Here is a 144179-nt window from a genome sequence, read left to right as displayed (position 1 = left end):
TTCACAATCTCTTATCTTGAATACACTAGAACTTGCAGTGACCATGGAAAGTCCTCATCAAAGTTGAATTATAAATGAATTATAAATGCGATTAAGGCCGAGAGTTTAAATTCCTTTGGAGCCACTTAAGAATTTTTTTTGATAATTGGCCAGTGCACGCTTGTGAGATGAGAGGGACTACATATGCTTGATGATAAACTATGAGTTGCTCTAAAAGGCCGTCACCACCATCATGGACAAAAAAAAAAAGAAAATAAAATTATAAAAGGGAATTCTTCATAAACTCTTTTGTACTTTTTTATTTTTTTGACACTTTATTCCCTTGTATTATTAAAATGATCAAAGTACGTACCCTCTTCCCGTCTTCCTGTTAGTTTCAAGTTAAAGTTAACGTGTGTGCATGATGTGCCTCAAATTTTTTAATGACTAGAATACCCTTGAAGCAACTATTGCAACTTAGAGGACAATAATATCATTTACCCATAAAGGAAGGCCAAATTGGTAATTTCAACGTGCAACTACGATTTGTTTTTTATGAAAATATCTGTGGTTAAAAAGGTGGTTTGTAAAGTAATTCCCTAAATTAATGAAGAAACTTTTGTTTCTATTTATTAATTTTTATTTTCAGGAGGGTCGCATATTAGAGAAAGCCCCACTTATTTAAAGGATAGTCTGAACGTTCTCTTCTCCAATTCCCAATGAACAACATGATCTTGACCTATCATACTTGGTTAACTTTTTATCTTCGGAACTTCAATGGGTTTCAATGCCGATTCCATTAATTTTGCAATTCTTGTTAGTTCATCGAGGACTGATCTTATTTGATATATATTCTCGATCATAGAAATAACTAATATTGTATAATAATAAGTTAATACATTCTTTACGAATTTTATATATCAAGTTAAAAATGAAAAAGTTAAAGCCTTTTTTTTTTTAAGTTTATTTTCACATATTTAAAATTTGAAAAGAAAATATGTGAAACTAGTATTATACCATACTAATGGCTTGGTGAAAAATCCTTGTTAATTAATGGTGTGAAATTAAAGAAGTGTTGTTCTCAACATCGATCAACAACAGCCACAACCACAACCACCTGTTGGCACCTATTCTGCCCTTTTGAAGGGAGGCCTTATATCTCATCAACAACTTCTTGTATTGATTTTTCCTAATTTGATGTGTAACCATTCACAACTCGATAATAAAATAGGGTAGAAGAGACATAAAGTTCCTGATTAAATGAATTAAATATTATTGTTTCAAGTTATCCATATGAATCTAAAAAACACTGTTGTTGACGTGTGTTGTTTTTGCCGCAACACGCAGTACAACCCAGATGTCCATCTACAAAGCTGGCTTACACCCCGCAAACCACCTCAGTGCGGGCGCGCAGTTCATCTACAACTGGTTTGCACTTCAAACCCTAATCTATACACTGAACGTAGTATTAACCCTCTAAAAACCATCCACCATAAATGGCTGCTCTCCTCTTCAACTCCAAACACTCCTCCAATTCTCCTTATTCCCAATTACTTCATGCAGTCATATACATATATAATTCAATCCCACATGTCCTATTCTAGCACTAGTGGCAGTGGCAGTGGAAGTGGAAGTGGCAGTGGCAATGTATCACATCCTCCTCCTGACTCCGGCACTCCTCCGGTTTCCGGGCAAAACCGGGTATACCGAGGAGTGAGGCGTAGGAGGAGCAGTGGCAAATGGGTTTCGGAGATTCGTGAGCCGAAAACCCCGAATCGGATTTGGTTAGGCACATTTCCTAAGCCTGAAATGGCTGCAGTGGCTTATGATGTGGCTGCACTTGCTCTCAAGGGTCAAGATGCTGAGCTCAACTTTCCCAACTGGTCTTCTTCGTTGCCGGTCCCTGCATCCACTTCCCCGCGCGATATACAGGTGGCGGCCGCGTCAGCTGCCGCGGCTGCTGGGGCGGCACTGGATGCTCTGTCTAGGGGTGGAGTTGGCCAAAATGTTGCAAACCCAATCGCTGTACCTGAAAAACCAATTGCTAATGAGTTTGTTGATGAGGATTTGATCTTTGATATGCCTAATGTTCTTGTGAATATGGCTGAAGGGATGCTTCTTAGCCCTCCTCGCCTCGATGATGCCGCGGCTGTGGACGACAATGAGGGAGAAGAAGACACTGGAGACCATAACCTGTGGAACTACCCATAATCTATTACATAATTATATAACAGTCTCAACAAACCAAAAATAAAAATAAAAAAGAAAAAATAAAGGAAAGATAGAATCTCGTATCAAAGGCTTGAATGCGAGTGTGAGTGGGTTTGAATGCGAGTGTGAGTGTCTTGCATGTTGTTTAATTTGTTTTTGAGTTTTTTTTCTTCCTGTATAGGGTTTGCTGTTTTTGCAACTTTTCTGTTCTAGTGGGGACTAATATAATGTGCCTCTGAAACCCTAGCTTATCCATTATTGATCCTGCAAGTAGAATATAAATATATAGCATAAAACGTATCTGGGTTATATTTGAATCAACCAAGTTCCATAAATATAATTATCTATATATCTTTGATTATGTTCTAGTGAACAGTCTCTTGATCTTGAAGGATGATCTAATCGCTAAATATATCAACTGATGCCAACTGAATTAATTTTTAACTACCATACCAACTAACATATACAAATTCAAACAAAAATTTACCCAAAAAGAACCATCAACAGCTTCATTCCTTTCCATCACCAACAGCAGATGATCCCATGAATGAAAAATTATGCTCCCTCCCTCTCTGTGTGTACTGTGTGTGTGAGAATTACAATAACAAGCAAAGCCACTCACCCACCATGTCCAAGTTCTAGAGCTGCCCAGCCGCTTATCTTCGATATACATAGTTCTTCTGTACCTTTGATGTTTCAATCAAAAGTAGGAACAAAGATAACATCCAGAGTTTGGTGAAGAAAAGCAAGCAAGTTGGGGTTTTTAAGTCAATTAAAATTATTAAAACGTTGATCTTTTATAGGGTTAATTCTGTCCATCCAACCATTTAATTCATCACTCAAAGTATAGTTCTTCATGGAATATTAATAAGAGTCCTGATACACTCTGTGTTTGGGATTACTGTTAAACTCGGTGCTTTTATTTTAAATGTGTTTGGTAATCACTAAAAACACTTTTAAAACTTATAAATCCTAAAAGGTTTAGTTTTTCAATGAAGTCAACATTTTTAACCTTTTAAATTGTGTCACTAGAACTATCAATTCTTTACCCATTTTTTTTTTTTTAGTATGGACATAGCCAAAATTTCATTTCACTGTTTTTTAAAAAATAAAATAAAAAATTAACTAGACGGACTTACTAGTGCAATATCTTATACATACTCTTTTCGTCCCAAAATAATTCACTTCATCTATTTTGGAATGGAGAAAGTATTAGATGATATAGTGGTTGCATGCGTGTGTTGGTTAAATATTATGTATTTTATTTTTTTAATATATAAGATTGACTCACAATCAATCTGGAGGCGTTTATGTTCCAAAAATTAACCCTAGTCATACTATTTATTTCTTTTTCTAAAATAACATCAATTTTATAAAAAACATTCCTATTTATCAAAAAATAGAGTTTATTGGAATATTTTATAAAGGATTAATTTTAGAAAACTATTTTAAAGCGCGCGCGCACACACACATACATACATACATATATATAGTTGAAATAATCTATTCAAAAATATATATATGGTGTGATTGAAGAAATGCAAATTTATTTTAAGAGAATAAAAAGAAATAATGATAATAATTGAAAAGGAAGAAAAATAGTAAGAAAGAAAGAATTAGAGAAGAAAAAATTTTAAATAAAAATTTTAAATGGTCATTATGTACAGTAATATTTTACAAATTATATACACCCACACACATATATAAATAATGGGCTAGCCTAGCCCAGGGGCAGTTGCCTCAGGGCTCATGTTGGCTCCCTCCTTGGTTATTACTTTTGAGTAGAGTTTTTATAGTTTAGGTAAATATTTTTTATTTGACAATTATATCTCTTTTGTTTTTTTATAAAAATAATTTCAATACTTGCTATTAACACTATATTGAAGGATGTTATTGTAAAATTAACAATAAAAAATAGTTTAAACAATATTTTTATCAAAATAAATTTAAAATTACTTTAATTGTGAAAAATACATTATTAATGTGTCATATGATCAAAACAACTAACATACTTTTTATTAACATGCTTTTTTTCTTCTTTTTTTGGTGAACTGATAAAAATGCTTTTTTTCTTCTTTTTTTTCATCTTTAATTCAAATAGACCAAACAAAACACAAGTAGTATGCGTGGCCTCACACACCTGTTTTTGTTTTCAGGTTTATATGAAATAGGAAAAAAGAAATATATTGAGTACACGAGTAACCGGTTAATTAATAATAATCATCATTTCTCTTAATACTAAAAAATAATTATTTATTATTGGTTATGACTTATGAGTATTATATTGTTAGTTTAGACATGGCCCATTATTTTTGCTATATTTACGGCGGCAGAAAAATATCTAGTTTGTGCTATTAAAAAATAACCGTGTGCGGCCACATTGCCCTTTGTTGACGTGTCATACTCATGTGGGACTTGGCATCTTGACAAGTTGACAAGTGGGAGTCTATAGTATGGAATTTGAAGAAGATGGGACACTGACACTTGACCTGTCTTTGATTATAAGAGTCATGCATGGTTGGCGTAGGTGTACTACTGTTATACTACCGCCACCATATGCATGCCTTTAATTGTCTGTTACGTTCATACCATGTAAGCCTACTCTTACATCTCCAACTAATTACTCCTAAACTTTTTTTAATTCTTCTAATTATCAAACCTTTTTTTGCTTAATTATTTTATGCACAAATATTAAATGGCCATTAATTGTGGGCCATGATTCATCATGGAGCTAGGCTTCTAGGGGAATATATATGAATTCCAACTCAACAACGTTACTTTAATCAATAATTTAAACCTAAAACAGTGATCAATGTTTTTTTCCACTAAATTTGTTTTAAGCAATAAAATGATCTCACTTGTAATTTGTCTAAAATAGATCGGTCTTGGGTTAGAGTTTCTTCAAGCCTAAAATAGATCGGTCTAGGTTTAAATGTTAATTGTGTTAAGATATTTTAAGTCTTCTATGTCTATACTCATTTTATCCTTTTATAGGATCTATTGAAATGTATTTAATTAGAGTTTTTTTTTCTTTCGGTAATTAATTTTATTAGGTTTTTGTTAAGTTCTGGGTATGAATTTCTAGAGATCACTGGAAAAAAATAATAATAATAATAATAATAAAATAAACCAGCAAATTTGAGTCGGCTTTGACATGAACAAAGGTAACAAGCAAGCAAAAAAGCTTATGGCGTTCATTGCTGCAATGAAACAGTTGAAATAGCTCCACATAAATAGCATTTTGGTTCCTTGGGCAGTAGACAATGTCCATTAAATGGGGACCCACAGAAGATAAGGGATGATTAAGCATTAAGCAGCTATTTAGAGAATCTAATTATCACTTTTATTGACTAAATATTAATATGCTTTTCCTATTCACACCTACTAATGACATGAGCTCGCCAACAATTAGTGCCTGCTGCCCCCACACACACACACACGCACACACACGCACACATATATATCTCGATCTTCCTAGTTTCAATACAACCAATTCACAACTGTCCCATTTTCAGTTGATTAAACTGAAATACAGTACTAGCCTTCCATAAAAACTATCTAACCAATCACCTACCTCTTTATTGCTTTTTATTGTTAATTTAAGATTCATTCGTACAATTTAATACACTGTTAACATCAAAGCATCCGAATTATCGCTGTCTTTTCAAAATGAAAGATGAAGGTTATCGAAGGTTATCTTCTTTCAAAAATAAAATAATAATAATAAAATAAAATATTAGTGCAAGCTAATTGTCAAAAAATTAATATATATATATAGTGAAATATTATGTGCGCATAATTGGCCACATCATTAGCTTACTTATAAAAAAAAAAAAAGTTAGTCCACTTACTCATAAAAATGCTGATAACCAAATAATATGTTATAATAATAATAATTATTATTATTATTATATTTTAAAGGTAAGCTTGTGGGTAGATAGAGGAGAATGTACATTGAACCCCAAGAAAGGAAAAGACACAAAACAATCCTCGACAACAAAAGGAACTTAAGAAGAACAAAGGGAAGGAACAAAGAAACAAACAATGCCTGCGCAAATGCCATTAGCTAGTACCAGCAGAATTGAGCTTGAACTTTTGACACCAGCGCTAGATAGCAGATAAAACATCAACCATAAAAGGAATTTTCCTGTCCCAGTCTATCCTTGTGAATGACTCCAAAGTGGAAAGGCTTTGTATCCGCAAGACAATAGCCAGTTATGCCCACATGAGCTAGTGCAGGCCTGCACAAAAAGGTTGTATAAGTTTTGTTCCTTTGAAATGAGTCTCAAATCCAAAGCTCTTCTTAACTTGATAGAAGCAAGTCTAGCTCTGGTGCTTGACTTAATCTGTGAGATTATGTGCTGTGGAGGAGATGCAGCATTCCTAAAAACTCTTGTATTCCTCTCTTGCCATAGGAAGTAGATTGCAGGAGATGAGCTTGTGGGTCAAATAATTAGGTGAGCTCCATTGGTTTAAACACCATTGGACTAAGTCAGTCCAATAATTAGGAAGGATGTAAAAGCCAACAGTGCTCTGAATGAAACTCCAAACCTGAGAACTGTAAGTGCAATTAAAGAACAAGTGATCCAAATATTCATTTGTTGCCAAACAAAGATAACATCTATTGACATGGTGCTGATTGAGCATTGGTTTGGAATCAAAGGTGTACAGTTTTCCCCTCACAGCTAGCTAGGAGATGCAGCTGTGTTTTGGTATGTGGTTTTTGAACCACAGAAGATGCTTCCAAATAAATGTAGGAGATGGGGGAATGAAGTAGGACATAGTTTGGGAAAATGAGTAGCCTTTCGAGAGACAAGGTAGCCACACAATGCTATCAAGATCATCAGATGGTGCATGAAGAGATAACAATTGGTTGATGAATCTCTAGGATTGGAAAAACTATGAGAACTGGATTGAGGGAGGGATCAACCAATGATTAGTGGAAATTAGGCTATCAACTGTGGCAAAGGTGTCCAGTTGAAGAATTTCCATATCATTCAATCCAAGTTGCATAACTATGGGACCATCAGGCAACCAGAAATCCAACCATAGCATGGTACCAGCACAATTTCCCACCTTATACTTTATACCACCTCTAGCGATATCCCTTAGCTTCAGAAGCTTCCTCCAAAAACCTGAGCTGGGGGCCTAACTGTCCATCCCAGCCCTTATAAGATAAGAATAAGCCCAAGCCACCCAGAGACTGTCTTTCCCCAAACACAGCTTTCACAAATGCTTTAAATTGGCAAAAATGTTGGAGAGCTCAAGGTCTGGAAAACCTAAACCCCCATGGATCTTTGGCCTATACACTGCCTGCCAAGCTACTTTAGCACCCCTATTTTTTATATCAACACCAGTCCAGAAGAACCTCTTCAAAATTTGATTAATCTGATCAAAAATATTCCTTGGGAGGACAAAAGCTTGAGACCAGTAGGACTAAATGGAGCAAAGCACTGCTTTGATGAGTACAACCCTACTAGCATAAGGCAAAAACCTAAAGGTCCAACATCCCACTCTTCTAGTGATTTTTTCCACCAAAGTATGACAGTCCCTTGCTGTGATTGATGAGGATGATAAGGGCAACCCTAAGTAAATGGTAGGAAGACTTCCAACCTCAAACTGCAAAAGGTTTAAGATGGCAACCTTGTTTAACCATCCATTATGGAGAAGAAAGCCTTATACTTTGCATAATTCATTTGAAGACCAGAGTAAGTGAAGAATAAATTAAGTGTATCAAGTATAACTTGCACTGAAGGTAAGCAAGCATGAGTAAAGATCATTATATCATATGCAAATATGTTATAATTAACTAAATAAGTATACTAACGGCGTGTGACGTGTGTGACATACCCGATATTTACTTGGAGTGGGTTAAAGAATTTAATGCATGCATAAAGTTTTAAAAGTATTAAAATCCAACAATTAAGGATAGATAATTCATGTATAAAAAATGGTCCTTAAAGATGCATTTGCATTTGTTTTCTAGATTGTAATAGTGTCAAAAAGTGATCATGATGATATTCTCACTTGAAATTGTTATCATAGTTTGAAAAAATTGTTATATGGTCCTGTCAATCATAACATGACATGCAAGAATTTTAAAATAATTAACACATTTACTTATGTATTGAATTATGATTAGTAGGGACTATGTAAGAATTTCACCTTAGTTTGAAATAGAGGTTGTGAAGTGGCACTCTCTTAAGCCAATGATTGAGGGACATGAGCTAATGGTGTAAGAGCCATCGTTAGAGTTTTAATCTACGTTTGTACTTGTGCTTATAGGTATCTCTAAAACGTTTGGTTATGTATGTAATTCAACATAACTTTTTAGGGACAAGTGCAAAAAACATCCCTAAAGTATATTTCGCGTAACATTTTTACCCTTATTTTAAAAAGTGTTCAAAAAACACCCATAATCTTTTCACGTTGTGCAAAAAATACTCCTCAATCAAAATCCGACATAAATTAATGATATAATACATGTTTTGCTCTTTTACTCTTCCGAAAATACCTAAGAGGGTTTATATGTTACTAATCTCATAATATAGAGGTATTACGTGCACATTATCTTCCCTTTTTTTTTTAACCTTTTTTCTCTATATGTATCTCTAAACTTTAAAAAAAAAAAAACTAACTAAAATAAGGTTTTGAATTTTTTGAAATTTTAGTTTATTGTTTTTTACTATTTTTTTTTTCTTCTTTATTATTATTATTATTTTTTTGTACCAACATTGTTAAAAAAAAAAAATCCCAATATCAGTGTGCACTGATTTTCAGAGTTTGGAGCAGATTTGTTTTCTTTAGTTTACACTTTATTTTTATTTTTTTTTATTTTCTATTTTTATATTTACTTTTCTTTTATACTTTTATTTTTATTTTTATTTTTATTTTTCTTCTATTTTTATCTTTACTTGTCCATTGCCGGCGTCTTCCAATACTGTCATTTTTTGTCATCTTACAAAATTATTTATTTTTATATATTTTATAGAGTGGTTCAGTAAGGGTAATTTAGTCACCTTATGGTTTAAATTTGTCAGAGGGACCTATTTGCATTAAATTGAAACCTTAGGGATGTTTTTTTACACATGAGGGGCGTCCTCCAATACTGTCATTTTCGGTCATTTTACAAAATTATTTGTTTTTATATATTGGGTTAAGTGCAAAAAACACCCTCATAATATGCAAAGTGTGTAATTATCCCCTATTGTTCGAAAAACCTCCTTACTATTTTCAATTTGTGCAAATAAGGACAAATCATAATTTTGGTGGTAAAATTACTAAATGAACCTTACTTTATCATTAAAAATAAAAATAAAAGAGGACAGAAGACGTACAAAATATCAAAATTACCCTTAAAGTCATAACATAACAATGTAAGGATTATAAATCAGTATTCCAATATTTAAAACAAAATTGGAATGTGGGTGTTTAGATACCTTTTACCAAATTAAACCATTGTCCTTCCAATACATTCAAGAGTATATATATATAAATCTATAATTGCTAAAACTAAAAAATTTATAAACGTATGTCACTAACTACACATCAATCTCACTTATCAATAATATTTTTTTAATTGCATTTCATCCCACTTATTAATGATTTTTGAGAAAATTGTGATTGAAAAGTTAATGGCAAACCAACTAAGAAAAAAAAAAAAGTTATTGGTAAACCAACTAGGAAAAAAGAAAATTTAATAGCAAATTCAAAAAAATTGGCTCGCGTGATGTTAAAGCCTTGTGCTTGTTTATTATAAAGAGCAGGATATGATAAAAATATTGACATTAATAAAATAAAATAAACAATTTTATAAAAAAATTGTATTGCTCGAGTTTGTGCCTAGCCGGAGAGTAACTAAATCAAAATTTTAATTTTTATAGAATCCTAAGTTCATCTGATAACAATTTGTGTCAAAATAAATTCATTAATATTATTATTATTATTATATCAATATATAATTAAGGGACGTTCTTTCATTTATAAGTAAATATATATCTCTCATTTAGAGGAGATAATATTGGCGGGGATAAAAAAAATTTAGAGAGAAAAAAATATATATAGCTAGAAAGAGAGATAATATCGGCAGCCACAAAAAGATATTTTAGAGAGAAAAAAAAAATAGCTAGAGAATATCGGCGGTGGCGAGATATTTTAGAGAGAGGATATATTTTTTTTAGAGAGATAGATTATAACGACACACAAAGAGTTTTTCTGGGATAGGTTTTGAAGTACATATAAACAAACCCATTCAGTATTCAAATATATACAAAATTAGTAAGGGCATTCTTGTCACACAAAAAAGGCACTTTTGAATTTTTTTTAAAAAATGACGTCACCAACTGCTCTTTTCCAACGAATCCATTTAATAAGCGACAAATTGCTTAAAAGATGAATAATACAAGGAGTTATATTCACCTTCTTTTTTCTTTTCTTTTTTTATATTAAGGGTGTTTCTTGCACATTTTTTATATAGCAAGGGTTTTTTACACTTAACCCTTTTATATTTTATAAAATGGTTCAATATGTGTAATTTAGTCAATTTAAGGTTTAAATTTATCAGAGGAACCTATTTGCACCAAATTAAAATTTTAAGGGTGTTTTTTATACGTGAGGGATGTGATATGCACTGTAAACATACTTTATAGGTGTTTTATGCACTTAACCCAATTTCTTACAAGTCCCAATTTAATTAAATATATGTATTTACATACGTTGTTTTTAATTATTTTTATTTTTTGGAAAGGTTGTATATATTGTTGTATTTATATATACGCTGTTTGTAGAATTTGTGTATTTTTAATACCGAGGTCGATTTTGTTACCTGATAATATTAATAAGGGGACTAGGGGCATTTATTATGCACGCCAATAATTATCCTTATTGTGAAGGAGAAAAAACTTAATTGAAAGGGTTATAATGATGACATGATATCACTAACTTATTAAAAAATTTCATAAAGTAAGAGTAATTCGTTACCTAATTAATTGCTATACATTGAAAATTTGAAATTGTTATTAACTCAGTTAAATTGTAATATTAAATTAATGGGCCTCCATGAAAGTTAGCATTGGAAATTGTATTCGGAAAATAAAATATTGAACCTGGGCTTCATTTTTCAATGGGAGTGTCTGTTATGGCGTTAAAAAGGTAGGCCCAAACCCCTGGCATAAATGGAAATTACATATACACATATTAGAACGAATTACTTGCTTATTAGCTCTGCTGGTATAACTTTTTGTGTCGAGAAGTAAAGAATTTGATCTCCATAGTGGACTTTAGTGGGTAGGTCATGGCTGTGCCAGCTTCATAATAATATTTTCTGAATTAATTTATCACCAGGTAGAAGACACTTCTCATGCCACCGTGCGGAAAAAAAGAAAAAGAAAAAAAGAAAGAATCATAGGATAAAATTCAGTAATTGAATCATTGCATGTTTTCAAGCAATTTGTATAAGTAGTTATACATGATTATTTAGTGTAGAAGTTCAATTTTAGGAATCAGGGGTATTCATAATCATCATTGTCACTATCTATCTTCCATATAATTAATCCACCCCCAATTTTATTGATTGATATTCCCATTCCTTTTCCTATTTCTGTATTGTGAAACAGGAGAATCGATTTTATCTATTAGTGGGTTATTTGCTCGTCAGAATCATAGGAGTCTCTTCCCAACACCCAAAGATTTTCTATGAGCCTGACTTCTGAGGATATATATGTATATAATTAATGTAAATCTAAATTCAATTTATTTTTATTTTATTTCCACTATTTAAAAAAATAATAAAAATAAAAAGTTTAGGAAAGTCTATTTGGACCAGCATCTAAAGATTCAGATGAGCTTATGCCAGCCCAATTGAGGTAATATTTTGGTTCCCTCTAGTTGTGCCGGGCCCTTGGGTTCATTTGGGGCAAATACTTTGGGCCCATTCTTAAGAACGGGCAGACAAAAGAATGGGCCCAAGGTTTTTGCCCAAATGTCTTAAATTAGGGTTGGGCCTTGGACTTCTTCGCTCTGTGAATTATTTTAGGATACGTCCCGTCTGACCTTGTATAATTTTTTCATTCACACATTTTCACTTGCTGAAATAAGTGATGAAAAAAAAAATGAAAAAAAAAAGAAATAAGAAATAAGTGACGGATTTACTACATAACAAAAAGAACACATTGTAAAATGGGAAGTTTTAGATGATTTGGGACTACATGATTTTTGTCAATCACAATTTGACACGTAAGTAAATGTATCAGTTTTATTAAAATTTTACTTGCATGTCGAGTTTTTATGGACCGGGACTATGTAATAATTTATCTTAGGACCTCTATATAGTATAAACCTAAAACTAATCCTAACCTCTACATTATAAAGTAAAATGTCTGACTTACTAAAATCTCTTAGGAATAAAGTGAGTATATGAGTTTCGTGCTAGGATAAAAGATAGTGTTAAAAAAAAAAAAAAAAAAAAACACAAAGCATACCCCCTTTTGTGCGTGTTGAATAAACGTATATAAAAAACTTTACGACAAAATCCAAAGATAAGAGATGCACAAATATTCAAATTAGCAGAGCAAACAACTTGAAGAATTGATTGTTGATGGGGAGTGAATGGGAAGGGTGATGGAAAGAATTGGGAAGATTCCATTCTCTAGCAAATACCCTCTTGCAGAGGGCACTTGGAGCACTTAAAGGCAACATTTTGAACATCTTAATTATTCCCATCCAAATTCACTACCAAGTTTCTCAACAAATATTGTAGAGTTGGCTCCAATTATTTTGACACGTTTTCTGTCACTTTCTAGGGAAACTATTTTCCAAACCAGCTGGCTTGCGACCATTTTCCCCTTTTTTTGAAGGAAACGTAGAATAGTTTAGTGTATGTTGAATCGAAACTGAAAAAATCTTCAAAATCAGATGGTGTACAATTGGTGAAGCTTTGACCATGTACGTGTACATACATGGAAAGGTCTCGTATACCTCAAACACTCCTGATCTACATCTATAAATTTCATTCTAGTTGTCAAACACGTACGTGGAATAATACGTATACATCTATGTTGTGCCGGCTTGCAGATATGTGTATGGGACAAGTGCAGAAAATATATACTCCGTATAACACTCAAAATGCCTATTTGAAAAAATGTGTAAAAAATATCAATAATCTTTTTACAAAATATATACATAAATTAATGATGTTTTATCCTTTTCCTCTTCCGAAAAATACTCGAGGGGTATTTAGTCTATTAATCTCATAGTATAAGGGTGTTATGTGCACATTACCTTATATATATATATTTAATTAATTAATTATTTATTTATTTTTTGAAACTTTTTTCTCTATATATATCTCTAAATATATATTTTTAAAATTTCGAGAATTTGTAAAATAAGGATTTGAATTTTTTTAGATTTCCGTTCACTTTTTTCTACTATTTTTTTTCTTTATTTTATTTTTTTCATACCAACACTGTTAAAAAAAAAAAAAAAAAAAATCCAATACTAGTGTACATTGGTTTTCGGAGTTTGTAATTTTTTTGTTTTATTTAGTTTGCACTTTATTTGTCCATTGTCGGCGTCCTCCAATAATGTCATTTTCGGTCATTTTATAAAATTATTTATTTTTATATATTTTATAAAATGGTTCAATAAGGGTAATTTACTCAACTTAAGGTTTAAATTTGTCAAAGGGATTTATTTGCACCAAATTGAAACTTTAGGGGTGTTTTTTGCACGAGAGGAGCATCCTCCAATAGTGTCATTTTCGGTCATTTTACAAAATTATTTATTTTTATATATTTTATAAAATGGTTCAGTAAGGGTAATTTAGTCAATTTGGGGTTTAAATTTGTTCGTTGGACCTATTTGCACCAAATTAAAACTTTAAGGGTGTTTTTTGCACTTGAAGGGTGTAATATGCACTATAAGTATACTTTAGGAATATTTTCTGCACTTGAACCTATGTGTATGTATATAAACTACTCCCTCTGTCCCATAATAATTTGGTGCTTTAGAAACTGTGACTCACAATTTCAACTACTATGCAACTGAAAAATTTAGCTACAGTTACATTTAACTTCATCTCAGTCTATGTTCACATATGCTAAGTTTACGTTTTCAACTGTTGTAGTAAGTTTTGTACAGGTTTTTTTGGACTTGATTTACAAATGCTCGGATAATTATCCATTCTAAAGACGTGCAATAGATCTCTCAAAAACCTGAGATGGGATTGGGAGCCAGCGGTGCAACATTATTGGTAGTCCACAAAGATATTGTCAATAGCATTGTGTACGTTGAGATAGCACAGGAAGTCATGTGATGATTTTTTTTTTTTTTTTTTGGGTCATGTGATGATCTTCAATAACGTTTTTCTTACGAAAGAGCGATGTTTCCATGCTCGTGCAAGACCAATCTTCAATCTCATTCTATTGCACTTGTAGTGTGACGAAGGTCTTTCAAATTTTAGTGGGCCTAAATGATTCTTGTTAACCATGTCAAAACCAAAAATCCTGCTATGGATCCTACGTATATATTGAAGAAAACTCATTTTTCTAGTCTTGCAAGAAGAAAGACAAAAGATGTCCAATCCAAAATTGTTGAGCCGTTTGAAAATGTTGCAATGACAGCATCAAATTTTGACAAACTAGTCACAATAATACGTGGTTAGCAGGGTTCTATACGCGTTCGATTGTTCACGTTGTGATCATTGCAATTTGTTTGGACATACTCGAAAGACTTGTTAAAAGAAGAAGCTGTGTAAGAGGTATTGTTTAATGATTTTTATTTAACCAGGAAAAAAAAAATTTAAATTGCTTAAGAGGCTTCCAATTTGGCTAAATATAACTCCAACCAATGAGGATTTTATTGGATCTTTGGCGATGCAGTTTTAAATTAATAGTCAGCTACGAGTCAACAATTACAATTGACTTGGTGGATGTTTACATATGCTATTTTTATGCTTTTAGTTGTTGTAATAAGTTTTGTATAATTATTATTTTTTAATATTATAGGAGACCGTTACTCAATCCAAAATCGATCCACATTTTAATTGTGAAAGTGATGCGACGGCTAGGTCAATTATCAAACATCACACGCAATGCTTCTCTTCCACATTTTAATTGTGAAAGTGATGCGAAAGCTAGGTCAATTATCAAACATCACAGGCAATGCTTCTCTTCCACGAAAAGTATATATCATTACTCTATAAAATCATCACAATAAATAAATAAATATATATTTCAGTAAATAAAGAAATTGATAAACAAGTAATACTTTACATCGTCTTGACAATGTGAACATTCTATACGTTACGTAACGTAACGTTAAATCGATGTTTTAAATTTAAGATCGAAAGATGTTTAATTCCAATTCTAAATTCAAGGCAACTATCTAAAAAACCGAACCAAAAAAAATTAAAAGAATAATGGAACTTGCTCACTTCTTTTCCTGGACCGCATTGCCAACCTCAACCACTTGAGGGGTCTTCACTTTGAAACGTTCAAGTGTGAGGGACAACTCTTCCACCGATTCATGAATACTGCGTGTGGGCACGGAATCAACAACTACATCACTTTGAACCTCAACAACCACCCCATCTGAATTCACCTGGCAGCTTCCTATGTTATCTGGAAGCTTTTCAAGCAATTCTGTAATGGCGCGAACTCTTGAATTTCTCAATCTTTCAATAATGAACCTTTCCAAAGGAACCTCCTTTTCAATCTCAGAAAAGAACTTCATTAGCAACACTTCGCGGCTTTTGGTGTTGACTTCCTCCAAACACTCGATAAGAATTGTAACCAGCTCCTCCACCGCCTCCACTTCCTCTCTCGGAGTACTTGCTAAGAACGGTGACAGCATCTCCTCCGAGGATAAGGTGCGCAAGCACTTGGAACTCCGCCTACCAATATCAATTTTAGGTCCTGCATCTCCAGGAAAGTTGACGCCATGTTTGGAGGATTGGGGAAGCTGTAGAGCCTCCGAGTCTTCGTTAACCGGACTGAGATTATTGTAGCTGCATGTTGGGTTTGAATCATACGAAGTATCACACATGATTATGTACTTGTTTTGTTTCGTGATCGAGAAAAGATATTGATGAGATTGGAGCTAGTTCTTGAGAGGATTTTTTTGGGTTCTGTTTTGTTTATGTTGTTGAAGGGAAGAGGAGTTTAGAGAGAGTTGGTGGAAATGCTGAGAGAGGGTTTTGGGCTGGAAGATAGATAGATATATGTTTGTTGTGGGCGTGGTTTTGTGTATATATATAGATATAGGAAGCAGGAGAGTCGTCTAGGGTCTATGTGAGCTGGCGAATGGTTTGACTAATCAAATATTCAAAGCTTGAAAGTATCAAAGTTGGACAATATTCAAACGGGTATTTATTTGGTACACCGAGTATTTGACTAATCTTGGGGAGGTTTTGATTCCTACCTGACCAAGTTTTGAGTGTTAGTTTTGAATTGTATCAAGCAAATACCTTACTACTCCTCAGGTGGGGTGGTGTTATACATATCTGGGAATGACCAAATATGTCATTTACCACAACCTTATCTAGATAAGGCTATACGGTAAGCTAGATCCTCTTCCATGCACATTGGTTTTGAATTGTATCAGACAAGTACCTTACTACTCCATAGGTGGTGTACATGTCTGGAAATGACCACAACCTTATCAAATAAGAGGCTACAGGGTAAGCGAGATCCTCTTCCATACACATTGGTGTGGGAATAAGTGCAGACCTAATATTAATCTCTCTTCCACCAACCGGCATCTACTGTTTATCACGTCCTCCATTTTCAAACCCTAATCTTTTACATCTAATCTTTAGAAATGATTCAAGCACTCTAGTTTCATCCAAAATATCGATATTTACCACCACCTATTGTAATCTGAAGCCAAATTGATTTCCTTAAACTCCAGATAATTAGAGTCTTACAGGTTAATTTATCATGTTTGGGCTAATTGTTTACCATGAGAGAAAAAAATTCTTTCCTTTTGGATGATCCACAAAAAGATCCAAACAATTTTTATTAATTATTTTAAAAAAATTTTGGCACATGTCATATTTTTATTGATCCATGCAATATCAGAATGACATTCATACTTATGCGGTCTGAGACAAGCATTGTTCAAAAAAAAGAAATACCAATTATTTAGGATATTCCAATTTCGAGATATCAACTCAATTAATTCTAAATAAATTAAACTCAAAACTAATTTTGATTGAATTCAACTACCATTTAATGGTACAATACCATCTAATAATCTTTGCATCCTTTTCCTTGTTACTGAGAAGATTGAACTCTTCAGTTACTCTGAACAAACTTTTCTCGCGCTCCAACATTCTTTTCTCACTAATGAAATGACTAGTATGTCATTTTTATTTTTATTTTTATTTTTTAGAGGTGTTTTTATCTATTTAGTTTTAAAATTCGATAAAATTTCTTAGATACATAAATACATTCAATTAAAATTTTCGGACACACAAATACGGGATTCACATACCGATAAAGTAATCTTTCGAATCTATAAACTGCATTATAGAATAAATACAATGCAAAGACCCATTGCAATTCAACACCAATACAAAGACCCAGTTGCAATTGAATTCACTTCATCTATTCAATCTATGATAATTAAAGATTTGATTTGGCACAAAAACAATACAAAAGAAGGGTTAAAGGGCTTTCGCAATTGAATTAAAAAAGAAGAGGGCAGCTTAGTCCTTTCATTTATTAAAAAAACAGCAGCAATTAGATTGATGAGTAATTCCCGCGCGTAGATGAGTTAGCACCTTTTGATCATGAGGCAAAGTCAAAGTCTTTTAAATATCTTGATTTGACTCTTGGGTGTCAAGCTTCATGCTTTCATTTGTCCAGTCTATAGTGGGTGGGAATTTAGGGGTGGCAATTTCCTATCGGATTTGAACACTAAACAAAATAAGTGAATTTGAATTGACCTGAACGAACTTGAATGGTAAACAGATTAATATGATTAACTTATTTAATTAATCGTATCGAATTAAGATTAAAAGAAATTAATTTGTGTAATTCATTTATATCGATATAATTCAACATGTTATAATTATGAATATGATCTATGTAATATGTTACATGTTTAAACTCAATTATTATAGACTATTAAGTCATTTCAACATAAATCTTAACTACGTTTCATGTTTCTTCTTCTTATTTTGAATATTTGAGTTAATTGTGATAAAAAAAAAAAATTAGTATTTATTATTTGATTCAATATTAAATCTCTCATTTTGATAAATAAGTCATTAACTCGTTTAATAAACAAGTAAGATTAGCATTGAGGGTTTTTGATTCGATTATTAAAGGGATAGGTTTTGGATTTATTGCGTAGAATATCTTAATATCGGCACAACCCGATTATAACCCATGACCACGAATTGTCACTTCTAAGTGAGACACTTCTATTGAAAAAATAAATAAATAAATAAATCGGCCTTCAAACAACCAAATAATAATTTCTACTCCTTTAAAGAGTACATCCTGTATTGAAGGTCCATCAATTTAAATGAAATGAAAACTCCTACAAACTCCTATACTGAAAACTCCTACACTGCAATGGAAAACTGGTAATGGAATATTACAGTTCGAAAAATAAATAAAAGGCATACATAATCTGAAAGTCCCCCCAATCATTAAAAAAAAAAAAAATTATTATTCTACTCATATCCCTTCTAATTAAAAGAATATATTATTAATTTAGTTGTTATCATTTCTCTTCTTTTCTCCCCTTTATTATATCAAAAAAAAATTCTATTATTTATTTTATTCATATCATGATTTGATTGGATCACGCCTGATTTTATTTTTACACAATTTAATATTTTACTTTAATGTAAATTCAAGTTGATACCAAATTTAAGTACTTCCTCTGTCCCAAATTAAAGGTTGCATTTGAGAATTGTGCTCAAAGGACACGTTTAATTTGAGACAGAAGGAATAATATTTTCCAAGTTTCTAAAGATGACGTTTAATTTGGAATAAAGAGAGTAATATTTTTCAATTAAGGAAAAGATTGTTCCCAAGAAAAATGATAGTCTGTCGGACTTTATTAGCCGAATATTAGTCCGAATCACTAGCTAGCTAGTATTATGACGGATCAATGCAGGCTACGCATTAATGCTGAATCAATCCTAAAGTCGTCCTTTTGGTTGTTATTTAGTTGATTAACAGCAATCATTGCATAATTTTTTCTGAAATTTTGAATATACAATTGTACGTTAATCCAAATTGAAGAGTTAGAATTGAAAAGAGAGAGTGAAATATTTGGATAAACCAACCACGGACCTTTATTGATCACATAATGACAATGGGTGTTAATCACCAGACTATATTGTCTAACAGTCCAAACTCCACAAGACTTCCACCAAAATAGTAAATTATATATATTCGGAACATTTTATGTTGTTCTCGAATTAAGGTGAAGTAGGCATGTTCATGCCTACTGGTATCTATGCATAAAAAAGGAGATTTATTAATAATCATTTTTCATTCTTTTTTTATAATAATAACAATTTGATGTCGCTGGTCAGTCCAATTCTTAGCCACCCGTGCCCACACGGTACGTACCAAATTCTCCTCAAGTCTTCTTAGCTGTACTCGTACATTGTCTTCTCTTCATGAACTATCTTTTTCTAAGAATTACGATGATTAATTAGAAGAAAAAAAACAATTTTTTTTTAATAAAGAAAGCAATATTTATCAAGTGAATTACTTATGAGTTACAAAAGAAATATTATTAAATAAAAATATAAATTATATGAAAAAGATCTCTGGGTAATTTACAACTGTTTTACTTATAAATATGTAAGTACAAAATATATCATATTAGTATATTACATAATAACAAAAATGGTTGGATTGACAACTCAATGCTTTGGTAACTCTGGAATCAGAAATTTTCTTTTGACATTACAACAAAAACCTTTCGGTCAGACACGATCCACTAACAATGTATGCATAAAGATTATACATTTCAATATTTTTTCTGAGACTTTTCACGAGCAATGTTTGAAACTACTTTGTTGTTTTTTTGCTTCTCTTTCTTATCTTTTTCTTGATACAGATGTATTTGTAGGTAATTATGGGGAAATTTAGTCCCAAAGAGACTCGAACTCCAAGCAATAAGGTGAGAGTTTTTGTCAATAGACTATCTCCTTAAACTGATATTTGTTTGGATTAGCATCTGGTAATCAGACAAAGTGAGAAGGTTGGGTGAGTTGTTGATTTCGGATTAAATTGTTGAAATTTCTTGACCTCCATCATCCATTTTAGGAAATAATAACTGAAACGATATTGTTTTGATGATGGATAAAATAATATTATAATAAATTTGTTAAAGGCTGTAACTAAGTCACATAAAGCGAGCGGGAACATGAGATCGGCAAAGTTAAGTCATAAGCAGTGAGAATTTGATAGAGAGCGCGCGGAGCGTGAGAGCGGGAACGCGCTCGGAGCGTGAAAGCGACACTTATTGAAAAGAATTGTGTGACTTGAGGCTGTAATCCTATTTGTGTCTTGCTCATAGTTCAAAGAAATTATTTGCTAATTATGGATAGTTAAGCAAGGTTTAATTATTTCAATTAACCCCTAATATTAATTCCTCCATTATACAAACAGGCCATGTACCATTAAATCATGAAAAATGAATTTATTACATACAAATATACATTTAAATAAATTGAAGAATCTAAAAATGTGCAAACAGAAAGTCACATTGGGTTATCTGGCTTGAGTTGGTAGTTCCACCTTATCAACCTCACCGATATTTATAGTGACAGTCTTTACTTTAAAGCGCTCAAGCTTCTGCGGAAGCTCTTCAACTGGTTCATGAAGGCCACGAAGCATTACATCTTTTGAGACATTGGTGGTGGTCTGAACATCAATCGTATTTAAATCTATGGAAGATTTTTGGATCAAGTTTGAGATGGCTGAAACTCGAGATTGTTGTAGTCTACGTATGATGAACCTTTCCATTGATATCTCCTTCTCAAGCTCAAAATAGAATTTCCTAAGCAAGAATTCGCGGCTTTTGGTTTTGACTTTCCCCAAACACTCTTTCAGGATGACAACTAGCTCATCTACAACCACTTCTTCTTCTGCTCTCAATGCTGGTGCTTGGCAGAACTGGTGATCGAGTTCGTCTTCAACCACGTAAGACATTTTAATCTCTTAATTACTTGTAACTGAACCAAATCGACAGGGTTGAGAAAATTGAAGTTGCTATAGATTCAAATAGATGAATGTATCAAAAAATTTAGAAGTACTTAGCTAGCTTTGGATGCGTTGAAGAGGAATGAAATATATTGCAAATGAAACTTATGATAAGCCTGAGGAGTTGGACTACATATATATATACACCACAATATATATACACATGCAAGTTGACAATTAACTGGTTGGTTTGTCTAAGCAAAATTCAAACAAATAAGATTTGTCGCGCAGTTTGACTTTGCAATATAGAGGACGACCAAGTCATATATAGATAAGCCCTTTTCTTAGAAGCTATAGTGTGTGAACCTGAGCCTCCTGAAGGCGTTCTTGATTACTATTACACATCCAATTAATAAAAATGTGATGGTTAAGATCATAGGGTGACCATTGAGAATAAAAGAACATAAAGAGTATTATCACTGCTAAATCATATATATTGGCTGTAATATTAATGTATATAGTTGAAATATGAAATGATTTATATATAAATAAAAATAAAAATTGTACCTGCAAACCTAGACTCTATATGTGTTTGCGTACGTGTCTCATTGGATTATTATTTCACAAACATGTTTAATTTTTATACTGTTTAAACCAATTCAACCACGTGATCATTTCTTTAATCCTTTCTATAGAAATTAATTAAGGAGATAGCTATGTCCATTAGGATTCAACATTATAGACTTTGAGTTTGGCGTCACTTTTATTCATGCTTGCTTCAGCCACATTAATTATATTACATCGTATTAGTCCTGATGAACAATCCACTAAATTACCTTTGGAAAAAGGTTAAAAAAAAAAAAAAAAAAAAAATCCGATCCACTAAATTAGAAGATTTGTGTTAAGAGGAGTTCTTCACTAATGGTTGATTATCATTATAATTTTTTTATTAAGTTGGGGGCCTAACACAATCTGTTATACGCCGCCAAGTTCTTGTCAAATTTTCTGTTCTGGTCATGCGCAGAGCCAGAATAAAAAACTTTATAGCATTCCAACTTCATCAGCTAGCTAGTATTATGACGGCTGCGCGTTAAAGGTGAATCAATTTTCTTTCTGGAAATTAACCTTTTGAATGTTAGTTGATTAACAACAATCTATCCACTAGCTTGGGGGCGCAGCATTTTATTCAGAAATTTTGAATATGCAATTCTACATCAATCCAAATTTAAAAGAGTTAGAATCGAAAATTGTAAAATTTAAACGCGTGTATAAAACCAATTATGGACTTTTATTGATCACATAATAACAATGGTCAAACTACAACCACCAGTCTAACAGTCCGACCTACAAGCTAGACTTCCACTGAAAAACATTTTATGCTTTTGTCACAATAACGTGCTGCATACCTACAGGTCCTAATTAAACCGTACTTTATAAAGTATACGACACCTCTCAGTCGAATAATATTCTGTGAGTTGAATAACAACTCCTCCTAAGTTGAATGATGGGTTAGGGGTGAGATTGGGGTGGTCCAATTGAATGAGTTTTTATATATAACTTTTTTATTTGTACGGGTTTATTGAGGAAATCACATGCATGCATGTGTGTGTCAGTGTGTGTGGTAATAGGTTACATTTCAAAATATGGTTGACAATGGTCTCTTTCTTTTTTGAAATCTTGCTAAGTAGGGCGGGTGAGTTGGAGGTACAGCCAGCCACAAACCCATGTCTGCCCCCACTGATTTTTATTTTATTTATTTTATTTTATTTTTTGGCATTATTTACTTATAAATTTTGTAAAATTTTGATAATTTCCCCACTGATCTGTCACTGGGTATAGCTCGAGCCCAATCCTATTTAATCTTAACACGACTTTCAACCTTAACTATTTAACCCTGAGTCAAACCATTCTTCTATTTTTAAACTTGGGTTTGCAATTTTGGATTACCCACATGACCAATCAACACCTAAATAATTTAATTTGAACTTGAGTTAGTTACTTAAATTACCTCTAAGCACAAAAGGTTTTAAAAATTATTGCAAATTTGTAATAAATAACAAATAAATTATGAGAAAATTAATTCTCCAAAGTATTAACATACAATATATATATATATATATATATAAAGGAAGTTGAGAAGGAACAAAAAAAAAAAAGTGATTATGATTTGAATATTATATATAATGTATTTAAAATAAATAAAAAATTATAAAAATAAAATTAGAATTCGGATTCAGATTCAGATTCAGATTCGAATTTGGGTTGACTTGGGTTGATTACTAGTACCTCAACCCAAGCCTAAATCTAATTAATTTTGGATTGAAAATATTCAACCCAATGTGAACCCTAGTTTTAAAAATAAGTGCCTAAGCCCACAAAAAATTAGGTTGGGCTCGTGTTGTATTTGGATTGCCCAGCCCAACTTACGCCTCCATTGTTAGGTTTCGTGGATTTTTGCCTTGCTAGGCCTCTCCTGGACTAGCAGTTTTTTTTCTCATTTTTCATCTATTCAATTGTTGGATTTTTCGAATATATATTTTATATAATATAATCCTAAGGATTTTTTTAATCATTTTATACATTTCTTATAATTATATATATATTCTTTTTTTCACCTGGCCAGGAGAGGAGGGGAAGGTGAGCCGAACCTGAACTCTCACAGAACTCAAGAGAGTGATTTTACTAATTGGACTACCCAACTAACCTCTTAATAGATTTATTTCTAATAAATTATTTTTCCCACTGCCTATATGCTCTCCTATATTTTTTTTTTCTTTTTCTTTTAAGTATTCTCTGATGTATAACATTTACCTTCATACATGTCTAGTCATAAAATAAAATAATATAAATTGAAAGAATTTCCAAAATAAATTAGAGTATTTACAATTAAATATACATATCTTTATAAGCTTTTATCCATATAAAATCAAGAATTATAATAATGAGATTATCCAAAATAATAACAACGTACTGTTTTTCTTGACTCAGCTCATTTTGACCAAACTCATATTTAACCCGTAACAAGTGGGCTGAATATGGGTCACAGCCCATATTAGACCTGCACAAACCCGACCCAACCCGTTTATTTGCCACCCCTATACACGACTCAAAAGAGTGCTTTTATCAATCGAACTACCCACTTCACCCCTTATAATAGATTTATTTCTGATAAAATATTTTGAGACAAACTTAGATCCTCACTAGTAAGGATCTATAATATCCTTACCTCTTATGTGGTCCAATAAAAATAAAATACCTCATCTTTTGTTAAATAAGCCAAAAATATAAAGAAAGAGAAAATAAACCGGATCCTACCCGAATGAGATCCTGTAAAAGGGGCTTTTTTTTTTCTTTATTTTATTTATAGGGTTTAACGTCTGGATCTCTATTTTTTGGGTTTGGAAAAGTGTGGGCTCTTTTCGGCACCAGCCTTCAGCCCTCTCTCCACCGTCTTCTTCCTCTCAAGTTTCTAGTCCTAATCGTCATTATTTATTCAATTAAAGAAAATGAACATGTTCCTTTAAGAATAATAGAACAAACTGTTGATTAATTGAGCCCCTTAATTTATAGACACTACACATCAACATACTGTTTGGTAACATTAATTCCTACAAATCTAATTACCCATGTGTAACCCCCGGAAATATCTTCACAAACCCGATCAAGCTGCAAAAAGAACAGAGCATTCAATTCTTTTTGGTTGGTAGCATTGAATCTAGACTGAAACAAGAGTTGTCGCCACTTCTAATAGTGTGCAAGTGTGTAAATTCCATATAAAATTTGGAACTTAAAATAATCTACATAGTAAAATAAAAACCCTCAATCTAATCTGTTTCTTCCTCTCTCTTTCTAGAAAAAAGAATCCTAAATTTGTGGACAAAAAAATATATATATATCATATCCTTCAGACTTGGCAATTAAATAATGATGTCCAAGACTAAAAACTTGAGAGGAAGAAGATGGTAGAGAGATAAGGAAGATGGCGAAAAGAGAATGCTCTTTTCGGGTGCCGGAAAGAGAACCAGACTGTTGAACCCTAAAAAGAAAAAATAAAGGGATAATTTCACTAACACCCCTTCAGGTTTGGCCAAATATCACTCTCAAATATCTTTCAAAAATAACTATCACTCACATTACAAACGTTTGTTCCGTTTTTCACTCACACCCCAAAAGTTAGTTGACAGGAGTGCCTGACCACTTTTTACATGTAGAAAAACATTCTTACACTTTGTCTTTGCTTTGACCCACTAAATTGTTTCTTTAATGATTCAAATGACATGTTTACCCTCATTTGACTTTAGTTTGACTAACTCAATTAGTTTGACTAACGGAATACATAAAAAGCACAGAAACCCTCAAAACTTGTAAGAGAACTTTGTGTTGTGAGTCTTAGCTAGGGTTTCGTTTCTTCCTCAATGGAAACCCACCCTCCATAGACCGGCTGGCTACACTAAGTAAGAAAAGCTTCCTTTTATTTTTTTCCTTTAGACAACCCAAAAAAGCTAGGCCAAAATTTTCTCGGGAACCAAACAGAAAGTGGGTATAAATTATTTTTTTTATTATTTAAAATATTATTTTCACCTCGTTCTAAATAATACTCCAATATAAATTTAAAATATTATAAAGATGGATTATTTTCAAAATCTAACATTGACTTCAAAACAGAAGCGTCCCTTAGTGAACTTCAAACCGAAAATGGTTGATCCTGGTAAGCAACTCCGCATTCGACACCACCTCTTCCTCCTGCTCTTCACTTTCTACAATTCAAGCGAAGACCTCTAGCAAATCCCCCAGTGAGTTAGTGCCCTTATCGAGGACTAATCACTATATTTGGAAAGCACTTCTACATATTTAGAAAAATGGCTTTATTGATGGCTAGAGAGAGAAATAGTGTGTTGGCAAGAGTGTGTTGGTAGGAGTGTGGTGGGTAGGTGGGAGTTTAATTAGGGGTATAATAGTCATTTAGGTTATTTGATATTTGAAATAAATGTGATTAAAAAATTAGGGGTAAAGTTGTCTTTTTTCATGTTTTTAAAGGAAACCATGACGAAAAAGTGAAAATGGGCCTCAGATGGTTATTTTCGAAATATGTTTGAGATTGATATTTGGCCAAACCTGAGGTGCTATTACTGAAATTAACCCAAAAATAAAAAAATAAAAAAATTGAACCCTTTTTACCTTATCTCATTCGGATAAGATCCAGTTTATTTTTTATTTTTTATTTATTTTTTTGACCTATTTAACAAAAATGAGGTGTTTTATTTTTATTGGATTACATAAGAGGTGAGGATCTAAGTATTGTAATAAAATATTTTTTCACAACCTATATCTTCTCCTATACTTTTATTAATTTTTTTTTCTTTCATTTAAGTATTTTCTAATGTATGTATTGGATTGGATCAGATAAGACCAATGGTTAGAACCGGTTTCATGTGCACCTCTACCACAAACCATTGCCTTTGTACAGCATCTTCATATTGGACAGCGAATGGAGCCCACAACCCAAAACTTGATACTTATGGGCCTTGTTCCTAACCCAGTAGGCCTAACTCTAGCAATGCTTAATTGCTTATTCAAGAATGGCACTAATTGAGTTCCATGTTTTGCGACACTAGGAATTGGGACAAATTTCTTTTATGCTGGAATTGTTTGCAATTAGTATAAATGAATCATAGAACTTGATGTTGCATGAGAAACCATGACCAAAGTTTTATTCAACCAGGCCAATCCCTGGAGTTATCACGTCATCAATTTACAACAAACCCTCTTCATAATTAACAATCAAGGTTTGTTTTATTTATTTATTTGTATTGTACGTATCAATTGTTACCATGTGTGGGGGAAAATTTTATACGAATAAGAACATGACAGCTGGATGAACCATGACATATGACCAACTTCTGTGCCACGTGGATAGTCCAAGCAGCCCGAGAGGTGGATCGGCCATTGGTAATGAAGCACAAAATCTCATGAAACGAGCAATTAAATGAATTGATTATTAGTGTAATTCTTGAATGTATTTGGTTTAAGTTTTCCTTAGTTGCAAATTCTTGCACCTGCGATGGGAAATGGTGTGGTGCTGTATGTATATGTATATATATGTATTGATGGATTATTGGAGTATGTCCTCCTCTCTATCATATCAGATCATTGTATTTGTATGTCTTTTATTTATTTGAGGTGAGTGCCGAAGAGATAAGACTATAACAATCACCCACAAATACGACGAATTCAATTCACTTGTCAAATCCTCTCTCTATCTGAAATGATAAGAAGTTGTGGACTTTTCTTTGCCTGTCCAAACGGATACAAAATGCACCAATTAAAGTCCAATCCCACTACTTTGGTTACGGATTGTTTGAATGATTAGAATCTAAAGATGCATCATAATCAGAACCACCAATTAGTTTGTTTTCTTTTTTCTACACTCTTTTGTTTGTAACGAAGTGATTTCCAATGGAGTCTTGGCCTTTAAGCTGTAATAGGGTTGTTAGAATGATTAGAATCATTCATCATGTGATTAAAATTATTGTAAACTCAATATGCAACTTACCCAAAATATATATATATATATATATATATATATATATATATATATATATATATATAGTTTTCAAATTTTATACAAAACATTCCATAAAAATCAAATGAAAGTGTTCAATATTAAATTATCCAGTCCTTAGTAGGTGGATTATATATACCACCAGTTAATTAAGTTGTTTTAAAACCTTTGATTCATCCTTCCATAATTCCATTCCTCCTATGATTTCTGCATATGGAACCAAATGAACACATTACACATAAATTACGAAAATAATTAAATTTTAATATTAGTTGAGCATTCAAAAAAATAGATAATCACAGCTCATAGTCATAGGGGTACATAGGAATGTTTCTGCAACCAAACTCTTCCACAAATTAAATACCTACCCTTAATATTTAAATTTGTTTCCGGCAACGATAGTTGTCACCTTACTCTTCTTATGTAAATTTCATAAGCTCTATAATTCATTATATAATAGTAGTAGGTAATATAAATTGAAAATGAAATGGTTCATCTTTGGCTTATATTTGTTCAATAGTGCAGTGTTGGATGGGCGGTCAAGTCACCCTCAAATGAGACAACACCTAGCACATTTCCTAATAGACGGTCACAGTTGCTTTTGCTTTTGAAAACAGTTAGTTGTGGCAATATGGTTTTTTTTAAATAAAATAAAATAAAATTTATAGACAATAATGAGATGGTAAATTGGTTATGTCATAGCACCTCATAATTTATTACCGGACAAAGTTTTCTATCTCACGCACACCAGATAATTATAAATTAAAAAATATATATGTTCTTAAAAAGGGTCCCAAAAGAATTCGAACTCCTCAACTTAGATGTGTGAGTTTTTAAACAATCCCAAATAGACCTCTTCCTTTCTCATCAGAATAAAAAGAGGGCAAGTATGTATTGTAATTGTCTGGTCTCATTAAGCATACTGCATACATACACCTTCCCCTCCAACATACATGATGCATATACATGCACTACTATCATGCTCTCATATTACTAACTACCCTATACCCTCTTAACATTGCAAGTCAGACTGTGAGCTACCAAATAAACAAATTACAGAAATAAAATTTAAACAAAATTCATTTAGATTGAACAGAGACTTTACAAAAAGTTTCCCTCCAAAATCCAGTTAGCAGACTAGTTCCACTGACAATTCCTCCATTAGTAATCCAAGTATAGCAAGTTCGATCTCCATTGCCGTCTCTCGCACCTCCTCCTGATTTTTCTTCCACCCATCAACCTCTCTTCTGAAATCCAATTCCACCATCATGTCAATGGTGTTAGATTCCACCTCTTTCCATGAATCCAACCTTTTACACACCTTTTTCACCACCACTTCGCTATCATCCTGTTCCCTCTCTTCCTCAGCAATGAGGTCCAACACCAGTCTATTCATGTCTGCCGAGAGTTTACTATGATGGTGACTCGATTTGCCAAGAACTTCTCTGAGAAGCCCATTAACATTTTCTTCTCTGCATAATGAGAGTGCCTCAGCCTCATCATCATCTTCCCACTCCTCTTCAACCTCATCATCTTGCTCTTCTAACATTTTTTTCTCCAGCTCGATAGGATCTAATCCTGCCAGTTTCTCGAATCTGCGAAGCTTGTGTAATAGGTGCTGCTTAGCCCCTAAAATTCAATGCAACACAACAAAATTAGCAATAAAAATCAAAGTTACTCCATTGCTACATGCTTTGTTCATAAGCTAACATCATAAACAAAAATTGATATCATACAACTAAATAAACGTTTAAAACTCAACCTAATTCATGTTCAAAAGGATGAACATTTGACTTAAGGACCATTAGTTCAAATGATATAATCTCTCCTCCCTCAAAAAAGACTTAAAAGACAAGACGGTCCATTATCGAATATGTAATCGTTTTCCGAATAATCAAAGTACAAGGAAAATCAGAGATGTGTAATGGGTAATGAAGCAGTTCTGAGAGCATATTGGTAGGGCATTGAGCTCATAATTCAGCTGGGTTCCACTAAATTTAAGCTACTGTCACAAAAACATTAAAAGGGAAGTACGATGAACTGTGTTACCATTAAATGATAAAACCCCACCACCTAAATTCGAGTCCCACAGCAAGTCACGGGAATCTATTTCATTCGTAAACACAGATCACATCAACACAACTTCATGTATATAATACAAGTCATAACCTATCATTCTATCAATCCTAATAATAGTATTTCATATTTCCAAAATAACATAATCAAAATTTATATAACCATTTCAATCTATGGTGATAGAGCACTTCAACAAATATAATACTTCAGATCGAAAACAATGGAGAGCATTTCACTCGTCATTGTAGGTCTGAAAAGATTAGATATACAACTCGTAAGGTTCCGTTTACAATAAAACAACCATACCGTAACGCAAAGGCACACCCTAACAGATAATAGATAAAAGAAAAATTATAAATATATATGTGTGTGTGTGTGTGTGAATGTAATTAGTAACATACTTTGTATAACTGCATAGCTGCATTCGAGATCGTAGCCGTCTTCCTCATCCCCACCTTCATGCTCCTTGTTATCGTCTTCAAATGGAGGGTCCAATACCGATACTGGACTGCACTGTTCCTTCTCTTCTTCTTCTACATGTTCTTGGGATTTTTGCATCATTTGGGCTTCATATTTCTCTTTATCCTATTAAATTTCAATATACAATCATAATTAGGACATTAATTATAATTCACAAATATAATTGGGATTTCAATATACAATCATAATTAGGACATTAATTATAATTCATAAATATAATTGGGATTTAATTACTTCATCATCCTAGGATTCTCACTGCTCCATTGATGAATTTATTGAGTTGGGTCATGAATCATTAAAAATGGACCTGTTAAAAGACTTTTTATTTTCGAAATATAAATGATAAAAGTAAACCTATTAGACTTTTATTGTTCTTTATTTATTGTATATATTTATGTCAATATATTGAAGTCATTGTTCATGATGGTTACAGAACGTCGGATACTATTGGGTCCAATTGAAGAAAAACAAAACCGGATTTGTCCTTTGCGGTGGTAAATAAATTATCTAGAAAATGGGTCTTTAAAATAAAAAGATTTGTAGTGGCAGAGATGTGATCCCAAAGTACAATTACCAAACAAACAAGGATGTTGTTCATGATGCCAGAAGATTAAATGACATATATGACCTTCAATTTGCCTGAATGCCTTGTAATTATGGGATTAAGATTAATATACAGCGAAAACGTCTTGCCGACAATTCCAACTCACTCCGTTGAGTTATTATGAGTTGTCTCGGTTTATCCCACTGAGTTGGTAAAATATATTGGGCATTTTTCACATTAAATTGCATATAAAAGCATATCTATGTATAAAAAAATAAAAATTTGTAGTGTTCACAATAACACCTGCTTTAACAAAACTTAAATCTGTTTTTTCTATATATATTAGTATAAACTATATATATAAATTATATAATGACGAAAAATAAATAAATAAATAAAAAGACGAACCTCTATCTTGTGGCGACTCGGAGATGTGGCCGGCGAGCAGAAATCCGGCGTCCGGTGACCGGAAGAGGGGCTTTTCTGAAGAGAAAATAGGAAAGGGGTTGAACAGAAGCGCTTTTCACAAGAATCAAAATCTGCATTTGCTCTGTCTTGACATACAAACTCCAACTCTTCAGAGTCCTCTGATCTGCAACTACTAGAACTCTCCAAATCCAGAGACTTCTCTTCATTGCTCTCAGACCAAACAGTACTATTACGCCTACTATGATTACAATAACAAGAACGCCCCATCTCGGAAGCACTTTTCTCATTCACATCCACCACACTTTCCTGCATTTTCTCGCTCTTTCCGGTGGATTTTCTACGGCCACCAGACATAGAAACGCTAGCCCCACCCCCACCCCAACCCCCACCGATTTCTCGCTTCCGGGTACGATTCCGACTACTCAATCTCTTCAGAATCGACCCCAGCAATCCAAACCCCAAATTCTTAATCTGGGTTTTGGGTTTCGGAGACGATGATTGTTTCTGAATCCTCATTGCAGCTTCAAGAAGCAAAGCAGCAGTTCTGGAAGGGACGTGAAGGATTACAGTATTTGGGGTCCTATAAGGGCTTTTTGCCGGCGATGGGAAATCAAGAAAGGGTGATTTTCTAACGTCCGGCGACGGCGAGTCTAGGAAATTAGAGAGAAAACATGCTTGTTTGCAGAGAATATTACCCCTGGAGTTTGAGGTCTCAACAATGGATTTGCGTTTCTTGAGTTGTAATGTGGTTTTGGGAATGGGTGTGTTGATCTGACAACGTCTGTCGGCAATGTAGTCTTTTAGAAGGAATGGTTCTTGATCTTCTTGTAGTAGGTCGTGGAGATTCTTATGAGCCATCATCACAAGGTTTATCAGTTAGAAGAAAGAAGATGAAGAGCTAGAGATTGAAGGTTGAAATTTTGGAATGGGTTTAGAGTAGTATTGAAGCATGAAAGAGTTGAAGAGGTTTCAACTGATCAAATCAAAGTGGACTCAAAAGGGGAAGCTTGAGATGGGAAAATGGGATATTAATACTAGTAGAGAGAGGGGAAGAAGGAATGAGGAGACTTCCGGATTCAAATCTGAGGTTTATGATTTCGAGACATTGTGGTGGTGATAAACAAGTCAATTACTCCTGCAAACTGTGGTCAAGTAATTACTCCTACTACTATGTGACAAATGAAATACTACTCCTCAGTCCCTACAAAATAATGTTTCTCTTTAAATATTACTAATAAATTTTTAAACATTGCCTTGCGAGTTGACGTACTTTATTACTTTAAAATAAGACATATAAATTAGAAATATTAAAAAAAAAAAAAAAAAAAATTCCTATTGAATTGACACAAATTTGGGATAGTAAAAAAATAGTGTGTTGGACATAATTGTGAAACAAAAAGGTAGAGTAATAATTTTGAACCTAATGTTATGGCTTAGGTGAATGCGTTTAAGTTATTAAGTAGTGTTGTATACTTATTTATTTATATACATTTCAACTCTCATTTACATTCGATGTGGAATAAGTCTCATTTGTAACATTATCTCTCATTTGAATTCGTTCGTTGCGGTCAGGCCACCTTTCCTACCCGGAGGACAGGCCCAGACGCCTTCCGGGCTGGGCGCTTGACATGATACCGGATTAAGAATTGGGTTTGACTATGATACCAACTATAATGGGTGGACACCTACCCATTTACCAAAAAAACTTAAATTATTGAATAGCATTGAATATCCACCCACCCATTTATCATACTTCTATCACATCCAAATTCGATGCTGAACAAGTCCCACTTGTAACAATAATCCATATAACTGTTTTGATGTGGGTAGCAACTTACATCATAATGATGTCAGCATGCGTTACGATTGCATGGCATCATCAGCTTCACTCACTTCAGGATTTTGAAAAAATTATTAGCTCCACTCACATCAAAATTTTTAAAAAATTATTAGATGGTCTTAGATTATTAACACTCGATAAATAAATTTAATTCAGACTCTTCGATGGAAAAAAATATTCCTACAAAAGTGTATTAATATATTACAAAAAAAAATGTATTACTAGTTAGTCAAGTGTTGAATGGTCGAAAATCATCTAATAATTTATTTGGATTTTGTATTAAACGCACTATTATTTTGACTGAAGTATGTAAAATTGTTAAATATAAATACATCACCCAAAACATAATATCCCGACTCTTAAAAGATTATTAATTTCACATAAAAAAATCCCGACTATTTTATGCGAATAAAAATCACATTTACATAATACATAATTACGGTCTTTTCACATACATTGCACTTTGGTCTTTCATTTTTCATTACATGTGCATATAAATGATGTGAGATAATTAATATGTGTGAGAGTATTTGAAAATGCTGTATAAACAGCTAGAATTTTTATTTGTTATTTTGTACAGGACTGGTTTTAGTACCACCAACTGGTTCAAAAGGAGGGCAGGAACAGCAACCAAGTCACAGGATGCGCGCCACTACCTAGCTGGACAAACGGAGGCTTTACGCGTAGCTTTTTTTTTTCCCTCTTCGACATTATTCCAATATTCCCGGATGTGATGGATGATGACAAATAGTAAATATTTTAACTTTAAGAGTAATTAATTTTAAGATTTATTACTATTTTTATTATTAAGAAAAATAATTATCTATTTATCATTACTCTTAATCGCTGATGTGTTATCATCACAAATTCACATATGTAATTACAAAATAAAAAAATGATAAATATGAAAATTGGAAAAGATGATTAAAATTATTAAAAATAAATTAAAAAATTATTATTATCCTTATTTATTGTACTTTTCTGATTTTATAATTACAAATTATATAAATCTTTGTAGTTAAACCAAATCAGAGTGACATATTTATCGATGATTAAGTAAATATTGCTCTTAGTGTCCTTTTGTTATATTGGATTTTGAGATTCATTCTTGGAGTTTCTATTTAACTTTTTAAAAAATTTATGTTGTTCGATCGTCCACTTTCAAATTAGAATGGGATTTCACGAGTGCATTGTCCTGCATATAGCACCCAACTCATCAATTTGATTACCATTTATTACGGGTATTTGAATATTTGTTCTTTACTATTTGACTTACCAAGCCAATCACTTTCTATATATCATACAAAATATATATACACTTTGTACAGGCCCACAAGCCCATTACAGGTTCACAGTGCACGCTTGCATGAGGGAGCGTCGGTCCGGAACTCCGGATCGTACCCTTTTCACTTGTCCAGTCGATTTCAGTTTCCAGTAAAACACCTTTAATTTAAATATATATATATATATATTTTATATGTATATATATATATATTTTTGACCTTTTACGTGAAACGAGAGAAGCGTGACCACCGTTTGGGATTTAACAGTTGTTGCTTTTGGTAAGTACGGATATTAACAGCTGTGCTACTTCATTTCCCTAAAACTTGAAATATGCTTTGAGAATGTTAGTGTATACGGATTTACTAAGTGGGTCCTCCTCAACACACTACCGTCTGATGAATCGACTTTTCATCATTGATTTCAGAAACCGATCAAATTGGTTAACATAAACAAGGAAAGATATCATGGAATTACATTTAATAACGAGTCCAGAAGTCTTTCCTGAATTGTATGTACAGTTGTATATTTATTTGAGGAGTGTTAATCACAGTCTTTTCAATTGTGAAATTTCAGTCGCTAATTTAGAGATTCACTTGTGTATTTTTTTTTCAATAATTAATTATTATTTTTTTGCTAACTTCTTTTTGGGTCTTCCATTATATATAATTACTTTACTAGTCTCCTAACTAAAAAATTTCGGAAACCTTCACGGCTCCATTTCACTTTAAAATTTTATTTTTTACAAAATTTTAATAATTAATTACTATTTTTATGCTAACTTCCTTTTGGTTCTTTTATTATATATAATTATTATACTAGCCTCCTAATTGAGATTGAAAAATAAAATACACGTGTCGACCCTTAAATTAAGAAATGAGATTCCACAATCGCCCCCGCGACGGTGATTAATACCCCTCTATTTATTTATTGCAATGAAATAAAATACAATATTATATATATATATATATATATATATATATATATATAATAGAAACGTGATTAGAAATCCAACAAGGTTGCACTATCGTAGTTTATATATATACTGTATATTCTTAAAAGGAGAAATAACAAAAAATTTAAAATTATTAAAAGCATTTCTAGTTTAAATACTGTATTGTTTTTTAATTTTTGGGGGAAATAAAGTGGTACAAGTTTCTTACATGATTTGTTGATATTGCAATTAAACTTTTGGAAACTGTGCGCACGCGTCCTTACAGTAGAAACAACAGTAAAGAGTCGAAGCTCTTTCTACGCTAATCTTGTTTTAATGAATAACAATTGAATAATTACTCTTAAAGTAATATCTTGTATTTAATAATATAATTAATTCGTATTTTAAAACTTGTCCATGAAGGTCCAACACATAATATTTAATTATTCTTTATTGTAAAATGGCAGTGGAAAAACATGCAAATAAAGTTCAAGATTGTTATAGTAATTATTATAGTACTACGTATTTAATTACGTGCAAAAACTCGTATGATAATAGTGTAAAACAAGGATGTTGTCAACTTGTCCACTAAAGTCCAACAGATGTTATTAACTTTCACTTGTTTGGGTTGGATTCCACTACTCAAAATAATATTATGTTAATGATCAATTCCCACCTTGATTAAGTGACTTTTAACTGTTGAATTTCAATTTCATTTCTGAATTGTCAAATAAAAAATTGCAATAATGAAACTAAAATTCAACAGTTAAAAGTAACTCAATCAATCTAGTTTATTTGCACATTTAATTAGTTGATTATAATTTTTTGTTGATGATAAAATATTAGATTACTGGTAGCACTGATTACTAATGAACAATTTTAATCAAGACCCTTTTGATTCAGTCACCATGAGGAAGATTTAAAGCACCAGATATTTGCATTTTCTAAATACACATTATTATTTCATTAGAAATTAGAGTCTGATGATCACGTCCCGTAACATAAGAACATCGTCATCATAAAAATATGAATCATGCGAGTCAAAAGGGTTAGTTTTATAAAAGTGAAACTCTCTTTTGTAAGGTTTAGAGAAAGTCATATGTACACAATTTATGTATAAATTAATTATTTTCAATTTTAAACATGTGACATGGAAATTACAATAGAATAACTTTATTATTACATCAAAGACCACCTCATGAATTATGCTAATGTTAAACAATATTGAATGAACTGTTACATTTAAACCGACGAATAATATGATTCTCACATATAGCGAACTATTTAATTAACATTTGTAAAATTAGAATAATTATCAAATAGTATAGATAGTAACATTTACCAATGACGAGAATCCTCGAGTCATATCTATCTTTAAACTTTAATCATGTGGCTTAGTTGTATTCCAATTTCTAAGTGTTGTAAACATCCTTCCAACCTATAATATTTTCAATAAAAAAGAGAGATTTGGTCACTTTGATTAGAGATGAAGTTGAAACTATTATTGTCTTTATTCTTAGGACATCATTTGAGATGTTAGACTTTATAGAAGGTGAATTTATTGGTAAAATGATCTCAACCTTCTCATACATGGAAGAAGTTCTAAGCGCGCTCTCTAATCTATTGACAATTTCAACTTTCGTCCCTCATAATTGATAGTGACAATCATGACGTTTCCGAGTGTCGTTACCTATACTCTCATTTCACTGAGGTGATTCAGATTGGAGAGACACTACTGTATTTGTACAATAAATTTAAAAAAATGGGGTTTTGGACTTTGGCTCATTGCAGTAAAATGAAACGCCATAAAAAATAGGATGAGAAAAATCCACTTATTAAAGCTTTTACTTAGTAGGTGCCAATGTGACATATAATAATAATAATTATTATTATTATTACTATTATTATTATTTTTTTCATTTTTATTTTTTAAAGTAAGAAACACCAGATCACTAACAGAATTATTTTATTATTATTATTTTTTTTCGATAATTGAGATGATCGGAACTTCGCCCCAACTAGTATAATTCATAGAATCAGTGCAAAGCGATCACTACACACGAATCGGGTAAAGTTCAAATTATGTTTGCGATTGTGGTTCCTAAGGAATCAATTACACTCGAAATAATTCGAATTTGAAACTTAATGTTTCATGAGGTACTAAGTCATAGTTACCAGAGCCAATCCTTTCGTATTCTAATTTTTTATTTTCAAAGATGAGAAAGTACTATTAAGTCTACAATACTTTTAGTGTGACATATCACATCAATAATGAATAAAAACCATTGTCCCTTTGAGGTTGGGAATTTTATTTTTTTTAAATTAAATATTTATAACTAATAATATTTATAAAAAATAATAATAATACTTATTTACTCATCCATAAATAGACATCCCTATTTTAATTCTCTGTCTCCCTCTCCAATTTGCAATTTCATTAAATTGTCCCAACCTTGATAAATTGCATTCTCCACTTGCCACCCAATCTATCTAGCCCTGATTCGATTGGACAGGCCATCACCATCAGCCTCGTACTCCTTCACCTACACTGTCGGACCTTCCAATCCACACATCCAATGGTTCAGCTTCAGCCCCTATATTCCTTCCAGCACTCCAAGTACACAACATGCTCTGCCTAAATTTATTACCCGCGCCAAAAATCTTCGCTACAACTCCACATCCCCAGCTCATATGTCCAGCGCGATGGAAAGAAATAATTTTCTTTCAAAAAAAAAAAAAAAAATGAAGTGAATTTTGAAATATTTGAGATATAAAATAAAATTTTCCTCATTGTAACATCACTTAAATATAGATTTAAGAAAGTTTAAGTTTACTTTAAAATGATTTTCATTTTAGGTTTTCTTTTCTTTTTTATTTGTTAGAAATAAAAATTTAAGACATTTTCGAAAAATTGTTCCAAGTACTTTTAATTTCTTATTGATGCACCATTTAATTTTTTTTATCAACACTAGGCCAAATGAGTTATTTTTATTAATTTTAATTTAATATTAAGAGACACCGTGACACACCCCAACCCAATTTACACTATTTAATAAATTGAACAATTAAAATGTATCTAACCATTTGTTTAACCTCGTTCATACTTGACGTCATCATATATCAGAGTGTATACTTAATAGTTTATAATTTAAAACGACTATAAGCCCATTATGCACTTCCGACAAAACTAAATCATTAATTACAAGTTACACTATTAAATTCTACTACAATATTTACATCTTATGCAAAAGACGTTTCATTGTCATTTTCCCCAATCACACTCAAGACTCTAGACCTGGCTGTAGCAATCTACCCTTGTACCTGAAAAATTATAGATATGAAATGAGTAAGTTTAAAGCCCAGTGAATGTAATACTACTACATCAGAGTAATATAAACAAATATTATCTGATAATTTCAATTAAACTTTATTAATATATAACTTCTAGCTTTACATGCATTAAAATATAGTACTCTCCTTCTAGGCCAGAGTATGAACCTTATGTAATATAGTACTCCCCTTCTTGGTCAGAGTACGGACCTTATATAATATATTACTCTCTTTCCAAGTCAGAGTATGGACCTTATATAATACAATCAAGTTATATATATTCATCTTCATTTCACAAAAATAGTTTCAATACTTCAATTAAACATATCCAAGTATAAACTTCCAGTAAATACACTCACCTTGACTACATTCAAATTATTTCTCCTTCTGTACTATGGATGTGGTCATTTCCTTCCCTTTGCCTATGTTTGAGTCCAACAAAAACAGTAAATAAACTCCTCTCTTTTTTACTTCCTTTCCTCTTCTCCCTCTCTCTCTTCTTCTTCTATATATGGCCGAATCCCCTCTGTTCTTTTTCTTTTCTTTTCTTTATTTTACTTGTCAATGCGAAAAGTAAATAACCTGCTCGAGGCAGTTCTCAAAATTTCTTCAGGAAGCTTTTTGGCTAAAATGATATACATATCTATATACCCATGTGTCTTGAAGAGGAACAATTGTGCTAGTATGCAAACTCCCCACTCTAGACAGTAGCAAAGCACCTTAACCTCTGTACTCTGTGCCTCAACAATCCTGAGTCACACGACTACCTCTTCATGAATTGCTCTTTCATCTCCCTTATCTGGAGGTACATCAAGCTGAAATGCAAGGTTAACACCTCTATCACAGATTGGAAAACCCTAATTTCTTGGATCAGCAAAAAATGAAAAATGAAGACCCCTATAAATCTTCTTTGCAAGGTTTGTTTCTCAGCTATGGTTTACCATACTTGGGGAGAGCGTAATGAAAGGATTTTCAAAAAGAAGAAGGCTACTCAGAGGATCGTGCTTCAGAAGATTTGCACCACAGTGACTTCAATTTTGAAATTGGGTTTTCTCCAAGACTGCTCTGCATCGAGGAGAATCCTTCAAGACTGGAATTTGTCCCCCTCTTGCTGTCATCCCCCTCCAAGGCCTCCGGACCAAGTCTCGCCGACGGCAATACTACCTGCTGGGTGTTCACTGGAATTGTGCTCTTACACCCTCCATTAACGGTTCTCCAAAACCGTTAATGTAAGTTGTTTGTTTTGTCTGGGCTTTTCCCTTGTAGGCCTTTTTTGGGCTTGATTGTTCGGTCTAATGGACTGATTTGGCCTAATGGTCCTTTTTGTAATTATTACCATTTTTCATTTATATATATATATTTCAGTGACTTTAAAATCCAAAAAATAATAATAATAATAATAATTGTGTTGGCAGCAAGTTAGACATATATTTATCTACTTATATCATACAATTATATATCTCTATAGTCAGACACCAAACCACCAAGCTTATAAGGAAAAACTTAGAACAAGTATACTTTCATGTGTATATGAAAATCTTCGGCATATAAAAACAATTATATATATATATATATTTATGTCCAGCACACCAATACTTATCTTCACACACCCACGTTCACTTGTGCATCCTCAGTTTTTTTCTTTTCTATGTATAACATAATAGATGTGGCCATCATTAACAATTCATTTCTTGGCCCCTTTTCCTTTAAGCACATTAGTTAATATATATACATACTTACAAAGTCAAAGCCCACCAGTTTCTCAAAGAAACTTTAGCATAAAAATAATATTTAATATATATACATATCCACACATATAGGTGATCTGCCGGTAACTTAAACATGGACATAAAATTCAATTATCAACTCCACATTTGCTCCATCAAAATGATAAATTATAGATTAATTTATCAATCAATTTAATTTATTGGACAAATCAACTTCTAAAATTCCCTTCACTTAATTGTTGTTATTTATCTACTAAACTTTGACGCCAAACATGAGCTTCACCACACAACCCACTCTAGACATGTTATATATATCAAGTGCTCATATAAAATGTTTATATGAAATTTTTGATAAAATAAAAATTAAGTCATGCTAATGAGAATGATTATGTATCGAGGTCTGACACACCATTTCATTAAATTTGTATTAAGCCGCATTTTAGTCATTGTAATACTATTTTGCAACAAATTGTATAGTTTTGGGGGTTTTATGTCAACTTTTTTTATTAAGGGAGATTTCTTGCAAAAAATTTAAAGTAGAGGAGGGGGTTATGCAATTTGCCCTATATAATAGGAATAAGGACATTTTCTTCTCAAAAACATGGACTTGATTTTCTATCCACTTAGTTACCCCTTGGATAGTTGAGGAGTTTTTTTTGGCAAAAAATTAGTAGAGGAGGTATTTACTGCACTTTACCCTAATATATATCTATTGTCAATTGATTACCAAACACACTAATGAGTGTTATATATGTGAAAAGACAACCAAAACCCTATAAAATCAAATTTTTGACATTTTTATGCAAAGCATGGAGAGTTCAAGTTTGTTTAATGGCATAGAAAAAGTGTTTTTTGCCCAACGTTGGTTTAAATCGAATAATGATGCTCATATATTTATCGTTACTTAATAAATGGGTGGTGCTTATATATAAATGTGTGTGTAAATATGAATTAGTGAAGCAATTCATGATAATAAAAAAATTCAAATTATTCTTTGGGCAAAGTGAGAAAAATACCCTTAATATTAAAAATTTTAGCAAAATAGGTCACCTGCTGACAAATTGGTGTGTTCGCCGTGAGGGGAATAGCGACCAAGGTCATTGTAGCAACCCAACACAATTGGAGAGGGACGACAACTTAGGTCACCGTCCATGGTGCTCACCAGGTTGTGCTCTGACGACCTGGTTGAACGGTTGAAGAAGGGCAACGACCTTAGGTCACTGCCAATGAGGAACAAGTAGCGGGTGTAAGAAGCGACGAAGCAACTACAGGTCCAATGTCCTTGCCGAAAAGAGAGGAAGCCTGCAACAATTGGCTTCATCGCTGACAGCATGCTTATTGAGCAATGACGAAGGAGCATGCTTATTGGGCAGTGATGAAGGAGAAGAAGAAACACTTTAGTTATTTAATATTTAATTATTTTTTAAACTTTTTTTGGTTTTTTTTTTCCATTTATAAATGGATACTTTAGTCTTTTCAATATCCAGATCTTTATTTGCTCAAAAGTCTACAATTTTTGGCCTTTTAATCATTTGTTGAGAACTAATGTGCAAAAACTATGCTTAGAGAAGAAATGTGAAGTGATTATTCATGAGAAAAGAAAGAATAAAAAAAAAACCTCAAATAAAATAAGATTCATTTTAGGAAAGTATTTATATGTCATATAGGCCAAAAAAAGTCCTTAACATACCCACGTAAATACGTATATATATTTCGAATTGTATATACATACACATGGGATGGTTTGAATGAAGTGGTGACAAAAACAAAAGCAATATTTGGTCAATTGTGTAGCAAAAAAGAGGTCGTCGCTTTCTGGATAGCATTTAATGTTTTGTAAAATTAATGGACCCCAAAAATCACAAAGCTTCATCGCTGAGGACAAAACGAAGGACACAGGTTGTATAAGTGCACCGTCAATTTGGTGCATTGCATCCACGTACACACACACAACCTGGTCTTTCTTTATTCCCCACGTGTTCGTGGCTGCAGCGCATCCACGTGTCAGAGACGGTCGGATATTTGTCCGCCTCCTTCTTCGTGGACCCTACTGCCATACCTACCTATACCAAATTTCCAATACAATTACATACTACTAGTACTATCATTGACGTGGCACTCTGCATAGGATTCTATTTCCATGACATGATTTATTTATATAATAAGTGGGGCACCCCTTCTATTTTAAAAATTATTAAAGTAAAATGATTTTAATGTTGAGAAATTTGACACAATTTTTTAATTGATGAATGCATATCAAAAGTAAAAAATTAGGATTTTTTACTTTTTATTAATTGCGTTAATCACTGGTCAAATGTAATATTACGATACTGATCGAATGTAATATTAAAACAAGGAAACCAGTTCTGAAAATATTTTTGACTCTGTAAATAAAATGAATGACTCATGGGGAGAGAGAATATGTACATGATACAATCTTTAATATATTTATTAAGTACACAAAACTTGTTATTGTATACTCATTAATAAATATTTAATTAATCTTTTCTATTAAATAAATTTTCTTATTCTTATTTTTCATGTTTCATGGGGTTGATTTCAAAATGAGAAAAGTTACAAAAATAGCTAAAATATACTATTTTTATCAAATATTTGCAAATTTTTATTATTTTTGTACCAAAGAGAAAAGAACAACGATATATTTCAGACATCTACATTCGTCAATACCTAACGTTTGTTCAACCACCTATATTCAGCAATTAATTATTTAATGGATGAAAATGGGAAATTTTATAATCCCGATCCCTGCAGTAATATCTTTTTGAATCCATTAAATTTGAATTGGTATTTTCTCCATCACAATTATTGTGAAGAGACATCTACAATAATTAGTCTTGGACATTCATCAATACCTAACGTTTGTTCAACCACCTATATTCAGCAATTAATTATTTAATGGATGAAAATGGGAAATTTTATAATCCCGATCCCTGCAGTAATATCTTTTTGAATCCATTAAATTTGAATTGGTATTTTCTCCATCACAATTATTGTGAAGAGACATCTACAATAATTAGTCTTGGACAGTTTATTTGCGAAAATGTATGTATAGCCAAAAACGGACCACACCTAAAATCGGGTCAAGTTCTAATTGTTCAAAAATCAGAAAATATATTTAATATGTTTCCAACAAAAATAACATTTTAACTGATAGTAAAACAAACGGTGTTATGCTCTCTTTATCCAACACTTTTCTATCTTAATTATACTCCGTAAATCTCTATCTCCTATCTATATTGGTTTTGGCCTGAATTCGGCCCACAAAGAATTTACTATTTCAATAACCCTTTATGCTGCTTACTTACCTAAGGAATTCCAATGAAATTCAATATATAAGTGGTAATTTTTTTCTGCCAAAATCACAGTACTATAAGTTCTAGGATGTTATTGTTTCTCTCAAGCCAAATATATATATATATGTATGTATGTATTTTTTTATAGGTGGCTCCATAGCTTCTTCATAGTGGTATATCTTGATTGTGTATTCCAATTAATAGGACCATAATTTATTACTAGTATTTATTATTATTTGGGCCACTTACTTTACACATTGACATGCATGGACCACAATAATCTTGAATCAGATGATAGCATATGCCCATCTCAAGTTCACCACACAGATGAAAAAGAGGAGTGCTAGTGTAGACTGTGTAGTAGTATCTTTCTTTTCCAATTTATTGTCTTCTCTTCGACTAACCCTCCAAAAAGTACACAAATTCATATGCAAATTCTATTTTCTATTCACATAAGGTCGCACTCACGGGGGACATTCATATCCTTCCCATGGTAGGAACCGTAAAAGACAAAACTCTCTCTCTCTCTACACACACACACACATATATATATATTAATTAGTAGGGTGCTTTTCATCTAGTCATGAGGTGGTTCGTGGAAATGGGCAATGTCAACAAATCAATATGGATCATTCCTAAGATATGGAATGGGTACCATTCATTATATATAGATTCTCCTGATGAGGAAAGAATGTGAGTTCCATGCATATTATACAAGAGTTTGATTTTCAAAAATTTATTAATAAATTGACCATTTAAATTGAGACAATGATGTTTCATGTCTCTTCTTTATTTGATTGGTGTCGTTTTCGGAATATTTGGCCATATAGGTTGAATTAGTTTAGATTCATTCAGTACTACTTAATATTTGACTAAACATGTGTTGGACCCTAATCATGCTTAATTATATATTTGAAAATGTATGTATGTATGTATATATAGAAAGAGAGAGCAACCGTACTTGTAAGGATTTTAGAACTATTTTAAATGGAGAAAAAAATGTTTACGCTAAATGACAAGGCCCATTAAATTTGGATGACTTCAAAAGCTATAATAACCTGGGCCTTGAAAATGCTGGGTCGCCATTAAAATCACAATTTGGTGTGGATTTATAATAGAGTAGAAGATCCACACTTGGCCCAGTTTCACTTATTAAAAAGAAGGCCTCTAAAGTTGGGTTTACGCATCATGGAAACCAAGTATTGATAATTGCTGGGCCTGGAGTAGACACAATGCCGCGTTTGGTTAATTGTGGGTATTAAATATATATGAGAAAATTTTGGATTAGAGTTGGTCTCTCAATATCATTTTGTCGAATAAGTGCCTTCCAAAATGCCTTTCCCATAATTAAGGTCATGATCCAGAGAAAAATACAACTGCAGAGACAAAATAATAATAGCATATGGTTTGTCAATTTTACTCAGTAAAATAGCATCATCTTCTCATTAAAGAATGTCATGTCAATACAAGATTTAGCAAATTAGAGAAGGGAAAAGGGGAACGGTTAGTGTTGGTGTTTCCTTCATTTCTTGATAAATAGATTACAGAATTGGGTTCCTTGATAAATATAAATTTAAAAACTGAGTGACTCAATTCAGTTCAGTCCAGTTCAGTCCTTTATCTCTTCTGGAAGTTGAAGAACTTGGTGCTAAACGCATAGACGAAGAAGAAGAGAATAACCCAGCCGAGATGGGCCACAGCAACAACCGGAAGGAAGTCATGTTCGAAACCCATGTAGCCTTTCAGGAATGATTTTACAGTCACATTTTCCTGTCCAGGTACCACCAGTGGAATGTCTTTGTCACCTACTTGAGAACTAACAAGCCCATAGATTGTCCAAGCCACAGGAGAACACCAGTAGTACCACCTCCACCATATTGGAATTTGCTGCGGTATATTTATTCCATTTCAAATATGTCAATTTACTTACTTACTATAACCAAAACATGTGGCGCCATTTAAATGACTTAAGACTTACCGGTCTTGGAATCATGAAGCCCGAAAATAAGTTCCAGAAGCTGAGGAAGAAGGACATCAATATGGCAGCAATTTGGTGGTTTGGAGTCATAGCCACAACCATCATTCCGTACAATGTGAAGATGACGAAGGACATAAATACAAAGTAGTAGAACCATAAGACTTTGTCCACCTTCCACTCATACCCGATCATCGAGTACAGAAGAATACAGTAGATTATGCATTGAATCGCAACATAGATAACCTCTATGGCCACCTGCAGGATTTATTTCAGATGTTATTCCACTATATCTAGAAAAGGTATATAACTAATTTCATCACTTGTTATCTAGACATTTTCATTTCTCTTAGCTTTGGATAAAACATCTTCTCGACTTCTATTAAGATCTTCGTGCATATGAGTTTAAATACTCATATAATTTCAGCTTCTTCTTGTACCAAATAAGATCTTGTTAAGGTGAAATGCATTCGGTTACCTGAGCAAATGCATAAGGCAACGGTGAGTACATTCCGGCTGCTCTTTCACGATAGAAAACTGTTCTCTCAACAGCAACAACAGCCTGCACTGTAGAAGCATTGCATGCTCCTAGGAAAAGAACAGAAGAATATGTAGCTCCCAAGAGATTTATCAGATCTTGCTGTTTGGATCTGTTCCAAGTTTAAAATTAAAAAACAAAGGAAATAACTTAGTTCTAAAACATGACAAATATATATATATATATATAGACTAATCAAGTATATAAAAAAAAAAAGTTGTTTGATCGTTTTACTTTATTTCACAAATTGTTTCCTTGATCTATCATAAAGTTGCCATGCAGAGTTTTTTTCCCCTCTAAATTTCAACAAATTTGGCGGTCAAATTTATGAAGGATGAAGAAATTGAAAGACTTACATCTGCTGTCCTTTGTTTATGAATATAATACCAAATATGAAACCAATGACTATTGTCATGAAAAAACGAATGGCATTATATTTTGGGTTTCTCCAATAAGACCAATGCTGTTTCCAGAAGCAAGCTTTGCACTGAGTGGCAAACGGCTGTGAGTACTTGGTTGGGAAGTGCAGGTCCTTGGAACCTGGTGGCGGAGTACTATTTTCTTTAATGAGTCCTTGATTCCTCCTGAAAGAATCAACAGGAAAATAAGAACAACACTAGATATTATATCAGAGAAGAACAAGCATAAAATTAGTTTATAACTACGTCGATCTCTTTTTTTTACTTACTCATAGAGGGAGGAGTTGGCATAGATGTCAGCAAAATCTACATTCAGTTGAGTCTCGACCGACTGAGCACTAACCTCCAACATCCATGTAGCAGGATTGTAACCATCTCTAATCTTGGGAACCCCAGGTACAGCCTGTAGCAGGTTTTAAATATCAGTCCAAAATAGAACCTAAAATAAGAAGAAAGGCAGACCTGTATTTCCCCCTTAAACCGGGGAGTGTATACACATCATTTTTTGAATCTTAAATTTGAGAATTGGAAAAGGACAAAACAATATATAGGATTGACTTTATGGTTTATTTTGATAATCAAAACAAAACATAAATAATACTAAAAGATTTACTCACTTCAAAATATTCTATAAGCTTGTTAGAGTTGCGACCTAGATGTCCTGCATAAATGACTCTCCCTCCTCTCTTCATTAAAAGTAACTGCAACAAGTACATTTTTTAGTTACAAATATCACCACCGCTGGATAAAGAATCATAAATTATAATAAAATTCAAGTACATAGCCTCGTAAATTGAGACAATACCTCATCAAAAGCTTCAAAAATGTCTATGCTTGGTTGGTGAATTGTGCACACAACGGTTCTCCCTGTATCCACTGTATTTCTCACAGTTCGCATAACAATGGCGGCAGCTCTAGCATCAAGGCCAGATGTTGGCTCATCCATGAAAATGATAGACGGATTTGCTACCAATTCTACAGCTATTGTTAGCCTCTTCCTTTGCTCCGTTGAAAGACCATCTACTCCTGGTAGGCCGACTAGAGCATTCCTTATTGGATCAAGCTCAACCAATTCCATTACTTCTTCAACAAACATCTACAGTACAATTCCCCCCCAACCCCCAAAAAGGTCACAACAATTATAGATGATCAGAACTTTAAACTTTTGGACAACTATTATAAACTCAACATTTATGATTTAGAGATAGATAAATCACTAAATATGTACCTTTCGTGTTTCTGTATTTATGTCCGAGGGAAGGCGGAGCCAAGCTGAGTATAGAAGAGATTCATAAACAGTAACATTAGGTGAATGAATGTCATTCTGTTCACAGTAGCCACTGACACGAGCAAATGTTTCTTGGTTCTTTGGGTAACCCGAAATGCTGATACTTCCTTCAATATACCCGCCAGTCTTTCTTCCAGCTAACACATCCATCAACGTGGTCTTTCCAGCACCACTAACCCCCACCAGTGCTGTCAATATCCCTGGTCTGAAAACACCACTAACATCTCGTAGCAGTTGAAGACGAGTCTCTTCAATTCCTTCACTTTTCATTTCCTGATAGAAAAAGAGCAAGTTCAGATCAAAGATCCTTTCAACTAATAAATAGATTTGTTAAAAAAAATTACACAGCATGCCATTGAAGAACAAGTTAACTTTTGTAAGCCTGCAAAGCTACAAAAAAAAATAATAAAAAAAAAAACTTTTTCCCCACTATTTGGGGTGAGCTACTGGAATCCTATTTTTCCATTCTGCTCTATCTGAGGTAATTGTCGCAACTAAACCATATGTTATCATTATCTTCCTCACTAACTCTATTCAGGTTAATTCTTTTTTTGGAAGTTCTATTCATGTTAATTATGTTCTTCCATTTCCCTAGCATTTCCCCAAAATTAATATATGATCCACTAGATAGGACTTCTCCAAATGAGACAAATTTGCAGCGCCGAAATTCAAGGTCACTCATGGCAGACTAAAGAAAGTGCCAAATTGATAGCTGATTAAGTAGAGGAGTCAAGGATAGGGCGACTGCTAATACAACTTCTTGATGAAAGCTATTAAACAACCAACCAACAACTCTCAACAGCGGAAGAAAATAAAAGCCATAATAAATTAATTACTCATATACATTATCAATATGCACCTTTGTGTTTGGACAAACTCTCGTGAGTGAAAAACATGAATATGTTTTATTATCAGGGTAGTGTGGGGATTTAGAGATTATGAATTGCCTCCTACGTAGATAGAGAATATTAGCCATTGACTACTCTAAAACTGAAGCTGATAAAGAATGGTGTGACTTAATTAATTACATCATCAACCTTAATCACTCGAATCATGGGATTCTCCAATAGAATTAATAATTTAGAATGAGTGATCACTTACAGGAGGCATATCCACATAGTAATTCACATGGTTGAATGCAAGTGAAAGGGGTCTGAAGGGCAAAACCATTCCTCTTCCAACATTAGCAGTTGAGTCACTACCCCTTGAAGCGTTCCCAACTGCCGCATTAATACCTATAAATAATATTCACGGGATGTCAGGCCAATAAAAATAAATAAAAAGTAGACCTCTAAATCCTTTGAGCTATATTATATAGATGTCACAAGTAAGTGTCATCTACACTTCTACCACCCAAGTTTCACTTAAATACCAGCAAGAATATAAAGAAAAAAATAACCATAAAAGATCAAGAAGATTCAACCACAAAGGCTCAAACCTTCAAATGCATTTGCTCTATCTTGTCTAGAGGACGACTTTTTGACCTTGCCATCATTTTCATCGACGACTAAAGATTTTGAATCGCCAAGAGCTGTAGTTTTCAAGGAAAAGGTTTGTAAATGCCGAATTCTATTTCCAAATAGGAAATCCAAGTGATAACTGAGACAAGATAACTTACGATTCAATAAAGTGAGTGCTGCAATAAATAAAATGTTGAAGAGAACCGAAAATGCCAAAAGTGCTCCAACACAAATCCAAAACCAATAATCCTTTGTAAAGAAGCCTCTTGACTTGAGAAGGACTAAACCAACAGTAGGTTCTTTAATTCGTGGGTCCATATTTTTCTGCATTAAAGAAAATGTTTAATATTTTTAAAAAGTCTTCAAATTAGTTAAACGAGAAACCAACAGAAGATGATTAAATTTAAAATATAATCACAACCAGTTAAGGAAACTTACAATGCTCCATCTTTCATCAAGAAATTCATTCATGACTATGGCATTCTGTCCATACATCATCGGAGATACATAATAACCCCAAATCATCCACGGCTTAATGTCATCTTCAGGCACAAAAAGAATTAATGATTGTTATGTTTTCATTATTTGAAAGAATATATAATCACTGTATTGTAAGTTCCACAAATTTTCACCAAATGCCAACAGCAGCAAGCAATATATAGATACTAAATCGGTATATTAACAGCTTGCTTTAAGTGAAAAGAGATTTAATAGCTTACCTTTGGCAACAATGAATCCTCCAAGCACAAAAACCACTAGCAAGGTGAAGGTGCCTAACGTGTTTGCAACAACCAGTGTTCTTCCAAGAGCAGCAATGAAGCGAAAGAGGGACAGAGCCATTTGATGGATAGCAAAGAATGTAATGAATTGTCGGAAAAACCTGAATCAAGATGGAAGAAACGTTTCAGTGAAAATCCATTCAAATTACCAACCATGACAAAGTTTCAGTAATCACTGGACCGATGACAAGTAGGAAGAATTAGTTAGTAGTATTGCCATGCATATGAAGGTTAGTATTTGAAGACAAGAACATGAGAACCACTCCCACCTGCTGGCAGCCGGAGCAAACCCAATCGTGTAATATGTTAAAATGATCCATATTGCTGATTCAATGAATGATATAGGGATCCTGAGGAGCCAAATTGGCAAGCCAAAAGCCCATGGTGGATAGAACAAGAAATCCCTCTGTTTAAAGAAGACAGAAAGCCTGAATACAGTCATCGCAAGCTCTGCCATCCCATTAAACATCACATTAATGAGACTGAAAAAAAGGGCTCCAAAAAACTTTCCTCCATCTGCTAAAGAGCCAGGATGCATTTCTGTCCTGAAGAACACTGTCATGGCAATTAGTGCCATAATTGTAATCTGGGTAGTCTTGAAAATGTATACAAAAGAGCTGCGCTTCATCAGCAGCCACTCTCTCGAAAAGCACGCCTTAAATAGTTCCTTGTTAGAGATGCCATACTTTTCCTTTACCAACGCAGCTGGGTGGGCTCTGGATTTATCATAAGGAACACTAAGATCTGCTGCAAGCTGCTGGCCTATACGGAACGAGTTAAAAGCCTGAGAAAATTCGGAAACTGGGATAAATCTGTAAGGTTGATTCTTCCTGAACCAATATTGTTCTTGGTCCTTCTTGGAAGTTACTTCTTGGAGAAAATCAGCAACTCCTTTCCTTTCGGGACATTTGAAACCCATATGCTCAAAGAATTCAAGGACATTCTCACGTGGACCTTGGTAGACAATCTGACCTTCTGCAAGTAGGATAATGTCATCAAAAAGATCATATGTTTCAGGAGCTGGCTGCAGAAGAGATATGATCATGGTTAGATCCATAACATGAGCCATTTGCTTCATGTACATGACGATTTGAAAAGTGGTAGAGCTGTCCAATCCAGTTGATATTTCATCCATAAAAAGAGCTTTTGCTGGTCCAACCAACATCTCTCCTGCAATCCAGTTAAATCAAAATCTATGACACCCTTTAAGATTATTTACAAATGACAAGAAACATGCTATGAAATGTTCGAAAATTATAGATGGTCTTAAGGAGTCAGACGTGAAACATTTCCCCCACAAGAATGGCAGCAGATACTTTCAATCATGCACCATATTCACCAACATCCAACAGAAAATCATGTGTGATTTAATTTAAATTTTTATTTTTGACTTTGGTGATGTAAAAAGTAGTATTTGCTGCGACCACATCAGAAGTAGACAATTAATAGTTTCTAAAATACCTTTTAATATGATCATATTAAATGGGGAAAAAGAGCATGGGATTTATGCCACTGAAATCAATGAAGAATGGTACTAAAATTGATAAAGAATGCAATGCTCGGGATTCCACAGACATAGAACTATTCAGTGATTCTTGATTTGGTTTGAACCTATTCTAGGAATTATATGAAGAATATTATTAGTGCAAAGAAAGATGGCGCAACCAGCAAACCACATTACAAGAGTATTACCAATATTATTGTGAAATGGAAAGGAATCCTGTATCTGAAAGATGTTCACTTGCTAAAAAAACAAAGATTATGCTAAAATGTTTGTATTGAATGGGAAAGGAACCTTAAGAAAGCATTACCATGAAACAACATCAAAATTTAAACCAGAATAACACAAAGATAAAAGAAATAGCATAACCTGAGAACCCTAAATTAAGAGGAACATAAAATAAAAAAAGGGTTCCCATTGTCATACATGGTTAATAGTCATGAAAACCTACCCGTAGTCACACGCTTCTTTTGTCCACCAGATATGCCCCTTCTCATTTCATCACCAACTATAGTATCCGAGCAAATATCCAATCCAAGTAACTGTCCATAATTCTCAAAAAGTAAGTTTTGACTTGAAAAGAAAATAAATGAAAAGAAAATTGGCCCCTTGCTCCTTAAATAAGAAAATAGATGATGTAGCAACTAGAAATGGAACCTTGAGAATATAATCTGTAACCAAACTGGATTTTTGTCCTGCCATTGCTATTGCCTTCATGTATGCATCAATCTCAGGATCTGGTTTGATCCCTGCTTGTTTTTCTCGTCTGGCAAGTTCCGCTAGCATTTCATATCTTGTGCCAACTCCCAAACAGCGTCCCGAGAAATCGAATGTCTCTCTCACCGTCATCTCTCCATAGTGAAGATCATGTTGACTAATATAAGCACATGTCCTTTGTGGAATAAATTCTTTCATTTCATGACCGCAGTAAGTGATTTTACCAGTTTCCTGATCAAAAACTCCAACTCATCAAAATATACAAGAGAGAACTACAAAATGCAAATGCCTGCACAATATACAGATAGAAAAAATTAAACATCAGTACGAGATAATAAGAAGCAAACCTTTAGATCGAGATCAAGCTTCCCTGCAAGTGCCATTAACATTGTAGTCTTTCCTGCGCCTGGAGGACCCAAAAGCAGTGTCATCCTGAAAGCCACCAAATTGGTACAAAATAATATAATACTAATCTTGTGGGGGAAAAAAAAAAAAAAATCAACATCATTTCTTAGTAAAGAAAATAACAAAATCTGTGCCTACCATAGAATTATCCAAAAAGGTAAAAGTAAATTTGAGAATGCAATTGGCATCATAAAAAAAAAAAGTATTTTAATTATTGTATTGATATGGAAAACTAGAAAGAAATCTCCACAACTTCATAAATAATAAATAATAAATAAATGTACCTTGTTGGTTTTACTATTCCACTGATATCTTGAAGTATCTTGATATTTCTCTTCTTAGATGGCGCAAGCTTTATCAATCCAAGAAGGCTCTATTATCCAAATATATTCAAAACAGAGAAACATAATCAGTAAGTAACTATATGCCAACTATAATATATATATATATATATATATATATATATATATATATATATCAACATACTTTAAACATTAAAAAGGTACCCATACAATCAATACTATAACAATTCGTTACAAAAAAAAAAAAATTACTTATACATAGAATTGCAGGAAACAAACAAACAAACCACAAGTAAAAGGCATTCAACTTGTTGCATACGTACCTCAATTGCGTTCATGCTAGCATTAAACAGAGTGGGAAGTGCTCTGCTCCCAACATGCACCTCTCCCTCCACCGACAAGTGCTCGTACCGAATTTCAATCTTCGGAATCTCAATCCCAACCCTAAATCACATAATTAAACTTAATACCAACAAGAAAAACAAACAAATTGGAATAAAATAATAAAGAAATTAAACGCATGATTTTATTTTTTATTTTAAAAAAAATTTCACCTGTCGTTTCGTTCCCTCAATTTTCTGAGAAACTGCTCGTTATCTTTTTCGACCACCTTGAGTATGTTCTGCATTAAATGCTGCTTATCTTTGTCTTCAAGCTTCTTAAGATCCACCTCATTGTGAACAACATTTCCATCATCGAGCACGCGGCTTAACACTCCCTTGCGGAGGCGATCGTACGTCGGAAGCCTCTCAATCGCCGCCCATCGCAGCTCCTGCTCATCGTCTTCCCGGCTCCCGCTCCGGCTGAATACGTCCGGCTGCTGCTGCCACGCGTCCCGGATACTCGACGACCTCCAGCTCCTCGTACTCCCCGATCGAGCCAGATCGTCGCCGGCCAAAGCCGTCGCCGCCATCTTAATCTACCCAATTTTAACAAGAAGTTGACGGAATGTGCAGTTATATTCGATATATATATATATTTTGTGTGTGTGTGTGTGAAATGACTCCAAAAAAAAAAAAAAAAAATTAAGTTGAATTCTATAACAAACTCAAATCCTCATCAACAATGTGATTTGTATATGGTATATATAAAGTGTATGTATGTTATTATATATATGAGTGAAAAATGAAAAGTATCAAAAACATGACGAATCTACAGCAAAGCGAACTTAATTCTGTTTTTTGTTGTGTGAGTGATCGGCTACGAGAGCTCTCAAAGAAACAAGTGTTTTGAAACACGCATAGAACATGCGGAGCGACGTTTGCAATTTTCGAAGAGAGAGAGAAATTGTGTGTATTTAGAGAGAGAAAGAGGAGGAGGATGGGGTCAATTTGAATAGTGTGTGGAAGCTTCCACTGTTAAATGAGTAGTAATTAGTTATCTGGCGCTAAGATTTTCCTGAAATAGCTTCATCTAGATCGAAATGGTGGAAACACTAGGCTGGAATTAACCTAATAATAAGAATCTAGAAGGTTGTGTTTGTTTTTTACACGCCAAATCACAACCATAATTAGGGAGAGAGACACGTTAAAACTTTGGCAAGCAATTAGACTGAGAATTGGTATCGGATTGAGAGGAATAAGGAGATAAAAACGGAGAAATCGAGGTCTGAGTGAAGTATGGAAGATGAATACTGGTTAATTTTTGAAAAAATTATATTTTGGTGACCAAAATTAAACATAATTGTTATATAGTAACTTTAAACTAAAGAAAAGATAAATAATGACCAATCTTGAAACTTAATTGATATTAAGTGACTATTTAAGAATAATTTGGTCAAAAATATTTAAAAGTTTAATAAACATTTTAAAAATAAATTTTAGATGATAAAATTGCCGTCCAATATAAATAATAAGTCATTAAATTCATCCTCCTCCTACTCTATCTCTCTCTCTAATCCAACGTTTTCTTTTTTTTCTTTTTAGTTTATAATTTACCAATTTAAAAAATTAAGATTTCTTTACCAGCATTATCTTTTTTTCACCCTTTATCTATTTTTCAAGGCTCTCAACTATCTAATATTTTTCTTTTTAATTTACAATTTACCAATTTAAAAAATTAAAATTTCTTTATCAACATTATCTCTTTTCCATCATTTATTTATTTTTCAAGTGTCTCCAACATGAACGCTCATAACATTTACAGTAACAAATCATACTTTTAAAACACCCTTTAACAGTTAATAAAATTATGAAATTAATCAACAATAGTCATTATTTCTTGAACTATAACTAAGTAGTATTAAAAATTCCTAAAAATTACAATCTTATATCTTAAGGAAGATCTCTCAGACAAATTAATTCGTAAAGTATAATAACTATACCTTAAAAATAATGAATAAGAAGAAATTTTACAATTTGCTCGTCATGTCTCTTAGAATCGTGAAGAAAATGATGTATAATATCCATCATCAGTTCTCTCCCATCTTGATCTTCTCTTCAGAGACTCACCTTAATAATTTGTTGTCTTTTTGTTAGTCAATTTAAGTAAGTGTTTATTTAGGTTAATGTAGAGGATAAATTTGTCTACTTACATAATAATATATTATAAGAAGGCTATTTAGGTAATAAATCATCAAATGGTCACTTAATATATTAAGTTTCAAAATTGGTCACTATTCACCTTTTCTTGACTTTAAGGTCACTATATAGGAATTATGTTTAATTTTGGTTACCAAAATATAAGGTCACTATTTGCACTATACTATGGTAATTTTAATCCTAATTTTTTAAATGATATAATTGTTCTTTTAAATTTTCTTTCCTTTTATCTTTAATATTTAATATTTCAGATCTTTTTGACAAGATTATAGAATAATTTTTTTTTACAAGATCAAAAATAATAATAATAATTATGTTTAATAAATTGCCTCTTTTGACCTGATCAAAAACAAATTACAAACTATCTCTTTTGACATGAAAAAACTCTAATATATATATATATATATATATATATATATATATCGAATAAATTATTACTTTTGACATAACTCAAAAAAAATTACAAAAAAAAAAAAATCTTTTTGATATAACTGATAAAAAAAATAACTTTGTTTAATAAATATCTCTTTGAATTGTACCAAAAAAAAAAAAAAAAAAAAAAAAAAACTATGGAATCAATTCTCTCTTTTGCGAATGCAATTGAAAAAAGTGAGGTGCTAATATTACTTTTCTTATTTTATTATTATTTTATTTTTCCTTAAATATATTTCAAAAAACAATATCACACAATAATTATTCTAGACCCACCCACCCTTGTACTTCACTTTCAAAAGTGATACTTTCATTCTTTTTTATTAAAAAGAAATGGAGCGATAAGACACATTCCAATGATACAACCTTGAAGTCCTTGGCATTATTTCAAAAATTGAACTTAGATTTTTATTTTTATTTTTTGGGTTCAAAAAATGAACTTGATTGTATTTCGTGAGCAATCTCTTTTTCCCTTTTTGTACTTTAATCTAATTATTATTACATTTATTGATAAAAAAAGATAGTCCAACTTTTCTAGAAAATTAATATTGTCTTAATAAATAAATAAATAACCTTTAATCTTAATAAATAAATAAAGTAGTTATTATTCCTTAATTAAAAATAAAGTAAATTACACTCCCCTTAAATTTGACCAAATTACACCCACCAGAGAAGGTGAATGTAATGTGTAATCTATGATAAAAATTAAGAATGAGTTTTTTTAATAAATGGGTTGTATTATCCCGCATTTGAGGTCCTCCTTCTAGAAGGAAAAAACTAGAGATTTGATTGTTACATCACTTTGCAACTTTCCAAGAAGATTGTGGGTCCCACAGATCATAAAATTATATAATAAACAATAGTATAAGGTTGTGGGCCAAGACATCCTTCTCTTTCACGTCCCATTTTTATTACCTACTTTACTATAACCCCACATCTTATGAAGTAGAATAATTCCATATGTATATATGGACCCACAACCTACTTTAATGGAAAAATATGAAAAATAAAATTTTACATTATTTAAAGTTTAAAAATCTTTTGTTTTTACTAACAATTATACTTGCAGTCTTCTATACCCTAAGTTTAATGACAAATTATATTCTAATCGGAATATATATACATATTCTTTTTTATGAAATAGTAATATAATACTTATTCAAGAAGGCTCTCATGCTGTCCAAAATATCAAACTTTTCAATGGACCAAAGTTCAATTAATCAATTTCACTTTATTACCTTATCAAACTTAACCATAGTTAATAATATTAACTTTAATAATCCATTTATTCTATAAATGAGGTTAGATTCGTTACCAATTCAAGACGATTTTTTATAATTTTGATATCAATGATTTTTTATAGTTTTGATATCAACACATGAATCGATTTTTATGGCATATGCCATTTTCTACACTAGTGAAAATGAAAGAAAGGAGTGAGAAAAAACAAATATATAATAGAATAGAGGCAACAATGTATTCTTGATCTGAATATATATTTAATAAGAGCCATTCTTCATCCCATTTGTTTTGTTTTTTCCACAGCAAGGCTGCACACGGGAACATAATCAAGAGACTCAAATAGTATGGAACCTGTTCAATTTTTTTTTTTTTTTTTTTTAACAATCAAAAGCTTAATCACGTATTTATTTTATATGTACAAAAAATAATATTCTTAATTTATATTAATTTTTAAATTTATATATTTTTTGTTTTTTAATTCTCATATGTTAGAGAATGAATATGATAATTGTGTTGAGGCTGTAGTGGTGAAGATGGTGACTGTGATGGTGTGAAAATGCTGACTGAGATTGGAAGAAAGATTGAAAGAGATTAAGGAGGAAAGAGATTGAATAAAGATATTGATTAATTATGGTAAATTAATTATTAAAATTATTATTATTAAATATGATTAAACAGTTATTTTAAATTGCATGAGAGCCTTTCTCAATACTTATATATATATATATAGGATATATAATGAAATCTGAACCATAAGATCTATTTCATACTACAGTGATGATGAAAAAAATCACGCAAAAACGTTAAGTAAGATAATTGACATATTGCCCAAAACATTTGTCAAAATGAGGTCAACGATAGACTGAAATTTCATTTGACTTGGGCTAAATTCACTACTCACCACTGCTGCACCTTAATTCTCAACAGTTTTACTGTAGAAATCATAAGATTCTCTCTAAATATATACATATACACGAGATAATTTCACTCTCCAAACTTTCAAATTAATCGGCATTTGACCATATTGAATGAGTAAAACATCTTTTAATATTTTATTAATATATATCACACAGGGTTAAAAAAAAAACAAAAATAAAAAACACTAAGGCTGCGATACCTAATTTACTGAGATACTACACATCTTGGAGGACCAATTAAAGGCCGCGACACCCAATTTAGGGTTAGATTGCCGTCTGAAGGCCATATTATAAGGATTTGAGTCTGATCAAGAGCAGGTGGCGGCGAAGGTGACGAAGGCTTGTCGGCAGGAACGTCATCGGAGGAGGAGGAAGAGGCGGAAGAGGCGGAGGAGAAGAAATCGTCATCGGGTTCGCCGTTGGCATGCTTCAGCCGCTGTCTCTCAACTCTCTGCAACTGCAAAATTCAGTTTCCACAGTTCGGGTTCGCCGTTGGCATGCTTCAGCCGCTATCTCTCAACCGTCAAGCTTGCCCCCCTCTCTCTCTGCAACTTCTAACTTGTATGTATGGGTTTTGCTTTAATTTTTTTTGTAAATCAACTAATCAAGATCTGTGATTCTGAAAAATCTTGGGCGAATTTGTGGGTAAATGAAAAACAACCTAAGAAAGGGAGATACCTCGGAAGCGGATCACAAGAAATAATCAAATTCTAGATCATCTGATCGGAGATGCCTTCTGTTCTGTGGCTCGGGAGGTCCTTGCCAAAGCCTGCAGCAGGGCTTATGAGAAAGAAAATAAAGCTTCAGTCCAATTCCAGTTGACTTTTTCCTATCTTCTGTAGATACTGTCAGGGAGAAGTTTCAATATCTCTGCTGTTGCTGATCAAGCCATTTTGCTTTCTATTGGTTTCTTTCAGCCCGGACGACCCCAATGAATGTTAGGGAAATCCCTACAAATTAAGAATTGAGAAGGCCTGGGTGAGATTTTAAGTGTCTATTTTGATGAGATTGCAAAAGCAGCAGAGAAGCCCAAGTCAGGAAGATAGTTATTGAAGCTAAGTTGTGTTCTGAATGATCGGCATATCATTTCAGATTGCTCAAAAAAATCAAAACCCGTATCTTTCAGTCCGGGTTCGCCGTTCGCATGCTTTAGCCGCTGTTTCTCAACTTTCTGCAGCTGCACAAATCGACAAAGCAAAAGGTGAATTGAAGAGAAATTGAAACCAAGAGTGAAAAATCAATAAAGCAGATTTTAAGTAAGGGCAAATGTGGTATTACGGGTTAAAAATAGCTGACATCATAAAAAAAAAAATATCATTGACTACGGAACAAACCTTGAGACATCAAATTTAAAGTAACACATTCTAACAATACCAAATACATGAATGTAAAATGCATCCCATTTAAAGTCATTATTTGTGTAGAGTTTTAGATTGGCCAGAATGAACATCCAATTTAAAGTCATTATTTGTGTAGAGTTTTAGATTGGCCAGAATGGTCCGGCCGAGAAATTCGACACGAACCCGTTTATGGTAAATCCATTACCCATTGTAATTTTTAAAACGTAAGGAGTACCGTCTGTAATTACGCCTAACCTCAAGAGAAATATATATATATATATATATATATATATAAACAAATACATAGTACACACTTAACATGAGTGTGTGAATGCACTACCAATTAATTACGTAATTTAATTTGTGTACAAATAGAGTTTAAAGATAGGAAGAAAATAATAACTAGTCCAAGAGAATTTTATTAATTGAGATATTCCTTCCTAAAAAATAATAAATGTAGACGAATGTATTACCCGTTGGGGTATAACCAAATTTGGAAAAAATATATATAGAATCCAATAGATACAAATTAAGCTATCATGCAATGGCTGTTCAGTTTTAATTGCTGCGTGTATGCAATTTATTGAATTTTAGTTGAATGTATCACAGCTCACCATAATATATGTTTAAGTGTAACCAAACTTGAAAGAAACATGTACCAGACTATAAAATACAATATATACAAACAAACTAAGCCTCATGCACGTGCTGGTTGTTTAGATTTAATAAGCAATTTGTTGAAAATGCCAAGTATGCAACTTATAAAATGTACTGTAGTAGCAATAACTAGTAAGAATATATATAAAAGGTTCTCTTTCATACTATTAATTAAAAAAATAATACAAATTCAATATTATGATGAAGGTTAAACATGGGTTTCTCCAGTGAATAATAATGTTAACCAATTATCCCAGATGAACAGAAACATCACAATAACAGTCACAAACTCCCAGCTCTGGGGAAGAGGATTAGAACCTCTATTATAGTTTTACACAGCATTAGAGAAATATAGTACATGGTGTCTGAGAATACATGAGCCCCGGCGGGTATAAGACAACTGATCAATCTCCACTTGCGCAACCCCTGCAACCACAATGCACACACTCTATAACCTTCTCCTCCCTCAGGTGCTTGGGGACTCGACACACGCATGTGGTCTGGAAGTTGTGATCCCGCGGTTGAATGCATTTTAAACAGCAGAGACGTTCGTAACCAGGCTGCAATGCAAACACAAAGCATGAGAAGGAATTTCAAAATTTGTTTCACATGACAACGTGCACATACACACAGGGATAGAGAGAAGTCATTCAACAATTTCCTAATCTGTGATAAGTCCTGCATTACACACTTAAACATATGTAACAGAATTTCATAAAACACTCACCGAAGAAAAGAAAAAAAATAATCATAACACATTCAATATGGTTGACAAACTATATGAAAATCTAGAATGCTGTAATTTTTTAAATCCATAAATTTGTCAATAATCCTATAACCTTCTTTCTAACATACACTTCTTTTCTCCATTCCTATACCTATTGAAAACTTTCAGACACTTGACCTTTTCCCATATTTATTACAGAGCTCTGAAATATGAACTAAAGTGAGTCAGAACATGTCCCAAGCACCAAACATGTCATTATTATATAGTAAAATGAAGAGGAAAATGACTTAGAGAATTGTAAGACAAAGACGATTCTGAAGGAGATCACAACACAAACCTTCTTCCACTTTGCAATTAGATTACGGTCAGCATAGCCCTGCTCTAAGCAAAACTCGTACAATTCCTTGGATATTTCCTTCCTCTTGTAGTAAAGGTCGAAAATGTATCGACTTTTCTGATGTGCTATTTTGAAAATAGGCCACAACGCCTCACATTTTCTTTTACCATCATGCGGATCATTCTCAGCTGTCCAAGAAAGTAAGAATTAAGATAGCATTATTAGTTCCATAAAGTTCAGGAAAAAAAGAGAAGAAGATAGCATGTCAGGAATGTGCAAGACTATGATATAGAAGAGATCGAACCTTCTCTCATCTTTGCCTGTAGTTCTTGGAGAGTAGGCTCAATTAGTGTCCAACCCTCCGGATATTTAACTCGGTTTGTCTTCACCTTCGGCATTATTCTAACAGATATCAAGATGAAACAATATGATGGATGAGAAATTTGGCAATAATTGAATGATTATCACCCTACTGATTACCCAATGCTATCTACCTTTGAAATAAATCTAAGATAAAAGAAAAAAAAAAAAAAAAGTGTGCTCGATATAGGTCTAGTAAATCTAACCGAGAATGACCAACAAGAATTGTATGCCAGAAGTGAAATGTTGTTTAAATGATATTGGGTGCATTATGTGTCAGGCATACCATGTCATTGCTATTACCCACTCAATAAAAAGGGCACCAAATCAGTTTTATTTTTATTTTTATTTTTTTTCAACATTTTTACACACAAAAATTATGTTTTTGAACTGGACACAGGCTAAACGGTCTTAACAGAGATTCACCCTGGCTAATCCGTGAGTTTTTCAACAAGCTCCATATGGGTAAAGTGCATGTGTGAGTTATTTGATTGGACAAAAAAACAATCTAAACAAGAATGTCAACTTCTATTCAACACATAAACAAAAACATACTTCAGTAGGGACAATGATTCCAATCAAACTTCTTAAATACTGTTGAAAATAACCAACAATAGGGTAGTTTGGGGCTCCAAGCATGCCTAAAAGATTAAATTGCATAAAGAGCAAGAATTAACCAGGTCTCTCGTCAGAAAGTGACGAATTATCAAGAAAGCCCAAATAAAATCATAGGGGGATTAATTATGAGAACTGGGCGATTACCACTTGTGAAATAAAGTTAGCAAAAACAACAAACAGCAAAACCCTAATGCTATTGTCCATGAGAACCCTATAATTTCATTATCATTCTTAAGCCAAATACTACTATATGAGACATCCAAAGGCCCTATACCCAATGAGCTTGTAAGAAACCCTAACCATGTAATCTTGTATGTGTATATATATTTGTAAGTAAGTATAAACTAATAGTACTCTGTAATTAAAGATTCGGAAATTTTCATACCAAGGTCGATGATGGCTTCGACGACGGCACTAGCGGAGAAGGATGCAGTCTCGCAGAAGAGAGGATTCCCAATACCAGCGACGAGAGTGAAAGCACTCTCCAGAATAACAAGGCTTGGTAAAAAGGGAGAAAAATGGTTTTTGAATCCTGATCCGATCCGTGAAGGTGACCCTGATCCAGGTTTTTTAGTACTTACAATTCGGGCAATATGTATAAACGTGACCTTAGCATATATTTTTCTTTCTTTTACTAGGAAAGGGATTCAAACACTTAATTAGGAGAGGAAATTCAAACACACCTATTTTAATTTTAATGCAACCTTAATATTCAAAAGATGAAAAAAAAATTAAATACGATAAAACAATAGTTATAAAGAGTAAAAGTACGGAGTCACCCTACACTATCTTAAAATTATTATACCCATTATCATTATTGTAATTTGTACCTTTTAAATTATTTTATCTTTAAATATTGTACCTCCATTATTATTTGAGTAAATACTTGCACTGATTTGTTACACCGAATGTTTCTGATTGGTTATTTATGCATAGTACATATAAATGGAAGATCCCACAATTCATTATAACAAATCGTATAAATAAAGAAGTGGGACCTTTCACTTACATGTATTATGCATAAATAACCAATCAAAAATATTCGGTACAATAATTCAGTGCAAGTATCATTACTACCTTTTTAAATATTATTGTATTAAAGTGTAGTAAATTATTGAATTATTGGCCGAAGGATTTTATCTTATGCTTTGATGATTACAAAACCAATGATGTTTAAGTATTAATATTTTCATTGAGTGACGTATACTTGATCAATATTCAATCCTCAATGATGAGCTAGAAGATCCATTCCAAGCATTCCAAGCACTCGAGCAATGGATTCAAGGAAACCTCAAAGTTGCAAGAAATTAAAGAAAAACTCAGACTTCAAAAATCATTCAAGTATTTCAAAGAAAAAAAACAAGTCTTCATTAAGCCTAAATGATCATGGTCAAAGAATGAAGAAAAAGGTAAATAGAATGGTGAGAACTTAAGGTTTAATGTCAAAGTTCATTTGAATATATTTTTGAAGCTCAAAATTATAATTCATGCATAGCCATTCTCATTTCATTTTTCAAAGAATATAAAATTAACTCATAAAGTTTATGAACACATTCACACATGAGCCACACATCATATGAAGCGTAGATAGGACTTAAATAAATTTATTTTAAGTCTTGTACAGTAATGGAGCAGGTTCCATAAAAGACAGAACATGCTCTCAACATTCCAGTAAGCTTTTTTCAACGAAAAATTCAATCTTCCAACCAAAGAGCAGGCTCCCAAAATAGGGAGCAGGCTCTCAGAGGCTAGGAGCCGGCTCCATGCAATGGAGAGCCGACTCTTAAGGTTAGGGAGCCGCCTCCTCTTGTTTACAAGAGCCGGCTCCTTTTGGGGTTTTGAACTGCAACGGAAATTTTTTCATTTATTGATCCCCAACCACCTTTAACAGTTATATTGAGCGTAACATTTCTCTATATATAGATGGTTGGTCTGCAGAAAAAAATATACCATTTAAGATAGCATTCTACAATTCTTGAAGATCATTAAAGAAGCATTCATTGAGCTTTCATTTTCTCTCTAACATTTCATTTCACTGCAGTGATTCTGAGTTTCAGATATATATTCATCTTTACTATAGTTGTGAGCAAAACTTTGTACTACTGTCTTTGAGAGATTTATTGTACACTTCATTTCAATTACAAGTTATTGTAAAGGGTTGGTGTGACCCAAAAGAAAGCCTAGGAAAAGGATGTCTTCTTAGCAAGGAAGAGAAGCAAGGTATTGCTTCAAATTGAAGGTTTGCTCTCCACCATTAAAGAGAAGCTCTAGTGAATTTGATAAGTCTCAAGGGGAACCTTGAGACGAGGAATAGAAGTTTCCGAACCTCGCTAAATCGCCGAGTTATTGTTTGCAATTTCTTATCTATATCTCTTTTATATACTTGTCACTTGTATATATTGCTTGAATATCTTTATTGCATGATAGTTAGTTGGAAATAAAAATTTATAAATTGTAAATATTAGGCATAGACTCTATTCACCTCCTCAAGAGTTAATCAGTGGCTAACAAAACGCTCCATTATGTAAAGTACCAGAAGCTCCCCTTTAAGGAAAGATTGAGCATTCAAATATTGTTAGGCATAATATTATTTAAACTTTTCAAAAAAGAAAAGAAAAGAAAAATAATATATCAGTGTTGTTGTAATTGCATAAGATAGTTTGATCTATGCACGAATAATGCTAGGCAAATTATGAGTCCTTTTAATTCTATCACACTATGCAATTTTTGTGGATTGATTTTTATTTTTTCTTTCTAAATCCAACTATATTATAATCTAACTATTCAGTTTTATTTATTGAAATTTAAATGCATAAATCAATTTGGCAAACATTTAATCGCCTAATTCAAACGATTTCCTCTCAATTGGTAAGATGAGATTATTATTTTTTTATTATTTTTTTCACCAAAGAAGATGAGAGTAGTTTGAATCCAAAAATATTTTGATAATTAAAATTATTTTATTGTATGTATATATTTAAGTAGTAATTATAAGGTGAGTTCTTTAATAGACATTGTTTGGCAACATTGAACTAGTGCCATGAATCTAGATAACATTTGTATTCGTGGTAACTAGCAAGTGATTGAACTCATTGATCTGTGACCGGAGTTCACATGTTTGAAACTAAAAATCACTTCACCTGATTTTATCCCAAAAATTTGAAATGATGACTTTATTTGTCGAAATAATAACGAAGAACTGAACCCTATCTTGAATGCAGCAAGATCAAACTGTAGAGATTTTATTCAAACTTTATACTAAAATTTCTCTAATCCTTAAATCCAAAGCGTGTGCTGCCAAACATATATGAGAGAAATTTATTTAAGGAAAAATAAATAAATAAATAAAATAAAATTATCTCATGATCAACAAGGGGAAAAGAAAAATTATCTCAACATCCTATAATAACCTCCTCCCCTCATTGTGGGGGTTATATTATGGGCTACATGTCTTTTGTATAATCAATCCATTCATAACATTTTGCTTTATATATATATATATCTTTATATATATATATATATATATATGGGATTAATTACACAAAACCTCCTCAATTATATAAATTTAAATTTACCCCTTTAATAGAGTTAAATGTTATGTACTATTGAAAACTTGCATTTCGACAACTTAATTTTTGTTATGTGACCTTGAAAAATATCTTTAAATTATTGGATTGTCCTTAAAATCAATTGTACAAAACCTATCGGAAGAAGAAAAAAAATTAAAAGATAAAAAATTGCAAATTATCCCTGGATTTTTGCAATTAACTTTAAGGGAAGTTTGTGATTTTGAAAGCTTCCATTGTTAATTTCTTAACCATAACTTGATGAAATGGAGTCTCTTGAAATTTTTTATTTTGTAGTATTTGTTTGCTAAAATTTTAGTTCGGAGGAGTAATATAGACTTTTACTTATAAGGAGATTTTATACGGTGTGAAATCGTTTATTTGCTTAGTTTGTTTAAATGAGACAATTACCAAACTAGAGTATTATATGTATTCGTTTGCGTGGTCCTTCATTTATTCTCGAAGAAAAAAACTATTTGGGCCTTTGCATAAAAAGGCTTGGCCTAGTAATCGTTAGCAACAATTTAGTCAACCAGCTCAGATGTGGGGCCCACAGTCTGGGTCTGACACAAACAGCCCAGCACTGTAAGGGTATTTCTGTCACGATAATTTAGATTAATTTGAAATTTAAGAAAAATGCAAAATTTATAAGAAACAAAACGGTTTTCAAAAATCAGTCACAAGATGATGAAAAAAAAAAAAAAAAAAATGAACAAAAGGAAAATCTGCTCATCACAAACAAGTACGGAGTATTTCCACTTATTAGTAGGTCGCGTGGGCTCACTGGGATAAAAAGACAAGAGTTGGCCTCAAAACAGTGAGGGAGCTCATATTTGTGAATGAGAAAGATGGACTTCTTGGTCAATTCATTATTATATTTAGATTGGAAGGATCTGACCTTTTTGAACATGAAAACACTAATGTAAGAATTAACTGTCTTATTAAAAGTCAAAAAAGTATTTTTTTTTTTTTTATCATTTGAAGGCATAGGTAATTTTTCCCAAATAATATGCCTAACGACTAAAGTGCCTTCAATATCAAAGCAACCATTCTTTTCACCATAAATAAAAAACTTCCCAAAAAATTGGACGACCTGAATTGGCAATGCATGACCTCAAACAGGCTCAAGGTCGATAGATAATATAGTCCAACATTGATGTTTTGATACATCCATATCTCGGGCCATTTAAGTTTTTAAGTTAACAAGCAGAATCGGCCACTAGTTAAAACAACGAATGAACATAACATAATTGAAATTTACCTAATGAAGACTCCAATCTTACTTTTAAATGCTACAATCTTTCCTTCACCACTGTTCTAGTGAGGTTTTTGCTGTCCCATACCAGTACTAAGGTCTCCTTATGCACCGGTGTTTTTCGAGCCTTCAACTTTTGGAGGTCCAACGTGCATCTTTGTAGCTTACATCTTGCTATTTTCACAGTACTCATGAAGTACCTGTCAGCAAACTAAAGCACATCCATAAGATTCAGGTTATTCCATCCCATGGCTGTTCGGAAATAAAAAGAAGGTAAGTCACTGGGGTTAACCCAAGGGAGAGACCTTGAATACACACAGAACCACAGTTGGTCCTCAAGTTTATATTTTTACGTTTCTACTCTAATGCCAGGAATATGAGAAAACTTCAATTTCTTATTTACATCTAAACATGATCCAATTTTATTATTATTATTTTCCTGTCCAAAGGATCTAAAATTATTGAAAACTAATTAATAGAAGGGGAAAAAAAAAAAAAAAAAAATGTCTTCTAACTTACATCTGGAATGTCAAAGTCACCATCACTCGCATCACACAAGTCAAGTGATACTTTCCGAAGCATTGGCAACTGCAGTCATCACAAAGGAATTTAGAGATATAGGTTTTGATAGATTTGCCTTCCTCTAAAAGGAGAATAGTGTAGTGATGAAATCCATAAGATACCTTTGAAGCAGCAGCAACAATGAAATTTTTTTGGATTCCAGGGCCCTGTATATTCAATGTTAAAATTTGAGTGCAGCAGGCAACGCAGCAAGATGAGATACAAATTTTTATGGATTCCAATTTTTTTTTTTGGCTGTGTATTTTCTTTTTCTTTATGCCCGGCAGTCAGAATATGAGCCATCCAATAATATAGAATAGCCTCTATATAAGATAGGGTTAAATGAAAAAAAGAAAAGAAAAACTGAACAATGCCCAAATCAGCAAATAACCTTTTGAACTACATTTTTGACACAATACCCCCTGAACTACCAACTTTTGTTGCAAAATGCCCCATTTCATCAATGTGCTGCTTAGATGTTAATGATTAGGTTCTTCATGCCTATCATGTGCTGATGGGTTATTTTTCATTAAATGACCAGAATGCCCTTACAAAAGTTAAATGACCAGAGTGCCCTTCTTATGAACGTTATACCCAAACACAACCCTAACGAACGAATCCCCATCAGCGGTATGCCTTTGAATAAGTACAGTATATATATTCTTTCTATATATATACATACTATTTTATATGTATCTATCATCTATGATTCCCAAAGATTCTCGCAATAAGCAAAATAGAATTGGATTCCTTGGCATCTAATATATTGGTTCTCTGCTTGATTGTTCAGTAATCGATTTGCAACTAGGGTTCTAACTTCGGCTGTATTATAATAAAAACGACATAGTTTTGATTATGGATAAAATAGTCTTTTAACATTTCTGTTAACAGCAAGGGACGGGTATGTCCTTAAGTGAAGAATTTCATTAGTTCAGGGGGTTAGTTGCGTAAGGGCAATAGTTTAGGGTTTTTTTGGCATTTAATCCTATAATATATACGTCAAAATGCAAAAATATAAACCCCTTGAATCCCGCATTTGCAAATAACCACCCTGAACTTCAAAAAATCTGTTCAACTATAACAGATTTGCAAATACCCGCTTTCCAAATTTTAATTGTTGACATGGGAATACCTACCTACCTTACGAAAAGGACATGTAAAAAGAAAAAAGAAGGATAAAAAAAAGAGTTAAAAAATATGATTTTGAAATAAAAAGATTGTCCAAAATTAAGTCAAACCCGAGGACGTAAGTCCAGACTTGATTTAGTTCACATAAAAGGACATATTGGTCAAAATATAACATCATTGTGCATGTGAGATGCAAAAAAAAAAATCATCCATTTTTTATCAGAAAATTAATGGCAAGGGTAATTTGTGGAATTCTACAAAAGTGTATGGGTCATCATCATCATCCTTGCCTTATTCTCGTAGGAATGGTCGGCCACATGAATTTCTTTCTCCATTCTTTTTCTATTAGTCACCATTTCACCGAATATGTTTAACGTTCTAATAACTTCCTTCTCCATTCCTTCTTACTATACTTCTTGGTCAACCCAACCTGACTGGAAGAAGAGGGTCAGCCAAACAGCGAGCAGGTCCACTCTGTGAGCAGACCAATCAGGCATTTTAGAAAAGGGAAGGGAACTTATCACCGAAGGAGGCAATAGGAATGAAGGAGGCGGGAAGCTACCGCTTCTAGAATGCAACAAATTCATCACTCTGATATCATGTTTATAAATTCAAAAAATAAATTATTTAAAATCACTAAAATTTCTCCCTTCCTTTTCATCAATTTGATGAAGGCTTTCAGTTGGCTGATGAGACGAGTGGCCGAGTTGGGCTATTTCAGAGGTTTCAGGGTGGGGAGGGATCTCTCTAGCCAGATGGAGATCCCTCATTTGCTTTTTGCAGATGACACTATTGTGTTTTGTGATGCCAAGGTGAGTCAATTGAAGTACCTCAGGCAATCTCGAGGCTGAAGATTAATCTTGAAAATAGCAAGAATGTGCCTGTGAGGGCGGTGGAGGAGATTGATTTTCTGGCCAACATTTTGGGTTGCAGGGTGGGGACCTTTCCTGTGGGCCTATCGATGGGAGTCCAGGCGAGGAGAGCTTCGTCATGGGATCCAGTTGGGCAATGATTCAAAAGGCGGAAGGCTGGTTGGATGTTATTTTAGGTTGCCCTCTACTCCTCTTGCCTTCTATAAATACTAATTTACCTCTTCTTACCGGCGCATTTATAGGTTTTTGTTGTATGTGTCCAAACCACCTAAATCTACTCTCTTACTTTCTCATTGACACGTGTCACTCCTAATTTTTCTCTTACACTTTCATTTGTGGCTATCTCTCTAGTCACTCCCACATCAACCTTAGCATTCTCATTTCAGCAACATAATGTGTTGTTCTTGTTTCTTTTTTAAAGCCCAACACCATGCTCCATATAGCATAGTTGGTACAATAACAGTAAAATTTTCCTTTTAATTTACGTCTTATTCTTTTATCACATAGGATGCCACTAGCTTGTCTCCATTTTGTCCATCTGGATCCAATCCTAATAATTATATCACTATGTGTGTCTCCATCCCTTTGTATTCGACCCTAAGTAGTGAAATTGGTTATTTCTAGTAATTTTTTTATTTTCAAGCGTCATAATTATATTATCAAGAATCGAGTACTTATTAAATTTACACTCCATATACTCTGTTTGTGTCACAATCCTTTTGATTCTAAAGCATTTCTCCACATGTCTAATTTTATTGCTAAATTTTCTTTAGAAGTATCTATTAACACAATATCATCGGCAAACATCATGCACCATGGAATGTCTTCTTAGAGGTCTTTTGTTATTTCATCAGGGCAAAAGTGAGAAAGTTCAAGGGGGTTTATCGCATTTTTGTAATATATAATATAATATGTAATACTAGTGGATCAAATCAATGTTGTGGCTTATCCAAGAGGTGCCCACTCAACTTTGAGACACTGAATGGGATATCAAAACCATTATTTTTATGGAAATTTGGGGAAAATAATTATTTCTTTGGTGGGTGGGTGGGTGGGTGGGTGGGGGGGGGGGGGGGGACCCTGCTTGTTATTACATCTCAACTTTTTTCAAAATTCGTGTGCAAGAAATTTAGAGCTAATTCATGTAATTATGATACCAGAAAGGAGAGAAAAGAAGTATGTTGTTATTAGGTCAATAGGACTTATGTTATCAAAACTTGAGTTTGTACTTTTGTTTTAATTTCTAACTTAGTTTAGAAATTGATCACAAGTTAGAGTTAGTCACACCTCCCAAGGTTTAAGGGAATTTTGGTAAACTTCATCAATGAGGGTAAAAAGATAAATTGACATGTTGATACACTCACCAAATTAGGGTAATGCATTGCATATCTAGAATTTCTAAATTTCCAAGTTTCAAGCTTATTTTGATTCCCTAAATTGATTTAAATTTACATAAATCATGTTTTGGAAACTACCATCTTGGGAATTTAGTCTAGATATAAACCTGCAGAAGTAGTCGATTGATTGAGTCATCGATCGAAGCCTTCCGGAGGGATGTCAATGGATCGACATCTAATTCGATCAATCGGGTTATTCGGGAAGGCAGTTTCAAACTTGCTTTTAAAGACTGCAAAAATTATGTTCTCTTGCCACTATATGGTTGCCTATATATATACATTAGGGCAGACCTAGATACACGGCATACACACAGATACTACCCCACCTAGTGCAGATATTTGTGAGTTTTTGGAGAGTATAAATATGCGTTGACATCAGTTGCTGCATACTCAAGAGATCAGTTCCAAACAACAGTTCAACCCACAACCAGATTGACGTTTGGATGATTAGTGGACCTTGGTCGACTCTCTACCAGAGTCTCCAGTACACAGTACTATCAGCTGTTTCCATCTACAGTTCAATTGTATCTGAAGTATTGGGACCAACTTCAGAAATAAATAGCAAAACAAGGTCAGGAGAATCAGGACACAAATACAACCAAATTAAAAAAATTCTAGTAGGGAAACCCTGGGTATGTAATGAGGTTAAACTATAGAACCATACGTCATACAAGTGTCCTTAGGTATCAAAGGTGTATGTCACAGGCTAGGAAGCACAAAGCAAGTCATAGACAATTGATAGGTAACTAAGACGTCAGTCAAATGGAAAGCCTATAGCATTTCTACTAGAACAGTTCTCCATTATTCAATCAAGTAAAGAAGCAAGAAGCAATAAAACAGGCGGTTACAGATACTCACATTATGACGCAACAAGAGATCTTCAAGGGCTTTACAGTCAAAAAGAGACATGACACCGTTTGTAGTTAGTTCGCCACATTCCTACATAATGAGCAAATGCCAAGACACATGAGAACTCAAAAAGAAACAAATTTATATAGAATATTATGAGAAACAATTCCTGATTTGTAAATTATGTTTTTATGTAGAATTAATTCCAGAAATCCTTCACAACTAAGGGCAAGCTAAAAAAGGTCAGAGTAAAGGTGTTCTAACTACCAAACAATCCTACAAGAGGTGAATGGTTCATGTGTGAGAAAAGAAAGGGGAAATCAAAATCAAGAATTTATTATTATTATTATTTTTTAAAATAATAGTATTAAGCAAGACACACCTGTGTTTTAATGGGGACTTCAACCCCATACCTTCTCCTATCGGGAGTGGCAAGAGATACCACTCAAGCTAACATTCAAAATTTAACATGCAAGAAGAAATGAGTAAACAGACTGATGCATAGTGTTTTACAGGTGTGCGACACCTAAGCTGGTGCGCATTATAGCCTTGGCAATACTTACATTGGCTCGTAAGCCATTATATAGTGTGTATATGTAATTTGAATGCATGCATAAATTTAAACATATATATCTATTACTCTCTCCGTCCCAAAATAGTTGTCCATGAGTCACAGTTCTCAAGATGGACAACTATTTTGGGATAGAGGGAGTATGTGTTTGTAAATTATCTTCTCGGCCAAGGGTACAAGAATCGTAAAGAGGAGAATGAAATGGCCTAACAGATAGATATTGGCCCTCACTTCACCATGCATAATTCTTCTCTTGTAAGAGAGTAAGAGTTCTACTCATGGCATTCACGGGAGGAAGTCCTGGAAGAGTCCTAGTCCCATCTCCTGTGGATACGGGGCCATCTCCCTTTTACAGAGAGGTAGTGAAGAAGTTTTTGGCTCGCAATAAAGGGGAGAGATCACTCCCTTCTCAAACTGAAAAACAACGGATCTACAACCAAAAAAGTAAAGTGTACCTTAAAAGAAATGTTTTCATTATGACATTGGTTGCATATCTATTTAGGGGCCTTCTCTTTTGACTGAAAATCCTTATCTGCATGTTAAAGCTTCTACAGTAGTCAGAGAGGTTCTTTTTCACTTCCCTAATTGGAAAGGCGTGATATAAAAAATGGCCCCTACAGGGGGTCATTTTTTATCTGCATGTTTCCGCAGGGTTTCCCAACCTCTGCATGGCCCCAACAATAGAATCTTAGGTCCTTCACTAGGCCTATTTGGTCCTATTTCTAGAGAAGGGAACCCCTAGTGTTTAAGAAGCATTAGGGACTCCTGTAGCCAATAGGGTTTGGCTGCCAGCAGCAATCAGACGAAATATATATATTTATATATGGCGTATAAAAAATGGATAATGTCAAACCAAGACAGAAGTCTAATAAGAATTTCCTGCAGTCTCTGTTTTACTGTGAACTTGACACCATTGAAATTTTGCTTCTTAGACACACTGCTTCCAACTGCTGGACACTAGTGCGTTTATAACAAGATTTTTCACAATTTTATCATCATCCCACATTATTGACAAGTGGCAGTGTCCATATTTTATGGCACTTAATAATTGACAGTACAATTTATACTTAGGAAAAACAGCAGCATCCCAAAGTAAAATGCCTAAAAGAATTGAATGTGTAAAGCCAGCCCAATTTCAGAATGAAAAATAAAATAAAATTTTAAAGCCTTTTCATCATGCTTTTACATTTGCTACCGAGGCAAATAGATGAAACCATATCAAACAGGAACCCAAGAGAAAGTGATGCTGGCAAACCTCTAGATGGATGGAAATCAAGCCTGGCCAACCATTTGAAATGATCTGCTGCGAATCTACAAAGAAGATAAAATGATAAGAGGAAAATAGATCATATTAGTTATACGGGCAATGTAGAGGTGCACATCAGAAAAACATAAAGCAAATAATTCCTCAACTATGCAGCAGTAGGAAGAAAACAAAGGCAAAGATTGGCATTGCATTAACTTCATATGAACTTTCAAACAATATTAAAAATATAAGTAACAAAGATAAAGGCACATTTATAAATATGCAATGGATTCATTCTAATGTAAAAGAGACTGGCTTAGTTATTACCCACCTGAATTGAGAAGTCTGCATCCTAGCAATGAAAGCTCAATCAACTTTCCACAGTTTTGAGTCAAAATAGACAAATCATCATTAGTCATCCAAGGTGTTACCCTTTGAAGTCTCAATTTCCTCAAATTTGGCATATTGCACTTGAAGCTTAATGAGGACATCTCACCAAGACAGTAGCAGAGAGCCAACACTTGCAAGTACCTCAAGTTTTCCATAATGTTTATTACGATACAATCAGATATTACCTGCTAAGAAAAGTAGACATACACAACTGAATGACAATGCCTAACAAATAGTCAGGTTTAAGTACGAAAGAATTATCAGGAAAAAAACTATTTGATTAACCCAAGGACCACCAAGCTATGGCACAATCAAAATTGTATTCAGTTATTATTATTATTATTTTTTGATAAGATTGATTTCATTAAAGGCGCTCAAGAGGGGAGAGCTCCCAAGAGAATACACAAAAAGCCAACTATAATTTCAGACTATCAACAAAATCCACCATAAATTTACAATACTGCCCATTTACCCAAAAGGACCACCAAGTTATGACACCATCAAATACTGTATAAGAGGGAAGGATGCAGACCTCACTCCATCTGTTAAACCAAGAAGATATATCTAGCCTTGGTGATTTTATTTTCTTTTCTTTTCCTTTATATTTTTCTTTTTCTTTTTCTGGTGTTCCCTACGGTTTGGGCTTCACAACTGGGTCATACCTCCCCCAAAAAAGTAACTAATAAAAAGGACCTTTTACTAGGACTAAAAGATTTCACCTTCCCTTAGCGAAAGCAGGGGAGTTACCACCTGAAGCAAACAGCAAGTAGTTAGTTCATGGAGATTTTATTAGATGAATATAGTCATCTTATTTTGATGAGTTTAAAAAACAAAATTTCAAGGACAGGGTTTGCGATCAACCAGTCTCAGGGAAATATATTGCAATCTCATGTTGTTCTAACCATATAGTGAAATCATGCATCATTTTTTTCCTTGGTTGTTCTTATTTTGTATGTTCCCCTCAGAGAGATGAATAATGAACAAGGATGTTAAAATAAATAAATAACAAAGAAGTTGTACGCAAGTACTGCACAGTTCATTATGTATTTATTTATTTATTTTGGTTCTCTTTTTTTTTTGTTTGGGTTTGTGTTTGTGTGTGTGTGTGTGTGTGTGTGTGGTGGGGGGGGGAGGGGGGGGGGGGGGGGTGGATGGATGTAGCTCAGGAGTATATCTTATGTCTAATTGGTAGATTTACCTGAAAATAAAGTATCACCGACTCAAGTAAAGGACAAGTTTTAGGCAGCAGTTCCAGCGCATCTTGGCCTAATGATGCACCTAAACCCACAGTTATCGCCCTCAGCGTTGTGATTGCAGGTCTTAGAGCTTCCATGGATAAGCATGAAAATCCCCATCCAAGCACAATTTCTTCCAGTTTGCAGGTCTTACCTAGCTCAAAAGACAATTCCATGCATGAATATGGGGAAGAAGGAAAGTCTTCCCCTTCATTCTTACTTCCCTGTTGAAACAGATTTTGACATCCACTTGCTTTCCAAATTTTCAAACCAGGATTTCTGTGAACGATGTGAGCTAAAGCAGCGCCAGAAACCTGCAATTTCATAAACACAATATTCTTGAGTTAGATGCACCTGCACTATCCACATGGTGCCATGAGATAAGCTAGAAGAAGTTACGTAACAAGGACACCCCAACCTTTTAATTTTATTTTTTTCCCCCTTCTAGTTTTACCTTTTGTTTGCTCGTGTCAGATACTGCTACCCTGTCTCTGCCAATAACAGTCATTCAACCCAACTGAGTTTTTAGACATCACCAAGTCAAATGCTGTTTGTGGCGTTGTCAAAGTGGCTAGAAGAGGCAGAAAAATAAATTCTCTCTTTATAAAAATCATCACAATTAGGAAAAGGAAAAATATTTAGCGCTCCCAACTTTTATCTCCGGAAGGCAGGTTCCTACTGACAAGATGGATGAGGAACACCACTAATAAAGATTATTGGAAAGGTAACTTAATCCAACAAATCACCACCAAAGCTTTGACTTTGGTGGTATGTCCACCACCCCCTTTGGGGAGGTTGAGTTTTCACTTTTCAGGCCCCAGTTGGGACTTGTGTATGTGAATATACTTATCTATCACAAAAAATAAATAAATAAAATTATAAAACACTTAATCCAACAAATGAATATGACCATCTATCAGAGATTCTTGGCTTGAAGGTCTACTTATTTTTTACCACCCAAACAAGCATGCCTTTTAGATGGGTTTCATCTTAGTAGCTCAAGGGCAATCCACTATATGATAATATGACTAGATTTAAGTCCCTATCATGAGGTGGGTTATAGTTAATTACACATCCAAACAATATGTACAACTTCTATTTTAACTAGCTTGTCCGCGGAATATTTACGATGCTATCAGTCAATGTAACCGACAAGAAAAACATAAATGATACCTACAAAGCCTCTTCAGGAAAGATGTTACATACCTTTGTATCAGAAACATCAAGCATCTCTAAGGAAGAACCACAGAAACTATAAAGGGCATTATCAACAAGTTCAGTCTCCCTGAGACACAGACTCTTCAGCATGCACATTTGAGACATCAGCTTTATAAGAGATGTTCCATTGGCGCCTGCCGAAAAAACTGATTTATCATCTATATAAACAGTCTTGAGTATAATTTCGTGTTGTGCTCTTAAGAGGACAAAACCATATCTGAATGTGTTATCTTGAAAACAAGGACAATAGGAAACATAAAGCGAAGATTGAGGATGGAAGAAAAAAGACGTGATGGAACCAATTACCGTAGGATTTGCAAAACCTGGGACTGTTTAATTAGAATCATAATCATGAATACTGTGTGCTGCATGCAGATAAATTCTTACTTCTGCTTCAACAATTTCTCAACACTCATGTACAGAAAGCATGAATTTCCAGAATAACTCTGCAAATGATTCCATTCATATGCTATTTGGCCAAAAATTCATTAGAGATTAAAGGTCAAGTGTCATGAAAACCTAACTTTATGAAGAAAATAAAGGGCTATGTATTGGAAGATATGAAGTACTATGTCCATCCTAAACAAATAGGAGACAGGGCCACAGGGGTCACACATAAGACGCCGGGTCACATGACAAAAGAACACCCAACATACAGATGCATTCATAAACACACAAAGCTTAAAATAATTGACAAAACTTGCTAATTTTAACTGTACATGCTTTTAAATACTAAGAACAAAGTATAAAAAGTCAAATACAAATGAAGGAAGATGTAACTAACCATTGCAGCCCCCCATATGCAGTGTTTGAAGTTTATAAGCCAATGTTTGGGAACGTTTCTTTTCAATTTGTGCAGCAGAATTAGTAATAGTGGAGCAAAGAGCCAGAATTGAGTTCTGTCCAAAAGAAGTATCAGAAACCACAATTGAATGTAGCTCCAAACATCTGAGTATAAGAACTGATATGCCAGCATCAGTCACCGAAGTGCACCCTTTAAGATTGAGGTAACATAAGGATACACAGGATTCTGAGATATTTTTTAGATCAGCATCTAGAAGAACATTGAAAGAATAGATTAATAGGGTGGCCAATAAAGCAAACCACCAGACACCAATATTAAACCCAAAAAAAATAAAAAAATTTGGTGCTTCAAAACAAACTGGAAAAATAATAAATTTAAAAAAAAAAAAAAAAAAAAAGTTGTCATGGATGTCGAGTTTCCACCCGGGCAAATCTTGACATGAGCAAATAAGAGCACAGTTATGCATGTGCAACAAACGCATGGGAACAGTCAAATGACCTCCCACCCTAACATCTGAACTAATATGATATATCAACAAATTCTGATTCCAGGTCAGAAGTAATAAACTGAACTAGAATATACTTGCTGTTCACCTTGGCAAAATACACAAAAAGGCGTGTTTTAACCCCTAGAACAATCCAAAGTCCTAATAACTGGATCTGCCAAGCAACAAACTGCTTTATGCCAAGAATCTTACTAAATATACCTCGAAGTCTTCAAACAAAGACTAGTAACTAAAGTGGTAACTGAGAGAGAGAGAGTACATATCTTACCACCAACATCAATTCGGCCCTCTAATGTAAGTTTTGTAACATTTGACAGCAATGGTCTGGACATATAGGACAATGTGGCATCTGAAGGATAACCAATGATACCAGAAGAAACTATTGATACATTCGGTGTTGTAGATGGAAAAGAAGATACAATTGACACTTGAGTTGGTATAATAGGACTGATATCCACTGTTAAGTCGATGTCGTAGAGCAATGGGCATCTCTGCATCAATTGACGCAATTTTGCTGTCTTGAAGCTCAAAAAATAAGTTGCCTTCAATATTCTCAATGATGGAAATGATTTACAGAAGCACTCAATGGCAGCTTCAAGATGTAGCATTGGACAATTGGAAATATCTACCTCCTGAACTGCTTCAAAAGACAAAGTAGGCCATAATCCCCACGAAATCTGACATTGATTCCCATTAAGGCGTTCAAGGTTAGTCGGAGACTGTTTGATATTCTTTCTTAACTTAGGATCCATACTATATGAACACGGAAGCATAGACAGAAGCAGAACAGCTGGTTTTATCTGTGGACAACCGGAAAGGTCCACTTTCTGCACAAGGGAGAAACTATATTATATAATTATAACCTACATGAAAGTCCAGAATTGGCACAGAAATTCAGGCAGATGAAAACAGCGATGGGTTTGAACTCGTTAATTAGATTATGATGTATCAAAAAACTAATAAGTTATGAAGGTTACAGCCTCTGAATTTCTTCATCAGAATGACAGAGCTACACGAGATTCTGAAAAACAAGTGCACAATTTTACAAATAAGGACAGTATCACATTGAAGACATCCATATAAAATTCCAGTTCTTGCCTTTGCAAAATAAAATTCCTCCCCCTTAGAATTATTCGCTCTCTCCTCCACCCTGCTGCCCCTTCTATAAACAAACGCATGTATATGTATATCAGCATCCGTGGCTTTGTCCCATACGAATGGGGTCCGCCACATAAATTATCTTTTTCCAGTCTTTCCTATTTACCATGTCTCCACTCTCCACTAATAATTAATTTTTAAAAACCATTTTTAATTACTTTATCCTATGTAAGTTTTGGAGGGCCTCTTTGTAGCTTTCCTTATAGGTAAACAAACCCTTCCTCTTCTAACCGATGCATATTCGGATGATCTATTCTTAGTTTTCCCCTCACTTGTAATTGTTTCTTTTTCAATGTCCAACACTCTGCTTCAAACAATATACCTCGCCTAGTAACCATCCTATATAATTTTTCTTTCAATTTATTTAATATTCGATTGTCACATAAAATACAACTAGCTCGCCTCCATTTAGTCCACTGTGCTCTAATCCTACTTACTACACCATTTATCGACCCTAAATAACAAAATTAGTTATTTTGAGTAACTATTTGGTCTTGAATTGTAATAGTTATATTGTTTTTCTTCTGCTATTTTATCAAATTTACATTCTATATATTCTATTGTAGTTTACTAATTTTTAGGCCTTTGGCATCTAAATTTTTTCTCCATGCATGCACATATATATATATATATATATATATATATATATATATATATAATATGGGGCTTCATGCATTTTAATGGACTTACTAAATAATATGGGGCTTGATGCATTTTAATGGTCTTAATAATTTGAAGGTTTTCCATGCAAACTTTCAACACTTGCGGTGTGCCAAAATCTATTAAAATCAATATTTAAATCGTTTCTTCCAAGAAGAAAATCTTTTTTTACTCATTCGAATAATTTCAACATACATCGCAAAATTATATGCACTTGAGAGAGAGAGAAATGAAAAGCACATATAACCAAAAAAAGGAAAAAAGAAGCAATCCTGATCCTGCATATTGTAAGTCTACACGTAAATATCTCAACTAACTTCTCAAGTGATGAGTAAGCTGTGAACCTTCTACCAAGCAAACGAACTTTATACACTCCAGTGTGTGGTTCTTTTCTGATTATGAAGGCACCTTCAGAAATTTGATTTTTAAGTTAACTATCCTGTGTCAGAAGAAATTATACAGAATGCTTATCCAGGAAGCCATAGAAGTTCTTATTTTGCAGATAGCACACGGCTTTTTTCTTTTTTTTGGGTGATTTTAAGTTGGGAGAGGAGCATTTTTTTTCCATTTTTAAACAGAAAAATACAACTAAACTACCACTAAAAAGTGTTTAAATTATTCAACCACTTTAGTTATCCGTATCAATCAAAACTGAAGAAACTGAATAGTGAATACTACAAAAACAAAGATAACGAACTTTCAAGAAGAATGTCAAAGTCGAGAGATATATCTAAGGGCATATTGAACTACTGAGTACCGAAAGGAGAAGTTTTAACAGGGAAACCTTTGTATCTGAGGTCAATCTGATCCTCATGCAACTCAAGTCACCATCTCCAAAGACATCCAAAGAGCTTGTAGAAGGATGTCCCATTAGACTGAGGATGGCATTAATGCTTTCATTAGCAAACTTAGAAAAAAAGCAGCACCTTTTTTTCCCTAAATCATGAACCAAAATTTATTGATCATGAAGACAGATTTGATGAACAAATAGGTATAAATATTTTTGAAGTGCTTGAAGGGAAGTATTAATAAAATTGAGCATACCAGCAGCATACCACAATGGCAAAAGGCTAATTCGGATCTGTTCAACAGAAACAATAGACAAGTCAGGAAAATTTAACAGTCAACTGGCTTAGATTAATCAAGTACATAAATGTATGAAAATTATAAACACATAAATTTTTAGCCCCCAGTAATCCTTGACATGGATTCTACCCCTACAAGGAGCCAAGTCAACTTATAAAAATGGCAAAAGAGATGAGATGAAATAATGGAAGGCAAATTTCACAAGATATTGCATTTTCTTTTCAACATTTATAAAACAACTTAAATTGCAGAGACGCATAGACATAAAACCTCTCATATTATATTCAAACTTTGCTGACAGTCATATCATTCATGACCATCGTTCAAAATTTATCTAGATTATCAACCAAAAACTTACATTGAATGTTGGACACAACCCTGTAAAAAGTGTCTTCCAGTAGCCACCATGATTTTGCCACAGAAAAGATAACATAAAGCAGGATAAAAAGGAGAAATTGATACTTGTTCTAAAACTGGAGAGAAATTTTATGCTTCAACTTTGAGAGTACGACACATGAGACACACTGAGTAGTTTGGGGGACCAACCATCCCCACAGGACCCTCCACTTCAGAGACTATTCCATTTTGCATTTTGATTTGCAAATGTTTTAATAGAACTTGTGAAATAAATTCTGATTTTTTCAATTATTCTCCTTACCAGTACAGAGTTTCACAAAGTCAACTTCAGTTTCATAGTAAGAGTTACAATCCAAAGGTTAATCATATTTCCCATTTCATTAATCACTAAAGAGTGGATGGAACTTTGTTGTTTGCAATCTCTCTTGGTAATATAACAAGCTCCATCTAGAACAAAAGATAAGATTCCAAGCAAATTTCTATGTAGCTCCAATGTAGAAAAAATATAAAATAGAGAACTCTTTCTTTTACTAATTTTAAATCAAACTGTCAAATACTTAATCAGTCCACCCGTATACACAAAACCTAAATCTACATGGCAATGGAAATTTACCAAATTCTTAAACTACCAAAACTAAAATGTCTTAAATGTTCTGCTATCTAGTATCCTAAGATACTTTCCCCATTTACAAGATTCTCAAATGTTTCTAAGAACATCCTAGATCTTGATTCAATAGTAAAATAACTGAAATATTTACAGGTTTATGAGAACCACCCATTAACATTGATTTATGATTACATCAAATTTTTAAGACTCGAGAATCAAGATGCATCCCAGCAGGATCAGCTATGGACATATTGAAGGCAGCATTGAAAAACCAACATCCAAACATAAACAAGATCGTGAAGCAACAATATGGTAGCAAAAGCAGTTTAGTTTTCTTTGTGGTTATCTTACGCATGCTAAAATTTAAATGTACTCATTTCATTACTTAAGAATCTGCTTAATATATATTTATTTAACATATACAACAAAACATTATTGGTAGTCCATACCAAGTTACACCAATACCACAAGAAAGACCAATACTTGAATCATTGTTTATATTGTGATATCACACACTGTCATAATTATTGTGCCATCCACCCTAAGCTGCCTTGGACCAACATATCTGGTTATATGTATAACCAAACAAAGAGTTGAACCAGGTAATACAACACTATTAATCTACCAAAAGTATACTTTAGAGCTTTACCAAGGATTGTCTTCCATGCATGAGCCATTAATCTCAAATGGCCTTATAGCTAACCCTTTCTTTCTCTTTGTTATTGTAAGTTCTTTATTGCGTTTATGTGCATGTGTGTGTGATAGAGAAAAGAGAGAGAGAGGATTATTCCACAGAAAATATTATTTTCCTCACACTAAGAAGGAATCATCTCCTTTTTCTTTCCATACCTCTTTCAAAATGTTGGTGCATCCACCATTAGTGCTGTTCAAGCTTTCAATTTGTTTCGTGTTACAAGCAAGCCATACCAGAAGGGCCTCAGAAAGATGCTTCTCGCTGTGGAAAATAACTAGAATATTAGTATCATGGTTACCGACTTACCGTTGTGTGAAAAGGCTCCAGGCTATTTGACAGATGGATAACCAACCTGTCTACAATCAACTGGGGATGCTTTATACAAGAAAGTAATAAATTGTATGGAACATCACCGAAAGAGTTAGAGAACATGGCCCACATCTGCTAAAAAACCATTAAACATCAGGTCCATTAATGGAAACATAACCAGAAAGAACTATGACACACACTTTGCACAAAGCATGAGAATATGTTGTCACAAAGCATCAAATCAAAGAACCTAGGAATATCATATACTTAAAATTAGTTATCTTGTTCAGACTCGATCCGTTGTCACTGGCTTATTCCAATCACTGCAAAAAGTATGACCTCTGTTCTGCAAGTCTAGAATATTGAAAGGCTTGCCTGAGTTTAAGTATCAACTTTGCTCTCCTCGATGGCATCAAGTGCCCAACAAGTAACTTCTTCTCTAAGGATCATCATTGAGCTTCTTTAAAAGAATCATAACCACCTAAGTTGGAGCTAGAGGTCCAACAGATACTGATGCTAGGAAGTAAGAATGGATGAAGGAAGATTGAGAGTCCTAAGAGATAAAAATCCTTGAAAACAAACTCTATTTCAGATGCAGTTATCTGTGCATTCCAACTTCCTTCTATATCAATTACATGCGTTCTTGCTTTATTACCTATCAATTACATTGCATGTATAAAGCAAAAGACCACATAGCATCTCCTTAATATAAAAGCAGTATTCCAAAGATAATCAATATAGAGACAGCTGTCCATTTAGTCCAACCATTCAGATAATACATGTAACTAGGAAATTATATAAGTATGTGTCAATGGTGGATACTCAAGAGATATGTGAAAGTAAAGCACATACAAATTTTCTTGCAAGATAGCTCGTACATAGTTCTGGAATAAAATCATTTGCTGCAACATATTCCACTTTCATCTATCAGATTGAATGCCATAATATCATCAAACACAATTAACACTAACATGATTTTGTCCATTCAGTAAAATTGAAGGGCAGACAGATCGTTCAGAAAATAATATGGAACAAGTATTCAAGAACAGAGAACAGAGGCAGCGGTCAGACAGATCGTTCAAAATGTTTTAAGTCCCCATCCCCGACTATTTGTAAAAGGAATGTAGAAGAGATTCCTTACCATGCTCTAGACTGAAATTCCAAATATGAATCAAATCATCCAACTTTACTTGCGGTGAACAAAGCTCCTTGGATGAAGTTACATCAGATAACCAAACTTTACACTTTGAGAGAAGTGTCTCCACTCCAAAATATAGTGCACCCTGAAAGAATTAATGCAAGGATTTTTTAAATATAAATAAATTATGTAAATAGTTTTCAAAATTTTGGAAAATAACATGCCATGTAGTGTGGATAGTTATAGCTATGAATGATGGCAGAAAAGGGCCAAAATAGGATGTTACAAATCATAGATAACAGAGCCTTACAGAAATCTAACCAGTGATGAAAAAAGTTACAGAATGAGGAAGATTTTTTTTTCTAAGGCAATGGTGTCAAAGCCATGGGAGACGGATCAAATTCCCAGTTGCTACTACAGATCAGCCACTAACTACCTAGATCTAATAACACAATTATAGTGCATTGTCATCAGTTCAAGCATGATATTTTAAATTTATGATACCAGCTCCATCGATATATTTTCAGCCTTCAGTTTCCTAAATGATGACTCCATTTTTCCGTATTTCATATATTGATGTCTTCAGTTTCCACTCCTTCAAAGGAACAACTGTTCCCTTCCTTCCAAATATCCCATTCCAGCTCATCCTATCTAACATAAGCCCTATCCTTGTTGCTCATATTTCAGGTACATCTAGGTATAATGCATTCATGTTGCAGACCAGTATTATTTTTCCAAAGAAATAGCAAATTAGAAAAAGAAAAGAATCTAAAATTTTGGTTTTATTTCTAATGAAATCTTGAGTTGTCACGGCCTCATGGGGTTCTTTATAACATTTGAAACATTCATTATGCTATTCAAAGTATTATTGGTACAACTAGGCTATGAACTGCTCTGTGATTATCTGGTTTGTTGGTGCATGGGCTTTCAAGTTGCTAGTTTACTTGTTATCAAGGCCAGTTTGAATGAGATTTATACATCAAGTCTTAGTTTGGCTTATTTTCCAAAATAAACGGTTTATATACCAACTTTACATATTTCTCTCATTCAAATCTACAATTGCTTCCTTTCTTTCTTTCTTTGTATTTATTTCATTTATATATTTATTTTTTCGATAAGGAAGTTTGAGTCCATAAGAGGTAATCATAGGTGATGATGTTTTAAATGGCTGAATAAATTAAAAAGAGGCTATTATGACCTTTTCAGTGATTTTGAAGGTGAAATGCCACATGTCCTTATTACTCGTAACTGCTTACAGATACTTTAAGCAAGATTGCTCTGGCTTCCCTCCCTTTCTCTCCTCCTCAACCCTAGATCAAAAAGTGACTCTTGCTCTAGCTAAATGTAACATCTTAACCTCTCTCATTTTAGCACTTCTCTTTCTCCAATTGTCTTTTAGCCCAAAAAAGTTTTTAAGTTATAACGACTTTAATATCTCAAACACAGTTATCAGAGCTGTGAGCATTCTATTCTATGCCTAACTCCCCCTATAATGCACTGATATACATTTCTTTAATCTCAAATTTCCATAAATTTAGATTTCTGATGAATTTTATTTAATTAAGACAGTTTATCTTGGGTAATGAATTCTGTATTGAGGTTTGTCGTTTACAACCATAACAAAATAATAATTTTAACTTTGCCACTTTAGCGACCACAAATGCTCTAAAAATGAAAATATATAATATATAGAACTCTAATAATAAAATAGATAAAAGTTATCCAATACGGAGTACGTTTTATCAAATAATTTGATCACATATTCTAAATCAATCATCGAATCAATATTCTAAGTCAATAATTTAATTTTATAAATTGAACATTGAATATTGATAATTTATAACATAATTAATATATAGAATTATAATAATAAAATAATTACTAAAACTAATTACTAATTGGTAAAATATACTTTATAATTAGTAAATTAGGACATAGTTAATTATTTAACAATTTAATGAGTATTATTTACTGAATACTAATCTAAATATACAATAAACTTATGTTAGTAATTTGCTGTTTATACTTTACAGCTATAACTTCATATGTTATGTTATAGCTATAAATTCTAGTTAGCATGTAGTGACTAGTTTCAGCATGTGTTTCAGGTAGGTTTAGAAGCTGCAACAGTGGAAAAAATAAATTAATGAAAAGGATCAGGAATGAGATCATAAATATCATTTGACCAAACTATCGCTGTAGGTAACAGCCATATTATCTGCTAGGGCTGTGATTTTAGCAGGACTGATATATCGGCCCTTAATAATATCACCTTTGTCCGCAACACTGAGTAACAGCAACATCAGATATTTACAACAATGCGCCCAACTGTGCACTAAATTTTCAATCTAAGCATACTGAACTTCAATGATGGGGGAATCACACTTTAATCCACTGTTATTTGATAAAATACAACATTATTTGATACTCTAAAAGGGTGTAAGCATCCTTTAGCAATGTAAAGTTATTAAGTTATTGAAGCTGATCACTTTTTTAGATGAATACAGATGCAAAAAATAAAAAATTAAATAAATTTGTAAAGCATGATCCAGCCTATTTGCAATGCTTGCAAGTATGAATATAGAATGGTAAAAAAAAACATTATTCTCAAAATTGTGGTAAAGTGAGAATTTATTTCAAAGGAAAACAAATGAAATGTGAAATAATAACATATTATTACCTCATACAGGGGAAGAAAATTATTAGAAGTAACATCCACCTGATGGCCAAACATAAACTTCAGAACAATCATTAACGTTTCTAGATTCCAATGAATTGATATACAGTCCAAGCATGATTCACTGCAGGAAAAAACAGATAAGAGAATAATTTTGAAAAAACCGTGCACATAAGAGCAATCTGATGGGTGGTGAATCCAACTTCGCTTCATTATTTTTGAAAAAACCACCATTACCTATGATTTTTTTTGCTTTATGCCACAATATCAATAAATAAATAAATATGAACATGAAAGGGAGAAAGAAAAAAAAAAAAAAAAAAAAAAAAAAAAAAAGGTGAAAAATAAAATGAATGAATGAATACACATATCTGCTCCATTATTACAGCATAACATTCAATTTCAATTTGCCTTCAACTATTCATCTTCTCCTCGCCACAATATGAATGCATCTGAAACAAACTCCGTGGAAACTTCTTACAGTTTTGGTATGAATACCAATTTTTTTTTATATATATATTAGATAACAACACATTTTCTTGGGTGAGTTACAATAACAAGTGACAAATACTATAGATGTACAACTTCAAAAAGATCAAATCCATCAACAAAGATCAAGATTAAACCAAATCCAATATCCAATTAATTCCTCTGAAAAAGAATCCAACTAATCAACCAATTGATAAAATAATTTAAAATTTACCTAAAACTACCACCGAGGAGGCCACCGAAATACGAAGATTGTTCGATGAGCCTGTAAATATATTCAGAATAAAAGGACTGTTACAATCACCAGTATTTAGAAGTTTCGTCAAGTATCAAGATTATGCGTTACTGCGTAGATAATAGAAAAAATAATTAAAGATCTTGCCTATTTCGATTGGCTTTAACATTGACGATTTGGTGACTCAGAATTCCAGGCAAATCCCAACTAGAGATCTCTGCCGTTGAAATTACAGTTTCTTTGCGATTGGCCTCTAGTTCCATCTTGTGAGGGCCGATACAATTGAGAACCACCAAATCATCACCGTACGAACTCGACGCCATGAAAGGACTGTCTCGTTGCTTGTTCCACAAAACCCAATACTGTAACGTATATATACACACAGTGACAGTCAAACGCACACCTCGGTCTGTCTTTCTTTTTTTCTATCAGGGAAAAAGTTAAACCCATTGGTAAGAGTACTTTTCTTAGCTTCTTTTCATTTTATTTTTCTTTTTCTTTTAAGAAAAATAATTCAAGAGACAAAAGATCAATCATTCTCCATGAATGCTCTGCCGAGTCAAAAGTTCTTCTCAGAAAGTGCTCTCATCTTGATTTTCTTGCAAGAGCGTCGTTCGAGAGTATCTTCTCGCTGGTGGTTATGGGTCATGTTTCGCGTGGCTATAGACGAACAAATTAACGCCGCATACTCTTTTTTGCTTAGGTGTGTTTGGTTGGGTAGAAATGAAAAAATAAATAAATAAATTTGGTTAGCATGAAAATTTTTTTTAAAAAATTTTATTTTATTAGTTTAGATAATAAAATAGTAAAAAGAAAATAATTTTACGGACCAAAAATATACTTATGAATTCAATACTAAATAAAATACACATGCAATAAATATATTAAAAATAATAATAAATAAATTAGCAAATACAATTGATTTGTGAATAATAAATATATATATGCGTGCATATATATATATATATGTGTGTGTGAGTCACAGTTTTCGAAGGTAATATTTAAAATGGGACAAAGGTAATATAATTTTTTTATAATTAGCCACTTCATGTATTTTTTTGTTGTTGTTTTGGGAAGCTGGCATTATATTATGCTATTAGATTAGTCTATTTTTTTTTGTTTTTTCATTTTTTTTTGCAAGTGTAGTGAAGAATTTTAATTTGAAAAGTCACAATCTAATTAGGAGTCTTAATTTGTGAAAGAAAATCATTCTTTAATTGATAATGGGTATGACAATTTCAAGGGAAAGTAAAATTTTTGCATGTTTTATGAAGAAAATCAAAATATTACTTTTATGAAAACTTATCTTTTCAAGCTAACCAAATTGTAAAAGTTAAAAAATTTTAAAAATTTATTTTCTTTTCCTTTCTGACTGATTCACACTAACCAAACTAACCTTTACTGCAAAAAAATTTTTACAAATAACTTTGAAATTTAGGCCTTGTTATAAATTTTTAATTACAATTATATCTTTTTACATTTTTATTTAAGAAAATTGATAGTGAGAAAAATAATCAGAAACAAAATAAAATAATTCTACAGTAATTGAGTTTTTTTTTATTTTTTTAACAGCACAGTAACTGAATTTACAAGACCGGCTCAAAGGTTTTAAAACTAACCGTTAGATGTAAATCTTCTTGTCCCACACAACATGGAGCGGTTCTCTTTCTCCTCCCGCCCCTCTCACTTTCTATATATGTCTACTATATGTAACTATACTTCGTCCTTTTCACGATTGAACATCGCAAACCCTAACTAAAACCTCCTATCTCTATAACATCAGAAGAAATCCCTTCTTTCTCTCTCTCTCTCTCTCTCTCTAAATTGCCCTAACCTTTCTCTCCTATCCCTGATTTGTATATTTAGATTTTGTATAAGCCAATGGATGTATCAGATCCGGATGAGGCATTACCTGCAAATAAAGATCGTTCGAGTGAAGTAGAAGAAGAAGCCCAAGAAGCGACATCTTCGGTGACAACAGCTTCGAGCGGAGATAATTCTGATTATGATTCCATTCTTGATATTTCCGGCAGAAGCTTGGATTTTCCGGTGTCTAATGGCGCAGAGGAATCGATGATGATCAAGGGGTTGTATGTGTATAAGAATGTATTCAATTTGCTTCCGCGGTGGCTGGGCAGCCAGGAGGGGTTGAAGACGCTGAAATTCTTTGCCAATGAGGTTAGTATTTTTCCTGCGGAGTTTGGGAAGTTGGTTGATCAGTTGGAATGCTTGCAGGTTAAGATATCCTCCTTGGGTTTGACTGGTTTGCCTTTGCACAAGCTGAAAGGTTTGAAGGAGCTTGAGCTTTGTAATTTGCCTCCTCGTCCATCGGCTTTTCCACTACTCAGTGAAATTGCTTGCCTCAAGTGCTTGACAAAGCTTGCTGTTTGTCACTTCTCTATCAGATTCCTTCCTCCAGAAATTGGGTGCCTTAAGAATTTGGAGTGCCTCGATGTTTCATTCAATAAGTTGAGGAGTTTACCAACTGAGATAACTAATCTGAGTGTTTTGATATCCCTGAAGGTTGCTAATAACAAATTGGTGAAACTACCTTCAAGTCTGTCAGCTCTGCAAAAATTAGAGAACTTGGACCTGTCAAATAATAGGTTGACATCCTTGGGGTGTGTTGAACTTGGTTCAATGCATAATCTTCAGAAATTAAACCTTGAGAACAATAAGCTTCTCAGCTGTTGTCAAATACAAATACCCTCATGGATAAGCTGCAATTTTGAGGGAAATGGGAAAGACGCGTCCAACGATGAAGAATTCATTCATTCTTCAGTCGAAATGGACGTGGTTGACGGTGCCACTCGGGAAATTTACAACAGCCCTCGAAATAGATCTCACTCTGCTTCATCAAGATCCTCATCAAACAGTAGATGTTTTGCATCAAAGAGGCGACGCAAGGGGTGGAAACGAAGGTATTATTTGCAAGAGAGAGTTCATCAACAACATTTGAACAGCAATAAGAAGTGGAAAGGTGAGAATTCCGCTGAGATATTGACTCAAAAGACGCAAGAGAAATGCAAATCAGGAAAACATCCTGTAGGTGCTGACATTGATAATAAAGATTTATTTCCTGGGGAAGATGCTGGAGAAAATTTGCTTATCAGTGTTGAGGATGATGAAATCAGTTTGAAAAAGGAGTATGATGTAGAAAATTGCAGCTCATGTGTCACGTTTGACTCTGTTGAAGTGTGTAAAGACAGAAAAAATGATTGTATGGGGCATGAAGCATCATCCCTAAACTCTGGTTTGAATTCTGCTGATGTGCAAGGGGAAGGCTCATCTTCGGAATTATCTAATTGCAATAATCCAAAGTCGTCAAAAAGGCATCCTGATAGGGATTTTGATAATCCCAAACCAAGCAAATATAGGAGACCAACTGACGATGATCACTCTGCAGATCTGTCTTGCAAATATAGTAACACATCATTCTGTAGCATTGAGGACCATCTCCCAGATGGCTTCTATGATGCAGGACGAGACCGCCCGTTCATGCCACTGGAATTTTATGATCAAAATCTACACATGGACTCCTCGTCCTCGCGTGAAGTCATTCTTGTGGACAGGAAAAGAGATGAGGATTTAGATGCCATTGCATTATGTGCTCAAGCATTCATATTTCATTTTAAGCAGATTAATGGTTCCTACATTGATAATTTTCAGATTGCATCATTGCTTGCTCTTTTTGTATCTGATCACTTTGGAGGGAGTGATAAAAGTGCAACAATTGAGAAGACAAGAAAAGCTGTATCCGGTTCAAACTACCGGAAGCCTTTTGTGTGTACCTGCACAACTGGAAACAGCGACAGTATTAGGAAATCCTCAAAAGCAGCAGAAGATATTGTTTTCTTTGATCTGTGTGAGAAATCTCTTGAGTGTATAAAAACAAGGCGGAATTCAATGGTAGTTCCTATTGGGACTCTGCAGTTTGGTGTGTGTAGACATAGAGCCTTGCTTTTGAAGTACTTGTGTGACCGGATGGAGCTTCGGGTACCTTGTGAACTTGTTAGGGGCTATTTGGATTTTTCACCGCATGCCTGGAATATAGTTGTCATCAAGAAGGGGGATTCATTGGTACGTATGATAGTTGATGCGTGTCGTCCCCATGATATAAGACAGGAGACAGATCCAGAATATTTTTGCAGGTACATTCCTCTTGGCCGGATTAATGTTCCTCTTACTGGTCCAAGTTGTTACTTTCCTTCGAATTCTCTCTCTGCATGTGATAAAATTGGCAGAACTGCTTCTAGTACTCTTTTCCGCTGCAATATTGGATCGGTTGAGGCTGCAATGAAGTTGCATACTTTAGAAGTTTGTGGGACTACTTCTGTAGATGAAATCAAGAAATTTGAGTACAGGTGTTTGGGGGAAGTAAGAATTTTAAGTGCTTTGAAGAAGCATTCCTGTATTGTGGAAATTTATGGTCATCAGATATCTTCCAAATGGGATGATGGGAAGCCAGCAGAGCATCGTATATTACAGTCTGCCATCTTGATGGAGTACATCAAAGGGGGCTCCTTGAAGAATTATATAGAGAAGCTATCAAGAGCTGGTGAGAAGCATCTCCCACCTGGGTTGGCATTGTGTATTGCTAGAGATGTCGCGTTTGCTTTGTCAGAGCTGCATTCTAAACACATTATTCATCGTGACATTAAGAGTGACAACATTTTGATTGATCTCGATAGGAAGAGAGCTGATGGATATTCACCTGTTGTCAAGCTCTGTGATTTTGATATGGCAGTTCCCCTTCACTCTTCATTGCATACATGTTGTATTGCTCATACTGGAATACCTCCACCTGATGTTTGTGTTGGAACACCGCCATGGATGGCTCCTGAGGTGTTTCAGGCAATGGATAAACGCAACAAGTATGGGCTGGAAGTGGATATTTGGTCGTTTGGTTGTCTACTACTGGAATTGTTAACTCTGCAAATCCCTTATTCAGGGTTGCCAGAATCAAACATTCATCACCATCTTCACACAGGAAAACGGCCACAACTACCAGACGAGCTAGAAGCATTGGGTTCACTGGAGGAGCCTGCAGCAATGGCTCAATCTGACACTCAGCTGAAGGCCGGACCAGAGGCCGAACCGGATGATACTTTAAGATTTCTTGTTGATATGTTCCGTCAGTGTACTGAGGGGAATCCTACTGATCGTCCAACAGCTGAGAACCTCTACAATATGTTGGTTGCCCGAACCAGTTCTTTCACCAGTTCAACAAGTTTGGAACAAGAGGTTGTCCTTTAGATGTAAATCTGCTTCTTATTTGTATGAGAATTGATGTTCTATTATCCCATCCCTCGTCAGTCGTCACATTTGTTTCTGGCTTTATTTCAAAGTTTAATATGCTTAAATTACCAAAGCATATTAAAAAATTCAGGGTGCTTTGGTAATATTAATAAATAAAAAATTAAAAATCTTCTTTTTATTTGTACTGTATAAGATGACTTATAGGTCTCCCAGAACGCTATAGAAGAATATGAGTAATGGCTTTTTGATAAATTGATTTGATCACCAATTTAACAATTTTAGCGACTGGGTTTGAGCTTTGCTTAATAGGACTATTTTTATATGCTACATTATTTTCCAATAAATGAGTTCAATGATCCGAGAAACTAGGATAAACACAAATTAATTTGACTGACCCTACGTTTTATTACCTTTCACGTATGACCTTGAAACTGTTTTTTTAAGTAAAAAGATTGTTGTATGAATCCTCATGTTGTTTCAAAGTCGCATATGAAGATTGTCAACAATTTTATTAAGTTTCCAAGGTTGGAAGACGCTAAAAATGAAGAATTAGAGAAGGCATTTGCTTGTTATTATGGATGTATAGGCCATAACCAGTTAACCACAACAATAGAAAAGCATGAATTATTATATAGATTGAATTTGGCAGTCAAAAGAACAATTCCTAGCCATCAAGAGCAACCAAATGGAGGGAAAAATGGTCTATATGCCTGTTCTATTAAAAATATGTTTGATTTTGCAAATATGATAAGGAAAGAGGAAACTTAAAAGAGAGAAATCTTCAATTTTCGTCTTAATAATATTTCAAAATAATAATAATAGGAATCATGGAAAAGAAAATGATAGTAAAATGTAAACTAAAAATTTCTCCACTGCTCTTCCTCGTATTTTCTTTTTTCCCACGCCTGCCATGGTTACTAAACAAGGATAAGTCCATTGGCGTTGTCTTTTCTTTCCCTCACTAAATCCGCAAATCATAGGGTTAGTGAACTTGAGTACAGTAATCATCAATCATACAGGACGAACTTATTTGTATCAAAGGATAACCAACTTCACTACACTCTTGTTAACAGAATCTAGGTCAATAATGTAAGGGACTTTATTTAGGCAACAATTAATTATACAACAGAAGATATCCTTTCACATCCACATGAAACGCCTATACACATGATAAGAGCCTATGTATCTAACCATCACCTGTACTGCAATAATTTGTAATGGAACGCATTATTACATGGTCCTGGCCAATCACATGAAGCCGCATAAGCAAAAAGTTGACACAATTGCATACATGGCTACATGTGATTGGCCAGGACCATTCAATCCTTTCTTCACATGCTCACAGAAAAAGAGAGTATACTTGCATTACTTTTAGCAATGTAAGATAATATGGTCCTCTTCCACCCATATGATCTCTGGGAACAAGCAAAGAAGTTAAAAGAGAACATACAAAGCTAGCAAAGAAACAAAACTACCTCGGCCGGGGGGAAATATACACGATCTGGTGGGATAAAAAGGGATTCTGAACAAAATTAAAACAAAGGGGGAACTGGATGGGGGCGAAGGTACAGGATTGAAACAGGAATGAGGAAACTTTTAAAACAACAATTAAATGATTAAGAATTTAAGATATATATATATATATATGCTAAGCAAAGAAGAACTTGAGATATCTACACAACTTTTTTTTTTCCGGCAACTGGGGGTCTCAAAACCAACATCCTGTGTCACCCCGTACCATTAGATCAACATGTCATCAGTAAAAAGTTCACCGTTCGTCAACAAAAACCTAGAAAATGACTTACTGTTGTGGAGCAATGTCTCTTCTTAGTAGTTCCCCGCAGACTACTTTTTCTTATTAGCGTATAAATTTTATGTATTTATTTGATTAGCCTACTAGTCAAAATCAAAACTCTAAAGACAGAACAAAAGACTCCCATATAAAGATATATTTCTATTTAAGGAATTTCCCATCTAAACACAATTGCATGTATAATATTTGGACTGTATGATATTGCCAGTTTTGTCCTCCTGTCATTTAATATATAATACAAATATTTTTGTTTTGTTTTAAAATTAAAGATGGAGATGCCCAACCATTTTGAGGAAAATCTAGTCACAGATTAACAAAAAAAAATACTCATCAATTGGGTTAGATTTGGATGGTTCTCCTATATTTGCAGAGTGATCTGCCCCTCATAAAGGTGACAAGAAGACACATGCAGATCTGAAGGCATAAATGCAGCAGGAAACACGAAACTGAAATTTACTACGCATATGATCTTCTAGGAATGCATTCATGCTTCTGAAAGAGGGGTAGATATAAAGCCTATGCAAGTAAAGCAAGCTATTGCCACAGGGATATTGCTTTTTACATGTCAAAGTGATCCACAAACAGCAACTTTAAGGATTCCATTTAGAATGAAGTGGCAGCAACATTTTCGAAAATCTAACCAACATTGATGAGCCCTTCTTTGAAAATGATGGGAAACTAACTCACCCCGTCATTTATGTATGTAATTTCTAGTTACTAATTCTATTTGTACAGAATGACCAACTATTTACAAGTATTTACTAAGAGATCGGAATGAGAAGGAAATTTTTTAAAATTCAAAATTTTGAATGCTTGCATGTGCATGGATGTGCTTGACAGGAGAGAGTTGTCGCCTACTGTTGCAGATTCAAAGCTATACAAAGAACAAACTATAACGTTTTAAATTCTAACCAGAAGCCAAACGTTTTATCAGCTCTCCTTATTGGGCATTTTAAAACATTTTATCAAGGTTATTATCAGCCAATGGTATTTTCCGATATCATAAACGATGGCATTCCACAATATTCTCAACCAAATTTACATTATATGCTAGAAATAAGTTACAACAAGGGAGGAGAGGTAAGGATTAATACCTAACATGAGAGCTTCTCTTCCGAAAAGAAGAGAATTTTGCTAGAACAACTCAAACTCCAGGTGCTCTCCTGTAGCCCTATACTCCAGAAACTTTCTCTCCTTTTCCTGAGTGGCCATGTTCAGAACCTCAAGATCACAGAACTCAGGTAGCTGCGGTGGAATAGCACAGCGAATCAGAGCCCAATTTAGGCCATTAAAAAATGGATGCTGCTTGATTTCAGCAGACCCTTTCTCCGATCCCAACCGATTCTCAGGCTCCTTTACTAGCAAGCTTGTGATGAGATCCCTTGCCTGGAAACTAACAAGGGGGATGTCTGGAAATTTGAGGCTTTGCAACACCACATTGGCTAAAGTTTCTTCATTACCAGAACCCTTAAAGGGTGTCTTACCATACAGAAGCTCATAGAGAAAGATGCCAAATGTCCACCAATCAACAGCACTTCCATGACCCTCTCCTTTGATGATCTCGGGGGCCAAATACTCATGGGTCCCGACAAAGGAATTGGAGCGTGCATCTGTTGGCTCAGCCACAAGCTGTGGCAACGATCTGGTCTGGGCTGCAAGGTCAGCTTTTAGCTTTCTTGATTTTGCAGTAGTCGGTAAAATCCTAGGGCTAAAGCATGGGACTTGACACGATGGTTCAATACAAAAAGGGTCAATGCAACTAGATCCGGTGCATGGACCTGACATCTTCGGGGGCTCCATATTTGACGAACATGATTTCAGGAGGGTGGGGTTCACAGTGCATCTAAGAGACAGGTCAAAATCTGTAAGCATGATGTGGCCGTCTTCTCTGACCAGAATGTTTTCTGGTTTCAAATCTCGGTAGACAACTCCAAGCATATGTAAATACTCCAAAGCAAGGAGGACTTCAGCAACGTAGAACCTGCAGATACAAGTTATGACAATATTTTGAAGATTGCATGATTGAGAAAAGGAAACAGCAAGTAAAATTTCAATATTCAATGAGTTTCTTTGAATACCAAACTTCTTTTAAATTTAATTTCTGGCATAAATTCTGATTATGGAAACAAGTCAACTTCCAGAGCAACTAGATTGAAGATTTTTAGAGCTCATATGTATACTGAGGTTTAATGTTAAGAGCAGATCAATTGGTCACAGTGTAATGGTAATGAGAATGTCAAATCAATTCATACATTATTAAATGCCCATTAGTGGCAAACATGGTTCCCTGTTTCTAACCAAGAGATGTAATTTCTGAACCTATAAACTTTTTGGACTTTTTTAAGTTATAAACTTTTTGGATTTTAAAGACACAACCATAGTTTGTGCTATTTTGAATCTAAAAGTGGAAATATAATTTGATTCTTGGCCTTTCCATGACTTTACTAGGATTGCAACTAAACAGAAAAATTGTATCAGTATAACTACAGGTAGTCAAATAATCATTGATGGTGCATTTGGACATAAAAATATCCTACCTCCGGAAAAAAAATTTAATAATTTGCTATATCAGGACTCTCGCAGTCTCTGGCCTAAGATTGAGTTTAAATCTTACTAAATTGATATCTAAAGCACAAATATAAGCTTGAAAGACAGTTTCTAAGTGAAGATGTGAAGAGAGAGAGAGACAGAGAGGAATATTTTTGGAAACCTAGGAAATGAACATGTTGTGACAGGTAGAAACTGTTCCGCTATAACAACAAACAATAGCGTATGGCATAACAGTCACAGGCCTCAGCAAGAGTACTACAAGCTGCAATTGCAACGAGACCTGCAATCACATGCATAGTGGCCACGAGAATCCATGACAGCCCACTAGTGCCCTCTAGTCTCTAGCAATATGTGAATTACAAAAGCCCTTTTCTCAGCCTTATTTCACCATTCTTTCTTCATTTTTCCCTACAAATCTTCTAATAACATGTGTTTTGTCTAGATATATGAAATTCAACAGCCACCCAAAAAATCAAAATTCAGGCTTAAATCTGAAATAAAGCTTTAAAAAGGTCAAATCTAAGAAAATCAAGGCAGGAGACCAGTTTTCACTCCATTCTGTTTCTACTTTTTTTCCCTTAATTGAGGTTGGATTCTTTATTTAAATCTAGATTACATACTTCAAGGCTCTATCAAGAATCAATAGAGACCAAGCTTGCATCTCTCATATCATTCTAAAGCTTAGATTAAGGTCAAATTTAAATAATTTTTTGAATATTTTTTGGATTTAGAGGAAGGAATGAAGCTTGATTACATATTTATTGTTTGTGATACTAACATGTATCAATTAGATCACTTTTGTATTAATCTTGAAGTTAATAAGTTATTAACTACTCAACTCAACTCAACAAAGCCTTTTTCCAACCACTTGGGGTAGGCTACATGAATCCTGATTTTCCATTACTCAACTCAAACCACAGATAAAGAATAATCATTCACCATTATCAATTTTATTTATTTGATTTTGAATTGAACACAATCATATCGTATATGATATGTGCAATAATTTGTAAAATGGGTAATGTTGTTCATTTATCTTATATTATGTACTTGTTTGACAAAGTTATTTTAAGAATATGTTTTATCGACTATATTTTTTGTTAATTTGGTGATTTCTAATTTTCAATTACATTAATGGCCATACAAATTATCAGAATATGAAAGAGAGAGAGAGATTTCCCATGGACAGCAATAAACCAGTACAAAGTTCATTATCAGCACCAAATCATATTTGTATGTTCAAAATATCCCAAGAAAGTCAATAAAAACATTACTATATCGACACAGTTAGAACATTTGTATGTGCTACTTTTTAGTAAATTTTGCTCCTTAACAAAATTATGCCTTCGGAGTCCATGATTCAATAATGTATGTCCATTATACTTGGCACCGACATTTAATACTAAAAACCAAACAATAGTTTAAAGGGCCAATTATTAATCAGGCCAACATATCAAAATAGTCTTTAGAGCATACGCAGAAGTTAGGAAGAGAAAACAACCCAAGGTCATACATAAACCCAATTAAAATGATCTATAAACTAAACACTCAAACCACACAAATCCACTCCCACCCCACCCAAAAAGAGAAATTGGGGGGGGGTTGGGGGGTTGGGTTGCGGAGGTGGGGAAGATTTACGAAACTCAAGGCTGAACTATAAAAGTCAGTCTTCAAAATCTCAAAGAACAATCCTATCTCATTTGCTTCTGAATCATGTACATGGAACCTTGTTATCTGTACCTTTTCCTTCTAAGTATTGTATTTATCAAATTTTCAAACCCAGCAATACAGGAACATGACTAAATATTCACATTCTAATATTCTTCTTTCTTCTATATGGTAAAATGGTGTCTTTATGTAATATAGTGTTTTCAAAATTTGAACTTCACTCATTTTGAGGCAATTATGTATACAAAAGAAACATAAGATAAATTTAGGTCCAATTATATAGAAAAATTGAATCATTGTTATATAATAAATTGAATGATTAAATATGTTTGTTAGAAGAATGTTCAACTAGTATGTTGGATACTTATCCTATATCCACACCCAAGTGTCATCTATCCATACATATAAAAGAGTACATGTAACATAGAGAAAAATAAGTGCATTTGGTAACAACAGTCAAAGTTTATATGAGAAACGGAAACCTCAATAAACAGATTTAGTGAGTTCATGATGGGGTGATGGTGGTGTCAGCTGAGAAGGTAGCAGAGTTGAGTTGTGATTGCAGCACCGGTGCTGCTATGTATACTGGTAGGGATAGAGGACACAAGGTAGTGTGATGGACCTGTTGTGATGGAAGTGTCATGGACGTGGCAGAGGTGATGGCATCAGTAAATAGTGGTAATTTCATAAAAGTGGGCACTACCAATTACCATTGTTTTATTTCAGATGACATAATATGATTCCCTCATTTATTTGTTTAATGCTTTCAGAAGTTTGTTTTCTCAAGAATTGGGATTCAGTAACTGGTGTTGTTTATAGCAAATAATTTGCCACGTTTTTTAAGTTTCAATTTTAAAAATAGAAAACATGTTATGTATTACAATCAGAGGGGCCACAACCTTTCTGATTGAGTAATAAGAGGAGGCTCAAAACAGAGAAAATGTTATGAACTACAATGAAAGAGGCCAAACCTTTTTGGATGAGTAATAACGAGGCTCTAATAGATTGTCAACATGACAAACTACCTAATAGATCCAACACAGTTCGAAGTCTCTTTTTCTTCATATGCTTTTCAACCATGTTCTTTTTAAGGAGATTCAGATTCCAACAACTTTTGATCTTGGAACTTCAAAGTAGAATGTGACAGCAGCTGAATAAATGAATAAAATCCCAAAACAATGGGACTGTTGATATATGAAATTATCTTCTTCTTTTTTAAATGATACATTAAATTATCTTCAACAAATATAACATTTGAATGGATTGGATAAGAATTTAAAAAATAATAATAATAATTTATTAGTACGAAAATCAAGCCAAATAAAAATTAAATATTTAAAGAATTCAAATTATCCCAAAGGATAAACATACAGATACTCCATCACAAACTACAAACACTGCACTAGTCGAATTATATACTTCACCCATTCTAGAAAAACTAATTTAAAGCTTTTAAAACATGTAGCATGTAGAATCTTGAAACCTTATTTCTATTTGATAGAATTTCAGTTTTAACTTTCATATGCATATATCATCATTTCCATGTTCATGATCAATTAGCATTTTATATAAAAAAAAGCAACAAATACCACCTAGTATGTGGTGAACTTTTAATAATCTAATTAGTGCCTTTGTATATCAATTTCTACTTTTTTTTGTTCAGTTTTTAAATATGCGTTTGACAGTACATAAGCTGAAAAAAATATGCAAGAACTGTCGTAAATGAACCTTTCATTTAAGTTTCCTACCTTGCTGCTTGTTCGGGAAAATATCTGTCAGGTTGCTTCTGCCGGAGGACGTGCAGATCTCCACCTGGACAATACTCCATAACTAAACATGAAAGATTATCTGACATGAACTGGGTATATAGTGTAGGAAGAAAAGGATGATCCAGCATTCTCAGTATTTCTCTTTCAGTTTGGGCCCTTGGCATCTTCTTTCTTCTCGCCAAGTATTCATTGTCCATGACCTTTATGGCAAATAGGCAGTTTGTTCCAATTAGTTCGGCAAGATATACTGTGCCAATATCTCCACAACCAAGCTTCTTTAAGAGATTAAAGTGCCTCAAGCTTAGATCTCCATGCTGCTTCCTAACATGGCGGATGGCTTCCCACCTTAAATCCTTCGACATGTGAGGTTTATTGCCACAACTAGACCCACTAAGGTTACTGTCTTCACTGATGCTAGTGCTAGTGCTATACTCACCAAGGCTACTTTTTGAACTTTGGGAGACTTCTCCTTTTTCTCCAGATTTTGAGTTCTTGTTAGCTTTTGTGACCACAGCTCTGCTTTTATTAAAGCCATTGGAAGTAAAGCCTGGTTTGGTGGCACAAGAGTTCACACTACTCAAACTGGTCTCGGCACCGAGACTTGCAGAGTTGGATGCTGGAGAATCTATACTGGAACCTTTCCTCTCATTTGTCAAAGAGCATTGGCATCTCTGGCAAATCAATTGAGTAGCATTAGTATCCAAGTCCCTATTAGTTTCCTTATTTGTATTAGAAATGGAGGCAGCAGAAGTCGAATCGTGCTTTAAAGTCTTCTTAACAATAGCCTTGTTCTTAACAACTGGCTTGACCAAACGGGCGTTCCTTGTTGATTTGCTTACCTTATTGGTGTTGATTACACTCGATGAAGAGGGAAGAGTTCGAAACCTTCCTTTATGCCTTGACTTTGATGCTGGGACTTTGTTCTCAAACCTAATTAAGGCAGGAATGTTCTTACCCGGCTTTAATATGTTATCACCAGTATCATGACAAGATAGAGAAGGAACCACTCTATGTTGTTCAACTTGTTCTTCCAATGCCAGCTCTGTCTTTGGTGTTTGACTGCAAGACTTTGTTGATGCAGGTACAATCTCATTTATCTTTGGTGTTAAACTCCGAACTTCAATTGACGCTGGTATATTTTCTGTTGGTGCGGATCCTGTTCCCTTTTCTGCTGTTGCCACAACAAATTGATGAGAAGAATGGGCACTTTGACTATGTGATGTCACTGTTTTCTTTTCTGCTGCTGCCACAACAAATCGAGGAGAAGAATAGGCACTTTGGCTAGATGGCCTCACTGTTCCCTTTTCTGCTGTTGCCACAACAAATCGAGGAGAAGAATGGGCACTTTGGCTAGATGGCCTCACTTTCTCCTTTTCTGCTGTTGCCCCAACAAATCGAGGAGAAGAATGGGCACTTTGGCTAAATGGCCTCGCTGTTCCCTTTTCTGCTGTTGCCCCAACAAATCGAGGAGCTTGAAGGTACGGAGGTATCTTTTCAGAAGGATTTGATGTGCTTTCTTCCGGCATTAGAGATCTTTCAGGTGCCACCCTCTTATGATCTTCCAGGGAAGCACTAGATTCACCAGCTTCAGTTGCAACAGACCTGTACAAACTCGTGATCATACCTGCTTCTGACACCCTAGGAGAACCTGCTGGCTTAGATAACCGTTTCATGGCAGCCAGTTCTGATGCCTGAGATATGCATAGCCCCCTTAGTGCCTGCTTCAAAGACACTGACTCAGAAAAGCCAAATGATGGTGAAGGAGGCACACCGATCTTAATGGGTTTCTTTGACGCATTTTTCCTTGAGGGGGCCGTGTCTGAAAGACCTGAACCCTTGGATGAGCCTTTGAGATTAATTGCCTCAAAAAGCTTATTGATATCATCTTCTAGAGAATTATCAGAACCCATTTTTGACAGAGGCTTCAGTTCTCTGTCATATGGTTTTGGTAGATGAATTCGTTTAGATTTTTCAACTGAATTCAGCTCTTCCCTTAATTCAACAATTTCACAAGTTCCAGGAAATGAACCCATCTCTTAGGTTTACAGTTAATAAATCTAGTTGGATATAGTAACACAAAAAGGTAGAACATAGCCTTTCAAGTTTATATTAATCCAATGGAGAGGAAACATTTTGGACACATCTGAACTCAGAGATGAATCACAGCACATGCACTCCAGACTCCAGAGTTCTCTTTGATTACACAGAAGTTCATTGACTCGTTCCACGACCTTTAATCATTTCAAGATGCACCATCCAACCCCTGAAATAATCACAAAGTTTCAGATAATCACTCTCTTGTCCCACCCCCACCCTATCTGGGAAAAAAAAAGGAGAGAATAACTAAGAGAAGAAAAATAGCAAAGCAGAAGAGATATATTTCATTAGAACTTCAAATGAAACAAGGGAATGAAACTCTTACTTAAAGGATAACGTTATGCATTAGCATGTTAAGAAGTTGGAATCCAAAAATCCTGTGTGTTGGTCCATTAGTGTGATGCCTAGTTGAGCCAGGCTCAACATCTTCTCACACCAGGATGCCAGATGAATAAGCAATGTAATTATGGATACCATACTCTTTGTTCGGATGCTATATGGGCATTAAACTAAGGAAAAGGAAGGGAATTTTTTAATTTTATGTTTTATGTTTTTCCGGTTCCGGATCAATGAATGAAAACCAATTTATTGTGTTAAATTGGGCTTCATGCAGTAAAAATTATAGGATCCAAAATTTTAATATTTCTTCCTTTTCTGACATTAATCAACAATATCATAGTAACAGTATCTGCTCAATCCAATACCGACTATTCAAAGAGCATTTTGCGATTAATAAGACATTTATGTTTTAACTACACATGTTATATAATTGAAGAATCGAAAAATAAATGCAAATGCAAGCACAGGTATCTGAATTACTTCCGATACTGGTTCTGCCTATACAAGTTTCTGGGAAGCTTTTACATTATTTGCTCAAAAGGGGCTCCACTAATTCAAACTCTTGTTCTAATGCTCGGCAGCCAGAGTAACAATGATCCCTTAAAATTGCAAGCACGGATAATTGAACTACTCAGTAAAGAAACTCATCCTTCTGTTGTGACGGGCAGTTGGTTTCAGATACAATGCAGGGAAAGAAAAACCAAATGTTAATTGATAGTATTACGAATTAATCTCAATTAAGAAAATAAATGATAATCAAATTATTTCATTTTTAAATATTTCTATAATGCATCATTAATCCACCAACGTAATCAAATCCATGTAAGCAAGTCCAAATCTAAAGCAGAAACATTGCAGATTTGGTTGCTCCAGGAAAATAAGAAAATAAAGTACTTGAAAATCAAATTCTTTTATCACACGGTAACCAATAAAACAAAAACATCAATTAAGCTAAGCCTTATATTCATTTTCCAATATCCTTTCCCTAACAGTAAAAAATACGATGCATATATAAATTATATGGATTAGTTCATCCATGAATCCATATCCAGTAAACACAGAACTGTGTGTAAATGTGCAGAAATATACACAGAAAGCTCAATTGAACCGAGAACAGAGGATGAAAGTTCGCAGAAGTAAAATTCCAGCAAAGCAAACATAGAGATTCGCATAAGATGAGTTCATAATAATAAAAAATAAAATAAAATGCGCGCACCACAACCAACAAAAGCTTAAAGATGAGATTGAGGTCAGAAAACAGAACCTGAAACGAAGTGTAGATTCAGTGATCTGGTATTCTGTATAATGGGAATAAATTGAAATGAGTTTACGGCAATGTTAAGCTGCGAAAACCCTAGTGAGGTTTCTGGACAATCGGTGGAGAGATGTCGGAAGAGAGAGAAAGTACCAACTACAAATCTGTATTTTTCACTGTTACACAGAGATTCGACTGTATTAGACGAGTGGGCTCCACCTGGTGGTAGTGGGTCCCGCAAAAGCAAACAATCAGGTTGATGGAGTGACTGATTTGAGTCTTTTGGATTCGAGTATTTTTTTTATTTTTATTATTGCGGTTGCGGGATAAGAACATCATTTCACACAGTCGGATCTGAATGATAGAATCGACGTGGACGCTGTGGACCCCAGTCTTCGACAACAACAACAGTAACTTCTAAAAAAGTACTGCAAACTGAAATTAATTACAAGATATTTTATCTGATTAGGCATGTAGATAATTACTAATATAAATCAACTTATATGATTAGAATTGGCAAAATTATTATTATTATAAATAAACTTTAACGCTAATCTTGTACAGTTATACTTTATCTCATTATTGTATGTGTTCTTTTCCTTGATATATATATATATATACTAGAAAAATCACGTGATGAGAAATGATTATTAATTTTTTTTCTTCCAGAAATTACTTTAGATTCTTTTTGCAATATAATGAAGAAATTGACAAAAAAAAAAAAAAAAAATGTATATCTAATATCTTAATATTAATAAACATGTTTATGTTTGTTAAATACTTAATTAAGTGATTTAATAATTAGAGACATATTGAATAGACTCATTAAGAAGAAGATGATAAATCATCAATAATGACATCAAGGAGCCGTAAAGCTCTTATCTAGCTAACTCGTGTCCCACTATTGCATAATCTGGAACATCAAACCAGTTAAAGACCTAAATTAACGTTCAATTGAAATTTTATGTCTTCAACAATCATGGATCAAATGTCTTAAGGGTAACTTTTCTCTTTGGAATAAACCAATTAATAATTAATAATTATTATTAATAATTATTTTTTAAAAAATGCTATCAAATTCAAATCACAAATTCTATTTCAAACTTTAAATAATAAAGTTAAAAAGTATCTCCATAAATACCAACAATAGAAAACGTAATTACTTACTCTAAAAGTCTTTGATATAATTATGTACATCAGTGAATTATGATGTAAGGTGTGCCGGCTAATTGTCAAGAACCTAAACACACGCCTGAGATCCTCCTAATTATATGCATGTGAATCTAACTCTTTAGTTATATCTAAATCTGTCACTTCACACTTGCATGCTAGGCATGAGAATTTTCTTCTTCTTTTTTTCCATAATCCAATTTTTTGTTAGAAGAGGTGTTATTTTGAATGTGAATGCAATTCCTTCATTGTTAAAACTTGGTATAAAACTTACATGGGCGTGAATTTTTTTCATTAATTATAATTAACTACACATGCCATGTCCAGAATTGTAAAATATGCAAACAATTTATATATACGGATAAAAATGGCACAACTGTTCACTTTGATAATGAAAGATATATTAGTGAATTTGTTATATCTACTATCATTTATTTTTATTGAAAAATAAAATTTCAATTCTAATTTCATTAGAGATGTGATTTAACTTAATTACGTAACCATCAACGTGAAGAACTAAGGAGAATAGGAAATTGGTTTAAAAGGTGTTTGAATTTAAAGCTAACTCTTTATCAACAATTTATCCAGTTTTAAAAAATATTAGTAATTTGTTTAGTTTAGAAGGATGTTAAAATGTATATAATACTTTCTTAAGTCCAATAGAAAGAGATATATATGTGTGTGTGTGTATATATATATATTCATCCAAAAAAAAAAAAAAAAGAAGATGTAATAATATTAATTCGGATTAGGAAGAGACTTGAAATGATATGACGAATATTAAAATGTTAAAATTTTTAAACACCAAGGAAACCTATATATATATATATATACATGATATATAGTAAAAGAAAAAGAAAAAGAAAAAAAACCTGAAACTTATTGGGTGATGCATCATTGAGGCCAACTTGTGTATCTACCATAAATCCATAGACCAAAGTGCCTACTCCGGTTTGATGCCTATTTGATATTGCGAAGAATTAATTGGATTATTTGATGTGAGTGGAAAGTTGAGGTAGACTAATTTGATATCAACTGTTTTTAGTGAAGATTGATTCAATTATTTAATGTTAAAATTTTTAAACACCAAGGAAACCAATATATATATATATATAGTAAAAGAAAATAAAAAAACCTGAAACTTATTGGGTGATGCATCATTGAGGCTATCATCCATATACTATGTTACATAACCCTAAAATTGCAAAAATTAGTTCAATAAGGAATACAAAGTTAGAGTTTTACGTGAAGATTTTCAATAGTATTTCTGTCAAAGAGGTCAAAGTTGGATAGTGTTAAATGGTGACAATAGGGGTGTCATTGTAGTTTATCAAAAAAAAAAAAAAAAAAAAAAAAAAAAGGAAACTCAAACTCTATCTCATCTATCCGTGGCTCTGTTTTTTTCTTTCTTTCCTTTCTGAATGATATCTGAAACTCTTCATCAACAAGATTCAATCAACAACCAAATTGATCAAGTCATTGCTCCCAAACTTCTCTTCTTTGTTAACAACCATCTCCGGACCTCGTTTTGTCTTTTTTCTATTTCAATGTTTTTGTGTCAAAACTTCATATTGAACTAGTTCTTTCCTAACTTATATATATCACAATCAATCGATGTGCAACTTTTGTCGAACATTTGTGTCTCTTAAAAAAGGGAAGCCATGAACGTATGCGTTCCTTGAAGAAAGGAAGCAATGTGCAGATCAATATAATGAAACGTTACGTGTTTCAAAAATAAATTATTAATAACAAAAATTCAGTCCAAAATGTATTAATTCACTGTTTTATTTTAAATACAAAGTAATATAAAATTGTTAAAAATATATATAAATAATAAAAAATATTTAAATTTCATATCAGATATCCTATCTTATAATAGAACCAATAGATGTGAAAGTTTTGCCAAAGTTTGCGTCCCTTGGTAAGAGATGAAAATGGTACATGAAAATCATTTAAAAATATTTTTTAATTAAAATAAGTATTTTAAAGTGTATATAAATATTATATATTGAATCAACTTTTATTAGTAGTATAGATATATAAGAAAAAGTAACTGACTATATAAGACGGGAGAGAATAATTAATAAAAATTTACAAGATAAAATCATGTAAAACATATTGAAAATAATATTAATGACTCGGCATTAGTATTATTTTGTTTTTGGATTAAGAAATATAATATTCTAATTTTTTAATAAATATATTATACTTTTAAAGTGAAATAACATTAATTTTTCTAACTCATAAATGAAAAAATGAATTATTATGAGTACTTTTATCATTTATACTAAGAGAGAAAATAAATGCATAATGATTCAAATGTAGTGGGTGAAGATCCACCTCCCCCTTCTATTCATAACTTGACGTAATTATTCAATTATAAATAGCATTACCCAATAAATAAATATATATATATATACACACGGGAATGAGATGACTTGAGAGAGAGAGAATTTCAAACTAAAATCACTGACAAAAAATTTCCAGAGTTAAAAAAAATGAGAAGCGATACGAATATTTTATATTTATTAAGCTTGTTTTGTATGCATCGAATTGCCATTCTTGTATTAATTCTTTATTCATAATAAAAATAAAAATAAAAAGATTTCAAATCACAAATAATTAGTGTTTTGACATAAAAAAAAATTTTGAATTTTTTTTTCTTTTCTGGTAAAATATATATATATATTTTTTTACTTTTTCAGTGTTCAGTAAAGGTTTATATCAAAGTTGAGGAATCCATCGAGCGGAGTATGTAAAATAACATGTCGAAAATTAATGGATACGTTATTTTTGTTAAATTTTAATATTTTTTTTCTTCGTAAATATTTTACGACAACCAAATACCAGAAAATGAAAAAATATTTTATATCCAAACAAACGAAGCCTTAATTTTTTTTTTTTTCAAAGTAAAAGGCATAGATTCCACTCTCTCAACTCAACAAGAGTACAAAGGGCCTTGTGGTGAGCATTATCTCATCCACCTTCCAAAATACATGGTGAAGGTTCAAGTTTCTAAATGAGCAAAGTAAGTGTGTAAATGGTGTGTGTGTGAGTTTATTGGCAATGACAAAAATACATATATATATATATATATATCAAGAAGAGTATGATAAAAAAAATAAAATAAAAAAAAAAAACTCAAAAAGAGTTAATTGTCCGGAAAAAGGAAAAAAATAAAATAAAGGAGAGAATGTTTTTTTAAAAAAGATGTCAGTGTAATTTAGAGATGAAAAAAAGAATAAACTTTTGTCACCCACAAAATTAAAGCAGCAACAATGACCATCTACTTGCTTTCCCGGTCGCGACGTCCGTACTCTTTCTTTGCATGGCCCCCCATGTTAAAAAGTGTATGTGATAAACAATTATGACAAGTAATTGTCGAAAGTACGCGAAAGCAGACACTTGTACCCATCCCTTTGTCTAACAATGTTTTATAATTAATTTCCATCATTCTATAGTTTTCTTATTTTCTGTACAATTTTGTTTCGTATTCTGTAGGTATCCCTTATTTTACAATTTCTTCCAGTTGTACCCTCAATCCCATAAATTTTTCTTCTTAGTTTTATAGATTCCATTTGTTACGATGAGTATGAACTTATTATAGAAAACCTCACAATTATAAAAATATATGTATATCGCTTAAATACTATTAGGAGTAGGTCTTCTTATAATATTTGAATATGGTGCAATACAGCATGGGTATCAATTCATGAGGAGTGCTATTCATTTTTGGGTAAAAAATTAATTATAAAAGTTATAATTAATGTCTATTTTTAATTTATTTAGAATTATAAAATTTTAATTTTTAAGATCAAATTATCCTCTAATATATATATATATACACACACACATATGGTCACCGTGCCCCTCTCTTCTCTAGATTCATATTAAAAAAAAAAAAAACTTATGTGAATTGATTGTTTTTTTCTTTTTTCTTTCTGTTTTCAATTCTTTCATTTTTTTTGTTCACACACACACACATATATTAGTTAATCATATTGTGAACAGGAAAACCATACTTTTTTTGTTTCACATATTTAACTAAAACTTAAATTTTATAATATTACTTCAATTAAAACTCAATCTCATTATATTATTTCAATTAAATTACATAAAATCCAATAAAAAATCCTAAGGTGAATATATATATGTATATATATAAGACAATTGAACCAAAAAAGAGAAAAGAAAAGAAATTAAAGAATGGAAAGAAAATAAAGACAATAGTTAAAAATAGAGGAAAAAAATAAAGTTGAATATATGTAACAAAGGAAAGAATAAGGTATACTAAGGATACCAAAAAATAAAAATAAAAAATAAAAAATAAAAGGATAGTTTGGTCTTAAAAGTCAATGTTTTATTATTTAAAAAAAAAAATAGAAAAGAGGCATTAAATTATAATTTATATAATTAATTTTTTAATCAATTAGAGATAACAAAATGCGACTGTAAATGAACAATAGCTTGCACAACCGGGCTGGAATAACACTCCTTTCAATGCATATACAGTGCACACGCATGTTTAAAAAGAAAGACCAGTAAATATAGATTTCATAATGCACAAAAATATAAGATGGAGTAGTTAATTACACACTGATGGCTAATGTGTCAATTCTTTAATGAGTAGAAAAACAATCATTTTCATATGGAATACCTCTGCTACCTTCCTCCTTTCATTTCCTTGAAAGTGATGGCCGGTGTTTGTCCCCAGTCCCCACCACCTGAGTAAGTGTTAAAAACATCAAAAATCAAAATCAAAATCAAAATCAAAAAGCAAAAGGAAAAGGCAAGGCTACAAGATGAAAACCTGCCCCGTAAGTCGGTCGGGAGAAAAAAAAAAAAAGAAGTTAATAAGCCTAGCTAGCATGTGGATGTTTTTATCAAGATATTTCAGTAGTAAAAATATGGCCTATCAGATAACTTTTATCGGGTTGTCTCTAGACGTAAATGCATATAATAGATATACTATATTATATATATATATATGTATATTATACGTAATATTATTGGAACAGTGGAACCTTTCTTTTTTTCGGGACATTCATGTTACAGTGGATGGTTGTATTCTATGTTTTGACAATGTAGGCTTGAATCATGTATGATTGACGCGACTCTTCTAAATCATCCGTTAGAGAGTTGTTACAACGACCATTGACCTCTAATGCTACGACCAATTTTTTTGAGCATCGTGTAACATTATTTTAAGACATTTTAATTGACTGTAATTTTTTTATAATTAGTGGACTATTCTAATGGATCAAATTTAATTTTTGATTCGGCATCACGCGAAGTGTCCGGTACAAAGTTTGGATTTTCACTCTGAATAGACAGGTGATTTGATCGCAATAAAGGCGTTGTAAGTTTGAATAAAAAAGAATGTTAAAGATATTCCACATCAAATAAAAAATGAAATAAGTATAAATTAATAAGTATGTAATACTATCAAATAATTTAAATTTTTAAATCAAATCATAAAACACCATTCCGTTACAACGATCTTCGTAGCAACTGTACAATGCTAGTACAGATATTTTAAGAACCATGCTTTTCTGGTCAATTTTGGCTGGCCTCACGCGAGGTTTGATTCTTTTTGGCTGAGGCCAAATTAGAGTAAGAAGTGCTTTTTTTGTTTTAATGTGAAGTTCAACCTTCACTTGAGTTAAAGCATTGATCGGTATTTATTCACACCATATATGGCAAAAGGGAAATGCTTTTAAGGTCACGACTTAAAAGTGAATTTTATTTGAGATTTTGATTGATTATTTATTATCTATCATCAAATATTTGGTCAAATATTTTTTTTTTAACAAATCAGCCTAACTAACTTTACTCATAGCAAAAAGACATTCCGTATGCTTGCATACACACTAAAACTAACAAAAATGATTTTAAAACCTACAAACTGGCTGGTCGTGGCTCGGTAAGCGATTTTAAACTTATACAGTTGAAACTATCATGTTCATACACGCGTAAGGGCTTTAAAATCTAACGGGTATTTCCTCACCTTCAAAATTGAAGATCAATAACTCAAGTCCTCATATGAGCAAAAGTAAATGTATGAGAGTAGTTTTTGTAGGAAAAAAAAAAAGTGCATGTCATGAATTGTTACTTCCAAATCTTCTTATTTCTCTCTCTTTTCAAGTCATCTCCTCAATTCTAATGAATAGGGGTACGAGGTGAATAACAAATGCACATGAATGCTTGATGACTAAAACTCATCCAATAGATGAGGTGAATCATGCAATGAGATCCCCATACAACAACATATATGTGACATTTTCATTCGACAGATCGACTAGACAATATGGATTGTCTTTAATGCCAAGTTAATTATTGTAGTTATAGAACAATTATATGAGTGGATGCTTTAATCAATTACGGTAATTCATACATTTTTTTATAAAGTATAATGAGTATTCATTATATATGTAGTCCACCTAACTTTTAACAGACTTTCAACATCTTGTGCCAATTTGTGTAGCAAGTCGTATGGGCTAAAGATATGAAATAGGACTGCAAAGGGCTGGCCCATAATCACATTAAGCAGCAGCTGCGTTTTAGGCAGGTTAGGTCACATGGACCACCTGATATGTGCCAGAAGCTATAGAAGAAGAGAGTAGGTCAGGAATTCAGTGAATTGGGTCATTTGAAAGCCCATATTGCAGTAGGAATGGCAACGGACAAGTATGGGGGTGTGGGCCGTAGCCCATCTTCTATTTGAATTCTCATCTCTTCAATTAATTTTTTCTTTAAAAAATATTTGAGTGTTTTAACTTCTCTTAAATTATTAATAACAGGAAATTTAACATGAGAAAATCAAGAAACTTAATTAATATATTCGATAAGAAGCTCAATTAGTTATTATATTATATTTAATAAAAAATGGAGGTATTATGATAATTTCACAATATAAACACGTTAAAGCGGAACCTGTTAGACTATTACTATTCCTGTACAAGTTTTTACTATTCTCCCCGAGTTGGAAACTTGATGTGACTGCCATATTGCAATCACTAGTTTGCAGTCTTCTCCTCAATGAGTGATATTTAAAAAAATATATATTAAGAAAAAATGAAATAGTAATTTATTTGATATAAAAATAAATAAATAAATATATATATATATATGTGTGTGTGTGTTTTTAAAAAAACATGCATGATAAATACTATGTAAACAATATGTGTTTTTATTTTTATTTTTATAAAATGCACATCAATGCAATGATAAATCATATACTATAGCATTTATATATATATATATATACACACACATGATAAACACTATGTAAACAATATATATTTTTATTTTTATAAAATGCACATCAATGGAATGATAAATCATATACTATAGCATTTATATACTATATATATATATATATAGTTGAATCAAATTATTATCAAAACGGATTGATTATAATCCATATAAAATTTAGAGAGTTGATATTGGCGCTCCACTATTATTCTAAAGCGCTTCATCCTCTCTTTTTTCTTAAAATAAAATTACAAAATAGTCCATTATTCAATGTTTAATTCTTATATTTTTAATGCCATAGTTCCCCTTTATATAAAGTGAAAACTCTTCAATTTAATTCACTTGTGTCTTATCTCAAGTTAAGATGCATAGTTTTTTCTAAACTTTAGATATTTATTTTGATGTTTTAACATATATTTTGATTTTCAATTCAATTAAATGTTTTTTTTTTTTCATTTAAATAAAGTTTTGTTTCAAACTCGAATACTTCTTATTCTAATAAGATCGATACCTTTTATATTGAATCTTAAATTTTTTCACTTCTATTTAACAATAATTTCTTCCCCGATCTTTGATTTTCAACTTCCTTGTAAGGGAAGTTCTTCAAAGATTGGAAACTCTTGAAAAAGGGCCAGCAAAGAAAAAAAGGACCAGTAAAAACAGAACTATTGGTTGAACACCTTTTTCAAGGAAGTACAGAAGAATTATTCTAGTCTCATCAGGGATTTTATCTATTATTCTTCCCATATAATCCAAGGATAAAATTTAGTTTTAAAGTAAATATGATAGAATGATACAGTAATTGCAAGGATGCTTTAAATTGATCTAATTTAACAAGAATAAATAATATTTTCAAAATCAACTCAAAATATATGTTCTAAAGAAGGAAGTAGAACAAAATAAATAATAAATAATAAATATTATAATGAGATTTCCTTGTCTTAATTAGGGAAATCTTTCATTTTTGTGTTTGAAGAGATAAAGAAAGGTAAAGTGAATGAGAATTTGAAGGAATTTAGGTAAGAATTTTTAACCCAAGAGAGAAGGGCAAATATGGTATTAAAAATTGTATATAGCTTATGGGCTCATTTGTAATTTCATTTTAGAGAGAAAAAAAAAAATTGTATATTTAACTTATGGGCTCATTTGTAATTTCATGAAGCGTCAATATCAATTCTCAAAATTTATTAATTAAGTATATAATTTATATTCTAATTATCAGACCGAATTCAGACTTAAATTCAAATCAAAATTGAATCGATGAACAGGTCTGGGATGAATGTTTGAATTAAAATTACTACGGTGTACGTAGTCCTTTCTGCAGTGTGAAGGGCGCCTGAATGGGCTGAAACTTGGCATAGAAGAAATCAACGATCGATTTGCGGACTAAACTTCTTCGGATTGTGCTTACATTTTGGGCCTACAATTGAATAGGAAATGGAATTATGATTCCTTTCACACCTGAGTACTAACGACCCAGTATTCGCTGCAACCAATGGCACCTAAACCCAGTATTATCACCGTTGGATGGTCTATCACAAAATGATCCATCAGTTTATTATCTTTTAAATATAATTAAATATTACCAAAAAATCATCGGTTATGGCCCTCAGGGGTCAGCTGTCGTGGCGATAGCACAGTCAGCAAGATAGACGGTTAGCAATCAACCACGTGGACGACTCTCATTCACTTCCGAACTTTTCCATTAAATCAACGGTCAGACAATGAGCATTGTCGTTGCCCTATATATATCTCTCTCTCTCTCTCTCTCTCTCTGAGCTTCTCTCACTGATCTTCTCTCTGGTTTTTCTCAACCGATAAGCTGATTAATCGATCAATCAATGGCGGAAAAGAACTTTAAGTACGTAATCCTCGGTGGTGGCGTCGCAGCTGTGAGTATCGATCTCTGATCTTTGATTGTTCATTTTTTGATTCACAATTTTGATAGTATTATTTTTAATTTTGTATGGTCTGTTCAGGTTAGTTTCAGATTCGAGTTCCAAGAGGAATAATTAATGTGTTTCTAATCCATTTTTGTTGTCTACAAAAGATTAAGATCTATGTAATTATAATTTTCATTAACTGTTTTCTTTTAATTTAATTGATTTTGAAAACTGTGCTTGTAATTTTGTTTGTGTCCATTTGGTTGTTTGCAAAGATTCAATGGAGAGGCTAGAATTCACAATAATGAATTGATTTTTCTCGGAAAAATAATAATAATCACTAACCGAGTCTAAAGCAACTTTTGAATTTTTCCATTAGTTAATTTTTTGGCTGCTCCTTCATTTCATCCTCAGGCAAGTAGCAGTACTTATCCTTTTGAGGAAATGAATACCTATTTACTCATCAGTGGTTGTTTTCGGGAGATATAACACTCTTTTTTCTTTTATTTTATTTTATGTTTATAATGATGTTTAAATTAGTTTTTGAGTCCCAAATCTGGTATTGTAGACTATTTGAAGTTGCTTTGTGATAAGGGTCTTTCAGCCAAACATTATTGTGAACTGTGATTACGTTTGGTTAGAGTAACTTTTATATTAAACCAAAATGGCTAAACCAGATAGATGCATCAAAGATGGTCTAAAGCGGAAATCAGTTGCTTGTATCTGTATTTATGGTGTCATGAAATTGAGCAATTTTGTTACTCCTTTCTATGGTTTGGTAATGTTTGACGTTAGGTGTTAATCAACCATCTGGTTGTTTCTGCAGGGATATGCAGCTAGGGAATTTGCCAAACAGGGAGTTAAGCCGGGTGAGCTGGCAATCATTTCCAAGGAGGCGGTATGCTTTCTTATGGTTTATTTCTCAGAAATTTAAGTAACAGTGGGATAATTCTTTTTATGGACTTGACTAAAATAGTTAGTAAAAAATTGTTATGAGGAGTTAAATAGAATTGATTTTTTTCTAGAATCTAGCATCTTATCTGTCTGATTAGAAGAGGAAAGATATTAGGTTTTGGGGTAGTTAAATTTCATGAAACATCTTATTTACCTTCTGGTTGTGTTGAAATCTCGAATTGATAGCCCCTAAGGCACCAATTGGCGCCAACTATGTTTCTCAACTAAACATGAATGCCAAAGGCTAGTGGATTCATTATTGTATATGATAATAAAAATAAAAATTAAGCTACCAGTGTCCGAAGGGGTCATTTCTCTCTTCAAACAACTCTTTATCATGTGCTATATTGATATCATAAATTCTAGATATTAATGTATATTTTTTTCTGGTAAATTAAATTTGGTCAATATTAATATACATATAATTCATAGTGTGAAAATGTGAATTTTAGTTGGTACTTCCTCAAAGATATAAATAGTTCCATAAACTTTAGTTATTGCCTTGTGTTTAGGACTGCTACTTGTATTCATGGCGCGACTGTAGTTCGGATTTCTAAAATTAGGCAAATCATTTATGTATTAAATGTTCATTAATTGGGAGAGTAACTGCTCCCTTAGAAATGTTAAGTCCATTTTCCGCACGGTTTGCTACACCCACTTGCTTCAGGTTTGCTGCTTATTTTCCCCATGTTGCAATTACTGGAATTCAAATTATTTACTTCATTTGATGAACTTCTAATGCACCAATTTTGATCATTGCATTCTTTCCCTTCCAGGTGGCGCCTTATGAACGTCCTGCACTGAGCAAGGCATATCTGTTTCCTGAAGGTAAGTAATGTAAATTTCTACGTAAAATAAAGCTAAAGTGCAATGTAAGCCACAATTAATGTAGTTATTTTCCAATTAATATATTAATTTGGTAGACAATAGCACTGGTGGAACCAACTCTACGCTAGACATTTTTGGTGTTACCAAAGGTGGCTAATTTAAGAGACCTTTTAGTGGATCCTACTATTGTTATACTAAAATATGATTATATGAAATCATTTGGACTCTGTACCTCAGATTTATTTGAGATTCTTACTTCAATATGTTTGTAAAGGCCTGTCAATGTTTATCAATTCTTTATCTATCACATAGTTTTTTTCGCAAGTTTCTCCAATCTAGAAAATTTTATGTTGAGATTTGTTTTCTCAGGAGCTGCTAGACTTCCAGGGTTTCATGTCTGCGTTGGAAGTGGAGGAGAAAGACTACTTCCTGATTGGTACTCAGAGAAAGGTGATGCTTGATTTAATATACGTCTTAAAATTTTGTAATTAATAAATGCACAAGTGATTACAAATACAATGTCAGACTTCTTTACATTTTTTCAAATTATTTTGGTGATCATTTTAGAAATTGCCTGACAAAAATCTATTGTATCTATTGTAAACCCAACTTGGTGGTTGCAGGGATAGCACTGATTCTTAGCACAGAAATAGTGAAGGCCGACCTTGCAACAAAGACCCTTGTTAGTGCAGCTGGTGATACCTTCAAATATCACATTTTGGTTATTGCAACTGGTTCTACGGTAAATATCATCATCTATACTTATATATATATATATATATATATATATATATCATCTCTGAGGATTTTCATTCAACTTGAAGTTGCCTTTCATTTTTAGTCCCACATCACTTTCTTTTCCCCCTTATTTTTTGCAGGTTTTAAGGTTGACCGACTTTGGTGTACAAGGGGCTGATTCTAAAAACATCTTTTACTTGAGAGAAATTGATGATGCTGATAAGCTTGTGGAAGCAATTAAAGGAAAGAAAAACGGGAAGGCTGTAATTGTTGGAGGAGGATACATTGGTCTCGAGCTTGGTGCAGTGATGAAAATCAACAATTTTGATGTCAACATGGTTTACCCAGAACCATGGTGCAGTAAGTGAAGATTTACCAAGTCTATTATCTGGAGTTGAAATTTAACATTTTGCTATGTGGTTAATTTTAAGGCATCCAAATTGTGGCACTTAGGGCTACGCATGAAAATTTCATCTTACAGGGATCTTAGTTGGATTTTTCCCTTACATCGTTTGGTTTTCTTGACATATCCTGTGTTCTTTCAGTGCCTAGGCTTTTTACTTCTGAAATAGCTGCTTTCTATGAGGGTTACTATGAAAATAAGGGAGTCAAAATCATCAAGGGAACAGTAGCTGTTGGGTTCGACGCAGATGCAAAGGGAGAGGTATATTCTAAAGCGTATTTGAGACATCCAGGTTTCCTTGATAATATCTTATGGACTTGAAAGCATCCTTTATCTCAGTATCATTTAAAATTATTTAGGTTAAACAAGTTAAACTCAAGGATGGTAGGGTGATGGAAGCTGACATTGTCGTTGTTGGCGTTGGTGGAAGACCTCTTACAGTGCTTTTCAAAGGACAGGTTGAAGAGGAGAAAGGCGGAATTAAGGTTTGTCTGACTCAATCCTCTAAAAGCATTAATTGTGTTTTATGTTTCTGCTCTTGTGAGCAATAGAATCTTATTCTTGACGTATTGATCGGTTTTGTGGGCCCTCATATATGAAGTACTAAGGGCCTGTTTACTAACAGGAAGTAATCTCTGTTTTCTACTGTCAATTCTGAAAAAGCAGAAATAAAAGTAAAATTATGTTTAATAAAATTAATTCTGATTTCTAAAAAGAGAAAGTGAAATCAATTTTAATGAAGAAAGTGAAAAGTGACTTTTTGATGCTTTCTATACTTTTTGCACTGTAGCGGGAAATTGATTCCTGCACTGTTACCACACGGGCCACTGTTCATCCCAAATAAGTTGTGCGTGATTTGCCGTCTCGTTTATAACATCTTCTCTCTTCTCTCTATGCTCGCCACTCTTATCTTCACTACACTCTCTTCCAACCATATATCATCCTTGAATCCACCATAACTCCATCTGCCCAAACTCTTCTACCCATCAAATTTAAGCCTTTGCGTCTTTATTACTAATCACCATAATCGAACCCAGATCAATGCAAGCCACTTCTGTAACACCCACAGTGGAATCTTCAATTTCTTTGACGAGGCTGAGGTCCACGATTCCGGCATCGGAAGAGAGAGATACAGATGTGAATTCAACTAGAATCACACCTATATACAGAGGTTGTATACATATATATATATATATATATATATATATATATATATATATATATATATGTTTGTAATCATTTGTGACCCATCTCTTACACACAAGATTAGGAAAACAAAATTAAAATTAAAATAATTTCGATACTACTACCATGTCTAGAGAGAGAAAGGGGTGAGAGCATCAATGGCGCCGATGAAGCAGAAGACTCCTAAGGTGAGCCGAAACCCAGATCTGATTCGGGGCATCGGCAAATACTCTCGCTCCCAGATGTCCCACAAGAGAGGTCTCTGGGCCATCAAGGCCAAAAACGGTGGCACTTTCCCTCGCCACGACAAGAAGCCCGTTGAGGCTAAGCCCGCCGAAGTTCTACCCCGCCGACGCTGTCAAGAAGCCTCTTGTCAACAAGCGCAAACCCAAATCTCTTTCTGAAAAAAAAAATAATAATAAAAAAATAAATAAATTAAAATTAAAATTAAAATTAAAGTTATTAAACTTACTTTCTATTTTTTGCTTTCAAAATATTGAAAGTAAAAGAAATTATTGGACAATATTTTACTTTCTATTTTAGTTCAAGAAATCAAAAGCATGATTTTACTTTTACAGAAAGTAAAAGTAAGAAAGTGAAAGCGTTAGTAAACGGGCCCTAAGAAAACGAAAAGGATTTTTTTCTAGTGCTACCAAAATTATAAAATTATACTTGCTGGTTGTTGATTCTCCAACTGGTGTTTTTTTAATATATTTTTGCCCAGTTTCTTGCAAGACTTTCATCAGTAGTTTGTCAAATGGATGGTGCACTTATTGTATAATTGAACGCCGCATCCAAAAATACTATATTTGTTGGATTCTAATTCTCCAACTAGTTTTCCTTCCAATTTGTTGCTCAGTTTCTTGTAATATTTTAGCAGAAGTACGTAAAATAAGTGCCGCATTTGTTGTATTGTGATCGTGATTTCTAAAGGGGCTTCTCTTTTTTCTTCCCACCACCACATGTATGACCCACATTCAGTTTTTACACAGAATTTCAATAAAAAAAAATATATCATCTTGAAAGGAATCATTTGGGTAAATGGTAGCCATCTCAAACACGACAATTCACATCTAATTTCATGATTTCAAGGACACCTAAAATTGATCATAAAAAATCTATGATGAAATTGGTTTTTTTTTTTTTTTGGTAATAAATGGCTCCATTCACGACAATGACTTATTAAGATGCTATTTAAATTGTGGATACAGCGGATACAGCCATATGATTATATATACAATGCATGCAATAAAGCATTAGCATCTTACCGTACTGTTTTGTTATGCTGGACAGGTGGAAGAGAATGCGAGAATATAATTGTGTTCTCCTTTTCTTTTTCCTCTCATATTTAAAGTGAACAACTATTTTTAAAATAAAGTGGGATAAACGCGATGCTTACTTTTGAACTCATAGTTGATCTAGTTGTAATTTTAATATATCCGTCGAAGTGGTGCATATAAATATTTAGTTTATTTCATTGCTTATTTTTATTTTACTTCCTTACAGACCGATGGGTGCTTCAAAACAAGTGTTCCTGATGTATATGCTGTGGGTGATGTGGCTACTTTCCCGATGAAATTGTATAATGAGATTAGAAGAGTTGAACATGTTGACCATGCTCGTAAATCAGCTGAGCAGGCTGTGAAGGTATGGAGTTGTTCTTAATGTTTAGTTCTATATATGATCTGGATCCATATCTTTTGCCCTGTAATTGTAAAAAATTAAGGGGTTGAAATTTGGCTACTATTTCACTTCAAAAAAAAAAAAAGATAGTATTTTCCTAACTTTTGAAAATACTGGTTGCAATATATTCAGTAAATGTCTAATAGGAAGGGTTCAAGATAGTATATTTCATTTAATTGCAAAATAATTGTTACTTAAATTCTACAAAGAGAGGGGTCAAGTTTAAAGCATGACCCAATTCATTAGATAGGTAGTTGGGTTTTAAAAGTACTTGTGTTTGCAAGAAGAATTTTCATGTGCCATATGCTCTCTTGTGGTAACCATCCATTTTTCAGGGAATTTTCCAGTTGACGATTTTAGTAATCTCACTTTGTTATGTGTTGTTGGGAATGACTTGGTGCAGGCTATATTCGCAAGTGCGCAAGGGAAGTCTATTGACGAGTATGATTACCTTCCGTTCTTCTATTCCCGTTCCTTCGATCTGTCGTGGCAGTTCTATGGCGACAATGTGGGTGATACAGTGATTTTTGGAGACAACAGTCCAACATCACCGAAGCCCAAATTTGGATCATACTGGATCAAAGATGGCAAGGTTGTGGGTGTGTTTCTGGAGAATGGGACTCCGGAAGAAAATAAGGCCATTGCTAAAGTTGCAAGGGACCAACCCCCCGCTGGGAGTTTAGACCAACTGGCGAAGGAGGGTCTCGGTTTTGCTTGTAAGATTTGAAGATTGCGAATGTTGGGGTGTGGGGATGGAGGAAGAGACTGAAATTTCTACCATCTGTACTTGGTTTTCGTTATTTACTTTAACCTGATCGTCTGGTACATTACGGAAAACTGATGGTTTGTTTATTTGCTTGTTTACATAGATGGTGTTATCTTTTCTTTTGAAGTGTTTCAATGGTCTGCTTTTTCTCCAGGAAATGTTGGTTTAATAAAAATACATATTAGCAACAGCTTCAAATTAATATATAAGCAATAATGGAAACATGTAAACAAGTGTTTTAAATCCTTTTCCGCTACTCATTAATTTTATTTTCTGTACTTTCTATATAATTTTTTTACCTCTTTGGTCTCGCGGAACCTGCAATTCTTTGTTGTTTCTCTGTATTGTGTCTGGTAGTTGTTTAAGAAATGCAGACGAATCTTGTGAAATATGGTAGTTCTAATTCTTCCCCGTAGAGCAGAAATGTGTGTTGGTGAAAATTATTACTATTGGATGTCATTAGGAGAATTTTTCTAGCTCGTTGATGTAACATACTTATACATCGAGAATACAACAATACTGTTAAATCAATTATTAATGAACACTTTATATTGTTATGGTATTTACTAATATTGTTCCTTTGAGTGGAGCATTATCCATTTAAATGCTAACTCAACTTAAGGATACGAGACCTGGCGTCCCTTGATCCATTTCAGTTAATTTTCAACCTTGCGTTCTGTCAAGTTCCAGTTCCGTGTTCCTTGACATGATCAATATTTGAATTTCATGGAGATTTTCTGAATAATTTAAATTCTTTGAAGCACTATTTGCTGTGCTAAGCAATTTCAATTGGGCTTCCACAATTTATAACAACAGAGAGAGAGAGAGAGAGAGGTCAAGCAATGTGTGAAAGGAAAAATTAAAGAGAATATCGAGGGCATCCACATAAAACAAGAGGGGTATAAAAAAAGAAAAATAGTGATGCCATTATCAAGGGGATTCAAAAATGTTGATCAAGTTTAGTCTAAAATCTAATGTCTTGATTAAAAGCTTGGTGATTTATTATCCACTATCTTAAGGATAACGTTATTTAAACTATCAAATGGCACATTTAGTGAAGAAATACGAAGTTGGAATTATTTAAGGATTTACTAGATATGAATCTGCGTATTTTAGTTAGAGTTTTAAACGGATTATAATTTTAGTTAAACTTATGATCAAATTATATTATGATATATATATATATTGCTGAAGGTGTTTGATATTTTCATTTAGTCCTATCAAAGTATTTCATTTGAACAAATTTGGTTTATCAACTTCAGTAAATGTATCAATCCTCCGGCAAGGGTTTATTGGATTTTTTTAATGATGTGACTCTTTGATTGAAATAATGGGTTTAGCTCAAAATAGTATCTTCTTATTCTAAATAGAAAGCTTGAGATTTTAAGCTTTTCTGGACAAATATCTGTTTCTACTAATCTTTAATAAAATTAGAAAAAAGAAAAAGAAAATAATGGATTTAAATATTATTCTAAAGGGATATGAAGTCTAACAATATTTGTAGGAGTGTGAGAATATTTAAAAAATACATTTGTGCCATTTAATTATCTCTGAAAGAAATAAAATAATGGAGCACAAATATATAAAAATGAAGTGTGTCATTTTATAATTTAATTTTAAATATTATAAAAATACAAGTTATATTAATATAATGACATAACTTGGAGCGGTGCTACACGACCCGACCACTGTTTACCCGAAAAAAACCGACTGCATAGGTGGCTGTCCAACGTGGCAATTTTCCCTCCTCTCTCTCTCTCTAACAATCGGCGACGAACCCATCTTTCCGGCTAAAATTCCGCGACCATCGGTAAACCCATCCTCTCTCTCTGCAAACTACAAAATCTGTAAGAATCAAACTCACATCTTTCATTCTCCCTCGTCTGTTGTTTACTAGCTCCAGCCGCCATCCACAGCCGATTAAGCTTGCCCATCTCCAGCTGCTCCTCGCCGGTGCAGCGAACCGTCCGAACCATCCAGCTGGGCACCGTCGCCGCAAGCATACCGCGCTGCAAGTCCAAGCCCCGGATCTGTTTCGCCGGCTCTCCATGACCGGATCGGACCCAGCCATCTCCCTCTTCGCCGGCGCCGCCATCAACATCCTCACAGTAAGCTTCTACCGTTGTCCAAAGCCCACACTCACTGCCATCACGCCGCCGCGAGTCGCAATCGGTGCAGCACCACAGCCCATCTCTTGCTCGCCGCCGCCGCCTCCATCACGACAAGATCGGCATCTCCGGATCTTCATCGCCGACCCAACTATTCTGTGAAACCAGAGGGATCATCTCACTTCATCGCCGACGGGATAATCTCACTTCATCGCGGCATCGCCATCATCTCACTTCGTCGCCGGAATTGTGTCGGTCTCCTCTGGTTTGGGTAGCAAAGGCGGAACTGGGTCTACCGTGGTGGAGGTGAGTTTGGTCCTCGGCCATGACGGTTTGATGGTTTCGATACAATCAAGGTTGGCGAGTCTAAGTATGGAGAAGAAAGCAGATCAGCGACGGAGACGCCGACGATGGAGAAGACAAGCACCGGCCGGAGGCTTATGGTTGCCGACAGTGAAATCCCGGCGATGATGAACTTGGAAGAAATGAGTCTTCACAAGAAAGCAAAAAAAAACTTGTGATTAACCGAGAGAGAAGGGAGGGAGAAGGGAACGTCCGAGAGAGATGAAGGATTCTCCACCGGAGAGAGAACGGAGAAAGAGGATCGAAAGAGAGATGAGAGAAAGTAAAGTTGCGTCGGAAAAATCGTCTGCCCAGTTGTACCAATCTGCATTTGACAAGTGTGTGTCGGCTAATGTCGGTGAACAGTAGTCGGGTCTTTTAGCATTTCTCCATAACTTGTCAATTTTAAGGCGACAAATATTATTTAATAGTCCTTACATGCGTTGGATTAGCCTTCCAAATTAAACCGCATTCGGAGGAAAGGCAACCCAATCTAAAAAAAACCCTAGGTATATATAAAGGATATACACACTCCCACTTCCTCTCCATTTCCCGTTCGTATTCATCCTCTGCAGATCCCACTTCCTCTCCATTTCCCGTTCGTATTCATCCTCTGCAGATCCAAAGCTTCTCGGGTACCCCACCGTCTCTCTCTCTACACACATAAAAATTATATGTAAGTAATACATGTATTTTACTGATTTATTGAGACTAATATTGTATAGGTAAAGTTATTTGAGCAGAGATGAAGGTTATCGCCGCCTATTTACTCGCTGTGTTGGGAGGCAACACCAGTCCTTCCGCCAAGGATCTGAAGAACATCCTTGGCTCTGGTACTCTCTTTTTTATCTCTCTCTCACTTCTTTGATATATGTATAAAAGATTCAGTCATTTATGTTTTATGTTTTATGTTTTTAGGGCTGTTTGGTTTTCTTTATTGTGTAGTATGGCCCGATAGGGTTTTCTTCTATTTTCTTGTTCTTTTTTTAAAAACATATTTTCAAATTTTTATTTTATTTTATTTTATTTTATTTATCCTCCTTAAGATAAATTGTCCATTTTATTTTGGTGCGTCAAAGGCTGAACAACCCTTATGCCCTACCAAGTATATGTATGAAAAAGCTGGGCTGGAAGCTGTTCTTCCTCCAACTATGGCTTGAGATATGTGTATGTTTTTGAGAGATATTTGTGTTTAGGTTATTTACTCTTTATGTCTCCATAATTAACACCATAATTAACACCTGACACTTCTTTCTCATCAAAGAGAAAGAGACACCTCTAGAAGAGATAGGTTCCGGACAATACAAGAGTACCTTTAGAAGAGAAAATTGTTTTGGAGAAGGTTAATGGAAATTACAGTAATTTCTTTATAAGAAAACACTCTAAGTTGTTGAGAATGTTTTGAAAACAAAGATATATTGTTGCGGGTGCAGAGCTGGTTGAAGCAGTCTAAGAATTTGGCATCAAACTTCTTTTGGCCTATCCCTTGCTCAACTCTTTACGAGTAATGCCCATCTCAGTGATATGGTGATGACTGTTCTCATTTATCCCATTCTACTCTGAAGTATAAGGGGAGGATTATTCTATTTGCATTCAGTGTTGCAATGTTCCTAGAAGTAAGCTCTCCTGATAAATGTTATGGGTTCTCAAATTGCTTGGTTATAAGTGAAATGTTTGAAAAAAAAAAGAACTTAAGATTTGGAACAAAGAAAAAAGTACCATATATATCTACTATAAAAATAAATACTACGAACCAAATAATGAAGAACATTGTGTTGGACCCTAGACGTATTTAAAAAAGATGAATTGATAAAAATAGCTCAACTTGGAAAAAGATGAATTGAACGAAAAACTCCAACTGTGGCTTGAGAGATACGTGCTTAAGTTATTTACTCCTTATGCCTATATAATTAACACCTCACAGTTCTTTCTCGTCAAAGATAGAGAGATACTTGAAAAAGAAATAAAACAGGAAAAGGGAAAAAAACAGGAAAGATAAAGAGATGGAATCAAGCCATGGGAAATGGATTCCAGACATGAAAAGAGCAAGGGAAAAAAGTTTTGGAAAGGTTAATAGAAATTATAGGATTTGCTTTCTAAGAAAGCACTATATCAAGAGTTGTTGAAAGAATACAGAATTTTTTGAAAAGAAAGATATATTGTTGTGAGGGGCCGGTTGAAGCCGTGTAAGAATTCAGAGATTAATCGGTTTAGGAAATATTTCGTTCCTGACAACAAAAAATGTCAAGAGTCATAAGAGATACCCATTGAACTTGTGGCAGTTCTTAATTATAATCAAAATTTGGATTATTTTGGAAAAAGTTATGGTTTGTAATGCCCACAACTTGTGTGTAAGTTATGGTTTGTAATGCCCACGACTCGTGTTTGAGAAGCTGTGAAAATGGTGAAATTGTTTTGTATCGATCTCATTGAGGGTTTAAATGGTTTGAATGGGGGTTTGTACATGGTCCCGTATTGTTTATTAGCATTCATGTTATTATTATTATTTTCCTCTTGACCATTCTTGAAACCACGACCTGGGGCTTGGGAGTTAATACCCAAAGCCATCAAGGCAGAGATTGACTGGTTTCGTGTTATTATTTTTTGTTGCCTAAGCTTCACTTGTGTAACACTAATATGAAAGTTCTGTAATCGGTATGTGTCGTGCACTGCATTCACAAAATTCAGTTCACCAGTATTCTTTTAGAAACTGATTCATAATTTGATTCTAATTTCTTTTGTTAATTGGAAAAGTTCGCTTTTGTATGTTCAAGAATAACCAGGAGATGGATATCCTTTAAATAGGCTTTTATGAGATGTATTATTGTATCTTCGGTTGTATCCTATACAAGGTGTGTACCGTGTGTTGGGGAGGATTTTTAATATGATGAAATGTGTATCTTTCATACAGTTGGCGCTGAAGCTGATGATGATAGGATTGAGCTGCTTTTATCAGAAGTTAATGGAAAGGACATAACAGAGCTTATTGCGGCTGGGCGTGAGAAGTTGGCATCAGTTCCATCTGGTGGCGGTGCTGTTGCAGTTGCTGCAGGTGCTGGAGGTGGCGGTGCTGCTGCTGCTCCAGCTGCTGCTGAATCCAAGAAAGAGGAAAAGGTGGAAGAGAAAGAGGAGTCAGATGATGTAAGCCTTATTTCAATTATAACACATTCGTACTGCTATTCTATTGCAACATTTATGTCCAGTGAGACTTCATCTCCATTCATCCTGGATGGATATAGTTGCCTGAAGTTCCCCCTACCCCTACCCCAGAAATAGTATAATATATGTGTACATCCATACCACTATATTGTGTGTGGCAAATTATATAACCCCTCTATTTTGCCCTGAAGCTTAAAAGGACATAGTTTACATTTTATTCAACTGCCTAATGGACATCAGAGGATAGGCGCATACTTGCATTGCTATGTTGCATTTTCATGTTAACAGTGCCATAACTTTCATACACGTGCACCATTTACAGAACGTTTAAACTTTCAATTTGTGTAATTGATTTTTTCTTTCTTCCAACTTCGGCAGGATATGGGCTTCAGTCTTTTCGACTAAAGGATTTGAGCACCTTATCGTCAGACGTGACCTTTTCTTTTCAATTAACAGCTCTTTAATAGGTGCTTAGGTTTTCTGTTCTGCAGTCATTTTAGTTTTGGTTTATATTTTTTTTTTAGAAGAAAGCTGTGGCAAGTTGAAAACACTGCTTCCTTGTTTGATGGATTTGATTTTGATTTATGGATCTCATTAATTTTCATCCTTTTTGGGGAACCGAATGTAATTTGATCTTTGCTGCTTGGATGGAATTATAGGAATGAATATTTGACCAAATAATCACTTTTCCTTGTTTTAACACTTCAGAACCATTTTATATACTGAGAAATTTTTTTACTCTAATGTGTTGATGAAATGCCAATGCATGATTCAGTTTAAATAAGGTTGTGATGGGACGTTGAAGTGGTGCACAAAGACAACCCAAAAACATGTTTAAATTTAATAATGTTCACTTTATAAAAATAATTAATGTTAAAAATTATTTCTTTACACCTTTTTCTAAAAGTAAATCTATACCCTCTCACTTAAGTGAGGTTGTAAAGAAATATGAGCATTTGCTGCAATTAGTTATGAACTCTATGAACTCTATCTTACAATTTAAGTAATTATTTAATTAATTATTCTTGATAATTCAATTTGAATATTTTTTATAAAATATGTGTCACTTAATTTTGAACAATTTAAGTAGTTATTCAATTAATTGCATGTGATAAGCTTTGAAGCACAGATACGCGTGGTAAGGGTGACGTACCAGTGTCGGACATGCGTATCTCAGCCTTGGACACGTGTCCGACACCCTTCTACTGGTGTCCTATTTTTTTATTCATTTTTTCAAGTCGGACACGCCATAAGATACAACCAGGACACGGCTGATATATCGGAGGACACCGTAGTTCAATTGTTGTTTGAAAGAAAGAGAGGATGAAGAGATTGTGTGTGTTTTTTGTGTAGACTAATCGAAGACAACAAACCAAAAGCTATAAAAAAATGGAGTGGATGAGAGAGAAACTAGAATAGAGGGGAAATCAACAAAGAGATGATGAAGAACCTGATGATCATACTCTGATTGGTGTGGATCAATCGAAGACAGAATGAAAGAAGAAATCTCTTTAATTGTTTGAGTGAAAATTTGTTCGTCTATTTTTAGAGTATATGCAGAGGAGAAGGAAGATGGAAGATGGAAGTTCAGAGACGGAGTAATGCGTCTGGCTAGTGGAGAGAGAATATTAGTCGAACGTGGGAACCGAGGAGATAAGATTAATCTTATCTCCTCTTCCAGTTGTGTTTCGTTACAACAATAAAACTATTCTAGTGTAATCTTATCTCCTTTTTTAGTATGTTTGGTTACAACAATAAAACTATTCTAGTATTGATACAAATTCTAGTATTGGATATAAAGATATACTACATATTTATTGTTTGAATTTTAATAGAATTTGGATTGGACATAATTTAAATGGATTATGTCTATTAATGTAAATTAAAAATTAAGAAAAATTAAAATTTTATATATAATAAAAATATATATTATTATTTTATTATTGTATCATTGCCGTGTCTGTGTCCTATTTTTTTGAAATTTGCCGTATCGCCGTATCCATGTCGTATTGTACCCGTGTCCTGTGTTGGTGTCCGTGCTTTATAGGTGATAAGTGATATAATATTATAGGGATGACAAAACACTACCCGCCCTCTTTAGATTGGTTATGGGGTGGTTAAATGGTTTTGGAACATGAATGATGTTTATATATATATATAAAATAAACATACATTATCCTATTCCAATTATTATTATTATTATTTTAGAATCACTATATATTATGTAACATGGACACGGATACAACACAACACGTCAAATTTAAAAAAAATTTAATCGAACTTGGGCTTGGATATGATTAACGGACTATTTGGATAGTGTTAATGGGTACCATTTTACCCATGGAAGTATATACATGTATATATATGGGTATATATGTATATAGAGCTAGTTTTAATTATTGTTATTTATTAATAATTAAACTTGAGGTATTAATCCTAATTTAATATAGGTTATAATTTTAGGGTTACATATATTTTCACGTTTTTAGCCGACTTACATTATAACTTTTATGGTTGTTTTTCTTTCTCGAATTAAAATTAGAATTAGGGTTTTAGTTTTTCTAAACCTATAAATATATCATTATGTTGACTTAAGGTTTTAAAAAAAATATGTAAACATTTTTCACGTACCAGAGAGATAGAGAGGAACAGAGCGTAAATTGTGAGACAATAACAGACCATCTTTGGTGAGAGTTTTAACTGTGGATAAAGGATTGGTCATAGGAGAAGGGAAGGTTGCGCAGTAGGAGGCTTGATGGCAGTCATGCTCGTCGGAAAAAAAACCTAGGAAGATGGCGATAAGGTTTTGATTCCAAAACCGCAAAGGCAAGTTCTTTCTTTTCTCTCTCCCGTTGCCTGTGTTCTGTGCATCTGTAGATAGTCTCTAGGGCTTTAATGGACTAATAAATTGAATCTTAGATACTTAGTATTTGTGTTATCAATTATTTGTATTTAGGCGTGAATTAATTTTGTTACAGTTCACGCAAGTTTGTTTTGGTTGCAGTGCTTGCTCTTTCTAAGCATGTTGGATCGATAAAAGTTTTAAGTTTTAATTTGATGCAAATTGACTTAAGTAAGGATTTGGGATGGTTTTAGATATACTTAGGACTCCTAGGAACAATTTTAAAAACCAACAAAGGGAGTGGAAGTGGTCGGTGCTGAAGCAGATGGTCGAAAAAACATAGCTGGAGGAGAACAGAGGCTCAAAGGGATGAAGAGCCGGCTCTGGGGATTGAAGAGCCGGCTCCCATCATTCAAGAGCCGGCTCCATGCTTGCAAGAGCCTGCTCTTGCATTTTAGAGCAGGCTCTCTCCTATTTTGACGTATTTTAGTGTTTTCTGATTTTCTGGGCACCGTTTGGATGATTTTAATTCTTTCGAATTGTGTTGTGAGGGCATTTGGGTTCTTAATTTAAAATTCAAGTGTATTTAAACCTCTTATTGCATAGTTTATACGTTTACGCTAAAGTGTTAAACAGTAGGAAAATAGACAACTTTTCAGTACTGTTAACGGTTGGAGGAAAGTTAAATTGCGTAGTTTAATTCAGTGATTGAACAGATTATAAAACCAGTCATGGGGATGATTTTGGGTGTAAATAGGATTCTTAAACTCAGTATTAAAGATGAACCAAAGGTTGGGAATAGCCGGAGACGAAGCTGAAAGGCGAAACGGAGCAAAACTGGACAGATGAGGCTCTAAGCCTTTAAGAGCAGGCTCTAAGTTTTTATGGAGTAGGCTCTAAGTTTCTAGAGCAGGCTCTAAGTTTTTATAGAGCAGGCTCCATGGTGTAAAGAGCCTGCTCTATGATTTTCAAGAGAAGGCTCTTTGGTTAGGTTACGTTTGGTTGCAATCTGGAGCTGTCTGGGAACTGTTTGGGCTATGTTTGGAGTTCTAAATTGTTTTAGGGAGTGAACTAACAATTTTAAAAGTAATTTCAAGAGATCTTAAGCTCTCTAATTGCATAAGTTAGCCTATTATAGGAAGGGAATGATCAGTGTGAAATTTAGACAATTTACATACTGTTAACGGTTGGAAGGGAAGTAGTTGTTCAATTTTTAAATGGGCGACTTAAGTAATTATAACATGATGTTAATCTTGTTTTAAATGCACGTTAGGGTCATTTACTTAATAAATTTGATCTGTGCACACTCGGGAATATAATTGCTGAATTAATAAATCCGTTCTGCAATTACGTAGATTAAGGATAGGAAATTACTTGCTTGCTCTAATATGGCAATTTAATGAATTATAACATGTTTCTAATTTTTGTTTTAGATGCACAGTAGAGTCTTTTAGTTAACAGATTAAACCTGTGCATACTTTGGATTTTTATATTGCTGAAACATTAATCTTCCTGCAATTACATGAGTAAAAGGTTTGCTTTAAATTGTTGAATTATTAGATACACTATTTTGCAATTAATTGGATGATGGTTTTCAACTAGATGATGGTTTTGGACTTAAATTGCTAAACTAAAACATAGGTTTTGTAATTTACATGGGAGTTAACCTGGACTTAATTGAAGAATTAATTGCATATTTTCTGTCAATTATATGAATGAATTTTGGATTTTAAGTTGACGAACGATTAGGTTTTGTCTCGTCAATTTCATGGATATTGTCATGGATATTTAGTTGATAAACTGTTCCAATTTTGTTTTATCAGCTACATGGATTTATGTGGATTCTATTTGGTGTACTGATTGAGTTAATGCATCATTTACGGATCATATGCATGGTATGTACCGGTATGGGACGGTAACATACGGAGGGACGGATTAGATCAAAACGCTAATTCCAACCCATTCATACATACGGAATGGATTAACTAAAATAGTTAAATCCTACATGGTTTCATGTCCTGTCAACTAAAATAGTTGAACGACATATTGGATGGTTGTTTATATTTTCTGTTAATAGGAAGGATAGGGATTTAATTAAAATATTTAAATCCTAATTATATGTTGTGTTTTGGCGACGAATAGTTGACCGGCTCAACATTGTATTTGGATGGGTTATATATACACTTAATTTATGTTAGTCTGTGCGGCTGAACAAGCTGAACGACTAGCTGGATTTCTTATGGTTGGATAGGATCGGACTTTATATATATAATTATGGTGCCGCGATCTGAGCTTGAGTCTCATAGTCGACAGTTAGGGAGTGTATATGCAGTAGGATGCATAGCTAGCTATGTTGGTTGAGGTATACCCTGTTAGGCTAAGGTAGTCATGCCCACTCAGGTGCGTTTTTGCATGTTGCCTTCTATTCAGGTTGAGACCCTCAGCATAGTCTAGTGAGAGTCCTGTAGTGTGGTATTATGTATATATCTATTTACGGACTATATAGATATGGTTGAGACATCTAGGATGTATCTGCGTATCGGGTCTCTGTTTGGATTGTAGTTAGGATAGAACTTGTTCGTGGGCCTGACCCACTATTATTTTTCAGGTAACGGACGGTTGCAGGTCTTAGATCTTGTTCGTGCTGAGCAGAGACGACTTCTCATTCTTCCGACGACGTAGGCGGTTCCTGTATGGTTTAGCATTGGATTCTTTTTCTGTGATTCATTTCTCAGTGATGATTTTTATTAGGGGTCCACCAGAGGAATTCCCGAGTTGTATTAGAAAAGGAGAATTTGGATGTATCAGAATAATTCTTTATTAATTTAATTTTATTCTGAGGTTTCAGTATTTGGTTTATCATTCTAGTTTCTTTTCAACAAATTTTTATTTATCCAAATAGTCCGTTAATCATATCCAAGCCCAAGTTCGATTAAAAATAAAATAAAATAAAAACAATACATTTAATTTAACATTCCAAATGCCACTTAATCACGCACACTTATAATTAAACAGTTAATTCATTTAAACAACAAAACAGGAAACCACGTAACAAAAGTCATGAAAACACCTAAGAATAATAAAATAAAAATAAAATTCCAATTATGTCCTTTTTAAATTTACAGGTATTACATTCTTCCCCCCTAACAAAAGGAATTCCGTCCTCGGAATTCACGAAACTCTGAATTATTTTTATTAAAATTTTGCTCCGTTCCGTTGTGGATTCTGCCTCGGTGTATGGGCTCCACTAATTTCCAAATCCGTAAAGAAAATATATAGGTCTGATATAAAGGAAGTACAAAAATTATCCAACACGTATGTTGTATTTAGCAACTACTCAGCCTTACCTAAATTTGTTTATACCGGGTAAAGGTCCACATTCTTCCAAGTTCCATAGCATAGATGTGTAAAGCTTCTATTCATCCCATCCCAATGTTTTAAAAACACGATTCGATAGGCTACCGCCTAAATGGAGAAACACCATTCATGAAAAGTCCACTTAATACATAAAAATCGACCTTCCTCAATAACGTACCCTGCTTCTGATATGGAAGACATTCTCGATCCAATCCTCCATCTAGAGATATGAGTACAACTATAACTCCGTTGTTAGTGCAATGTAAAACTGATGCGAATTTCTAAAGTGAACATTTCGAGAATAAGGTCTAGCAGTAAACTTGCTCAATCCACCACTCTTAATCCGTACGGAAATAAGATTCCAATAAATGTTGATAATCTCAACCAACCATCCATTTCTGACTAGTCCAACTCCAACTAATCCATATTCCCAATCCAGACAAATTAACAAAAATGAAACACATAACAACAAAATGAAACACATAATAACAAAATGTAACATAAAATAACAAAATCAAACACATAGATACACACAATGCAACAAATCAACCAAAATATAATTCCTAATTAAAACATCCTCCATTCCAGCTAAAAAAACCCTCCTTTGAACTCAAGTTCACAACTTATGTCCCAAAAGTCCATTTCGCGGTTTCGTTGGTAATCATCCAACCGTGAAACCTGTCTTTAACCATGGCTTAAAAGCAATATACTTTTGCCTACGCAAATATAAGAACTCCATCCGATTCCCAACCGCCTAAAAAGTACTTTTTAATTGACTCTCTAAGAGACGACACAAAAATTTCATCCACATGTAGATTGATCTACACCAATTCTACTAGTATCATTCACCATACTGCTGGTGAATGAGATCACCTCCATGCGATCCTTCATCTTCAAGCTTTAATATCCCCTTTCTTGGAGACACTGACATTTCCTCCTTTAGGATCCTCTTCAGAATCCTATTCTTCGCTTGCCTCCTTTTAGAGATCACTCGAAGTTGTGTTGGCCCCGACATGCGGTGACCTAACACCTACATCTTAATCCATTCTTGGCGTATACTTTCCAAGTAATGCCAACCTTAGGACTAAATCTTCGATCCCCAAGTTTTGCTTCTGACAAAGAACTTGACAACATCCTCCTTTACTCCATGGGGTCCATATCGCTTTCCCCTTGAATCCCATCCTTCTCCTAGTGTCAACCATTCCATAACTATGGAATATAATTGACATCAACTCCTCTTAACGAACTGCAAAAAGAGTACAATGAATTCTAATATGGCTCTAAGTATTAAGAGACGCAACGCGGAAGTCTTATAATGGAAACACTCCTAAGGACACTAGAACCTGGAGTGCTCTGATATCAACTGTGATACCCCCGGATTTCCGGATGCGGGTTGGCCAGGCCCACACCCGACTACCCGAGGATATCAAACAAATTAGTAATAAACGAACACAGAATACAATTATCCATGGGTGGATTGTGATGACCTTGTGGGCGGGTGTGCCGTGGGCGGGTGCAAGAGACACTGTCAGGCTACCATACTGACGAGCTACGGGTGCACAAGTCCCACATCGCCTGGGTAGAGGAAAGGTGAAGTGCTTATATGTAAGTGCATCATCTCCAATTGGTATGAGGCCTTTTGGGGTGAAACCCAAGAGCAAAACCATGCGGGCTCAGACCCAAAGCGGACAATATCATACCATGTGGTGGAGTGGGTCGTTACAAATGTAATACCCCCTAGTTTTAAAAAAGGATAAAATTGGAATTTCAATTATCTTTATTGCATTTTTATGTGACTAGTTGCTTAAATGTTTAATTGGTTTATTTATTTTAAACGGTTAGTTTTGTATTTGAATTGCCTTATTTGGTTAAGTATAGTTTAAATTAAATTAATTGTATTTTTGGTTGCTATGCTTACTTTAATTGTATTATTATTTATTTTCTTGCATGGACGTAACTGTTTAATTAAATTAAGTGTATGAATTATCTTTTAGGGTTTTAGTATTTTTATGGACTTGCCGACATAATTAATTAGGATTTACGTCTAGGGTTTTTATTGACTTAGGATTTGGAGTTTGTTATAAATATATAACTTATACGTCCCTAGGGTTTGATAACCCTATTCACGACACAGTGAAAATACAGAGAGTTTGGAGAGAAAAGCAGAACAAAACTTAGAAGGAGAACAGAGAGGGCCAAGGGAGAGTTGTGGTGGATTAAACCAAAACCATAGAAGGCTTGAAGGTGGTCAGTGGTTGCCAGAAATTAGGAAGACGACAACACAGTTTTGAGACCAAAGCTACAGGCAAGTTCTTCTACTTTCTCCTTCCCTTTGGCTTGTGTTCTGTGCACCTAGGTAGTCTCTAGGGTTAAATAAATTATAAACTAAAACTTACATGTTAATTGTATGTTATATTGATAATCTGTTTGGGTTGTAATCGAATCTATTACAGAATTCGTACACATCTGTTTTCAGTTTTATTGGAAAAGTTTGTTAATCCGGTTGTAATTTTAGACTCTAGGGAATTTGTTGAGTCTTAAATGGATCTTGCATGATTATTATATGTCAAATTTCATTATCTGTTGTCTGAGAAAGTGGTCTGAAATAAATTCGTTATTGTCTGTTCCAGTTTTGCTTTTAAGCATGCTAGTAAATTGCTTAGTTAAATCTCTGTATTTGATTTCAAATTGTTGTTCTAAAACCATTGGGAGTTTGTTTTGGTCTTTAATAAGACCCTAGGATAAGTTTTAGAAATCAACTGAAAGGTGGACATAGGCCGGAGAAGAAGCAGAAGGACGAGGACGGAGCAAACGGGGACTGGAAGCTCTCAAAGGAGGTGAGAGCCGGCTCCATGGATGTGGGAGCCGGCTCCCACACTCATTGAGCCGGCTCTATATTCTTAGAGCCGGCTCCAGGCTCAAAAAAGAGCCTACTCTTGGAATTTAGAACAGGCTCTTTCAAATAGTAACTTTCTGAAAAAATTCTACGAACTGTTTGGATACTGTTGGAGCATGGGAACATTTCTATTGACTCTGGGGTTTTACAGAGGGATTCAAAGGTTGGATTTGAGAGTTATTAAGTCCTTAAATTGAGTAAGCTTGACCTCTAAGTGAATGAAATTAACAGTGTGCTAATTTAACAATTGTGCGTACGGGTAACGGCTGGAAGGAAATTTATTGTCTAATTTTAATTTGACAATTTAAGGGGCTATAATATAGTTCTAAATTAAAGTTTAAATGTGTGATGGAGTCTTTTGAATAACAATTAGACTTGTAGCTTATTGGGGCTCTGTGCTAACAGATTAAACAGAATATCAGTATACAACTTAGCACGCGGTTACCTGATGGAGAAAATTAAGTTGCTCAAATTAATCTAGCAATTTATGGGACTATAATGTGATTTTAAAACTTATTATTAATGCATGATAGAGTCATTGATATTAGATGTGATCTATGCATGCTATGGATGCTAGTTGTTGAACCTTTAAACCGTTTCCTGCAAATACATGGTTTAACTCTTGGGTTTAAATTGCTGAAACTATAAATAGTCTTCTGTAATTATTTGGGATGGTTTTGGATTGTAAATTGCTATACTGTTATTTATAGGTTGTAATTTACATGGTTTGGATGTTAATTGTGGGATCTTAGATATTATTTTACAAGTAATTGGATTATGGTTTTGAACTGTAATTGCTGTAGTGCTGTATAAACTATTCTGCAATTACCTGGCTTTTGGTTTTAGTTATTAAATTGCTGTACTGTTATTGATAATCTGTAATTTTTACATGGTTTTGGATTTAAATTGCTGAATAAATATATTCTGTCAATTACATGGATATGGAGGATTGTATGCACCGGTATAGGACGGTGACATACTAGGGGACGGTTTAGCTCAAAATGCCTAAACCTAACCTAATGGATTAAAGGAATGAATTTAAAAATATTGAATCCTACTTGTGTTAAGTCAAATCAACTGCAACTAAATTGAGTGGCTTCCTGGATTAATGGATGATAATTAAGTCATATCAACTGAATAAGTTGATAAACTAACTAGCTTATTTATTGTATGTCAGTTCAATAAATATTTGAACTACATACCCTTGTTTTGGACGGACTTTATATATATGTTTATGGTACCACGAGATGAGCTTGAGCCTCAGACTCGTTGGTTAGGGTGCGTATATGCAGTGGATGCGTAGCTGGCTATAGTAGGTTGAGATGTATCCTGTTAGGTCTAGGTACTCATGCCCACCTTTGGGTGCGTTTTCGCATGTTGCCTTCTATTCAGGTTGAGACCCCTACTGTAGTCCAGTGAATGTCCGTTAGTGTGGATATATATATATATATATATGTATGGACTAGATAGCTATTGTTGAGATATCTAGGGTGTATCTGCGTATCGAGTCACTGTTTGGATCATAGTTAGAGAAGAATTTGCATGCGGGCCTGACCCACTCTTATTTTTACAGGTGTTTGTTAGTTCCAAACTTGGAGCTGGATCGTGCTGAGCAGATACAGTTATACACTCCACCGAAGACCAGGGTTTTATTTCATATTTTAGACTTGGGTTTCGTTTCCAATCTTTTGAGTTCAGTGAGATATATTAGGGGTCCACTAGATGGATTCCCGAGTTGTAATAGAAATGGAGAAGTAGGATGTATCAGAATCATTCTTTGTTAATTAAATTTTATTCTGAGATTTTTGGATTATTATTCTAGTTTCTTTTCAGCAATTTATTTATTCTTGTTTTTCTTATTTGTATTCTGTGTTCGATTATTGCTAATTGATTTGATATCCTCGGGTAATCGGGCGTGGGCCTGGCCAACCCGCATCCGGAAATTCGGGGGTATTACAGTTGGTATCAGAGCACTCCAGGTTCTAGTGTCCTTAGGAGTGTTTTCATTATAAGATTTCCGCGTTGCGTCTCTTAAAAACTTAGAGCCATATTAGGATTCGTTGTACTCTTGTTACGGTTCGCTTGGAGGAGCTGATGTCAATTATATCCCATAGTTATGGAATGGTTGACACTAGAAGGAGGATCTAGTTCAGGGCGAAAGCGATATGGACCCAACGGAGTAAAGGAGGATGTTGTCAAGTTCTTTGTCAGAAACAGAACTTGGGGATCGAAGATTTAGTCCTAAGGTTGGCATTATTTGGGAAGTATATGCCAAGACTGGATTAAGATATCGGTGTTAGGTCAGTATATCGGGGCCGGCACAAATTTCAGATATTCTCAAAAAAGAGACAAATGAAGAGTAGGATTCTGAAAAGGGTCCTACGGGAGGAAATTTCAGTGTCTCCAAGAAAGGGGATATTAAAGCTTGAAGATAAAGGATCGCACGGAGGTGATCTCATTCATCAGCAGTATGTTGAATGATACTAGTAGAATTGGTGTAGATCAATCTACATGTGGATAAATTTTTTTGTCATCTCTCAGAGAGTCAATTGAAACAGTACTATTCGGTTGGAAATCGGATAGAGTTCTCATTAGAACAAAGACATGATTTTATATCACATTCTGGAGCGAATGGGGATTAGGTTGTGACGTTCTATGGTACGTTGTAAAACCACGATAGACGATTTACATTCTGCGTATACGAAGGATAAGGGGTAAGCCTTTGGTAGTTGTTTAGGTAAAAGAATGTTGCTTCTAAGCTATGGTTACAGACAGGTTTCAAGGTTGGATGATTACCAACGAAACTACGAAATGAACTTTTGCGACATAATTTGTGAACTTGAGTTCAGATGAGGTTTTCTTCTCTGGAATGGAGGATGTTTTAATTAGAAATTATATTTTGGTTGTTTTGTTGCATTGTGTGTATCTATGTGTTTGAATTTGTTATTTTGTGTTGCATTTTACTACTATGTGTTTCATTTTGTTGTTACGTGTTTTATTTTGTTAATTTGTCCGGATTGGGAGTATGGAGTGGTTGGGGACACAAGTATGTGATCAACCAATTATTATTTTGATGACGTGGATAATAGCGCTATGTACGCTAGGATTTGTAAATAAATGGTCATATGATTGGGTAGAAACACAAACTCCTAGCCAATCTATTGGACTTAGATGTGCGTCAATAGGGTACCTTAATTAGGATGGGATAGCTTAACTACCAATAAGAGTCCAATAATTTACAATGATTAGTTGGATATATTCTACGCTAGGTAGGGATTTGTTTTTTTACAACACTATAAGAATGGTGGTTGTGAATGTCTTGGGGGATTTGTGAGGTTGTGGTAGGTAAAGATCACTGTAATGCCACTATGGATCGGACGGAGGATTTCGGGCAGGTAGGTACTTATTGGGATAACGCCGACGGAGGATAGTGGACTGATTTAAGCTATATTAGTCCATTCGTAATTCAGACATTGTTTTACGAGGGTGTCATTTGGAGGGGTGGCTGGAATTGTACCTAGAGGAGGAACCAAAGTTTTTACACTACATAAAAATGTGGAATTTTTTTTTTAGGGTCCTAATTTGCAACAATTAGTTGTTGCTTTGACATTGATGACTATATAGAGGATGGGAAAAGTTTCATAAGCTTTTGAAACAGGACAAGGAGTCAAATTAACACTATTTATATTATAAAGGTAGGGTGTCAAAGATAGGATGGTGAGACCGGTTAGCTATCATAAGGAAACGGTGCACGGTGTGCGTGAAAAAGTTATACTGCATGGTTAGCTATTGACGATGCTCCAAATTAAATACTGGGTGCAGATGGAATTTGGTGGTACCAGACTAATGGTACTTTTGGTAGACAGATTGGGAGGAGGATGATGGAACTAAGATTCACAACACTTAATTCTTTCTTCATTCTGGCGGATAATATGATTTCCAAATTAAATCAGCTCAGATCTTGTTTATTTCGAACTAGTGAAATATCAGTTCATATAAATAGAGGGGATTACAAGATGACTTAGATGCATCAAAGTGGTAATTTGCACTTTGCGTTACGTTCTGGTTGGTGGAAAGGAACATGGATGAGGACGCTCGAAACAACTGATAGGAGTTTTCGGTTAGTTGTTACATTCGGAGTTGGGGTCTTAGTTTATACACTAATGACACTTGCTTTTACCAAGGCAATTAAGGGGGTCAAATTCAAATATCGGAGCTGACCCTGGAGGCAGTGTTACCTTACTCAGACAGAGTATAAGGTACTAGAGGAGGATTTGTTGCATCTGTGAATACTGTCGGAGTGACTGAGATATAAAATTTGTAGAAATTTTTCTTGGTACACTCGGACGGTTATACGGAACATCAGGACATCAAATGTCCGTTCTAGTGACTAGGTTTAGAAAAAGACATGTATATAACTGTCTAAATGAGTCTCCCTAGTTAGAAAGATAACCGGAGGTCATTGGCGATTTTTAGCACTGCCTAAATTACAATGGGAGTAAGACTAATTCTCATAATGTTCACTTTTGGATTTCGTATTAGTTCTACATTGTACTGATAATAGAGGTATAGCTGTGCTTCATATCTCTCAATGGGGGATTGGATCGAGAATGTATATTTGATAATGGATGAGATACTTGGGATAGATATCCTAGGTTTTTATGGGAAAAAGCAAGGTGTTGTCGGGGAAGGTCAGTTGTTGGGTATTAAATTTCTTTTTCATGGTTAGTGTTACTAAAACACTAGGATGGATGCATAGACGTTTTACCAGTCTGTGCTATGAAATTTGGAGGAATGTGGATCTTTACCCTGTATAAACAAATGTGTGTACGAATGAGTGGTTGCTAAATCCAACTTATATGTTGAATAATTTTTGTGTTTCCTTTATGTCGGACCCGTAAATTGTTCTTGGTAGTTTTGGAATTCAGTGGAGCTCCTACGCAACAGCAGCGTCCGCAATGGAACGATAATGAATTTTAATGAGAATAATTCAGGGTTTCGTGAATTCCGAGGACGGAATTCCGTTTGTTAGGGGGGGAGAATGTAATACCCCCTAATTTTAAAAAGGATAAAATTGGAATTTCAATTATCTTTATTGCATTTTTATGTGACTAGTTGCTTAAATGTTTAATTGGTTTATTTATTTTAAACGATTAGTTTTGTATTTGAATTGCCTTATTTGGTTAAGTATATTTTAAATTAAATTAATTGTATTTTTGGTTGCTATGCTTACTTTAATTGTATTATTAATTATTTTCTTGCATGGACGTAACTGTTTAATTAAATTAAGTGTATGAATTATCTTTTAGGGTTTTAGTATTTTTATGGACTTGCCGACATAATTAATTAGGATTTACGTCTAGGGTTTTTATTGACTTAGGATTTGGAGTTAGTTATAAATATATAACTTATACGTCCCTAGGGTTTAATAACCCTATTCACGACACAGTGAAAATACAGAGAGTTTGGAGAGAATTGAACGAGAGAAAAGCAGAACAAAACTTAGAAGGAGAACAGAGAGGGCTAAGGGAGAGTTGTGGTGGATTAAACCAAAACCATAGGAGGCTTGAGGGTAGTCAGTGGTTGCCGGAAATTAGGAAGACGACAACACAGTTTTGAGACCAAAGGTACATGCAAGTTCTTCTACTTTCTCCTTCCCTTTGGCTTGTGTTCTGTGCACCTAGGTAGTCTCTAGGGTTAAATAAATTATAAACTAAAACTTACATGTTAATTGTATGTTATATTGATAATCTGTTTGGGTTGTAATCGAATCTATTACAGAATTCGTACACATCTGTTTTCAGTTTTATTGGAAAAGCTTGTTAGTCCGGTTGTAATTTTAGACTCTAGGGAATTTGTTGAGTCTTAAATGGATCTTGCATGATTATTATATGTCAAATTTCATTATCTGTTGTCCGAGAAAGTGGTTTGAAATAAATTCGTTATTGTCTGTTCCAGTTTTGCTTTTTAAGCATGCTAGTAAATTGCTTAGTTAAATCTCTGTATTTGATTTCAAATTGTTGTTCTAAAACCATTGGGAGTTTGTTTTGGTCTTTAATAAGACCCTAGGATAAGTTTTAGAAATCAACTGAAGGGTGGACATAGGCCGGAGAAGAAGCAGAAGGACGAGGACGGAGCAAAACGGGGACTGGAAGCTTTCAAAGGAGGTGAGAGCCGGCTCCATGGATGTGGGAGCCGGCTCCCACACTCATTGAGTCAGATCTATATTCTTAGAGCCGGCTCCAGGCTCAAAAAAGAGCCTGCTCTTGGAATTTAGAACAGGCTCTTTCAAATAGTAACTTTCTGAAAAAATTCTACGAACTGTTTGGATACTGTTGGAGCATGGGAACATTTCTATTGACTCTGGGGTTTTACAGAGGGATTAGAAGGTTGGATTTGAGAGTTATTAAGTCCTTAAATTGAGTAAGCTTGACCTCTAAGTGAATGAAATTAACAGTGTGCTAATTTAACAATTGCGCGTACGGGTAACGGCTGGAAGGAAATTTATTGTCTAATTTTAATTTGACAATTTAAGGGGCTATAATATAGTTCTAAATTAAAGTTTAAATGTGTGATGGAGTCTTTTGAATAACAATTAGACTTGTAGCTTATTGGGGCTCTGTGCTAACAGATTAAACAGAATATCAGTATACAACTTAGCACGCGGTTACCTGATGGAGAAAATTAAGTTGCTCAAATTAATCTAGCAATTTATGGGACTATAATGTGATTTTAAAACTTATTATTAATGCATGATAGAGTCATTGATATTAGATGTGATCTACGCATGCTATGGATGCTAGTTGTTGAACCTTTAAACCGTTTCCTGCAAATACATGGTTTAACTCTTGGGTTTAAATTGCTGAAACTATAAATAGTCTTCTGTAATTATTTGGGATGGTTTTGGATTGTAAATTGCTATACTGTTATTTATAGGTTGTAATTTACATGGTTTGGATGTTAATTGTGGGATCTTAGATATTATTTTACAAGTAATTGGATTATGGTTTTGAACTGTAATTGCTGTAGTGTTGTATAAACTATTCTGCAATTACCTAGCTTTTAGTTTTAGTTATTAAATTACTGTACTGTTATTGATAGTCTGTAATTTTTACATGGTTTTAGATTTAAATTGCTGAATAAATATATTCTGTCAATTACATGGATATGGAGGATTGTATGCACCGGTATGGGACGGTGACATACTAGGGGACGGTTTAGCTCAAAACGCCTAAACCTAACCTAATGGATTAAAGGAATGGATTTAAAAATATTGAATCCTACTTGTGTTAAGTCAAATCAACTGCAACTAAGTTGAGTGCTTCCTGGATTAATGGATGATAGTTAAGTCATATCAACTGAATAAGTTGATAGACTAACTAGCTTTTTTATTGTATTCCAGTTCAATATATTTAAACTATATACCCTGGTTTTGGACGGACTTTATATATATGTTTATGGTACCACGAGATGAGCTTGAGCCTCAGACTCGTTGGTTAGGGTGCGTATATGCAGTGGATGCGTATATGCAGTGGATGCGTAGCTGGCTATAGTAGGTTGAGATGTACCATGTTAGGTCTAGGTACTCATGCCCACCTTTGGGTGCGTTTTCGCATGTTGCCTTCTATTCAGGTTGAGACCCCTACTGTAGTCCAGTGAATGTCCCTTAGTGTGGATATATATATATATATATATATATATATGTGTGTATGTATATATATGTATGGACTAGATAGCTATTGTTGAGATATCTAGGGTATATCTGCGTATCGAGTCACTGTTTGGATCGTAGTTAGAGAAGAATTTGCATGTGGGCCTGACCCACTCTTATTTTTACAGGTGTTTGTTAGTTCCAAACTTGGAGCTGGATCGTGTTGAGCAGATACAGTTATACACTCCACCGAAGACTAGGGTTTTATTTCATATTTTAGACTTGGGTTTCGTTTCCAATCTTTTGAGTTCAGTGAGATATATTAGGGGTCCACTAGATGGATTCCCGAGTTGTAATAGAAATGGAGAAGTAGGATGTATCAGAATCATTCTTTGTTAATTAAATTTTATTCTGAGGTTTTTGGATTATTATTCTAGTTTCTTTTCAGCAATTTATTTATTCTTGTTTTTCTTATTTGTATTATGTGTTCGATTATTGCTAATTGATTTGATATCCTCGGGTAATCGGGCGTGGGCCTGGCCAACCCGCATCCGGAAATTCGGGGGTATCACACAACAATAAAACTATTCTAGTGTAATCTTATCTCCTTTTTCAGTATGTTTGGTTACAACAATAAAACTATTCTAGTATTGATACAAATTCTAGTATTGGATATAAAAATATACTGCATATTTATTGTTTGAATTTTAATAGAATTTGGATTGGACATAATTTAAATGGATTATGTCTATTAATGTAAATTAAA

The 144179-nt window shown here is 33.8% G+C and overlaps 8 protein-coding genes and 1 long non-coding RNA gene across 18 annotated transcripts; 3 read left to right on the top strand and 6 right to left on the bottom strand.

Annotated features, from left to right (window-relative positions):
* Positions 1 to 28989: 28989 nt before the first annotated feature.
* On the bottom strand, positions 28990 to 32642 carry LOC132293317 (uncharacterized). Its single transcript, XM_059790757.1, has 3 exons — positions 31436 to 32642; positions 30405 to 30588; positions 28990 to 29556 (listed from the first exon to the last, which is right to left on the bottom strand). Exons 1-3 carry the CDS (start codon positions 32315 to 32317, stop codon positions 29057 to 29059), a joined length of 1566 nt encoding a protein of 521 aa, XP_059646740.1. The 5' UTR covers positions 32318 to 32642; the 3' UTR covers positions 28990 to 29056.
* Positions 32643 to 45293: 12651 nt separating this feature from the next.
* Positions 45294 to 54719, bottom strand: LOC132293316 (pleiotropic drug resistance protein 2-like). The gene is made up of 20 exons (XM_059790756.1): positions 53821 to 54719; positions 53590 to 53710; positions 53249 to 53337; positions 52907 to 52991; positions 52500 to 52790; positions 52294 to 52384; positions 50611 to 51511; positions 50282 to 50442; positions 50001 to 50104; positions 49721 to 49886; positions 49541 to 49633; positions 49204 to 49337; positions 48043 to 48375; positions 47620 to 47910; positions 47432 to 47515; positions 47084 to 47217; positions 46752 to 46979; positions 46336 to 46507; positions 45861 to 46115; positions 45294 to 45769 (listed from the first exon to the last, which is right to left on the bottom strand). Exons 1-20 carry the CDS (start codon positions 54177 to 54179, stop codon positions 45500 to 45502), a joined length of 4362 nt encoding a protein of 1453 aa, XP_059646739.1. The 5' UTR covers positions 54180 to 54719; the 3' UTR covers positions 45294 to 45499.
* Positions 54720 to 58509: 3790 nt separating this feature from the next.
* Positions 58510 to 59648, bottom strand: LOC132293315 (uncharacterized). Its single transcript, XR_009477817.1, has 2 exons — positions 59076 to 59648; positions 58510 to 58974 (listed from the first exon to the last, which is right to left on the bottom strand). It is a non-coding gene; the product is annotated as an uncharacterized LOC132293315 (long non-coding RNA).
* Positions 59649 to 60535: 887 nt separating this feature from the next.
* On the bottom strand, positions 60536 to 62979 carry LOC132293314 (protein BUD31 homolog 2-like). Its single transcript, XM_059790755.1, has 4 exons — positions 62822 to 62979; positions 61763 to 61860; positions 61459 to 61646; positions 60536 to 60954 (listed from the first exon to the last, which is right to left on the bottom strand). Exons 2-4 carry the CDS (start codon positions 61854 to 61856, stop codon positions 60799 to 60801), a joined length of 438 nt encoding a protein of 145 aa, XP_059646738.1. The 5' UTR covers positions 61857 to 61860; positions 62822 to 62979; the 3' UTR covers positions 60536 to 60798.
* A 4049-nt stretch (positions 62980 to 67028) lies between these two features.
* Positions 67029 to 88118, bottom strand: LOC132293312 (BTB/POZ domain-containing protein FBL11). 9 transcript variants are annotated; one of them, XM_059790753.1, is made up of 19 exons: positions 87592 to 88118; positions 87424 to 87474; positions 86724 to 86844; positions 84047 to 84188; positions 83758 to 83807; positions 82949 to 83040; positions 82752 to 82857; positions 80897 to 80933; positions 80637 to 80788; positions 78303 to 78861; positions 77509 to 77778; positions 76713 to 76870; positions 75470 to 75820; positions 74213 to 74459; positions 73891 to 73946; positions 72074 to 72154; positions 67941 to 67985; positions 67777 to 67845; positions 67029 to 67457 (listed from the first exon to the last, which is right to left on the bottom strand). In XM_059790753.1, the coding sequence occupies exons 1-19, from the start codon at positions 87765 to 87767 to the stop codon at positions 67422 to 67424; spliced, it is 2799 nt and encodes a 932-aa protein (XP_059646736.1). In that variant the 5' UTR covers positions 87768 to 88118; the 3' UTR covers positions 67029 to 67421. The 9 variants fall into 9 exon arrangements, with proteins under 9 accessions (XP_059646736.1, XP_059646729.1, XP_059646730.1 ...); XM_059790746.1 differs by having other exon boundaries at positions 67029 to 67468; positions 87592 to 88117; XM_059790747.1 differs by having other exon boundaries at positions 67029 to 67468; positions 74213 to 74456; positions 87592 to 88117.
* Positions 88119 to 89085: 967 nt separating this feature from the next.
* Positions 89086 to 92776, top strand: LOC132293311 (uncharacterized). The gene has a single exon (XM_059790745.1). It carries the CDS (start codon positions 89326 to 89328, stop codon positions 92698 to 92700), a length of 3375 nt encoding a protein of 1124 aa, XP_059646728.1. The 5' UTR covers positions 89086 to 89325; the 3' UTR covers positions 92701 to 92776.
* A 2711-nt stretch (positions 92777 to 95487) lies between these two features.
* Positions 95488 to 104381, bottom strand: LOC132293310 (serine/threonine-protein kinase D6PKL2-like). Of its 2 annotated transcripts, XM_059790744.1 has the most exons (4): positions 104204 to 104381; positions 103420 to 103591; positions 100483 to 102766; positions 95488 to 96497 (listed from the first exon to the last, which is right to left on the bottom strand). In XM_059790744.1, the coding sequence occupies exons 3-4, from the start codon at positions 102534 to 102536 to the stop codon at positions 95651 to 95653; spliced, it is 2901 nt and encodes a 966-aa protein (XP_059646727.1). In that variant the 5' UTR covers positions 102537 to 102766; positions 103420 to 103591; positions 104204 to 104381; the 3' UTR covers positions 95488 to 95650. The 2 variants fall into 2 exon arrangements, with proteins under 2 accessions (XP_059646727.1, XP_059646726.1); XM_059790743.1 differs by lacking the exon at positions 103420 to 103591.
* Positions 104382 to 114351: 9970 nt separating this feature from the next.
* Positions 114352 to 121184, top strand: LOC132293309 (monodehydroascorbate reductase). The gene is made up of 10 exons (XM_059790741.1): positions 114352 to 114510; positions 115328 to 115399; positions 116232 to 116283; positions 116653 to 116733; positions 116907 to 117025; positions 117162 to 117381; positions 117567 to 117685; positions 117784 to 117909; positions 120116 to 120256; positions 120696 to 121184. Exons 1-10 carry the CDS (start codon positions 114460 to 114462, stop codon positions 121017 to 121019), a joined length of 1305 nt encoding a protein of 434 aa, XP_059646724.1. The 5' UTR covers positions 114352 to 114459; the 3' UTR covers positions 121020 to 121184.
* A 2772-nt stretch (positions 121185 to 123956) lies between these two features.
* Positions 123957 to 127367, top strand: LOC132293308 (large ribosomal subunit protein P2y-like). Its single transcript, XM_059790740.1, has 4 exons — positions 123957 to 124143; positions 124234 to 124341; positions 126420 to 126649; positions 127046 to 127367. Exons 2-4 carry the CDS (start codon positions 124254 to 124256, stop codon positions 127070 to 127072), a joined length of 345 nt encoding a protein of 114 aa, XP_059646723.1. The 5' UTR covers positions 123957 to 124143; positions 124234 to 124253; the 3' UTR covers positions 127073 to 127367.
* The last annotated feature ends 16812 nt before the right edge of the window (positions 127368 to 144179 follow it).

This window comes from Cornus florida, unplaced genomic scaffold (assembly GCF_030987335.1).
Source record: "Cornus florida cultivar Cherokee Brave unplaced genomic scaffold, ASM3098733v1 CherokeeBrave_3.0.0_Hap2_Chr02, whole genome shotgun sequence".
Classification (NCBI taxonomy): domain Eukaryota; kingdom Viridiplantae; phylum Streptophyta; class Magnoliopsida; order Cornales; family Cornaceae; genus Cornus; species Cornus florida.
This window is presented reverse-complemented; position numbering and strand designations above follow the sequence as displayed.

Excerpts from the sequence above, each read along its gene's own strand:
- LOC132293312 (XM_059790746.1), bottom strand. The coding sequence starts at position 87,767 with ATGGCGTCGAGTTCGTACGGTGATGATTTGGTGGTTCTCAATTGTATC. Across the intron at positions 82,858-82,948 it reads CCCCAGTTGATTGTAGACAG|CGAGAAGCATCTTTCTGAGG; the intron begins GTTGGTTATCCA and ends TATTTTCCACAG. Across the intron at positions 73,947-74,212 it reads ATGCAGACTTCTCAATTCAG|ATTCGCAGCAGATCATTTCA; the intron begins GTGGGTAATAAC and ends TCTTCTTTGTAG.
- LOC132293316 (XM_059790756.1), bottom strand. The coding sequence starts at position 54,179 with ATGGCGGCGACGGCTTTGGCCGGCGACGATCTGGCTCGATCGGGGAGT. Across the intron at positions 53,338-53,589 it reads CTAGCATGAACGCAATTGAG|AGCCTTCTTGGATTGATAAA; the intron begins GTACGTATGCAA and ends TTTGGATAATAG. Across the intron at positions 49,634-49,720 it reads AGCACTCACTTTATTGAATC|CTCTTGGCGATTCAAAATCT; the intron begins GTAAGTTATCTT and ends TGAAAACTACAG.
- LOC132293310 (XM_059790744.1), bottom strand. The coding sequence starts at position 102,536 with ATGGGTTCATTTCCTGGAACTTGTGAAATTGTTGAATTAAGGGAAGAG. Across the intron at positions 96,498-100,482 it reads TTTCCCGAACAAGCAGCAAG|GTTCTACGTTGCTGAAGTCC; the intron begins GTAGGAAACTTA and ends TTGTATCTGCAG.
- LOC132293308 (XM_059790740.1), top strand. The coding sequence starts at position 124,254 with ATGAAGGTTATCGCCGCCTATTTACTCGCTGTGTTGGGAGGCAACACC. Across the intron at positions 124,342-126,419 it reads GAAGAACATCCTTGGCTCTG|TTGGCGCTGAAGCTGATGAT; the intron begins GTACTCTCTTTT and ends TCTTTCATACAG. Across the intron at positions 126,650-127,045 it reads AGAAAGAGGAGTCAGATGAT|GATATGGGCTTCAGTCTTTT; the intron begins GTAAGCCTTATT and ends CAACTTCGGCAG.
- LOC132293317 (XM_059790757.1), bottom strand. The coding sequence starts at position 32,317 with ATGATGGCTCATAAGAATCTCCACGACCTACTACAAGAAGATCAAGAA. Across the intron at positions 30,589-31,435 it reads CGAGTCGCCACAAGATAGAG|GATAAAGAGAAATATGAAGC; the intron begins GTTCGTCTTTTT and ends GAAATTTAATAG. Across the intron at positions 29,557-30,404 it reads CAGCTATGCAGTTATACAAA|GGGCTAAGCAGCACCTATTA; the intron begins GTATGTTACTAA and ends ATTGAATTTTAG.
- LOC132293311 (XM_059790745.1), top strand. The coding sequence starts at position 89,326 with ATGGATGTATCAGATCCGGATGAGGCATTACCTGCAAATAAAGATCGT.
- LOC132293314 (XM_059790755.1), bottom strand. The coding sequence starts at position 61,856 with ATGCCGAAGGTGAAGACAAACCGAGTTAAATATCCGGAGGGTTGGACA. Across the intron at positions 61,647-61,762 it reads ACAGGCAAAGATGAGAGAAG|CTGAGAATGATCCGCATGAT; the intron begins GTTCGATCTCTT and ends TTTCTTGGACAG. Across the intron at positions 60,955-61,458 it reads TAATTGCAAAGTGGAAGAAG|CCTGGTTACGAACGTCTCTG; the intron begins GTTTGTGTTGTG and ends TTTGCATTGCAG.
- LOC132293309 (XM_059790741.1), top strand. The coding sequence starts at position 114,460 with ATGGCGGAAAAGAACTTTAAGTACGTAATCCTCGGTGGTGGCGTCGCA. Across the intron at positions 117,026-117,161 it reads TTATTGCAACTGGTTCTACG|GTTTTAAGGTTGACCGACTT; the intron begins GTAAATATCATC and ends TATTTTTTGCAG. Across the intron at positions 117,910-120,115 it reads AGGAGAAAGGCGGAATTAAG|ACCGATGGGTGCTTCAAAAC; the intron begins GTTTGTCTGACT and ends ACTTCCTTACAG.